Source organism: Tachypleus tridentatus, chromosome 1 (assembly GCF_004210375.1).
Source record: "Tachypleus tridentatus isolate NWPU-2018 chromosome 1, ASM421037v1, whole genome shotgun sequence".
Classification (NCBI taxonomy): Eukaryota; Metazoa; Arthropoda; class Merostomata; order Xiphosura; family Limulidae; genus Tachypleus; species Tachypleus tridentatus.
This window is the reverse complement of record NC_134825.1, coordinates 155,542,820-155,686,998: the sequence shown is the minus strand read 5'-3', so window position 1 is coordinate 155,686,998 and position 144,179 is coordinate 155,542,820. Positions and strand designations below refer to the sequence as shown.

At 35.8% G+C, this 144,179-nt stretch overlaps 1 pseudogene across 1 annotated transcript; it reads left to right on the top strand.

The window, feature by feature from the left end:
• Positions 1 to 50,387: 50,387 nt before the first annotated feature.
• On the top strand, positions 50,388 to 136,492 carry LOC143228296 (homeobox protein prospero-like; annotated as a pseudogene). The gene is made up of 8 exons (XR_013015307.1): positions 50,388 to 50,786; positions 56,458 to 56,765; positions 91,418 to 91,511; positions 94,970 to 95,034; positions 109,165 to 111,590; positions 115,694 to 115,854; positions 130,927 to 131,071; positions 131,283 to 136,492. The product of XR_013015307.1 is annotated as a homeobox protein prospero-like (transcript).
• The last annotated feature ends 7,687 nt before the right edge of the window (positions 136,493 to 144,179 follow it).

Sequence of the window (144,179 nt, the reverse complement as noted above, 5' to 3'; positions counted from 1 at the left end):
TAGACAAGAACAAAGTGAATTCACAAGATGATACATTCAAAGTTATATCAATAAACGTATAATTAAAACTGGAGGGTCAGTCAGTGGAACACGTGCCACGCGGCGTTAGTCATATTCGGCTGTCCATAAATACGAAAATGTGACCGTATGTGTGTCGTTATCAATTGAAGTGAACCATTTTTGGTAGAACAATGAGGAACGTGTCTAGAAATATACCTATCAAATTTCATCAAAATCCAATCACATTTGACGGAGTAACAGAGCAAAAATAGTGTGAAAATCAGTTTCTTATTAACAGATTTTTTTTTGATCTTCGTGATCCTGCCTGGACTTTAACCTTGACTTCCTAAAGACTAATGACTTCTAATAAACATATAAAGGGTGATTTTGTTTGAAGTTAAGTGCGCAGCTCATTTGTTTGTTTTGAATTTCGCGCAAAGCTACATGAAAGCTACCTGCGCTAACCTTCCCTAATTTAGCAGTGTAAGACTAGAGGGAAATCATAGCTACCCACCGCCAACCCTTTTACTAACGAATGGTGGGATTGACTGTCACATAATAATGCTCTCATGGCTGAGATGGCGAACATGTTTGATAGGATGGGGATTCGAACTCGCGACCCTCAGATAACGAGTCGAGTGCCCTAACCACTGGGCCGTGCTGGGCCAGCACAAATCTACACAATAGTCTATTTGTTTTCTGCTCACCACGGGTATTGAAACCCGATTTCCAGCGCTCTGGGACGGGGATACAGGGGTATTGTACTCAAGGTTGTTCAAGGACTCTTGATGTGATCTATTTTCTTGGAGGTTTACGTAGTTAAGGAAATTGAGTTTTTCAGATTAATTAATTAATTGAACCACGCGTTCCCCGCTAGTACAACGGAATATCTACGGATTTACAACGCTACAACAGCGGTTCGATTCCCTTCGGTGGACTCAGCAGATAGTCCGATGTAGCTTTGCTGTGAAAAACACACACACATTGAACCACGGTTACTTAAATATTATTACTTGTATTTGTACTGAAAACTAATAATTTATTATCAGAACATCCTTAATGCGATTTGTCTTGTATTATGTATACGAGCACTCTTACAAAACGCAAACAAGTGCGTAACTTATATGTATAGTAAAAGTTTAGAGTAAGCGTTGAGAAAGGGCAAGAAATTATATCGTTGTCATGGATTTTACATGTAAAAAGCACGTGACTTGAAATCACCTGGAACAGAATTTTTGCTCTGAAAATAAATAATTGTTACTAACCAATAGCGTGTCATAGAAAAGTTTAAACTTTCTTGGCTATAACAAGTTTCAAACTACAGGATATTTTTAAGTAATACAAATATTTGTTGGTTGTGATTGTTATAAGTTTCATCGATTCTTAGAACTTCTTTGCGTGAAAATGATTTAATTAGGATGATCTAAGAATTTTGCAATAACTTTTAGAAAGTTTGCTCGAAATTCCAAAAAACAAAACAAAGAAACAAAGCTACACGAGAGCTATCTGCGCTAGCCGTCCCTAATTTAGCAGTGTAAGACTAGAGGGAAGGGAGATAGTCATCACCACCCACCGCCAACTCTTGGGCTACTCTTTTACCAACGAATAGTGGGATTGACCATCACATTATAACGCCACCACGGCTGAAAACATATTTAGTGCGACGGGGATTCGAACCCGCGACCCTCAGATTACGAGTCGAACGCCTTAACCCACCTGGCCATGCCGGGGGCTTTTAGAAAGAGATGGACAAACAGAACAGATATGAGTTTCGATGAACTGAAACTGGCTGGAAGTGCAGTACTTTGTGTAAGATACAAAGATTTGTGTAAGATTCTTTGGTTCAGTCACAATGGTTTATAATTTAGAACTGTTGCTTGGAAGATGGGAAACCAGACAGCAGCATCCACTGCTTACTTTAAACCCTTAGCTGCGGTTGACATAATATGATGTCAGCGCAGGCGAGTGCGTTCTCTCCTTTGAAAATGGTAGCTTAGCATGGTCCGATATTTAGGGCACTCGACTTCCAATCTGCGGATCGCGGATTCGAATTCCCGTCCCCAGTGAAACAATTAAACTTCATAACAGTTTACTACGTATATTCATTAAGCGGTCAATATTTTAACTCTGATCTAGGCAGGTATGGGTTTTGTTCAGCAGAAGTTAATACATGTTCACTCTGTCAAGTCGATTAAGTGTTATATACTTATGGATTACGTATGTGTTACATATTTACGGATTAAACTCTCTCTCTCTAGTAACATACAACATACCAAAATGTTGGGCGTATATTTCATATCTATCCAAAAAAGCTTTAGTTCTCTTTGTAAAGCAACTGCAATTTTGTTCCTTACATAACATTGTGTATAGAATGGATCGTTTTGTGTTGCTACTAAAAGCGAAAGGAGTTTAACTATCTATTTATACAGGATAATATTTGGTACTAATTACTAATTATCAGGTGATCCCAATAAATGGCAAATGTTTAATGCGCCTTAACTATAATCTACTTGGCTTAAATTCCTATACTTAGACATATCTATATATTATATAGAAAATATACTATTAGTCTACAATTAAACTCATTAGTGTTGAACGTAACTTATTTTAGTGTTAACATTTAAACTATTAAGCTTGGTTTTGCACTTTATAAAAAGATAAGTTTGTAACGTGTTATATACACCTAAAATATGAAATTATTTTATCTTAAAGACACGAGAGAGATAAAGGAAATTTCGTAGTATTCACACGAGAGAACTAACATTGTGTTTAATGTACGTGTGAAAAACATAACCCACATACGTTTGCACACTTATATCTATACGTATTTATACTTTCTCTTCCTGGTAAATTTAAAGTTTGAAAAATCTTCCAACGATGGTTATGTCTAGTTCGACGAAGAACACTTTGGGATATAAAGTACTTTGTTGAAATGTTCCATTTGGATACACCCCAACGGTTCATGAATCGTTGGGCCTGGCATGGCCTCGCGCGTTAAGGCGTGCGCTTCGTAATCTGAGGGTCGCGGCTTCGCGCCCGTGTCGTGCCAAACATGCTCGCCCTCACAGCCGTGGGGGCGTTATAATGTGACGGTCAATCCCACTTTTCGTTGGTAAAAGAGTAGCCCAAGAGTTGGCGGTGGGTGGTAATGACTAGCTGCCTTCCCTCTAGTCTTACACTGCTAAATTAGGGACGGCTAGCACAGATAGCCCTCGAGTAGCTTTGTGCGAAATTCCAAAACAAACAAATCATGAATTGTTAAAGTTACGTTTACCTAGTTTCTTTCCCAATACTTAACAGGAGTTGCCTGGAAGATAGTGTTTCACTTCTAATTGTTTTATACACACGATATAGAGATCGTTGGATGTTACTACCAAACTAAACTCTCTCTTTTGTTTTAAATTATAGTTTAAATATGACCACGTAATGAAGAAAAGTATAATTAATATGTGACATTGGCGTACGTGATAACAATTATTGAAAATTAATATATTACTGGTTTAGAAGCTGTGTGTTCGAAGCACCCTGAGGACGCGCTGAATTACGAGATATTCACTTTACCTTAGAGACAAAATCTTCCTCAGGTGACAACCGATACAATAAAAAACTTGAAAATATCTGGTTCCATCAGGGTCAAAGAGTGTGTTAAGTTCTTAGAACGAATTAAACAGAAAAGCATTACCAAATACGATTTCTAAACTATTGAAATTGAGTTGATTATTAATAATAATTCTTAGCTCGTATTTTCTTCAAAATACGAATATTATCTTAATTTATAATTTATAACAGCTTCCATCGTTTACTATAATGTTTTGTGTTTTGTTTTCGTGTACATGTTTTTCACTGTTTAAAGTTAGCGTATTAATTTTAATTTGTTAGTTTTTAGTTGTTGTTTTTTTGGACAAAACGTGGTCTAGTATGTAGCGTGATTATGAATTCTTTCGCTAATGGCTCGAATTTCGTCGCTACAAATTTATGCTCTTCACTTTGGGACATCGTAAGAATGACATTCAATTACTTGGCATAGGTAATAAGGTGCTGCTGACTGTCTTCTCTATGGTTAGTGATTCACAATAATGGACAGCGGCTGATAGCTTTAGTACAGTACGATTCTCTCGAGTCTATCAGTTCAAATTCAAGACAGCTACTGTTGATAGGTCTTGTGTAGCTTCGCTCAAATATCCGAAACAGACAAAGCAGACAGAATCTGTAACATTTGTTTTACGTAACTGGTGTGTTCTTCTTTATAAGTGGTTTAAAGTCTGTTGTTATTTGAAACGTTATTTAAACGACTTTTACCTACTCGGACCCATAAATTGGGAATTAATGTCTTTCGATTTTGTTGACGCCATCGTGTAAAGTGGTTGTAATAACTGTGTTCGCATCCTATTTACGTGTTTCTCAGTCGTTTACAACGCTTTCAAAGTTGCTTTCTAATATTTTTTTTTCTTTCCTGTGCTTGTCTCCAAGTTCTACCAAATTATTTGAACACGCAGCGAAGACTCCCCTTTATGATTTCCACATATAACTATTGCTTACGTTGCAGGAAAAGGTTTCTAGGCATACCATTGATTCTTACAACGCCTGTTACTATCAGCTCAAAGCATCTTTCAGATATTTGCATAATAATAAAAAATAAAATAGAAGAGCGAATTACAACGAGACTGTACGCGTTAATTTTCATTTGTATGTATGTCTGTGTGCACTGCGTTTCTGGGCGTATTGATTTTTTTCTATTTTACAATGTCGTCTTATCTTTCTTTTGTTGTTAGATCATCATTTTGTTTTAATGCCATTTGGTTGTTCAATCATTTATGTCTTTAGAAATTGGTTAGTCGATAGGATATTACCGTAATTCAAGTCACGAAGCCACGAAAGCAAGTCAAGCAGCTCGTTACGGAGTCATCGTAACAAGGCTCGATTTACCAATATAAACTCTTCATCTTCTGATATTTGTTGTAACGGGAGCGTTCTATAGACGTTGTGATACCGCTTAATGAAGAGATAAGATCTACTATGAAGTAAATTATTTTCAACGTAACGAAATCTAATCTTTGAGAACTTTAATTTCGAGTTGCTTAGCTAAATCTTTGGGAAAATATTTGAAAATATACAACCATCAGAAAATATTTTCAAGGCGTTTTTCCTTCATCAAAACAATTTATTTACTAGAGATATTGCACTTTTCTTTTTCCATAAATTAATTTCTGTAATCCTGATTTATTTCATTTCTCTTTTTTTTTAACTTATGAGAAGGGAATTCAATCATAAAAAGTTTTGACGAAAAATAGGAAAATTGTGCGTGCATTAGGCCTGATAGTTATGTTAAACTTTAAGCTTAATTATAACTATGATTCAGCCATCTTAGTCATTTAAACAAACAAAAACGTCGTTCGCTGTTATTTAGAATTGCTTTAAGCAAAGTTTGTCATTACAGTGGCTTCCTAAAATAACGTAAGCCTTATTTTGAACCTAGATTGTAATAAAATTTTAAATTTAAAAGCTTCATTAAGTAAATATAAAACACACACAATTATAATCAGTCTTTATTGTCGAAAGGACAAATAGGAATCGAGTCTTTAAGCCATTTAGATGTGCCTGATAAAACCCTTTTACATCGTTGCTCTTAAGAAAATGCTGTTTTAAATGATTTTTAGTTTTAAACAAAAGGTAACTTATTGACGTGAATCGTAGTTTCTAACTGAATACTTTTTTTATAATTAAACAGTTTTTGATTTCGTTAAATCTTAAAATAACTTCATTCACAGATTATGTAGGAAGTTAATGCTGCTTTAATGTATTTTATTCACACCGACGAACACGTATACTGCACATTGACGATTTTGGAAGAGCTAGAAATAATTTCGAGTTTTATTGTTTTGTGACGGATTCTTAAATTATTTTAAATTTTTTTTGGAATACCTTGAAATTTTTGTTCTTCTGGGCCTTAATTTTTTTTTCTTCAACATGTTGAATCCATTTTAGAGCATAAGTCAGTGCTGTGAAAAGACAAACAAATTGATCCTTTATAGACCAATTGGAGATTTTGTTTTGTTTTCAACTAGGATGTTGTCTAAACTATTTATATATATGTGTGTGTGTGTGTGTGTGTGTTTATATATATTAGTTTTTTATAACTTAAAAACAAGTCGAAATAAAAATAAACAAAAAAACCCTGCACTAATTGAAACGATCCCTGGGTATACGAGAGCTGTTCAAAAAATACGCGGACTGTTTGAATTGCGCGACTCCAGTTGGTTCCAGGGGAATCCGCTTGGTGTCGCTAGGTTTGCACAGATCAGCTGATTACGACGCCATTTCCCGATTGCAGATATCTTCATTTGTGTATTAGCTACGCGGTTTTAAGTGAAGTGCGATTTTGTCGTTTGGCGGATTTCAGAATGAATGACCTGAAGGAGCAACGACTTGCTGTGAAATTTTGTGTTAAACTTGGAAAATCTGCGACTGAAACTTCTGCTATGCTTAACACGGCTTACGGTGATGTTGCTATGAAGCGTACGGCATGTTTCAAGTGGCATGAACGTTTTAAGGATGGTCGACAGTCTATTGAAGATGATGAGCGTCCTGGACGTCCTTCCACGTCAACTGACAACCCACACGTCGACAAAATCAACACCCTGGTGCGGACACATCGACGTCTGACTGTCAGGGAGCCTGCTGAAGAGTGTGGGATATCTTGTTACGAGATTTTGACCGAAAAATTGAAGATGCACCGCGCTGCTGCGAAATTTGTGCCTCAGAACTCGTGAGTTTTTGGCCAAACACTCGATCACTGTTCTTCCCCATCCCCCCTACTCACCTGACCTTGCTCCTTGCGATTTTTTCTTGTTCCCCAAACTCAAAAGACCCTTGAAAGGAAGAAGATTTGAGACAATTCCCGAGATTAAGGCAAATGCGACGAAGGAGCTGGAGGACATTACAAAAGAAGCGTACCAGGACTGTTTCAACAAGTGGAAACACCGTTGGGATAAATGTGTGCGTTGGGAAGGAGAGTACTTTGAAGGGGTCCCAGACCTGTAACTTCTAAATAAAGTACATTTTGTTTTATGACGTCAGTCCGCGTATTTTTTGAACAGACCTCGTAAGTTACAATGTGGGATTATAAAATGTATCCTAGGGGTTAGAGGTAACTGACAACATAGGACCCACATTGCGGTGAGGATACACCGTCTATCAGTCTTAACCTCCATTTGCCAGTCTCACGCAAAAAAATAAGAGTAGAGTGTGTGTTTGTGTGTGTTTTTCTGATAGCAAATCCACATCGGGCTATCTGCTCTGCACACCGAGGGGAATCGAACTCCTGATTTTAGCGTTGAGATACCGCTGTACTAGCGGGGGGCATAAGAGTAGAAATATCGCCCTTCACTGTCTGCAGACAGTTGTGGGAAGGTGACTGCTCTCCCAAGTAAAAAAGAAAACAATTGATTGAAATTAAAATAAGAAAAAGAAAATAAGGAAATAAGTTTTTAAACTGTTTTGTTTAATTTATTTTTGTTTTGGCTTGTTTACTAAGTTATAACAAACTAATATAATTAGTCAAAGGTTTGGATTTGCTGCTTTTAACGCAGTACTTCCTTATGATTTTCCGTACATAACTTCATTGAAATGTATTTATTTTCACTCAAATATGTATGTGTGTGTATAGCTAAGTTTTGATCATTTTTCTTCTTTGCCTGTCACTTTCTTTTTTATATTTCAAATTCTCCCTCAACAAGACAGAGTATAACAAACAACAAAATCCAAACTATAATGTTCATCCAGAGAATCAGGTATTGTAGAAGCAGTTAACGATCTACGAACTGACGACAGAGAGTTAAACGAGCCAATTGATGTGCAATTTGACACCAGACCCTTAGAAAATTACACCCGTTCCTGGTAAACGGTTCTAATCATTGGATTTTAAAGTCGTTAAAAGCTGATGTGCATGGTAACTCCACGTAAATGGGGCTTGTCGCTAGTCATTGATTGTATATACATGTTTTGTAGTCCAACGAAAAAAAAAATGGTATTACTAGGTTTATTAGAATGATTATAGGGGAAAACAAGTCAGTCCTTAGCTTCCTCAATTATTCATCAAATCTTGTCTTCTTTCTCTTCTTTGCCAACATAAGAGGCGTGGACCTGTTTTAACTGGTTCTTATTTTTAAAAAGTACACTTATCTTTACGCCAGAAAACTCGAAGCTATTACAACAAATATCTAGCGACGAAGAAGGCGGAGATGTGCCTGTTTGTACGGTGTTGGATGTATGAAGCTAAGCGAAAATGACAGTATTTTTTGTTGCTGTTGAGATCATCTACACTGTGGTTGTCTTGGTGAGACTACGTGGACGATATTGGTTTTATATTCAATTAATAAGAGGACTAAGTAACTGTATTTTATTTTACGGTACCAGGTTTTTATATTTTTTTCATCCACTTTGTATTCATGTCTGAATAAAACTGGTTATTTACTCAGTGATATTCATCTTTGACAGCTACTTACACGTATATTCGTTGTTTGTGCATTAATGTATTCTATATGACTTAAGCCGCTTCCTTCAACTTTTCTACTTTCTAGTAGGTGTGCGATGTATTATGGCATTGTATTTAATACAACTTCAGTATTTTTTGGAAATACAGGAAAATTACGGTTCAATAAACTCAAAATAAATACTTATAATATTATTAGGAGAAACTTCGAAAAGAGTCTGCGTGAGATTATAGTTAGTTATTAACTAACACACACTCCTAAGATGAGCAACAGTTCGTTATAGGCACAAGTGGAAAGGAATGTATCAGAACTACGTTTTAATATTGTTTGGCTCTTCTTAGGTAGTGTGTTGCCTCTGAAAATTGAATGCTTTTCAGGAGGGAATGTTTTGGATTGGTTGTTTTTAAGCGCAAAGTTGAACAATGTGTTGACTCTGTTCCATCCACCAACTGGGTATCGAAACCCAATTTTTACCTACCCCTGCAGATTTACCACTGACCCACTAAGGAGAAGGGGCAGAAGGCAGTTAACGGTCTTTTCCGACACAATATGTTCGTACACTTAGATCATAAAGATTATTTTCAATTTAGGATTTGGAGTTTACCATGTATTATAATGTATTGGAAAACAAAGGAATCTGGATCACCTTAAATTTCTGGACTATCCAGAAAGAGAACTGCAACAAGTCGTACTCCAGATATAGCAGGCAAACTGTGATATCCTGTAACAGGTAAGAATCTACGATCTCAAAGTGTAGTGGTGAAAGCTGTCCACGTGTCCTAGACAACGGCAACACACAACATAATCATGGAGGATCTCCGCCTGAAAACAAGGCCTACATAATGGGTGTTCACCAAGATAAGGCTTTGAATTGTACCTTCTGTTCACGTGTTATATACATTAAACAGCTAGAGAATGAAACAAGGCATTCCTGCTATTCTGATACGAAGACATACGGATCAAGTCACAGTCGCATCACCTGTTAGACTCTTGAAACTGGCAGTGGGAAGCCATTTCCCTCGTATACTAGATGTATTATGAAAAGCCAGTAGAGAGATGTGGTGTGCTTTGAACATTAAAGCATTTTGTAATGAAAACTGCTCCACAAGATACACGATTGTCAGTTACAGCATGATCGAACGTGAAAATGTGGACTGTATGGCTCTAAAATCATTTCAATGTAATCTGCTCTTTACATGACAGCATCGAATGTTTTCAATTATTTAATGAGAACATTTCCAAGAAATTCAAAGAGTATTCGCCAGGAGTTTAGTAGATGTTATGAACGATTAGAATAACTTCCATTTTTCTTTCTGATTTTTAAACGCAGAAGTTTCATTCTAATTTTTACGCATTGTTGTCGTGAATCATTCACATCACTAGTGTTTTAGGATCAGTATACATATAATTTAAATAGTATATGTGATGGGATTGCTTTTCAAATACGTTGTATGGAATTAAGATTTGTGTAGGAAGTCAGTATGTCTATAATATGTATAACTAGATTTTATAACCAGTAATACCACAGTTAATAACCAGAAAATATTTTATCAGTCAGTCCATACCACAAAGAAGACAAATAAAATCTGAAACACAAGTGGTTATTGTCAACACTTTTATTTTGATAAATTCATGATGTGTGAATTGACAGGGCTAACTCGCAACTTACTTACTTGTTCATATTTGTATTCACCTATCCACGTGATAGTTCTCCGGTTGGACAGCAACAAGTCTTTGGATTTACAATGCTAAAATCAGGGGTTTGAATCCCCTTGGTGGGCACAGCAGGTAACTTTATGTGGCTTTGCTACAAGAAAACACACACACATATATACTCCACATGATAGCCATTTTCTCAATACCTTGTCTGTTACTTATTACGTTTCAATTTTACGTAAATATTTATCCAGGAATTTAGCTACTTTATCCAGGAAAATTACTCAAAATGTTACTCACAAACTTACCCCCTTTGACCAAGGCCATTGGGCAATCTTCTGGCTTCTTTATAATGTTACTCTCTTGCTTTCTTATCTATGTATTCATCAGTTCACTTGTCACAATCTTATTCATCCACTTACTCATTTCTATTCAACAATCTTTTGATCCGGTGCAGTTTTACACTTCTCTCATTTATCCATCTGTGCGTTCATCAATTCGCCTAATCGCGCCCTCACAATCTCAGAAACCTATAACTCCTTACCAATTATCTATTTATCAGTTAATTTACACCTTCATAATTAAATTTAGTCATTCAGTTGCAACTTACCCAGTCAGCTGTTCATACATTCGTTCATCGACCCAGTGCTTCACTTACTAACTTAGCTGCCTGCTTACAAATTAAGTTTTCCGTATAAAACCCGCCATTTTATCATTTTGCGATATATCAGTAGTCCCGAGTCATGCGGATGTTAATAAAGCAAGATGATTCACTCATTCGGAAGGTAGTGAAGGACAAAGACTAATCACTTATTCTTACATTTTTGTAGGCCAAATCATATTGGCAATAACGCGTTGAGTAAATGCGTTATGGACCCCCGTATTTCGCCATTGAACAATGACATAACGTATTGACAAAATTCAACGCGTAGTAGATCTTCCTTAAAACACTGAATCAATGCATTACGGCCCTGTTGGCCACTAATCTACGATATGGTTGGTTTATTTGGCTACGCGTTGGATCAATCGTCATATTCGGGTCTACTTTCGCTAATCCTTCGTTATTTCTTTGTTATATTTTAGTGAACATGCACAAACATACCAGATTTGATTCACTAAACTTAAAAATTATAATCATCTTTCTTTAAGCACTGTGTGAGTTGCATATAGGAGTATTAGAAGATGGAAACAAGTAAGAAAGAAAAATTCGATCTAAGAGATTTCAATAGTTTACATAGTGTTCTGTGGTATATTTATGTATGCGAACATGAGTATTTATTTTATAACTGATGAGCTTATGGATTGATCTAAGATCATCTCATTTACGAAAATTAAGTCCATTGATGTACTTACTGACTCTCAGCACGATGAAGAGGTTCATTTTGTAGTCACGTCAAACAATAATTAATTCTTTACCTGATTGCTAATCAATTCTTCGTCTCTATAGCAACATACTAGGCACAACACACACTTCTTGCATGAGTAACCAACGCGAGGAGGACAAGGTTGGAAAATGATGTACATAGACAAACGCAAAGAGCCGCTAATGAGCTCAGATTGGAAAAGTTGACTTCGATGCATATCTTGTCTTAGCGGATATTTCAATGACATGACTTCTGCCATCTGGAACATGACTTTTCCTACAACATTTGAATTTCCTCATTGATTTTATGCGACGCCGCAGAAAGAGACTTTTGTTTAGATATACAGAAAACTAATTGTTCTATTACACGTTTACAGCTCTTGTTTGCTATATTCTTGCTTCTATCATATTGTCTATGGTGTAAGGCAGATTTCTGTTTTATATTGGAAGATTTTTCTGCCTTACGTATGATATTTTTATGAAAATTTTATCAAAATTAAACGGACTATTTCTAAGAACAAAACGTGGTTTAAATTGTATTTGCGCTCATGCATACATTGTTTTAAATTATTATATAAAACATGCCTAAAAGGTACTAAACGTAGATCGCTGTGATTAAAGACTGTATTAAACCTGGTCTAGTGCAGCGACTTATGATGGGGCCCTTTAATCTGAGTTAAATTCTATAAAAATATAAAAAAGTAAAATATATTGATAATAATTAAGCACAAATTGTATCGAAAACAATGATTCAACAGTACATTGACCGTATGACTATTGATCATTTTAGTTTCTCCCCATATTCCAATTTGTTGCTGACCAAAATGCTTCACGCTGTGCTGTCTGCCTGTAACCACAATGGGTATCGAAACTGCTTTTAGTCAGAGTTTGCGCTGAACCATTGGGGGACAAATCCCCCGATGATTGGTGACCCTAGGTTGCAATGCGTCCTTTGCAATCTATTGAACATTATAGGAAATAATTATTTGTCCAAGTGTAATAAAAACTTCCAGATATTTCCGAAGAAATGATAATTTCTTATAATAATGGCAACTATAATCTTTGGGATGCAAGTATAACCAAATTTCGAGTTATAGGAAATAGCTAACGATATTTAAAACCGCATTTTATAACACCCTTTAACAACAACCTCATAGTTTCCATTAACACTAAAATGTCACTTTAAGCTTACCAATCATATGTTCAATTTGACAATGAAAACACTTTAGCAACACACACATTTAGTTGTGTATTCCAAAATACAATTAATTAGGCATTATTTCTTCAAATTAAAAACATAACAATCACTTATTTCATACTTACATTTGTTTACTAGCTATTACACTTATAATACAAACAATTTCAAGATAAAAGAGGGAGTCGGAGAGATTCCGATGTTTGGACAGGTGAATGAGTGATAAATAAGTGTTTTTGGTTACGTATTTATCACTAAGATTTTTACATGAGATTTGCGAAGAGTAAAAACACGGTCTGACGTTCGTCAGACTTTTAAAATTACTTACAAATGAATATTTAAACTTCTCGTTTAATATCAAGCAGCATGATGTCATTTTTCGCGAACTCTCACAAAATTAATGATGTCCTTCGACGCCCAGTTTAGATCCATCTGATGTTTCTCATTATTCAATGGATTGTTTTACGTATTCTTTTTATGAGCTCGTATTGTTTGTTTGTTTGTTTTGAATTTCGCGCAAAGCTACTCGAGGGCTATCTGCGCTAGCCGTCCCTAATTTTGCAGTGTAAGACTAGAGGGAAGGCAGCTAGTCATCACCACCCACCGCCAACTCTTGGGCTACTCTTTTACCGACGAATAGTGGGATTGACCGTGACATTATAACGCCCCCAGAGCTGAAAGGGCGAGCATGTTTGGTGTGACGGGGATTCAAACCCGCGACCCTCAGATTACGAGTCGAACGTCTTAACCCACCTGGCCATGCCGAGCCCAGTTCGTATTATACTGCCAGGCCTCTGTGGGTACGATCCCCGTCACACCAAACATGCTCGCCCTTTCAGTCGTGAGGGCGCTATAAAGTTACAATCAGTTTCACTATTCGTTAATAAAAGAGTTGGCGGTGGGTGGTGATGACTAGTTACCTTCTCTATAGTCTTACGCTGCTAAATTAGGGACGGCTAGCGCAGGTATCCCTCGTATAGTTTTGCGCGAAATTCAAAAGAAACCAAACCAGACTCACAGACGCGAGAATCAACAAGTAATGAAGATTTACCTAAAACAACTGAAGACACACCCAAAACCACACCTATGAATATTGGTAACACACTAATCAATGCCATTACTTCCACCTTCTCTAAAATATTGACAGAATACACAAATCCAAATAATGAAAACAGTCTATCAGACATAATCATTAACATAATTATGAAAAACATCGAAAAATACCTACCTCAAATGTTAACATACATCATGAACTCTGTTAAACATGGATAAATTCACAGTATTACATAACAATACCCAGGGTGCTATTGCTTCCAACACCTCTCCCCGTTAAATTTGTACATCTGATCTTTTGATAAAATCAAATTTAAATAATAATAATTAATAAAATAGTTCTAAACAATAAAACAGCCACCAACGTACTAGACTTAAAAAAAAAGAAGAATATAAATGGACATTGCCCTGAAAAGGACCAGTTTAAAGTTGATATTATTACATATTAATCAGTCCATTCCAACAATGTAATGAAAGGAGGAAGAGGTCTGATGTACCTGACCCTCCTGGGTATACAAAATATATATACCCAAACACCAGAGAGAGAGAGACGCGAGAATTTTCGTCGTTTCAGTTTTTCATCTATCATGGTTTTCTATTCTCTTAAGACATCAACTATGGATTCGGGGCACTATCATATAGAATCGGGGAATGGGTATCTTGTGCTATATAGCAACGCCTCAGAAAAAGTACTTAATATTTGAATTATTTTTTATTCCATTGTATCAGCATTTACTGGCTTCATTTGAATAACACCTACTGTGTACATGGGATACAGTTATCTGATGACACTCTTGACAGAAGTGAAGTAGCCCCTTCATTAATTAATTACATTATGAAATCGTATCATATCATCTAAGTATCTGCTTTATGTGATTTATACGTTGAGGCAATTCTTCAAAGACAGCCAGTCTTACGTTTTAAACTTAAATTAGTGTTTGCTTCAGTACTTAATTCACTTCTTTTGTTTGTATAGGATATGCTTATGTTTTTTTGCTCACAATATGGCAAGTAAACACTAGGTATTTTTCAACTGCTGTTAGTATCGTGAAGATAACAAAATTCACAGAGAACATAAAGCATTACTAAGAAAATAGACAGCGAAATGGATAGATAGATATAGATATATAATTGAAAAGATGGACGTGAATTACTAATTGTTTTGAATGTAGTTATGGCTAATTAAAGCACGCTTGAAACATATAATCTATTACAACGTAATTGGTCTTTGTGATTATGTATTGTATGAGGAGATTATATTTCGAAAAAAATATATATCTAACCAGAATAAAGATTTTCCAATCTGATTATTCTATTACGACGTAAATATAAATAGAATTAAAGCACGATAGTCGTTAAAATAGCGATTATAAAAATTTAGGCAAGTAAGCATTACATGGGCAGAACAAAATCTTTCTCAAACTTAAGTTTTGATTTAAAAACGCTTAATTATAGACTGTGTTTATTAATAAGTAATTTTGGTTTATATTATCTGAACTTGAATAGAATGACGTGGTCTACTCAAACTGCTTTATACGCGCATTTGATGAATGGCTGAAATAGAAAAGTTAACGATCTAGTTTATAGTAACGCGGGCACTTCTCTTCGTACCATAAGTTTCCCTCTTCTGAATAAGATATATTCTTGTAAACAAGTGCGTTTTGAGTGAAGGGAAAGATTACTTAGTGGTATTAATTAAATTTATATCGTGTTATCTAAATCTCATTACATCATATGATACTCCCACTTGTACACGTTTAGGCAATGATGACCACTGGTATTACCGAAAAGGTTGTTGGATTACCCAACTGAAGTGATCTTCTGTTATCCAGTAAATATTATACCATGATAGATGGTAAAGTTCTCTGGTGTTACCAAAAAGGTTGTCGGATTACCCGACTGAAGTGATCTTCTGTTGTCCAGTAAATATTATACCCTGATAAATGGTAAAATTCTCTAGCGTTACCAAAAAGGTTTTCGGATTACCCAACTGAAGTGATATTCTGTTATCCAGTAAATATTATACCATGATAGATGGTAAAGTTCTCTGGTGTTACCAAAAAGGTTGTCGGATTACCTAACTGAAGTGATCTTTTGTTATCCAGTAAATATTATGCCATGATAGATGGTAAAGTTCTCAGGCAGAGGACATCTGATGACATCACAATGAAAATAATCTGGATTTATTAGCCACAGTAACTAGTGTACATGAACTGGAATTAATCTGTTTTTCTGTATCCGAAATACAAGTTATGAAATATTATCCAAGATTCTAGAGAGCGTATTAAAGTTATTGTACTGTTCGCTGAAAGCCTACGTTTCACGGACCTTTTATTGCTCCCCAGTGGCACAGCGGTATGTCTGTGGGCTCATACCGCTAGAAATCGGGTTTCAATACCCGTGATGGGCAGAGCCTACTTTAAATAAATGTCCAAACACATTTGGTAGAATTGCTTATTTACTCTGTAAATTTCGTAAGGGATTCCCTTTAGGTTCTTTTTTGTAACGGAAAGCTAGACAGTAAGCTATTTGTCTATATCCACTGCAGTGGCCAAATCCCAAGATTTAGTGTTAGCGCTCGTGCCTACCGCTGAGCCATATTAATTAGTGGCATTAATTGCATCTTTCATGTTAGTTTTATTTAAATTATTTTGTGTGTGACTCAAATGTCGCTAGAGATAATGTTGTCTACAAAGTCGTGGACCCGCTATAAAGTTTGATATATAAGTGGTTTAGAAACGTTTATTTAAAAAGGTTTTGTGTTCCTTATTCGTAATTCTAGGACCAAAAGAACTTCGTATGAGCAAGAGAAATCGACCATTATAAATATATGTCCCCTTGGTATTAAATACGAAATCGATGCAAATTGAAGTTACATTAACAGATTCTGCTGTACCGTAATATTTCGTTTAAGAATACCTTTGTGAGGAAGTATATGCAAACAGATTGACAAAATACGATAATATATGTTACAGTTTATAGTTTGTGGTGTTGGTGGTTTACTTTTCTCTAGCAATTTCTAATTTTCGCTTTTCTTTTGTTCTTTATGACTTAATGAAAAAACAAATCTCGAATTTTCAACAGCACCCTCTATAAAAATTTTTTACTGAATAACTTTTCCTTTCCTTTTCTCCTACATCATTCCCATGTCGATCGCAATTTGTTTGTATTTTATTCATAAAAAGTCTGTCATGAAAAAATGAATTTGTAAAAACCGGTTATCATGCTGGTGGTGTGCTCTTTTTTATTTCTTTAATTTCATCTGCGTTCGTTTTGTCACATCTTCTCGGAAAAATGTAAAGGTTTAGAAAACCATAGAGTAAAGAAAACGTGAAGAAAAATGAAAGATTTGCACAGCTTGAAGCCGCAAGGCAGGCGTTTAATCTATTTCCTGGAAAGAATCAATTTTCTCTTACAAGTTACTCGCTTTCTCACTGATCGTACGAGTACGTAAAATGCTTTTGAATATACATGCAGTTACTTGTTGCTATTATTTACAAATTTAAGTGCTTACCAAGAGTAGTTACAAGTACGTATGGGTGTACCTAAGTATGATTTAAAAAGTCAAACTCACAAGTGACCTACCTTATGTAAGGTTTAAAGGTAAGTAATTACTTGGAGTTAATTGTACTTTATAAAGGATATTGTTGCTCCAGCTGGTTTTCTTGGAACAGCTTTCTGTGTTATCAGTAGTGCTCTTCCGATGGCCATGGTTACACGTAACATGGCAACACATTGCAAGAAGCTTCCACGAAAGACATGTCAATCTTGGACTATGTTTCGCAAACACTCCACCACTTTACGTGGTTGTTGGCCTCTTAAGTACGTTTAACTCAATCGGACTTAATGTGGTCAAATGGGATTGCTATGGTTATAGATTATTTGACAATCTTTTTAATGAAAATAGCCGCTGATTTTGATGTTATTGCAGCTTGCGAAAGTTTGATATATGAACTTACATTAGCTTCAAATTCTTGTTAATTTGTTTGTTAAAGAAGCCTGAAAAGATATGCTCGGCTTCATTGCAATTACCTTCTTCGGTCGAAGGGTTCTCTTTCCTAACTATAACTTTTACTATTCAGACCAGAATAGTTGTCTTACATTGCTAAATTAGGAACGACTATCGCAGATGGTTTTCGTGTAGCTTTGCGCAAAATTCAAAACAAAGCAACCTGGTCTGAAGTTAAGCACAAAGCTGCACAATAGGCTATATGTGCACTGCCCTCCATGGGTATCGAAATCCGGTTTCTAGCGCTGTAAGTCATATTACCGCAGACACACCACTGTGCCATTGGAAGGTATCAGCAAGGAAGTTACTTATTAATATATGCTGAGCTGCAGTTCTAGTAATAATATAAATATCTTCATAGAACCGCGTGTTGCTGTCTATAAAACAATGTTTACTATTTTAGGCCGAGTTCTCCTAGAAGACTGATTAATTCAACTGAAAGTAGATATTCTTCGAAATTAATCGCCTTAGTGATTTAAAATATAGAAAATTGTGGTACGTCACTGTGTGTGCATTTGATCGATTAATCCAAGCGAGAGAAACCGGTCTTTTGAATATAAATTATGCTTAAGCTTTCAGTAAGAACGATTTCCATGTGTAAGTTTCCATTTAGAAAAGGCTATTGATCAAAAGACGCATACATAACGTAATGGCACTACGTATTCGTTCTAGACGCAAGCAACATTACGCTTTATTATACTCGTGCGCACATATATGCCTACAAATGTACGCTAACTTTAAACTACGAATAAAATGTAAATGATAAACCTAAGTGCAGCATTTATCTCCCTTCTTTTTTGTTTTATGCATGAGATACGTAGCTATGAAATATGAGCAAGAATTAGTGATATCAACGATAATACGATTTTTACAACGATAATGATGTTTTTAATAATCATGATTCTATATTTGATTGCCCGAGTATAAGGAAAATGAAGGCTCTTGCGACGTCTATCCATAACTATATAATTTGTTAAAGTTGGAAAGGGGCCGTTTGGGATCTACAATAAACGAATCTCAGTTTCCTATGTTGTTGTTTGTTTGTTTTTCACGCAAAGCCACGCGAGGGCTATCTGCGCTAACCGTCCCTAATTTAGCAGTGTAAGACTAAAGGGAAGGCACCTAGTCATCACCACCCACCACCAACTCTTGGGCTACTCTTTTACTAACGGTAGTGGGGTTGACCCTCACTTTAAAACGCCTTCAAGGCTGAAAGGGCTACCATGTTTGGTTGGACAGGGATTCGAACCCACGACCCTCAGTGTGGCGATCCTTGATTTCCTAACACGAAATAATTTCAGATTTGCTGTAAGAAAATATAGTTTCCTTACTTTCACATAGATATTTTGATTTTTTTCCTTTGTTCTTTTGTTCTTTCGTTTTTCTTTAAGTTAACACTTTTCTTCTCATATCTAACTATGTATTTCTTTTTTATACATTAGAGCACGCCCGTCAGGTTAAACATCTGTATATGTATGTATGTGTACACACGCATCTTCAAACATATTCCTAACACTATTAGACTTCTACAATGACCTTTTTTTCCGTTCGGTCAGCAGGAGAGTGAATTGTTTAGGTATTTGCGTATTTGTACGTATACGTTTCTTTAGTAATTAAGCGGTATCTTATACAAACGGTTGTTAAAACGTTCCCTCTGACCGATTTCGGATCCACGACTGTGAGCTATATAGATACCACTTCGTTGTCTGAGGATAAACTGTAAGAAAAGCCTATTAAAAACGCCAGTTACCAAATGAATATTCTATTTTTAGTGATACTCTGAACACTCCGACAGCCCTCCAATGGAACAACATTATTTCTGCAGACTCAGAACGTTTAAAACCGGGTTTCGATACCCGTGGTGCACAGAGCAGCTTTTTGCTTAATTACAAACAAACACTGATCATTGTATTACATCTATTTTATTTTGCTTACTACTCAATAGAGTAAAAGTTACGAACTTACTGTTTATGCTAAATGAAAGGCATTGTCTATGTGTGTGCTCTATTTGAGGCACTCCAGATAGCGGATTGATATTTGATTTCCATCCATGTGTAACACACCATGTCGGTCGCCACAGTTATTATTGTATTGGGCCTGGCATGGCCAAGCGTGTTAAGGCGTTCGACTCGTAATCTCAGGGTCGCGGGTTCGCATCCCCATCGCGCCAAACATGCTCGCCCTTTCAGCCGTGGGAGCGTTATAATTTGCGGTCAATCCCACTATTCGTTGGTAAAAGAGTAACCCAAGAGTTGGCGGTGGGTGGTGATGACTAGCTGTCTTTCCTCTAAATTAGGGAAGGCTAGCACAGATAGCCCTCGAGTAGCTTTGTGCGAAATTTAAAAAAAACAACATTGTATTGATAATTCGTTCACGCAGTGTTCCCAGGTTCGTTATCTTTGTCCGATAGACGAAATCTTTCGTATAACCCTAGACGCAAGGTTCCAAGATGTAATATTTAGCGACCGTGTCGGCCAGAGGATTGTCCCATCACGGCTTTTTGAAGAAACACGATCCATAACTCTCGAAACTGTTGGTTCGAGTTGTTAATATAATATCTGCTAACCACAGAACACACGTTGCCTTCTCTGTCACCATGTTTGTAAATGATGTATTTCATACGCATGCGTTATACGTGGTAATACGCTTATTGTAGCAAAACATTACGTTGATTCTTCCACTACAGACCTCAAGCTCATGTCTATAGTGTGTTGTAGTGGTTTAATTTTGTAGTACGTTACCTTGTTTTCGGACACCTTCAATTTTACAGGCACTGCCAACCATTGGATCAACTAGTCGATAGCAAGATTTGACTGTCACTTTTATGACCACTAACGTCCCCATTGTACAGACGATTTGAGTGCGAGTAGTGTATGACAACGGGATGGGATAAGTTTATGGACTTATAACGCTAAAACCTAGGGTTATATTTCTGACGGTGTATAGGGTAAAAATAGCTCGTTATGTAGTTCTACGATAAAAATAACACAGCTAACACTTATAACTGTTTTATTATGGGTGCTCTCAGAGCTCTTGAAAGTTAGCGCCAACTTGGACAAGAAAATTACAGGTGTTTTATTTTAACTTTCTCGAAGTTTCAACTTGGAACATTGCGTTCTTTATTAATTACGTCTGATTATAATTTGTTTGTTTGGAGATTTAAGTGTCGGACATTCATAACATCGAACACTTTACGTACGCAGTACTGCTGTCACTTTTATTGACCTATAACACTGTATCACAGGGGTCATTACTCCAACTTATAGTCTCTTGATACTATTTGTGATGACTCACATCTACATGTAGACATGCAAGATGTTTCTAAAGACTCGTATTCAGTAATTGCTAGAAATAGCAACAACCTTAGTTTTTTTTTTAAATTTAACGCTGTCTACTATTTATATAAGACATACGTCATCAGATTGCGTGATCGAAACTTTTGTATTTGTCTTTTCATCACTCGAACCGCCATTTTGTTTCACAGTTTTATTATTAAAAGCTTGTTTGTTTGTTTTTGAATTTCGCAAAGCTACACGAGGGTTATCTGCGCTAGCCATACTGAATTTAGCAGTATAAGACTAGAGGGAAGACAGCTAGTTATCACCACCTGCCGCCAACTCTTGGGCTACTCTTTCACCAACGAATAGTGGGATTGATCTTAACATTATAATGCCGCCACGACTGAAAGGGCGAACATGCTGGGTGCAACGGAGACTCGAACCCGCGACCCTCAGACAAAGTCAAGCGCCTTAACCACCTGGTCATGCCGGGCCTATTAAAAGTTTAACTTTGAATATCTGACGAATTAGAAATCTAATCAGGAAACCGGGGCTTCAGGTAAGTTGATTCTAGTGTCATCGTAAAAAGAAAAAGAAAAAACGCATACCTACAAATCTGTGTTATTTGGATACCATAATATTCTGCATTCGTAATAAACGTCCACACTTGGTACAGCGGTAAGGCTACGGATTTATAGCGCTAAAATCAGTTGTTCGATTACCCCCGGTGGAATCAGCAGATAACCCGATGTGGCTTTGCTATACACAAAAAACATAAACACATAATAAACGAAAAAAGTAATAAAATATAGTTATGTATTTAAAAAAAAATAAACAAGTTGTATAGTTAAATTATTCTTCAGTAAAATGAATGATAGATAACTTTTCGGGACGATATATTGCTAAGAGTCAGTTTGTTTGGTATTAACATGTGCAGAAACACTTATTTTCTTTTACTTCGAAAAGGAGTTCGAGGCTATGCAGCTTTCAATCTCAAATCAGGCTTCTTCACGTCTCCTTGAGATGTTTGTTTGTAGTTAAACACAAAGCTACACAAAGGGTTATCGCTCTGTCCCCCACAGATATCGAAACTCGATTTCTAGCGCTGTAAGTACGCGGATATATCGCTGCGTAACTGGGGGACCTCTTTGAGATAAATTTTATAGACGTACAAACTAGGTAACAATTCCTGCAGCATAACCAAGAACCTCAGAATTGAAACGTTTCGACTTTTAATTAAAATACAAAAAAATATTTTTCTGTATCTCCTCATTTATGTTGTGATTTTCTTATTTTTCTCTTTAAAACATCTAATAAAAACATTCTTGAACTTTTTGGTTCCTTATATCTTCTAATGACTGACCACTTGTAGCAAAATCCCAAAGAGAACTTTGAGAAAAATAATGCCTTATTTATTAATATTGAAAAAATAACAGATTAAAATTTTACCCCACAGACAAATGAAGAAACATTGGTTGTAAATCTTTGTGAGGAAACTGAATAACTTCAACATTTCTATTGGAATAAAAGAGCATATAAATGTAGTTTAGCTAGAAACTACACCTAGTTTACCCGCAACTAAAGCCAGGTGAAGCTCTATTGTGCAAAAATTAGTATAGATGACTTAGCTGTACCAGCTGAAGCCACGTTAAATTTTATTGTGTAACACTCAGTATAGCCGACTTAGCTATATTATCTGGGCCACGTTAAGCTCTATTATGTAACGATCATCATGCATACCTGATTTAGCTGTGCGAATGGGAACTGACATTGCTCGAAAGTACGTCTCTCAGCTGGACAAGGTATAACTTTGGTATCTTTATTACGTTCATATGTTAAGATACAGTCCATAGAGAGATTGGAATTCAGGTCTGAATCTCACTGGACTGAATTAACCGTATAAAGGAACCGTGAGAAACGAGTGTACCTGTGGACGATGTTGTAGAGAGTTTCTCCAATGTTTTAATCATTGCAATGCTAAGCCTTCTGATATCGTGTGATGGGTTTACATGTTAATTTAAGCTGCATCCAAGGAATTCTAAGGAGAACCCGGAAAAGAAGCACGACAGGATTTTTTTGCTGACCAGTCTCTGAGCTCTACGGGTTCTTGACCATAATAGTGGACTAAAAACCTGGCAGCACGATACTGGACATTATTCTGTATCAAAACAAAATCTCGTCAAATCGTATCATAGAACAATCATTCTTCCACACAACAGCACAAAGAATGTTGTCACACGGAATCTGTCTTCGCGTTATAACTGGCTCCCTATCTGAAAGGGTCACAGGCCTTTGCTAAAGACAGGACATAACATCTTGACTCATCTGCGAAGGGTGCAGTTGCTACCAATAGTGATGATCTCTACAAACATGAGTCAAGCGCTGCAACTACGGGAATGAAACAAACCTTTTTACTTGATTTACAAAGCCTGTTCCTTACTGTCAAGTGAGTGGTAGCCATTCCATTTGCTTTACAAAAGGCCATGTTACGCATATAATTATTGGACTGACGATTTCGAATGGCCATGTTGCGCAGAGAACATGATTATTTGAAGAACTTAATCTCCGATTCCAGCTTGTCTGTAGCGTCTGAGAGAATCGCTACAACTTTTCCACTGCAGACTAGGATATACTAAAATTAACTATCTCTTGGTTTTCTGTTTGACCAGCTGTAGCATTTTGTTTCTTCCGTCTGAAAACTCTTCCTTTTACTACCTGGTAATGTTTTCACATGTGTTATTCTTAAGTAAAGAGTTTCATGCAGTTCAGTCACAAGTGTTGTAACAAAACGGAACACTGAAAACTAGCTGGCAGTGAGTCACCGATATTTGAAGAATGAAGACGATCATTTCAGTGTAGAATTGACGTGTGTTTGAGATGAATTTTATAAGGTAGAAAACAAAACAGGTTAAGTGGTGCAACACTTGACAGAAAGAAAGAAAAAAGGAAAAACGTTGTATATACTAACACAGTTAGGCCCGCCATGGCCAGGTGATTAATTCACTCGATTCGTAATCCGAGGGTCGTGGGTTCGAATCCCAGTCACACCAAACAAGTTCACCCTTTCAGTCGTAGGGGTGTTATAATGTGACGGTCAATCCCACTATTCGTTGGTAAAAGAGCAGCCCAAAAGATGGCGGTGGATGGTGATGACTAGCTAGTTTTCTCTCTAGTCTTACACTGCTAAATTAAGGACGGTTAGCGCAGATAGCCCTCGAGTAGCTTTGCACGAAATTCGAAAACAAACAAACTAACTCAGTTAAACATGAAATGGTTTGAAATGGTTTATACCTCACAAAGTCGAACTGTGTGACTGCCACTACAAGAGAGACTCATTTACAAGGTTAGAAAATGCAGATATCTTGTACCGAAACAAAGAAATTAAGCTTCTTTAACATTAACCAATGAAACACAAGATAGTGTCGCGAGAAATGCAGACTAGCAACATGTAAAGGTTACCTTCCAATAATTCGTAGTTTAAAAACAACAAGAACACAAGAACACAGGAATAATGCAAAGTGCTCTGGGGAAATGTTGCAATGTCGTGTACGTTACAGGTTTACAGTGATCGCGACTATCATTTTACAGAGAACTAATGTCATGGGATATCACATACGTTTTGAATACTGCAGTCGTAGAACAGCAAGCATTTATAATAACCATGGCCATCACACACGTAATTATAAGAAAAGACTAGCGTGTGCAAAATACGCTGAAATAGTCGAGTGGGTTGATGTTGTGACATGTCGATTTTTGGAATTGAATCCCGTTTAATTTCCCAGTTTTTATTAAATGTTCTCTTTAACTTTGCCCCCCAATGACTCAGCGGTATGTCTGCGGACTTACAACGCTAAAAACCAGGTTTCGATGCCCATGGTTGGCAGAGCACAGATAGCCCATTGTGTAGCCTTGTGCTTAATTCAAAACAACAACAACTCTTTAACGTTACCGTTTTAATTTTATATTGCACGCATTATGAAAATACAATGGGATTTTTTAAAAGTTAGTGATTAAATACGTCTGTATCGTACAAAAAAAATGTTTGTTTTTAACATATTTAGGTATGTTACAAATGGGCGTGTTATCTCGATGAATCATTGTTTGTTTATTTTCAATTTCGCGCAAAGCTACACGAGCTCTATTTGCATTAGCCGTCCCTAAGTTATTAGTTTAAGACTAGAGGGAAAGCAGTATGTCATCGACACCCACCGCCAACTCTTGGGCTACTCTTTTACTAACGAATAGTGGGATTGACCGTCATATATACTGTCCCCACGGCTGAAAGGGTGAGCATGTTTGGTGCGACGAGGATTCGAACCCGTGACCCTCAGATTACGAGTCAAGTGCTTTAACCACCTGGCCATGCCGGGCCTTGTATCATTGTTCAACCAACGAACCAACACAACTATTTCCGGTATTTAGTTAGATCTCTACTCTAATATAAGAGGATTTAGTTGCAGAACTGAGTCGTTTGTATGCGTATCAATTAACAAAGGTAAATTATTTTATCTATACACCACAATGTGCAGTAGAAGGTCGAGTGTGTGTGTGTTTTTCTTATAGCAAAGCCACATCGGGCTATCTGCTGAGCCCACCGAAGGGAATCGAACCCCTGATTTTAGCGTTTTAAATCAGTAGACCTACCGCGTACTAGCGGGCGATTGCAGTTGAAAGGTAAATCATAAAATACTATAATTGACAATAAAATCTTTGAGGATATAAACTTGTCACTGATAAGTTATATTTACAACAAATATCAATATTCAAACGTTGTATAGATGTTAGCATGCCAAGACCATGGTTCGAAGATTTTCAGTTCGCGTGGCATTGTTGCAAAACTCGCGCTCCCCATTTTCTTCGTTATAAGAGTAATGGTCAGTTTTACGATTTTATCACATAACAGTCGTCTAAGAGCTGACGGGAGATGTTGTTTACCAGCTGTCTTCCCTCTGGACTATTAGTTTAAAATTAGGGACGCTTTAATCGCTTCTGCAGGATCTAAAAGAACAAAAACAAAAATCGCGATTATACGAATTAACAGTAGAAGTTCTTAAGTTAAAACTGTGTAGTTAATCTTACTTGTTTTGGTTTTTTTCTTTGATATGTGACTGAATAACTAAAAGGTTAAAAAATAAACTTGGATGAAAATACAAAGAAGTCGTAATAACCTCAGTTAAATATTTTTCACGTGAATTATCTCCCCCCACCCACCAATTTGGGGTAGCATCGTCAATTCTTGTTTTTGGTGTTTTATCTGTGCAGAATTACGAAACATAAATAAGTCACTAATTGCACCAGATTGATGGTTACAGTGAAACTTGTATGTTAATGACTAATAGTAATGGAACGGTCTATACAGTGATAACCAAGTCCCTCATCACAAATCTATTTTTATTTCTTTATGCAGACTAGGTTTCGAAAAGCCAACTTTCTGAGTACTGTTTTCTATTTTATACTGCTTTGCTTTAAAGTAAAACAATGAATACTAATGTTTATATACCTGTTTATAAGTGTCTATTAATAATAATTTCCTGGTGAAAGTAGATTGTACAGTAGTATTTCAACTACATTATCTCTGGTATATCCAGTTGTCATTGAGAACTTTAGTTAAGTACTAAAAATCTTCTAATCGGTTTAGGATACGACAGACACACTGACAGACGTGACAATGGCAACAATGGTTGAAACGTTATTTACCTTAGCAAACCATTTGACAACAACGAAAGAAATTGATTTCAGTTTGTGAAATGTAGTTTTCATCCATTTTATTTGAGCCAAAGCACATTAGAATTAAGATAGTGACTTCTAACACTATGTTACGTATTCGTTATATACTACTTGCTGTGAATTAGCTTCTTGAATTAACTTGACAATTGGCTTAAACTAAAGATTAAAGCTATTATTTATGTGTTTGTTCTAACTTGACACGTTTCGAATAATGACGTATCATTCAATAAAGTCACCTTTAAAAAGGGTAATAAGAGACAAAACAAATAAAATAATTTTAAAAAATCCAATCAAAAAGTGCCACATAGTGTTACAAACAACCTTTCTTTATTACTACTTGATGGTTTTGACAATTCTTTATTCGCGGAGTCTCTGAATTCTTAAGAATATGGTAAAAATCTTCTGGAAGAGACGCAATAAATGTGAAACTATAGTATAAAATCTGTGTGATGTGATTAAATTTAAATTATTTTCAAATTTATCTCTCTACCTTAACAGAAAATATGGTTTATTTTATAAAATGGAATTCAAGTAGCTGTATCTTTATAATTCTGTCCGTCATCACTTTTCAAATCTTTCGGTTTAGTGTAACTACTGGTCGATAGATGGCTCTAACTTGTTTGTAGCTTGGTTCCGTCTTCTGACAAGTTTGTATTCGCGTAATGTTATGTACTATGTACTATTATGGGAAATGTTTTCATTGTTTGTTTTGAATTTCGCGCAAAGCTTCTCGAACATAGAATGAAGCAATGTCTTCACAAACATTCTGACTAACTGAAATATTATTGTTCCAATATCAGTTTAAATAACGAAAATAACACTACTTGAGTCACCCAGTGGCACAGCGGTATCTCCACTGAGTTACAGTGCTAAAAACCGGGTTTCGATACTCGTGGTGGGCAGAGGCAGATCATAGATAGCTCATTGTATAGCTTTTTGCTAAATTACAAATAAACGGTACCTGACTTTTGAAGTTTCGTTTCTTGGAATACAATATATGTCACATTTCATTTTTGTAACTTTGATTACATGAGTTCTAAAGTTTCAAGTAAATTCACCTATCGAATCAAGACTGGCTTCAGTTTCCCTCAGTTAGGAACCGGGAGTGGCCAAATAGTTAATGTGTTCGGACTGTGAATCTTATAATTTATTATTCGTGTCTCGTTGTCGTAAAACTTTGCTCTGCATTTTTGGGTCATGGATGTTATAAAAGTGACTGCCAATTCCAAAATATTTTACCAGCTAAAAATTAGGGGCTACAATGTAGTTTTAAGCGAAAGTTCTAAAACGTATAAACATAAGACAAAAACCACGCAAAATGGTCTAACAGAAACGACTTATGATTCAATGTAGCAGTTATAATTATATTTAAGCTTGGACGATTGAATGCTTGTTTGTTTGTTTTAGAATTTCGCGCAAAACCACACGAGGGCTATCTGCGGTAGCCGCCCCTAATTTAGCAGTGTAAGACGAGAAAGAAACCACCCACAGCCAAATCTTGGGCTACGCTTTTACTAACAAATAGTGGGATTGAACGTTACATTATAACGTCCCCATCACTGATAGGGTGAGCATGTTTGGTGCAACGGGGATTCGAACCCGTGACCCTCAGATTACAAGTCGAGTGCCTTAACCATCTGGCCATACCGGGTTATTATTGTAAAGTTACTAAAGATAATTAAAGCCATATTATTTTACTGTTATTGGGTGAAAAAAAAATTACTTTTTTACTCGTTATGGCAACATATCCAACATCTTTATTTATCATCACTGGCTTAGACAAATTATCAAACACCAAAAGGGCTTTTAAAACCATAGAAAATAGAACAATTATATGTTTATTTAAAAAGTTTATTTTCACTTACGATGCAATATGCCGTTTGTTTGTTCTGAATTTCACTCAAAGTTACATGATGGCTATCTGCGCTAGCCCTTTCTAATTTATCAGTGAAAAACTTAGAAAGTAAGGCGGCTAGTCATCAACATCCTCTACCAACTCTTGAGCTACCTTTTTAATAAACAATAGTGGTATTGACTGTCACATAACAATGCCTCCACGGCTATAAAAGGGCGAACATGTTTGAAGGGAATGATATTCGCTCCTCATATTGTGAGTGGAAGCATCTTCACCACCCGGGGATTCTGAATCCCTAATCTCTTTGTATCGATACTTGTAAAGCCTGATGTTTTGACTTGCTTGTGAGATATAGCATTATTTACAAATAACATACCTCTTTTAACACAGATCGGCCCATAAGTTTCTTACGATGTTTTTCCATGATGTTTTTTTTCAAGGACGGGAGTTTTTAAAAGGCTCAATGAGAGTGTAAATATAATATAAAAATTGAATCAACGGTATAACCTTAGGTATAACTGTAGTTTACTCGCTTTTTTCAATAGGCTACCCAGTGGCTTAAAGATACGTCTAGGTTTCCGTTTTGCGCACAGCAGAGTTAGCCCATTGTGTTTGCTTCCATTTAACAACAAACAAAATTTTCAGACGAAACTTAATTCAACTCGCAGCAAATAAAACTTGGGAACGTAAGCCAGAGTTCAGTTTTTAATGACATTTTGATAAATATATAAAGCTGTAAGGAAGAAATTATTATTTTCATTTGTCACGGCCTTTAGAAAACTTACAACACTGAAGAATGATCAGTCTTCCTTGTATGGACATGGAGGAGGTCCTGCGTTACAATGGACATATTTTGCAAAGCGATTTTATTATCATTCATGTTTAATATTGGTTTAATTGCTTTATATGACAAGTTTGCAGGTTTTAGTACTGCCACCAACGTTTCAAGAGCATTAAAGGTCTTACAGAAGAGACTTCTTGGTTTCGAAAAAAACTTTATCTGAAATATGTATGCGGAATATATTAACAGTGCGTTGAAGTTTCTGATAAACCTGTTGTTGTTTTACGTAAATACAAAAATAATTAGTGTAACAAGCGATAGATTTCAGTGTATTATGTTGTAGTTTCTGCCCTACAGACTTTTTCTTTTGAAAATAGTACTATTTCTAAAATAATTCACGTCTTTACAATCTCCCGTCTCAGTGGTGTGTCTGCAGTCTTATACTGCTAGAAATCTGGTTTCGATACCCGCGGTGGGAAGAGCACAGGTAGCTCTTTGTATAGCTTTGTGCTTAATAACAAACAAACAACAACTGTTTACAAAATGGTAAGTATATACTTTAAAAATTATGTCCTATTCTTTTTTAATTTAGCACTTATCCTAAAATAATAGCCTAAATTACTTATCTCCGGATGGGACAACACCAAGCCTAAGGCCTAAAATGCGGGTTTCGAATCTCCTTGAAGTAAAAAGCAGACAATCCAACGTGGCTTTTCCAGAAGAAACAAATAATCTGATTTAAGGTGCTTGAGCACCGACTGGAAGTTAGATATATTAATTACAAAATTAATATAAACTTAAAAAAATTAACAACCAAAAATGCAAGAATATCAGAACACGAAGTTTTAGTTCACGACTATCAAAAAGGTTTCATTGGGAAGAAGAATCACTGAGCTTTAACCTGTTCAGTGCCGTAGACGAGATAACTCGTTCAAGCCGATCGGCAACACAGTGCCACGGACGAGTTAATTCGTTCTCAATAATGCTTAACTTCAACGCTAGATGTCAGCACCATACATGCATTTGACCTACTTACAAATTGTTTCACCTTCCTTCCAAAATGGCGTCACGAAAAAGTTACAAAATGAAGAAGCATTAGAGTTGTATTTTAGCAGCTGAAATATTTGGCAGTGAACAGGTTAATAAGATTTTTTTACTATCTTTTTTCTGGTGTTAGTGGTCATATTTTTAATGACTATTCCACAACAGTTGATTCAACCATAAAGAAGAAAAATAAGAAACTGTAAAACAACTGAGGTTGTTTTTTTTTAAGTTGCTCTTTCAACTGACTAAATACTTCCAATATAAAAAAATGTACTTTGCGTGTTTTTAATTTAAACGAAATCTTGTAAACTGCTTTGCTGGAGCGTAGCTTGGAAGAAATTGAACAGTGAAGCGTTAGTGTTTGTGGCGTTTCTAAGAAACCAAAAAGAAGCATATGCCAAAAATTTGGCAAGTTTGCCACGAAATATATATATATATATATTAGTGACAACAAAATAACTGACGTATACACACCTGATTTTGTCAGAGCTTTATTCATCATGTCCAGAAAAATTTAGTGTTCTCGTAATTTGTATAGTTCACATAAACCCTATAAGGTTTAATGTAAAGAAGCCTTTGTATAATAGACACACGAACGAAAGCACAAACAGCAAGCAGTTTCCTAAAAGCACTGGAAAGTTTGTTTGTTTTTTGAATTTCGCGCAAAGCTACACGAGGGCTATCTGTGCTAGCCGTCCCTAATTTAGCAGTGTAAGACTAGATGGAAGGCAGCTAGTCATTACCACCCACCGCCAACTCTTGGGCTACTTTTTTACCAACGAATAGTAGGATTGGCCGTAACATTATAACGCCCCCACGGCTGAAAGGGCGAGCATGTTTGGCGCGACGGGGATGCGAACCCGCGACCCTCAGATGACGAGTCGCACGCCTTAACACGCTTGGTCATGTCGGGCCCACACTGGAAAGAGTTTCTCATTTTAGGCGTCTACTGAACCATTTGTGGCTGTCAGCACAAGTTCCGTAGGTTCCATAATTTATTAATGTGAGTGCTACTGAGCATCTTAAAGATGTGCAATAAAATTAAAACGTAATAAGCATGACGAAAGTAAAATTGTTTTTACATTAAACCGCGAGGAGGATGGTTTGTGTGTATTTACTCGTCAGTTTGAAAATTCAGACGATGTGGTAGTGGATTGTTATTGGTAGAAAATAATTAGTAGAAAATAGAAAAGTTAAAAAGAGATATTTTGTCTCTCTGCCGACGTCTACCTTCCAGCTTTCTGTTTTGTAAGGCACTCGGTAGGCTTGTTTAAAGTAAATTACAAAGCAACACAACAAGCTATATGTGATCTGCTCATTACGGGTATCGAAATCCTGATTCCAGCATTGTAAGTTCGCAGACATACCGCTATGTCACTGGAGAGGAGCCACTCGGTGGGACAGCGGTAAATCTTCGGACTTACAACGCTAAAACACGGGGTTCGAATTCCTGCGGTGAACACAGGTGATGGGCAAGTCTGGCTTTGTATTTAAAAAAACAACAACAAACAAACACTTTGTAAACAGTGAAAAGTAGAAAACGAATATGAATATATTCATTATCTCGTGTTCTTTTATTTCTCTCTTTCATTTTGAATACTTCAGACTAATTTCCAACTAATCTATTAGTTCAGAATTAGCAATTGTTATTGCTATAGACAATTCTCCAGCAGTTATAAAAAGAAGCTTTATTAGCAAACGTCAGAGTAACAAATAACACCTATCATACGACACCTCTTGGGTTGAAGTGTAAGGAAATGTACGACAAAAATGTTTGTTTGTTTTTAAATTTCGCGCAAAGCTACACGATGGATATCTGCACTTGCCGCTTCTAATTTTGCAGTATAGGACTAGAGGGAAAACAACTAGTCATCACCACCCACCACCAACTCTTGGGCTACTCTTTTACCAACGAATAGTGGGATTGACCGTCACATTATAACGCACCCACGGCTTAAGGGGCGAGCATGTTTGGTGTGACGTGGATTGGAATCCACGCCCCTTGGATTACGAGTCCAGTGCCTTAACCACCTGGCCAAGCAAGGCCCAAAAAAGTATGCTTTCGAGAGATTTTGAAAAAAACAACAAAAAAAAAAAACTCAGCTTCTAAATATATTCTGATATACACACATGTATAGAAAGGCTAGTGGGTGAATAATTGAAAAACTTGAGTGATTTACGGCATACTGCGAGAAATACCAGAGGGTTTTGGTTTAACTTGAATTTCATGCGCAGATGTTAGAGTTATTCAAATGGCCCTACTAAAAATAGATTGAACTGATATTATCAAAATATAGCATACACTCGGGAGAAAAAAAATGTTTGATCAATGCAAGAAATCATGCACGAGAGTTGAAGTAAAGCAGTATGGTGGTTATATAACAAGCAAGACTTGTTGTGAAGCAGCAATATGCACGATGGACTGTTTACGCTGTGCCCATCGCAGGTATCGATAACAAATTTTACTGATATAAATTCACAAACATCTTTGAGCCACTAGATAAGAAAGTTGTTCTTATAACTCCAATCTTCTGTGGATTTTCATCAACTTCTTATTGAAATAGTCCTGCATGGCTGGGTGTTTAAGGCATTCCACTCGTAATCTGAGGGTCGCGGGTTCGAATCGCTGTCCCACTAAACATGCTCGCCCTTTCAGCCGTGGGGGCGTTATAATGTCACAGTTAATCCCACTATTCGTTTGTAAAAGAGTAGCCCAAGAGCTGGCGTTGGGTGGTGATGACTAGTTGCCTTCCCTCTTGTCTTACACTGCTAAAATAGGGACGGCTAGTGCAGATAGTGCTAGTGTGGCTTTACCCGAAATTCAAAACAAACCAAACCTATTAGGATATGCTTGAATTTTCAGGTAGTTTAAAGCAATACTTTTGGTATTTTAATCTTATGAACAAATATATCGAGAACTAATTGTCCTATAAATCTCCTCTCTGTCTTGCCAAATATTCATCGATTTAAAAGGAAACCTGCGGAAATAGCCAAAAGTATCTCTAAAGTATGACTGATTCTAATATCATGATAAGAAAATATCATTCTCTTTAATGTTTTGACTTTTCAGTCAGCTATGCATGTTTTTTTATATTCCAAGGGAGCGATAACAGTTTCTGTTATTCGGAATACAGAAATTCTTGTTGTCCCTTTAGAATGTATTAAAAAATGAAATAATTGAGAACAGACATTTCTCACCTCATAATTATTTCGTGAATTAGTTGATTCTAATACCCGTATTCCTTGCAGTGCTATTTACTAAGATATATTTGATCTGATGATTTTCGCAAGGAATTTTTCATGGTTAAATCTCGCTGGTGAGTTTTTTGGTCTGATGAAAACATGCGATAAAACCACTAACTAAACTCAAATAATAATAAAGAAACCAGGCAGTGAGTATAATTATTAAGAAAGTTTTACAAATTCTGTTTATTTTTTTCTTTATTGAACCTCTACCCCTACACACACACACACACACACACACACACATAGTACAATTTTTCATCAAGTAGCCACTTCTCAGAAACCGCGAACCGCGCGAGCAAAAACTATTTCTCGAACAACTGATTTGGAAAGTTTGTTTACGGTTCCCTAACGGTTAAAGCAGCTGGACGTTGTCTGTACAGTTATACAGGCTGACCAGTTGTCTGTAAATGTTTGGTATGAAAAGGCCGGAGGCAGGTGCGGTTGGTGTCCACTTCTGCTTCAGATAATGTTTAGGTCTTTGGGCTTTGACCGCTACGCACGTGTCTCGCATGCATGAAACCCCTAGTCGTCAGTCACATTTGCACGCGCCTTCAGAATGTTTGGGTGAGCGATTGATTAGTTTCATTGTCCGTTAAGTTGTTGTTGAGTCAAGAAAGAATTTTGAGATGTTGATAGATCTGTCCAGAGCTCTGTGCTGACAGTGATGTGACGCACACGACAGAACCAGTCAGTATTGTACTAAAAAAACCGATGTTTACAGTTTTCTGGTTGTTTCTACGCAGCGTTCTACTGGGAAAGAAACTACGAAAGGCTCACAAAATAACAGCTTGAAGAAAACAACAAACAACATTTGGCCTTGTTAGGACGAGGAATGTTAGGCTAGTATCACCAGCGTTATGTATATGTATATAAAACTTCATGGATTTACGATGAAAAAAAATAATGAATGAATGTATCTACGTCGTCGTCAAATCTGAAAATACAAACACGAAGATTATATCACTAAAGGGACGGATAAACAAATCACTGGAATAAAAATCAAAGTTAAAAAAGAGAGAATTGAAGAGAATAAAACATTAGACAAAAGAAGTGAAGTGTTTATTTTGGAATTTCGCACAAAGCTACACGAGGGCTATCTGTACAATCCGTCCCTAAATTAGCAGTGTAAAACTAGAGGGAAGGCAGCTAGTCATCACCACCCATCACCAACTCTTGGGTTACTCTTTTACCAACGAATACTGGGATTGACCATCATATTATAACGCTCCCACGGCTGAAAAGGCAAATATGTTTGCTGTAATGAAGATTCGAACCAGCGACTCTCAGATTACGAATCGAGCGATTTAACCATCTGGCCATGCTGGGCCTAATATCAGTCACTGTAAGGCAATATGGGCTCAATAGAGGCCCTTGATGAAGGTGGTTAGCACAAAATATCGAACATTTTAATTTGTTTGATTGCAGTACTCTTGTCCATTTCTTTGTGTCCTCTATCCTCACATTTTACCTCGCCCCGCTGATATGCTCTACTAACCATAGTTTCCGATTCTGTTGTCTTCTCAAATACTGGCATTTTTGTGTGTTTGATCGATTAGTTAGGTTTGAGTTTCAGTTTGTTTTCAGACGAGCGCAAAGTTATACATTGGGCTGTTTGTGCTCTGCCCACCACAGATATTTAAACTCGGTTTCCAGCGTCGTAATTCCGTAAGCATACAGCTGTAAGAGTGATAATTCAAGGCAGCTTTTCAGTCAAATAAAATAAACCCAAACATTTGGCTCAAAATCAAGAACGGATAAGTGCAGGTAGCAAGTTGTGTGGCTATTCGCGAAAATTCTGGAACAAACGAGCAATTATCGCAAAGGGGGACTCACTGTCATATTATTCTAATGTAGCCATCTTTGAAACGGAAGACAGACGAAAAATAAATTAAAAATTAGTTTAATATAAAGTTTCTGTTAGTAAAATTATTATTTTGTTACTAAGTAATGCTGTATAGACTTGTATTCATGAAATCGTAAAAACATGTCTCAATACAAAATGCCAAAACACCTATAATATGTGGGGTTTTGTTTCTTGAATAGAATTGTAGAAAGAGAGGGCGTTGTTGTTGTTTTTTTTTTGTTTTTTTTCAGTTGATAATCTGTCCTCCAGTGGAAAAATGGTAAGGTTACGGACTTACAACCCTAAAACCGAGGTTAGCTTACCCGTAGAGAACACAGCGGATAGATCATTGTGCTTTCTTTTAAAACAAACTTGGGAACCTCATAGAAGGTTAAAGGGAATTATCTAAAGGTCAATGTTATCATATCAATAAGGTCAAGTTAATACATACAGCTAATCTCGTTATCCAGAGAATCTCTAAGATAATACTAAACACTGTTGATCATGTAGGAATATATTCATATCAAGTGCCACAGTTAACGTGATAACTCTGTGTCACTTTTTTAATCTGTTGATGGTGAGAGTAATCATTATTTACGACAAGGTTAACACTTAACACATTTATTGCTGTCTGAAATATACTACGCTTAAAACCCATAAGAGAGGTTAAACTTCCAGTCGTCTACTAAAAAAAGAAAATTTTTTTTATTTCTTTCACCTGCCGTTTCTGGACGAATTTAGTGCTCGCAGATGCTGAAAACTAATCACTGTGCTGCTAGCTGACGGAGCTAATGAACAGCTGTTTCCATGAGCAATTAATACTCTGGCGTCATTGAAAGGTGAAGATAAAGAATTTGTTTGGTTTTTTTTTTGTTTCGTGTTCTTTTGTTTTTCACGCAAAGCTACACGAGGGCCACCCGCGCTAGCCTCCTCTAATTTAGCAGTGTAAGACTAGAGGGAAGGCAGCTAGTCATCATCACCCACCACCAACTCTTGGGCTACTCTTTTACAAACGAATAGTGAGGTTGAACTTCATATTATAACGCCCCCACGACTGAAAGGTCGAGCATGTTTGGTGTGACAAGGATTCGAACTCGCGACTCTTAGATTGCGAATCGAACGCCCTAACCACCTGCCCATGCGGGCGAAGAAAGAGTAGAAAAGATGCAATGAAAAAAGAAAGGGCGTTATACGTAAGAGAGAAAGTTGGGGGTGAGGGAGAAAAAACAAAAAATATATTTAAAAAGAAAATTTTAGCATAACACGAGAGGTGGTTCGTTTGTAGTTAAACACAGTTATATAATGACCTATTTGCGTTCTGCCCACCCCAAGTACCGAAACCTGTGTTCTAGCGTTATACGTTCACAAACATATTATAATATCACGAGGTAAGAGGTGGGAAATGGTGAAAAAAATAGAAAATGGAAAATCCTTATCTTCTTCCCTTGTTGGTGTGTTCCCAACCGACGAAAACGTAACGTTCATTATTTAGATATCGACTCTTAGAAATAAAATAAAATAATCGTGTATTATGGTTGCTGTATAAGGTAAAAAAAAAAAAAAAAACATCAACACGTTTTGACCGGACAATGAATACGCGGGAAAATATCAAGTTTGTTTAAAAAGCTCTAGCTAAGCGAACTTGCGAACAAACTAATCCAGAAACCAAATTGCGAAAATTTCACATCTGTAGCACCCCCTTTACACCCTCTAAACTAATATTGTTTTTTGTTGTTTTGGTACCCTTGAAAATAAAATTCATTCGAGATCGTTTGAAGATTGGATGCTGGCGTTTTAAGTGAAACTGTAATGGTCGAAGATGTGAAAACTTTGCTACTTTAAGCCTCATGTAACTATTAAAAGGTTTAAGGTGTGTACAGCTCAATAGGTTTTTCATCTAAATCAATATTTATAATCAATTGAAGAGAAGTTTTTATGCCATACTAAATTTTTCCAAAATGTGTACAATTTCGAAAAAAAGAATATATTGTACTAAATTGTAACATCAGAATAACTTGCAATGTTTTCATTATTGGTCCTGAAGTCGTTTTCCAAACACCTTAAGCCTAGTTACATTACTGCACCACAAAATCATATAAAACGTGTACTAAATGGAAAAAAATACATTGGACGTCCTTTGAAGAATAGGTTTAAAGAGCTTTTCAGGAAGGTTAATTTTGGAAACACTGAGAAAGATACTATAGTAAAATATTAATTATATAACGCTACATAGGTTATCTAACGAACGTCCGCTGTTTTACTAGTAAAACTGTTTTATTTTTTAATATAATTTTTGTTGATAGAAAGACGGGAACCACGGATAACTAATTAAAAAAGGTGATCAACTTAATAACAAGATAACCATTTTTTTATATTCCGTTTATTATATAATATATTTATTTTTGTAATGTGAAATTTCTGATGCTTAAATAACTTCAAACACTCGAGTTTGTTTTTGTTTGGACGTTGTTAGTATTGTATTTTATCTTATTTGTTAGCAACGAAGCTGAATGATCACGTGCTTACAATGTAAAACTGCTTTCAAAATTATAAGGTTTTAATGTTGTTTTCCAATTAGCTATCGCACCAAACATGCTCGCCATTTCAGCCGCGGGGGCGTTTTAATGTGACGGTCAATCCTACTATTCGTTGTAAAAGAATAGCCCAAACGTTGTCGGTGGGTGGTGAAGACTAGCTGACTTCCTTTCAGTTCTTACACTGCAGAATTAGGGACGGCTAGCGCAGATACCTCTCGTGTAGCTTTGCGCGAAATTTAAAAACAAACAAACATCTTTGTCGTATATTTCCTTACACTTCAACCCAAGACGTGTAATGATAGGTGTAATTTGTTACTCTGATGTTTGCTAATAAGGCTTCTTTTTATAACTACTGGAGAATTGTCTGAGCAATAACAATTGCTAATTTTGAACTAATAGACTGGTTGTAAATTAGTCTAAAGTATTCAAAATTCATCAGAAACATTCATCAGAAAGTTGTAAAATAAACAAAGAAGGAACAAATACTTGTTAGGCTAATATAAAGGTGCATGAGAGAGTTGTAAACTAAACAGAGAAGGAACAAGCAGTATCAGAACAATATGAAAAGAGAAGATTTAAAATCATAGTGATGTATGCACATACATGATACATATAGAATCATAGTGCTACATGCACCTTCAAAACACATACGTTACGTACTTTGTTGTATTGAAGTTTAGCAAACATCCTGAGTTTGCTACGTATCGCAACTAAAAAAGAGAGGGGGGGGAGAAAAATGTTTAGAAAAGTAACGGTTGACAATTTTTAAAACGAATAATGAAGTTTTGTAAAACACTAAAATAATCATTTAACGGCCTGCCACATGTTTCACTGGCCATATAGAAATAGAAATAACTTGTGTATGTGCTGCACGTCACGTTGACCATATGTTAAGATGAGAAAGATAGTTTGACATATGCGACGTGTATTGTGTAATTTCTCAAAATAACTCCGTACCTCTTGAAGTGCCTGAATATCCTCACTGAAGCACCTGCACACAGCATTCACCTGACGATCAAGCATGTTCTATGTCTGGCTATTTGTCCCCTTTGAATCGAAAAGGACATCTACCAGTCATGCTCCATATTCCTTCTTCTTCTTTAATATATGAACATAGTTCTGCCGCAAGGGGGCAGATTCTACCAATAAACCTTTTATATTCCAATGTTTATTTCTTTTCTCTGTATGGAGAATTTTTCCCTCACTGAATCTGTTTTATTACAAAATCAAAGAGCTTTATCATTATAGATGTGCTTACCAGTAGACTCTGAACTGGTAATGCATAGCATGCGTAAGGAGTAAAGCCAAAATGAAAATATTTAGATGTGCATTAGGCTTTCTTGGTCACTTTCTTATTCTTAGATATGAGTTGTTTGCATTCAATCGGGGCCCGGCATGGCGAGATGGGTTGAGGCGTTCGACTCGTAATCTGAGGGTCTCGGTTTCGAATCCCTGTTACACCAAACATTCTCGCTCTTTCAGCCTTGGTAGCGTTATAATGTGATGGTCAATCCCACTATTCGTTGGTAAATGAGTAGCTCAAGAGTTGGGTGGTGATGACTAGCTGCCTTCCCTCTAGTCTTACACTGCTAAATTAGGGACGGCTAGCGCAGATAGCCCTTGAATAGCTTTGCGCGAAATTCAAAACAAACAATCACAATCTCATAAGAACTATTATTTGGGTTTCTCCAGTTTCGCTAGATAAACGTACTGAAAATGTAGGATATTTGTGTTACAAAAAGTATACAAAATATTATTCGATAATTAGAGGTTCTGGTTTCCACTGAATTGTAATTTTTCTGGTGTTACTATGGTTTTTTTTTATCCAAACGTTTATTTTTCAAGTAAAAATCCTGAGCATTGAAAGGTTATCAATTAGTTACAAGAAATATCATATTAAATGTCCCCCTCTGGTACAGCAGTAAGACTACGGATTTATAATGCTAAAATCAAAGGTTCGATTCCCCTCGGTGGACTCAGCAGATAGCCCACTATGGCTTTGCTATAAGAAAAACACACACACAAAAATTCCAAAATAAACAAACAAGCATTCAATTGTCCAAGCTTAAATATAATTATAACTGCTACATTGAATCATAAGTCGTTTCTGTTAGACCATTTTGGGTGGTTTTTGTCTTATGTTTACACGTTTTAGAACTTTCGCTTAAAACTACATTGTAGCCCCTAATTTTTAGCTGGTAAAACCTTTTGGAATTGGCAGTCACTTTTATAACATCCATGACCCAAAAATGCAGAGCAAAGTTTTACGACAACGAGACACGAATGATAAATTATCAGATTCACAGTCCGAACACATTAACTATTTGGCCACTCCCGGTTCCTAACTGAGGGAAACTGAAGCCAGTATTCATTCGATAGGTGAATTTACTTGAAACTTTAGAACTCATGTAACAAAAGTTACAAAAATGAAATGTGACATATATTGTATTCCAAGAAACGAAACTTCAAAAGTCAGGTACCTTTTTTTTGTAATTTAGCAAAAAGCTATACAATGAGCTATCTATGATCTGCCTCTGCCCACCACGAGTATCGAAACCCGGTTTTTAGCACTGTAACTCAGTGGAGATACCGCTGTGCCACTGGGTGACTCAAGTACTGTTATTTTCATTATTTAAACTGATATTGGAACAATAATATTTCAGTTAGTCAGGATGTTTGTGAAGACATTGCTTCATTCTATGTTCGAGGCCACTGTACGCCCTCCTCACTTTACAGATGATTTATTTTGATAAAATCTTAGTTTGTTAGTTGGCTCTCTGGATTCATCTCGAAACTAAGCTTTCATCTTCTTAACGTCAGCGCTGCGTATATAACGTTGAAAATTACAGTCAAGGGTTAGTGTAATTCCTGTATCTTAAGCAAAGTCCACTAATTTTCAGTTATTTATTCCCTTTTTTAACTTAAAAGGAATGGAATATAATACATAATTCAACGTGTTTTAGGGGCAGAAATTATATCTATAAAACTGTGTATTAAACAACGGAAAGTTAGTGTCATAGTAAAGAAGGTTAAAAAGTGAGCTAAAACATCACTATTATATTACACGAATGGTGAATTTGAAATAAGGCTTGAAGTTCTCTTAATCCTTTTGTATTAACTATAATTCGATAGGTTTGTAACTTTATTGTGTTTTAACGATAGTCGTAATGAGACATTCTTTAACTTGTCTTTAAAGGATTTTCAAGAATTAGTAGAGTATATAATATTAGTATTTTAACCACACTGTGTTCATCATAAACTTTGCCAATGACGCGTTTCGCTCAATTTAGATCTCGTTAGGCCGGCTGGAATACAAAAAAAGAACTTATATGAACGTCATTTGTTATAACTCATTTTGTTACAACAACAATTGTTATGATGCCAAATTATTTTACAAGATGGCGAAGCATTATTATAATTAATTACACTTGTTATAAGATATTAGTATTAAGCCTATTATATTTTAACAATATGTTCTTTATCTAGTCCCTCAGGGTTTTTCAAGAATTATAGAAGTATATGATAACAGCGTTTCAATTACAGGGTATTCGCCACATACACTTAACAAAGCTGTTCAGTCACTTACACGTGACGTTTTATTTTGTTTTGTGTATCATTCGAGTCCTGATTGTGTGCTGCATACAGACCTCATTTTGAGGCTTGTATGTGTAGGTAAAGAAAATCTTCACATAAATATTTATTACGAATAAAGTAGATTTTTATAATATATTTTATGATTTTTCCATAATAAATAATCCAATACTCGGGTCTTGTGTATAACAGAAGTTTAGTTTAGTTGTTGTGTTTGCAGTTTCGTAGTCGGCTTTGTACAAATAAGCCCACAGTTCAATCAGACTCAACACTATAAAAAGAAAAAAGAAAATCACGTAAATCCGTCATGAGATCATAAACTGTTGTTGCCGAAGCGACAAAGATATTGTATATTATATGAGTAGGTGTTATCCGTGATGCCGTCTATTTCTCATGTAAAAAGTAAAACTTCAAACAAACAAACAAAAAACAAGTATGTCTCCTCTTGTCTCTGTTGGACTGTGTATGGTTATTGTTGTCCTTAACGATGCGCCTTGTGTACAAACTAGGGTTCGTGGCCAATAAACCGTTTTATCGAACGTGGAAGTCATGGGAAACTTCGCTTTTTGTCCACCTGATGGCGTGATCTCAGCTATCTTCCTAATCGACTGGTGTCAGGGCGTGCGACCGCTGTGTTCCTTTACCGGTTGCTCTTGTTGGCGGTCGTATCTTCAACGTATATGTCATAGTGTTATGTATTATAGATTTGTAGATCTATCGTCTTCGTATTTCCTAGACTACAGCGAGGAGAAGTGACATTAATAGAAATTTCAAAACGGGGACTTTATTATCCTAAAACTATTATTTATTCATCACAAAACGCTGTCATTTGGCCCTAAGTACATATTCCAGTAACCTTCGAGGCGACCAGATCAGAAAATAAGTACTTTACGACCAATAACATATCGAATGTAACGTGTTCTACTGAAGTCAGGTATTTTTTCTTAGACGAGACACCATATAGGCAGGGATTTAATCGAACTCTTGGAATTTTGGCCACCTACCTGATGCTATATTATGCAAATAAAACACTCTTATTAAGTATGAAACGAATGGGAAAATGGTTGTGAAGTGAGGGGTCATTTGTTAATCTGTGTTTCATACGCTAAAAATAAAGTAAGAGTAGTAAATTTCTATAGTTTACTAAGTGTAATATAATAAATACAGTACTTATTCAAAAGGTACACTACAGTGTATAAAGTATATACATAAAAATGCAGCATTCACAATAGTTTCAACATAAAACAGAAGTATGAGTGATACAGTAAATAAATACAACATATAGAGTAAAATAAAGCGTATAGTGCTACGTAAATTGAAAACGCTAAATTCAGTAAAATCAAATCAAATTACTATACTTTCAATACGGAACAATATATACAGTAAAATACAGAGCGTACACAATTGTGTCTGTATGAAGCGTTCCCCGCTGGGACAGCGGCAAGTCTTCGGATTTATAACACAAAAATCAGGGGTTCGATTCCCCTCGGTAGACACAGCGGATAGCCTGATGTGGCTTTGCTTTAAGAAAAACACACAGTACGAAACCATAAATTCAGTACACTAAAATATGGTCTGTAATAATATAAGTAGAGGGAAAAAAAATACACAAGGGTAAAACAATGTTCCCCAAAGATTATGTTGCGACACACTAGTTTAATGGCTCTCAAACTTTTTCATTCACGGACCACTTTCTGCGGGGCAAAAGACCTCGCGGACCAATTATTAGTCCTGCCCCATCCACTCTCACTTACCACTGCAAAAACTCATTAGAATTAATGGGAAGAATGGCTTCGTTGCGCCTCAGTGACCTGCATTTCATACCGGTTCTCGAACCACCTGGAGGACCTTCGCGGATCACACTTTGAGAACCTCTGTACTTGTGTGTCACAAGGGAGTCGCCGATATGCTGCAATATCATTACACTTTTCCTTTTTTTACAACCGTTTCAAAAAACAATAAACAGTTAGTATGTTTTGAATTTCGCACAAAGCTACTCAAGGGCTATCTGCGCTAGCCGTCCCTAATTTAGCAGTGTAAGACTAGAGGGAAGGGAGCTAGTCATCACCACCCACCGCCAACTCTTAGGCTACTCTTTTACCAACGAATAGTGGGATTGACCGTAACATTATAACGCCCCCACGTCGGAAAGGGGGGGCATGGTTGGTGCGACCGGGATTCGAACCCGCGACCTTCAGATTACGAGTCGAACGTCTTAACCCACCTGGCCATGCCGGAACCAGTTAAAATGAGGACCAAGAGGAAATTCAAACGCAAGACCTTTTATCCACCACAATAAGTTTCTCAGGTGTTTCTGTCTGTAAATTTATTATTATTTTAGGATGAACACCGCAGTTAGTGACGTACTGATTTTTTCTTTAGTTGTTCCAGCTGTTCCTTGGGGGGGGGGAGTTCAGAAAGTACTATAGCATAATGCAGTGTACGAAGCAGTTTTAGTACATATAACAGTGAGAATACAGTAAAATACAATATGTTCAAATAATGTCAGCAAGGTAAAATATACTACAAAAATGTCAATACAACTATATTTAGTACATACGATAGTGTCAGTACAGTAAAATACAATACAAATAAAAGTGCCAATACAGTGAAATATAACACATACACCAATGTCAATACAATAAAAGATAGTACATACAACAGTGTTAGTACATCAAAATATATAATATTTCGCTATTTCGGTACAATTCAGTTAGTATATGATAAACGCAAGCGTTTAATTATAATTAAACTTTAGTTAAATTTATAAGTGATATCCTTCAATTTTCTGGGAAACTTTATATTGATCCGATACAATTGAATTGTCTACTGTCTTGTGAAGAGACTAATATTATTGAACACAATTGATTTATAATGACTGCTTTCTTTCCCTTTTCCAATCATTTCCTGCCATTTTTGCTTTTTGGAGATTTGAAACAAGCTGTTGAAGCCACATGATTACCAACTGTTCTTAACACTGGTTTCTTTGTTTATTAACGACATTTCAAATAATTGTTTTCGTCCATTGATTTGTTTGTACGAAACTGAGTTTACAATTTGATAGTGAACGAATTGATTGATGTATTTCGTGATGTGTTTATCGGATGGTTTGAATTTTTACTCAAGACACGTCACACGGGCAGTGTCGTTTAATAGCTGTATACAAGTGAGGTGTTGGAAGAGTCTCTAAGATATTTTGAAAATATCTTAGGCGCAAAAGTTAAGATTGAAGGTCTTCTTAACTATAACTAGACAACAACTATGAAGAAAACTAATCAAGTATGTAATACTCATCTATCTTTACCAACTGCGTTACCGTAGTTAATAAAATTTATTTGCGGGTACACATTCAAACCAAGTAGCATTCCAAAGGCCTGGCATTAGAAGCTAAGTTGACGACGCTTAATTTTCTATCAACATCTGTTACATGTATCCTGTCAGAGATAGACAGAATTAATAAGATCTAATGGGCAGATATAAGAGAAAGTTAAATGTGCTCACTACTTTTTAGGCAAGTTCAGAAATAAAAACTTTTGTTTCAAGTGCAACTGGATAATGAAACTATGCGAAGAACTGTACAAATTTTAACATGTTGCGCGTGAAAGAGGTAACAGTAGCATCTGTTAACAAATATACTTCTTTTTTAAAACCTATACGGTGTCATAAAAGGGTCAAGTATCATCTACTTATCCATTTCACGAATTCTTAATAATCTTGAATTTATTATGAAGAATGATTTGGAGATAACACTAGGAAAACCCGTGACAGCTGGTACGTATGTTATTCTCTTTTTACTTGTCGATATGTATATTAAATGATGTTACTGCACCTACTCCCAGAAGATGTAGGTCATAAGGATACGTTGTTATCATTAACTGTTGTACAGACACTCGTATAGTTTTACTTCTAAACTGAATAACATAAGACTATTACCATAGAATAAGCGTATCAGGAGGTGTACCCTTTATCCTCTGTAACAAGTTAATTTCATTTATTTTCGAGTAATTCTGAAAAGCTGACATAATTACAAATAATTGACATTCCCGGCTGTCCTAATTTAGTTATATATGTATTCAGAAGCAGAGTTTTGTTAACTTAAATTAATTTTTAGCCAGCTAAGTACAGCGGAATAACTTTTTTTCTTTACCCCTTCAACAGAACTTATTCCGTAATGTTAGACGATAAATCTAAACACGTCTTTGAGCTGTATAATTCGAAAACATTTTTACTGATTCTTTGAGTAATGAGTGAAACTAATTAGAGAGAATGAACGGAGGTCGTGTGTCAACAGTGATGGCATCTTGAGAGAAAAACATTAACGAGTTCCTTTTCTGTTTTTAAGGATTTCATACATTAACAATAAATGATTGGACATTAATTTAGGTAAATATGTACAAGTTTTTAGACAGGATGTCTTGTTTATCCATAAACGAGGAAGAAGTTGATTTCTTGTTTTCACACCACGTTTTCAAATAGGATAATAATAAACTTAACCTAAAGAAAGTAGTTGATTTCAGATTATAAAATTACTTAGCTAAGTAGTTTGTTTAAACCTAACTGTATTGAATTACCTTCGTCAAGGTCAATCTTCTTCTGCTGAACCTTATTAATGGTGTTATCAGTGTTTTCATTACGGTTCATTTGATGTGTATACATAGAGTGTGGGTATAAAAACTTTAAGTTACTTATTATTATACTAAACTTTACTTTTTATATTTGTCTGTGTGTGTGTCTTTTACTACATGCACGGTTTGTTTTTTTCTCTTCTGTACTGAATATACAGTGTTATGTTCTTTCATCTAATATAAAGTAATTTAATGTAATGCAATTTGCCTTGACGGCTTTATTTCTTTAGCTGGCGTGCATGATGCGTGGAAAAGGGAAACCATTTACCGCTGCGAAAGTGCTTTAAACCAACTGAAACCCTAAAAGTGTATATATGTGTGTGTATATATATATCTGTTAAAGGCACGACATGTTTGCATGTGGGTTTCATGAACTGCGTTTAGTTCGAACCCGATGGTTCTTAATGTAATTTTACGGCTAACTTATCACTTCCAGCGGAATAATTCGAGCGTAACAGTATTTGGTTTTTAGTTGAAAAGCTGACAACACGGCCGATGAAATATTTTATCACAAAGCAAGTACTTACTGTAAGCTATTGATAGGCTGCTTTGGATTCGAAAGCTTATAATTTTAAAAATATTTGTTGGCCGTGACGTGCGGTTGCGACATTTGTACGGCGTCTGTACTCGTATAATTGTTGTTGTTTTTTAGTTTGTTTTATGTATTCAAATCTCATCTTTCTTATATACCTAGACTTACTTCAATAGTGCTAGCTTTATGACTTCGTTTGTGAACACATGCGGAAATGAATTATTACGTTTTATATATCTTAAATATTGTCACTTCCTGGCTTCAGATGGTTTTGGTTTTGTTATTTGGAGGCACAAAACGCTCTCAGCTTAAGGTTCTCATTTAATCAATGCCAAATAAGCACGGCTTAAAATAAAGAATCGGAAATGCTGTATACAGTGCAAATAATCGTGTTTACAGTATAAAACGTTTCATCTTAGCGTATAGCAAAGATTCGAGAGATTTCTGTGCTAACTAGCTAAAAATGAACGATAACTATATTTTCAAAGATCCAGTATTTATTTCGATGTACGCTGAAAAATATTACCGTATTGTTAACACTACAAAACAAAGCTGGACAAACACTGCCTTCGCACGAGCACTAACAAACATTGTCGTGTTTCTATCACACTTCTTCACTGCCCAATACTGTGTAAACACTATTTTCTCTTTTGTCCTCTGTTTAACAAACTTTTTTGCTTGATACCTACTTAACGTAGGTTTGAACGATTACCATTCTCTCACCATACTTCTGAACGAGTATTTCTTCACGACTAAACAAGTACAATCTTTTTACAAAACTTGCTCTAACCAATGTCGGACATGCCTTGTTTTCTAACGGAGACCACTCTGACCGATGATAAACGTGCACTGCACTGCCTTCTTACGTCGCTTTTTCTGACCATTGCTGGATGGGCACTGCTTTCTTACGTGCCCCACAGTATCATAGTGGTATGTCTTCGGACTTACAACACTAGAAACCAGGTTTCGATACTCGTGGTGAGCATAGCACAGATAGCCCATTGTGTAGTTTTGTGCTTAACTACAAACTTACAAAGTGTATCTCAGGACGGCTGGTATGGGCATTAACAATTTCACGAATAAAGCAGAGAACAACGTTTCGACCTTCTTAGGTCATCATCAATTACCCATACCAGCCATCCTGAGACACATTTTTACTTCAAGTGGGTTTCTTTTCATCAAGAAACAAATAAAATCCTTCTTACATAGCTTGTTCTGACCAGTGCTGGATATGCATCGTCTTCTCACGGAACCTGTACAGGAACATGTCATGACCAATGATGATCAAGCACTATTTGTTCAAGATCAACTCTAGTATCTTCTGCTCCGTAAACACCTTCGTATTATGTACACTTTGTTATCGTCACTTGCTTTCCTTAGAATTAAATCTTTCCAACCTATTCAGTAAAAGCACGTTTTTCAGTATACCGAATAATTTTATTTTAAGCAAGTAAATTTAATATTTCAATTTCATATTTAAAAAAAAAATCATGCTCGACATTTAATGATGAACGTTGAACCACGTGAAGCGTTTCTGTATGAAAGACATTCATCTACTGTTAGAATTTAGTGTGTTTACTTAAAGAAGAATTATTTTCACTTCTTCTTTTTTTACCTTTTGTAATTACTTTACTTCATAAAATTATAGATCTTAATGTCATTAAATATACAAATGTTTGTAAACCAAACATATTTCGTTAAAATATCTTAAACAGTCTTGGACATCTGGCGAGCTCTCCATTTTTCCCAAAATAACCCGGAACTCGGTTACTAAGAGATTCTGATACTAATTGTGTGCCGTGTGTTGTCTGACAATATATGTATGTAAAAGTGACGTTATAAATAGGCCAAGTGAGAAAGACAGGGGGAGGTGGACTCCTCAGTGAAAACTGATTAATCACATCGTAGAATTTCTTTTTTAACTTCAACGCTGCAGTTTAAACCTCGTACTCTGATTTAAAACCTCCTGTTTCTTTTAGTTGATAATAAGAACTCGTAAATCGTTTTGTTTGACGTAAAAAATACTGAAAGCTTTCTATTTTTTCTTTTTTTATATGAATCTTTTAATTTACTTGTGTATTTTTTAATATACCAGAAAATGAAGAAAAAAAAGTAAAGTAAAATAACCTTTAACCTTTTTCAGCAAATTAGATTCAATTTGCTCGGCATGGCCAGGTGGTTAAGGCACTAGACTCGTAATCTGAGGGTCGCAGGTTCAAGTCCCCGTCGCACCAAACATGCTCGCCCTTTCAGCCGTGCAGAAATTATAAAGGTACGGACAATCCCACTATTCGTTGGTAAAAAAAGTAGCCCAAGAGCTGGCGGTGGGTGGTGATTACTAACTGCCTTCCCTCTAGTCTAACAGTGCAAAATTAGGGACGGCTAGCGCAGATAGTCCTCGTGTAGCTTTGCGCGAAATTGAAAACAAAAAACAGGTTCAATTTTTATTCTGAAGGGTTGTTCAGTTGATGTTAAAGTTGATTCTATTATTGCTGTTATCCATCGTCACATATCTTCGTTTCTTCTTCTCGTTTTCTCTCTATTTTGGCCTTTTCAGTTGTTTGTTTCCACGTGGTTGTTTGTCTCTGTGTGTGGTTTTGTTTATGTACTCATCTGTCACTTTTGCAAGTACCTGAATCTGTTTTTATATGAATACTTCCATCTCTTTAACCCAATCTTTCTACCGGTGCTATTCAGCCATGCTAAATACGTTATGATATTATGTAAACAAGCCAATTAAATATTCGTTAAATAATACATTATTATTTGTTATCTTCTGTAATTCATGTGCGAAAACAACATTAAGAACTTATAACCCTGTATTATTTTGGTAACGAGGCGATGACTAGTCTTTAAAATTATATACAAGAAGAAAGTTTTATAAATTTGTATCTATACACATGGCGCCAGATGTGAAGAAACTTGTGATCTTGACAATACCTTTTACACTAGTTACTTTGGACCTGTAAATATATTTGATATTCACTTGTTCCTTTGAAACCACACACACCTATCTGTGCCTCTTCCTCGCCTCTTGGAACTCTGTTTGTTTGTTATTAAGCACAAAGTTAAACAACGGACCATCCGTGATACACCCACCACGGGTACTGAAACTCGATTCTTAATGTTATAGTGCCTCAGACTTGCCGCTGAATCGTCGTGGGGAAAACCACAATGTAAATTCGCTCTTATCTAAGTTATTACACTTTGTTGAGCAATAGTGTCTATTTAAACGTAGTCGGTATGTTGTTCAACGTTATTTATCGGCTATGTATATTGTAATTTCCAATTTAATGCATTTTGTTCAGGTAATAAAACAAAAAAATTCACCAACGTAGTAGGAGTATACATTCAGTTTTTTAAGTAAAAGTTCAAAATTTCAAACACCTTTTTTTGTGTAAAAAGAGACGTAAGCGTGTTTACTTCGTGGATGTGGAGAATCTAAAGATAAGCGCTTTGCTTCAGAACACACAGGCAGTAAGACAAATATGTGCACATACATGCATTTGTAATTTGTTTACTAATGAGTTTCGACAGGTTTTGATTTTTAACGTCATAACTCAGGTATCTCGTCATTCAACCGTTTCTTTAAGTGTTTCCAAGGTGACGCTGAGCCATTTTGCTTTCAGCAGAAGAATTGTTATTGTGTGTATGTTATTTCCAGTGAGCATGTGCAGTCCGACTTCTAATCTCCGGAGAAGAGAACGCGCAATTCGCGTGTGTGCCTTCTGCCAATCGTGTAAACACGCACAGACCAAGCGCTTGACATCACTCCACCTTGAGCAGCCGTCTGAGACAGTCTTTTGTAGCGTTTTCTCGAACTGTTAACTTGTGCATAGAGCGCGTGCCGCGTGGCGCGTGGCACGTACAGCAGATACGATCTTGCTTGAGTGTTATAATAAGTACCTCAAGTCCTAACAACAACAAAAAAATTCTCCACCAGCGAGTTTTAATCTAACGTAAGTTTAATCTTATTCTGGTTATTTAGTTTTAACTTTTGTATTTAAGCATGAAAATATTTTAATATTAAATTCTTTTTGACGATGTTTGTAAAGAAATTGAAAGTTTTAATAAGTTCTTTTAAAATGAGTATAGCATTTGTTTATATCACAATTTGTGTGTAAAATATTTCTGTTTCGTAATATAGAGAAAAACAAACAAATACGAGAATACATTGAAAAACGTATAAAAAGTGACTTGTTAACTATTAAGTTTATTTATTTTCGCATTACAACTTAAACCATCGCAAAACTAAGGTAACCTGATTGATAGAACCAGCGCAAAACAACTTACAACTTTATTTCACTTTGAAAGAACAAATATTCACAAATTTTATGAACTGATAATGTCACAAACACACAGTGCCTGATGTAGTTCAGGTGTTAGCGTGCTTGGATTTGGAATTTGGAGTTCACAACCCATTGCCGCAAAAGCATTGTGCATTGGGTCTATGAGTGCGTTATAAGAGTGGCAGTGAAATAACACTATTCGAACAGATAAGAGTAGCTCAAGAGTTGACAATAGGTGTTGTCTTTCCCTTGGCCTATTGGTTAAAGTTAAGGACCGCTATGCGCGAACAGCTATTTGTACCTTTGTGCGGAATTTTAAAACAAATAGAAGATAAACACACCCACAAGGGTTTTCTCCGTTTTAGAATTTAGAACATTCTGAGTTATTTATTTCTACAACTTGTCACCTTATTATATGTTTCCATTGGTCAAATTTAAAGCGCCTAAAGGATATGTCAGAGATTCGGAATGTGCGTATTATACTGACAAAAACTGAGGTTAAAAATGTAAGTTGGTGTATGTTTAGAAAACTACAATTATAGTTGTATCTAGCTCTTCGATTCATGGTGCATGCTTAATGACCAGGTACTTTTCATCAGAGCAGTAAAATAGTAGATGTAAGTTAAACACGTTGTGCATATAGGGAGGGTAGAATGGACTGTAAGCTTTTGTATGGATTGTTTTAAGATTTTTTTAAGGTAAAGAATATACGCTAAGTGTGTTTTAAATAAATGAACTAAACACTGCAATTGGAAAACTTGCAATAAGATGACATTCAGGTGACGGTTGTCAAACACGCTTGGTTACGAAATATACAACACACCTCATTTATCAGCTGTTTATGTTACCACTCTGGAATATAATACACGCTTAAACGACATTCTTTGAAGTCTGTTATACACCCAATAATTTCGTTACTTTACTCTAGGCTTGCAGTACATCCCCAAACATGAATATCGTAGATAAACAACCATGAAACGTCACCTGATTATTATTTTCTAAATATAACAATTAAACTGTGACAAAATTGGACGAATATCACTTTGAATGCTAATGAAATAATACGATTTAGTATATTGAATAAAACATTGTTTGGCACGCGTTGAGTGGCCCTGAACTTTATATATTCATTTCTAAGCGAAATTACGAGTTTTCATATTTTGTACATATATTTTAGTATGGTTACCTATTTGAACTCTACAATTAGCATGTATACCTCTAATGCGTTCTCGAGAGAATGAATGGTATAAATGTTGATACATAAGGCCAAATATTTAGTTTTCTACAACGGACTGTTTGTTGGAAGTTAAGCCCCAAGCTACAAAATGAGCTATCTGTGCTCTGCCCACAAGGGATATCGAAATCCGGTTTATATCGTCGTGCTTTTTTAGACATACCGTTGTGCGACTTCAAGGCACTACAAAGTATTCAAAACAGCACTTCTCAAGCACGAGAGTTAAATCAATATCATTTAAGCCTTTTTTTTATCTTCGAACCTGTATAAAAACAGACATACCTGCAGAAGAAGGTATCGAGAAAGAACTAGGTTATTTATTGCTGGTGCATTTATCGTGTTTTTATTAACAAAACAAGAGCAGTAAAACATCACTTGTGATAAACGAAACAAAACTTCTTGAAAACTAAATTATGTCTACCTATTTGTTTCCTGTGTTATTTGACCTAGCATAGCTAGGTGGTTAAGGTTCTCGTCGCGTAATGTGAGGGTCGCGGGTTTGAATCCCCGTCGCACCAAACATGCTCGATCTTTAAGCTCTGGGGCGTTATAATGTGACGGTCAATCTCATTATTCGTTGATAAAAGAGTAGCACAAGAGTTGGAGGTGATAACTAGTTACCTTCCCTCTAGTCTTACACTGCTAAATTAAGAAATGCTGGCGCAGATAGCCCTCGCGTGGCTTTGCGCGAAATTCATAAAACAAACCATGTAATTTTTCATTCATATTGTGTGTGTGTGTGTGTGTGTGTGTGTATATATCTGTTGGTTGATCTACCATCAGCTGAGCAATTTATGTTTTTTAGGGCAATTCGTGCGTGCAAGTTATAGAAATGATGCCCTAACTAACTATGGCTATGAGATAGTCTAAAGGTGTCAGAATTTTCGACTCTTATGTTGATTTTCTCTAATATTAATGCGCTACAAAAGCTAAGTTAAAGGACGTGCTAAGCCTAGTAGTTTTGATAAACGAGGTAAACAATCGTAGTTTTGAAGTAGTGTTTGCCAGTTTACCATCTAATGATGATACTTATCTATCTGGTTAGCTAGTGTCTTGGGTCAACAATTGAGTATAAAGTTGAAAACCGTAGTGCTTAGTGCATTTCAACAAATGTAAATCTCTTCTTAAGAAAAATAAAACTTTGTTTTTCAAACATTTTAATATCATGGGTTTGTTTGTAGTTAGCACCATCTGTGCTCTGCCCATCACGCATATCGAAACCCGGTTTTTTAGCAGACATACCGCTTTGTCACCGAAGGGCTAAAATCTTGGGCAATCTTACAATCTCCAAAAGTAAAAGACTAGGATCTCTAACTTCAGTTGGTTCATATCGAAGTGAAGCAGTTGTTTTCATAATACTTGGATGTTCTCTGTTCAAATGGACTTCCATCTGCTTTTATATATTTAAGTGTTTCGTAGGTAATGAATGATTTTTTTTCAAGCTAATTGAAAGCAAAAGATAACATCACAAGATTTTATTTTCAGAAACTTAGCGCGAATTTATTAGCTTATTTCTGGTATTAAAATGAACTTGTTTGTCTGGGTGTTTTGAAAAAGAAATGCAAGGAATATTAAATGTTTTTTTTTGTGTGTGTTTAATGTTGATGGCTTCTTCCGCTACACTTTATAAGTGGGTCACTTCTTCTCCTACGGCACTTTGGTGAGCGTAAGACTGTCTTATTGGCTGCCGATGGCACTAAACTCTCAACTGAACCATCTTTGTGAAAACAGGAAGGAAAGAACCCCCTTAGCACCCCACTCATTCCAACCTAATCTTGACATCAGTGCATGCAAAGACCGTTATACAGACAAACGCTTCATTCTACAGTCGTCCTTCTTCCGTTCGTAGCAGATGTCAGTTTCTTGGCGTTCTTTGTGATTTTATTCCTTACCACCAGGTGGTTCGTCTTGTGGCTAGCTTGCGTCTTTCCGACAGTTTCTCCATCAGCTGCAACTGTTGCCGCCTCCCTTTGTGTTTTCTCCCCAGGCGGGTAAAAGGCTTAGAATATAAGCTTTGGGATAATCGGCCCATGGTATAATAAATGGTGGGGTGGGGGTATAGATATGTTTGGAATTGATGAATTTAGTAATTTCACAATTTCGATTTTTCGTTGTGTGTGTATGTGTTTTTTTCAATTAATCTTTCGGATATATATGTTCCGTATGTTTCAAATAGCAAGATTTACGTCCATGTGCGTGTTTGTGTTTATAGCAGATCCACATCGTGCAATCTGCTGTGTCTACCGAGGGAAATCGAACCATTGATTTTAGCCTTGTAAGTCCGAAGACTTACCGCTGTCTCAGAGGGGGACTTGTATGTTCATACGTTGGTATTTGGCATTTCCAACCTTATGTCACACGAGTTAGACGGTCTGGTCATAAACTCCAAAGTTCAGGCATAATCTGTCCTCAATTCGTAACATCTGAGTTGTGGAAAGACCACCAGCCAGTAGGACCCATCACTATGAAAATAATATCAACCGAATGGAAGCAGTACTGACATTTTAACAACGTCCATACAGCCGGTTATCAGGTTGTTCAAGGAAAGCAAAAACAGTGCATTAAAATTTAGCTTCGTTTCATTTAATTACTGTTTTAAAAACTACAATACTTCGTTATTTTGGGAGATAAATAATTATAAAAGAATTGCATAACTCGATTTTGTTGTTGAGTACGTAATATTTCTTTTATAGAAGCTTTAACCATTCCAGTCTCAGTGGTGGGACACTGTTCAGTTAGAAAAGGGTTCTTGTTAAATTTGAAGCAAATAATAGTTTACACATGTTATACTTTGTTCCTAGCACATTAAACTTGTACTCGGTTCATAGACGACAGAGACTGGTAATAATGAGAAGGAATCAATGGGTAACTGAGGTCATTTTTAATTTTGTATTAGTAGAAGAAATTTAAACGACGAAACAGTATAAATCTCAAATAACATGGTCAAAATTTAAAAGTTAAAATTACACGTGGGTTTATTACGTTGCATTTTTAGACACCTTTTGTTAAACTATCTGTGCATCAAATTTCACGTGAGCCCATGACTTTGTTGAAACAGGGTCTGTAATAACTTGTGAGTCACAGTTTTTAAACACAAATGGTGTCATTATTACTTTTATCTTACTGATTACTGATGTACACGTTAATACAATAGAAAATTAATCATTTCCTTCTTTCTTTTTTTTGTGGGTCTATTTTCTACACTGAGAATTGTGACAACAATAAAACTACTGAATCTGATGCAATATGGTGACTCCAACGGTATGGGATCATATAAAAACAAAATGGTGATTTCAGGGTTAACGAAAATCGTTGTTCGACAAAAAAACATCTTTGAAATTCCTTTACACGCGATAATGGGGCATTTGATTATTATAATTTTTCATTATATTTTCTTATTAAACATAACTGTAGCCATTAATGGTATCTTCTACACATGTTTCGTCCGTTGATCATCTCATGAAATGTAAATATAATTTCCCTAGGGAACCGATGTTACCTTAAATACAGGATATCCTTAGGAATCGGTAACATCGGGGGAAACGATATGACAGGGTATCTTGTAAAATATAAATATCTACCCTGTGACTATCTATATAACACCTTTTATTAATTGGGATTTGATTGCTGCTGTGGGCCCATTGCTGATCGCCCACCGTGCTAAAACAAATCGTTACTTAAGATCAGATAAATATCTGGAATAAGTGTAAAGAGGTTTCAGGTATGAATTTAGTTGAGATGAAGGATATTAAAATACTCATATTTATGTCTCTTCTTTCACTCCTTTTAGACTAGTGAAATATTAAGTTTGTTGAGAATAGGTTTTCCAGTTGAATAACAAAGCTAGCTTGAGTTATGACACATGAATCCTTCATACCACGTTATTTATTTAAATCGCCAACCTTGTTAAATTGACGAGACACGAAGTGATTCGTGGCTGCTTTTCCCAGTTAGTTTTCGTATAGAAATTGGAAAGTTTGATTTAAGTTGTACGTTTTCACATTTCACACTTTTTTATTGTACTTGTTCCTATTTTTATTTATTTCGTCATATAACTAAACGTTCTGTCTTATAGCTCACTTGTCTATATCTTTTTTTTTTCTTTAGGTATAATCACTGGCAACCATCTAAATCATTAATTATTGGTACATGGAAATTTCTTTAAAAAGTTGAAACTGTACCATTTACAGCCGGAAAGTAACGCTGTTGTAGTCATTAGAGCAGCTGAAATCTACCACCAGTTTCATGAACCCGAGAAACGAAAGAACGAACATAAATTGGTGATCAACAGAGACTTGAAGTTTGTCCACGCTTTACCTGACCGACACATTTAAATTATTTCGTCTTCGTCCACAAGTTACTCCTTTCCAAAGAAGTACGAGTAACGGAAGACTTACTATAGGAAATACATTGAGGTAAGTTCTGTACATATAATGTGATTGGTTTGTTCACCATTATTTCAAACTATGGCTTCAGGGTTTAACAGGTAAGAATCTCTTCCCTTCCCGAATCTTAGATGTGGATGTGTTTGATTAATTAATGAATTTATCATTTTCTGAAACAAGTTTTTACATGGAAATATGATCTCAAACCTCAACTGCCCGTTCGTTACCTGTTTACAATGATTATGTTTTGATAAATGTCAAATAAACAATCATACGTAAATACTCGCGTACATTTGTAACTATATTTAAAAAAAAAAAACATCTTGATTTTATTTATATCTAGATGTGCTATTCCTTATTTTCTGTTGCTAACAATAAGTTTCATTTAATGAACACAGTTTGGAAGTGTGAACTGTTGCTTGATATGAGGGTTTCATAGGGCAATGTTAAATTTGTAAGTTTGTAGTATACACGCAATGCACTTTAACTTAATTAGTAAGCCAGAAATATAGCTTATCCAGCTAATATCCATGCTACAGATACGTCACATATCTGAATACATCTTAATCTATATCAGGATGTGCATTAAATGTGTTTGTCGGGTTCTTTTGTTCTTCGTGTTAATGGATAAGTGGATTAATCGACGTTTTATTTCGTGGTGAAGAATAATGAGCACCTGTATTTTCCACAAAAATCACATTTCTGTCTTCACGTTGCTGAGATGGCATTACGCGAGATTAGATGTTAGTCCGTTCGACGTATTTCTGTCCGATGTTTTGTCACACAAAATATACCTCAAAGTAATAAGACTAAAATAAGAACAGTCCCGCACTGGTACAGTGGTAAGTCTACGGATTTATAACAGTAAAACCATGGGCTCGATTTCCCTCTGTGGACTCAGCAGATATAGCCCAATGTGGCTTTGCTATAAGAAAATACACACAAAATCAGAACAACAGAGTGAGAAGAGTTTGTTTGTGTTTTTGAATTTCGCACAAAGCTACTCGATGGCTATCTGCGCTAGCCGTTCCTAATTTAGCAGTGTAAGACTAGAGGGAAGGCAGCTCGTCATCACCACCCACCGCCAACTCTTAGGCTACTCTTTTACCAATGAAAAGTGGGATTGACCGTCACATTATAACGCCCCACAGCTAAAAGAGCGAGCATGTTTGGCGCGACGGGGATTCGAACCCGCGACCCTCGGATTACGAGTCGAACGCCTTAACACGCTTGGCCATGCCGGGCCCGAGTGAGAAGAGACATTGCAAAATAATAGAATAAATTGTAAAATAAATAAATAGAAAAAAATATATTTGGAGCAAACATTTTAACAAAATAATCCTGTTGCTTGGTGTTTCGGCTGTGCAAACTTTGCTCGTGGACGGTCACCAACACCGCTGTAACACAATTAATTCAGTGAGCATGAATTGAAAAACACGTCACAAAATGAATGCACGATTTTCATAACAGACATTCACCCGGAGAAGGGATCTTTGCTCAATACCTCATTCAGGACAAAATGTGTGTATATTATTGATCTGAATTCAATTACTTACAGGCATATAATATTCATAGTTAATATTACACCAGAATATATAAAACCTTTTTTCCGACATTTTGATGAATAATTATTTCTTTGTTTTGGAATTTTCACACAGATCTACACAAGGGCTGTATATATAGGCTAATGGGCTTTTGGGCTGAAGAAAAAATTGTAAGACTGTGTTTTTTTTTAGTTTTTCTTATTCTATGGAGTTCATAGTGAAACAGCGGTAGATGTACGAACTTACAACGCTACAATCCAGAGTTCGATTCACCCCACCCCGGTGGACACGGCAAAGAGCCCAAAGTTATTTTGCTTTAAAACAAAGAATAAACTTACTTTTACTATGGCAGAATTAAAAATTTAACAGCTAGTTGGCAAACATTGTATGAAAACCTGATCCATACGTTACTTATTGCATTCCAGGGAAGAAAGAACCTCCAAGATGGCAAACTTATCTACAGCTCTGAGACTTCCATAGTTTTGAACTGTAAGACCAGAGAGAAGGTAGCTAGTCAATGATATCCACCGCCAACTCTTGGGCTACTCAGTTACGAAACATTTCACCTTCCGTAGCCATGGTACTTATGTTAGATGTAAATACTTCTACGATAAAAACAAAAGCTGTTTCTAGCGACTGGTTGTTTTTGTTGTTAATGTTCTCTGATTTATTATTATTATCAGTAATGGACGTTTCAGCTAACTAGTCTGATCTTCATCATTCAAAGTTTCGGTCGATGGATAGATTCTATTTTTTTCCAGTTTTGATGAAAACTTTATTTACTCTTAATAAATTCTCCTGAAACGATTGTCACTAATCGTAGTTTTTTTAGTGAGCACTGTTTATTGGTTAAACGTTAGAACATGGAAGAACATTTTCCTGCTTTGACGTCGTATTTAGTGAACTTTGTTTTCGATATCTGTTTTCATCCAAATGAACTACCTCATGATTACTTCGCAGTCTAAAACTGTGGCATGACATGTCTTATGACTGCTATCGTTGTGATTCGAGTTGCTTCGATCCTGACGTCATGGTTTAATTTTATATTGTATTGTTTATTTGTTGAATTTCGTGCAAGGGCTATCTGCGTTAACCGTCCCTAATTTAGAAGTTATAGACAAAAAGGAAGTCAAAGCAGCTAGTCAACACGACCGACTGCCAAGTTTCTGGCTACTGTAATCGAATAGTGGAATTCGCCGTTACATTATAACTCCCCGACGGCTAAAATGACGAGCATAACGGTGATGGGATTCGAACTCGCGCTTTCAGATTGCAAGTCGATCACTTTAACCATCAGACCATATCAGGCCTTTGTTTATTAGATTTTAAGATAAAGTTCGGCACGTTAACAATGCATCATAAAAACAATACACTAACGCAAGAAACAACAATAGAACTTAATACTCTGAAACGTGATATAACGATATGTGTTTCATTGTCTTCCACAAGATTTCTCCAAGGCTGAAAACACGCTGCACTTTGTAACATATTGTAGTAAATATCTTCGGTACATCTTCGCGTGCCTCTTATTTTGTTCTGAAATATTTTGTGATCTGTTTGTTCAATGAATATCTTATTAGTACTATTTTAATTAATGGAATATCATTAGATAGAATCCTTTAAGTTGTAAGTCCTTTAACTCACAACGCTAAACAACCCAGGATTTGTTTCTACAATGGGCAGGATGCAGATAACGCATTATGTGGTTTGTTACAAAACAAAACACAAACAATTCTTAGGCAACTTTCACTCGAACCAGTAGATTTGCGTGAAGTATTTATAGTGTACTTTTGTCTGTATGTTTCTAAAATAACTTCATTACAAACATTATAATATAAACAAGTTATCAGGTGAAGATCTTTTTTTTTGAGCTTTTGTTACTCTATGGCGTCCTTTGATGGGACAGTGGTAGGTTAACGAACTTAGAGTGCTAAAATCCGGGGTTCGATTCCTCACAGTGGCTACAGCAGGTAGCTCGAAGTGGCTTTGATTTAGAACAAACACACTTGCTTACACTGTTTGTAAATTAGTTTAGTGGACAGCAACTGTCTATTTTAAAAATACACGTGTGCAGGACGAAGTTTTGAAAGTTATACCACGGACTTGTTTTTCAGCGTAAAGTTACACAGTAGATTATCTGCTCTCTATCAACCGCGAGAAATCGAATCCCGTATTTCGTAAGTATGTAAGTTTACTGCGTCGAACCGAGAGTAACAAATATTAAGTTTTAAAGTTACCTCTATAGCTGGAAACCAGAGTGTGAGAAATAGTGTTTATGTTTTTGTTAATTTATCTTGTTTATCGCGTGGTAAAGAGCTGTTGAAGTTTCCCACCATTTTCTGGTTTCTCAGTTGAAATCTTGAGCTCTACAGTAATTACTCCAGTAAACTGATTAAGAATAAGCGAATAGCATTTATTGGATGTCAGTTTTAAAATCTGGTTGAACGTGAATGGTAACAAACATGAAATATTTAAAATCTGGTTGAACGTGAATGGTAACAAACATGAAATATTTAAAATCTGGTTGAACGTGAATGGTAACAAACATGAAATATTTAAAATCTGATTGAACGTGAATTATAACAAACATTAAATATTTAAAATCTGGTTGAACGTGAATGGTAACAAACATGAAATATTTAGATATTTAGTATTTCATGAAATTACCACCAAGTAAGAGGGTGGGGATGGGGCGTGGTCAGTTTGATCAGTTACTCTTCCTGTCTCATACAAATTCAGCTGTGCAATTATAAAGGAAGATAAAAACAACTTAAAGTTGGTCCTATACATTAACAGTTTTTTTTCTTTATTTTACTGTTTTTTAACTTTGGTACTTTCAATATTTTCAAATAAAACGCATTTTTTAGCTGTTCCAGTAACTTTGCTTGTATTTTTGTTTTTCTTTAAAGAAGGCCCGTCATGGCCAGGTGTTCGATTCGTAATCCGACGGTCGCGGGTTCGAATCCCCGTCGCACCAAACATGTTTGCCCTTTCAGCCGTGGGGGCGTTATAATGTGACGGTAAATCCCACTATTCGTTGGTAAAAGAGTAGACCAAGAGTTGGCTGTGGGTGGTGATGACAAGTTATCTTCCTCATAGTCTTACACTGCTAAATTGAAGACGGCTAGCGTAGATAGCCCTCATGTAGCTTTGCGCGAAATTCAAAAAGCAAATAATCTCTCTAAAGAAGGGTTGGAAAACAGCTAGGTAAATTCTGGTAGAGGTTGGAACTAACTGTGTATTGTATCACCTTATATTTACTGTACAAACCAATTTCGTTTCTATCAGATTATCTTCTTTTAATTTTTGCTATAAGTTTTCTAGAAACACAATACTTTTGCTCATACGAATATTCTGATGAAACTCATGCTAATTTTAAATTGTATGGGTATCTGTTGTAAAGTAATATATGTAATCGAGCTAATGCTCTAATCCCAAGGCAGAGAAGGAAATTGTAACAGTTTTGGTTTTAATAAAGAAACGCTGGCTTCACAAGCTTTCTCTCATTTCTTTTTTTTTTTTTAGGAAATTCTGAAAGTAATCAACAATTTAAATCTGTTGATTGTCTTAACTGCACTTTTGTCCTTGCTGAGGCGCAGTTATAGTTCGTAAGGTTAAAGTGTCTCTAATGAATACTTACTCCATTATTCCTGAGAAAAGAAGTGTTCTAAATGTATACGTTCTGTGAAATACCAAACTTTGAATTAAAGAATTCTCACTCGTTGAACGACGCCGGTTAAAGTATTTTTTGTTGTTTTACTGAGAAAGTTACCTAAGTTTTAACAAATTCGAAATGAATCTTCATATAAAAGATGTGTTTTAAAAGCCTTGATGTTAATTGCTCACGAAGCTCAATTAATTCAGAGCGTTATAGTAACTTTTCCAAACACTTTTAAAACGAATATGGCCACTATATCTTTTGTGATCATTCTTATTGTCAGATTACCATTAAAAATATATTACAAAATTGATCGAAAGGATTCAGGCAGCCTTATCAATCAATGCCTCTTTAGAAGTGAATAGTAGTTTTTTTCCAATTTTGCCTGTTGAGTAGTTTCATATTTTTCATTCATTGTTCATTACGAAATCATGTGCTACATTAAATTATGTTTGCTACTTTAATTTTTTGCGGAGATCGACTCACCTCCCACAAAACAGATAGCTCGTTGTGAGGCTCTAAACTTAACAACAAAGTGTGGTCACCCCTCTACAAAACATAGTCCATTGTATAGCTTTGTGTTTAACAACAAATAAAGTTTCTCAAACCCCTCCCAACAGCAAAACAGAGAGCACATTGTGTAGATTTGTGCTTGGGAACAAAGAAATAAAATTGGTCGACTCCCCCCAACACACACACAACAGGTAATTTGTTGTGTAACTTTGTGCTTCACAATATCATGTATTATTATTGTTGCCACAAAAATGACACTTTTGTGTTACAAATATTTTTTCCTATGCCTACACTACGAGTAATAAAAGATGTCTTAGATTCTAGAAGAACCTGCTACCATTTGTACTGACCAAGATATTTTGTGACCACATTACTAATAATCTATCATGAAAACTTGTTACTTTCCAACTTTCTTGCGCTTTGGCTTCAACTGTTATCGTTTCTGAACACTTTTTCTAGGCCTAATTTCAACTTGCCAAATTGCAAACTGTAGATCCAACGTTTGAAACATAGTGCTGCTAAATATGATCCTCACTTATGGTGTAGGCGCGCTATAAAATTGAAAATCAACCCCATTTTATTATTCGAAGAGCCAGACAAAGGCCAAGCAGCAGCGGGTGCTAATAACTATCTGGCTGTTTAGTTTGTTTGTTTTTGAATTTCGCGCAAAGCTACATGAAAGCTATCTGCGTTAGCCGTTCCTAATTTAGCAGTGTAAGACTAGAGGGAAGGCAGCTGGTCATCACCACCCATCGCCAATGCTTGGGTTACTCTTTCATCAACGAATAATGGGATTGAGCGTAACATTATAACGCTCTTACGGCTGAAAGTGCAAGTATGTTTGTGATGAGGATTCGAACCCGTGACCCTCAGATTACGAGTCAAACGTCCTTAACTATCCCAATGTTTAGGCTGAATGCACATTAGGTGCCGTTAAAATATTAACAGTGAGACTATTTTCAGTCTGTGGAAGACTGAATCGAAAAAAAAATTATAAAAGGAGACTGAAATTCGAAAAGAGTTGTTAAATATTTCATACTATATTAATTAATATTCTTTAACCTGTTCTTTTGAAAGATATAGCGCCCCAGTGACAGTTTTTTTTACTGTTACATTTATTGATAAATTATATTCAGCTGACACTTTGATTAGATTACTAGTATGCTGACTGTAGCGTATATGCTGCGTTCGTGATACTAAGAAAACGTATAAGGTCAAAAGTTAGATAAATCAAAAAACAAATGACCCGACCGCTCTCTGAAATTCGACTTTTCTTTTTCTCAGCAACAATTCTGAATTAGTTGAAAGATCTCAGTTTACGTGCCCCCGATGAAAGAAAGTCTACCTTTAAAAAGGGTTAATGCAAGTATATACTAGTATCAACAAGACCACGTTGTAGCTATGGCGAACAAATAGTTCGCGACTAGTTTTTAACTTAGAGAAAATCCGCAATAGATGTAGCACTTGAAATTCTTTTAGGCAGTATTAGAGCAACTTAATCTATGAAACTTTTTTTTATTATTCCTTTTTATTAGCTACATTTTCGTAAGCCAGCAATACCAAACGTGGATCGCGCGTTTACCCGATAAGATTTTATTACTTATCAGAATCATTAATAGCCGGTCCCAATTGAAATTCTTTTAGTCAGGATTAGAGTAAATTAATCTATGACACCTCGTGCGTGATCAAATGATCAATCGAAAGAGTTTGACATACTGAGTCCAAAACTGTAGTTAAACCTCAGACCAGTCAAGAGTTGGCAGAGCTTGTACTCGAAAAAGTTAAAACCATTCTGTGCCGCGTCAAAAAAATGTCCTTTCTTTTTCCTACAGAATATCTGAAGAGCAAATTAAGACAGGATTTTTTTTTTTTGTTAACATGCTTCCAGGTTTGGAGGCATGAAAGTGAGTAAGAGCGCGTGTCTTTACGGGGTTTGCCCAAATTCCATTTTACCCTTGACACTCATTAAGATAAAAAATGTATGTGCCCAAAGTAAATAATCATGTTATTTGCCTTTAGGACATTAAAATATTTCGTCTTGGTTATTTCATTAAAATAAACACTTGTGGAATGATTCGTACCTGTTTCTCTGTTATACGATTATGAGTCGTTGCGCTTATCAACAAGTTACTGTTCTCTGAAGCCCGCTAACGTTTCAAGAGTGGGATTGTTGTGACTGTTATTTTATACGTGAGGATGGAGGAGGAGAACAGTATGTGAGCAGGTGTTTTCCTATTGCTCTTGTTACGAGCACATGTTATGTGATCAAGTGCTTAAAATATTGTAGAAAAATTGCTAAAGGCCTTATTCCTATTTTTCTAAAACCTCACGTTTTTTAGCTCGCGCATAACAGCTCATAGAATGAATGAGTCTGATTTTTTTTTAAACTCAAAGCTCCATCATTTCTTGACCGAAGTGAGATCTGATTACAGTTTTAGACTCAGGAAATCAAATCCTTTCCATTGATGTATTTGGCCACGCTCAAAGTCTCGTACATAAATTTACTTTAATCCTGCCTAAAATATTTTTAAGTGCCGCGGCTGTTGAGGATTCCCTCTTGTTTAAATATGTTCTGACAAAACAACCTGACGTGTTGTAAATAAACTAAAACGATGTATTCTGTAAATAGTATCAGTAACTTCAACAACAGTCCTCGGTGATTCAGCGACAAATTTATAGGTTTAAGCCGCGCCAAATAGGGTTTCGATACCTGCTGTGACCAGAATGCTGAAAGCTCATCGTGTGGCGTTTCGTTTAACAACAAACAAAATTTAAATATCTTCTGTAGAAGTGACAATAAAGTTTACTAACAAAGATTATAATGTTGATTCAAAAAGTTAAGATCAGTAAATTTGCAATCTAAATATCAATCAAAGAAATATCCGAGATAAACGATCAAATCGCTCTGTAAACAGAAATAATTCAATTAGATTTCTTAAATTTTTATGCCAATAAAGGTCGGTAAACTTAAGAATTTAAGTGCCCCAGAAAAGTGTAATAAACTCAATAGTTTAGATATATTATTAATAGAAATTGGTTATTTTAATAATTAAAATGTTCTAGAGATATGGTAATCCAAAAGATGGCTCTACCTTCTTGATCATGGAAGAGACGAAACATCAGCAACGTTTGCCATAAGATAAATGGTTCATCGTTAGCTGTTCATAGTAAAACTACCGTATAAGAATAGTTCGTAAATTCAGCATTTTAAATGATCTACTGAGGACAATATGTTTTTTCCCCCGATATCTTCTAAATGCGACAAGTGAAAAAGTCTAGCGAACAGTTCTTGCTGTTTTTAAATTTCGCGCAAATCTACTCGAAGGCTATCTGCGCTAGCCGTCCCTAATTTAGGAGGGAAGGTAGCTAGTCATCACCACCCACCGCCAACTTTTGGGCTACTCTTTTACCAACGAATAGTAGGATTGACTGTAACATTATAATGCCCCCACCGCTGAAAGGGCGAACATGTTTAGCGCGACGGGGATTCGAACCCACGACCCTCGGATTACGAGTCAAACGCCTTAACACAATTGGCTATGCCGGGTCACCAGCGAACAGAGTTAACTGTTTTGTTAATATGTACACTCGTTTATAAAATCGTGATGTGTTTGAAGACGGAACATCTATTGCACTAAACAAAAAACAAAAACATATTTTAAAAAGGTTTAAGTTAGACTTGTAGCCAAGTCTCGTTAGCACGACTATAAATTGCATAAAATTAGACAAGTAAAAGTTTACCTGAAGATTCGACGTTTACTATGTAAGTATTTAGGAATAAAATAGCAAACTAATGTGTTTAAGAAATCCACAGATAATATACATTTATTTTGTAGTTTATGATAAGCACGAGTAACATTCATAAATAACTTGCAACACATTGACACTATTAAGACAAAAATATTTGTTTTTACAAGTTTTTTAAGCTAATGTTTAATTGTCATGAACAGTAGTGATAAAAAGAACGTATAAAAATAATTCAGCAAGTTTCTGAAGAAGTGTGCCTAATATACTAGGATCTGTCTGGAAAGGCTTCAGAATACAAGTCAAACGTCATCTACTCTTACTTCTGCATACAGTTGCAGTCCACTCGACTCGTAATTCGAGGGTTCGAATCCCTGTCGCACCAAACATGCTCGCCCTTTCAGCCGTGGACGCGTTATAATGTTACGGTCAATTCCACTATTCGTTGGTAAAAGAGTACCCCAAGAGTTGGCGGTGGGTAGTGATGACTACCTGCCTTCCCTCTAGTCTTACACCGCTAAATTAGGGACGGCGAGCGCAGATAGCCCTCGTGTAGCTTAGCTCGAAATTCAAAACAAACCAAACCAGTTGCAGTCCTCTAAAGTTCTCAAATCTACTCTGCCTAAAGTTCCAACGACGTAACGTACTAAATGTACATTTACCTACATGTAAATATGGTGAACATAATGTCCAAGTTTAACATTTGATATCACTACTTCATTATTCTTTGTTGTTTGATTTAGGTTTTAAATCGTTTCCTTTCTTACGTTCTCATGTTAACGTCTGTGAATATTTCATTATGAAAAATAAGCTGATTTAAAAAAAGTAAAATTTATCAAATTTTACTTAATTACACTCATCATACTTTTTATATTTGACAGAAATATAGAACATGGATTTTTTTTCTATCACGTCATGTTTCAAAGTCAAAGTTAAAACAGACCAATGATAGGATTTTATGATTGACAGTTTCTCCGATATACAAAACAGACTGGTAAAACTAATAATAAATAAAGTAAAGGAAATCAGCAAAAGTATGTGAATTTTTACATCTTTTATTGGTTGAGCGTAGCGTAGTGATTATAGTATCAGAATGGATCCGAAGGTCCACTGTTTACATCCCGTCGCAACGAAATCACGCTCTGCACTTTTGAGCCGTGGAACGCTATAATCGCAGGTCAGTGTTTTGTATATTTTCGCAAACATTCGAAACAACAACAAAAAAAATCCTATATTGTGGCCCCGGTATATAGCTCGGTTGTAAAGGCTTACAGCACTAAAATTGAGGGTTCGAACCCTTCGACCTGCTCGTATAACACAGGTAGTCCACTGTTACGCTTAAAAGCCCAACTGTTTTGATAAAATGTCATGTCGTACTTACGTATTTATAACTTTTGTTATTTAATTAATCAATGCTAACCTAACTTTTTTATAACAGTGGGTAAAAGATTAAAATATCTAAGCTCGTAAAATAATTCATGATTTAGTTTTAATAATCTGGATTGAAATTATAATTAAAGCAGTAGTATAAGGATAGCTATAATTAACTGTCAGCTGAATAAGTTTTGTTTTTTTTTCAGAATGAAACATCTTTCATGAACAAAAAGTTCAAAAATAATACGAAAAGTTAGTCGCTCTATAGTGAGTTTAAATGCTGTAAGGAACATGAGTCACTGGTTTTAAACTACGGATAAAACAAAGTATATACACTTGTTATATGTGCGTATCTTTAACATTTTAAATAACTGTACATATGTGTATAAGCTGGGCGGTTCTCACGCGGTGGCAGCGACTCTTAGGGTAAGTTGAGAAAGTTGACTTGCTTTGTCAAAGCAAGTGGCTTCACGTGCTGTTCGTGTATGACTGGCAGTCTCCGTAAACGTGGAGAGAATTTTAATCCACTGAATAACCCTCCTAATTATTTATGAAGCGCTAATAAATATTCCCATACTCTCTAGGAGGTCGAGCTTGCGTGTCGAGAATCGGTCTCCAAATGAGATCGTCAGTTATTTGTTTATGTATGCATTAACTGTGTTTACGGTATACTTGAAATAGGTTGCTATTAATGCTACGCTGAGATGGTCACATAGACCTACGAACTTATCATAAACTTTTTTATTTTGGAAAGATACACGTGTAGATATATTGTATAGGATTGAGGAGTGTTTGCTGTATTATACACGAGTTTTGTATCATCTGACCGGGCGTGGCATATTGGTTGGTGTGACGAAATATGAGTACCAGGGTCCACGGTTCACGTCTCGTTACTACAAGACAAAAATGGATCTCTGCATTTTCTGTTGTTGTTTGTGGATACATTATAAAAATGTGATTTGGTTGTTGTTAACTCAAAGCTATACAACAGGCTGTCGATGATTTGCCCACGATGGGTATCAAAGCCCGAATGTTAGGGTCGTAAGCCTGCAGGCTTACCGATGAGCCGCTGGGAGGGTATTATAAAAGTTACAACCAAATATTTCTATTAAATTAGGGACGGCTAGGGCAGATAGACCTCGAGTAGCTTTGAGCGAAATTAGAAAAGAAAACAAAACAAAACTATGAAATTAACCCCCTAGTGGCACAGTAGCATTTTTGCGGAACTTAACAACGCTAGAAACCAGGTTTCGATACTCGTGGTGGGCAGAGCACAGATAGCCTATTGTGTAGCTATGTGCTTACTTCCAAACAAACTCCTATCAAGTAACGTGCTTGTGACCGCTGCATAATCAAATGTGAGTTAAAATCAGCTATTGGTATATTTAATAATCAAAACCCATAAAATCTCATTTGTGCTTAAAGTTCCCCCTTGTGTTAACTTTATCAAGTCGTTTCGACGAAGAAGAACGAAGTTCATCTACTCTATAAAAATTGGACCATTCGGTAAGCCTGTGTTAACTATACTCCAGCCCCGAAACACCGACAGAAAGATATTTACGACATTGCTTTCATACGAAATTCTTAACGATCACGTGGATAGAGAAATTGTTTAGGAAACTCAAAACGTAAAATTTTAGCACTTTATTTTTATTTAATATGTATAAAATTTCAACGCATGATAAGTTTGCTACTATTGATGACAAAATTTATATTTTAAATTTGATGGTATCTACGAGCACTCGTGTCATGTTAGTACAACAGCAGCGCCTCTACCGGTGAATTAACCTTACACATGATTACAGTGAGCTTATTCGATATGACACAATTTGTATAAACCAGACAAGTGTTTGAGGCTTATTATATAGAAATGGAGATAACTGTGCTTTTGGAAATGAAAAATCTATTATTATTATTATGTATTTATAAAACATAAATGTTCTAAATGAATAAGTAACTCAAGTTACTCTGTTAACGCACCAAAGCTACATGAAAAACACTGATACAAAATCTAAAGACCTGAAACTTCTCGATCAGGAATAAAAAGAGACCAACCTTAAGAGCTGTTTCACTCGACTGTTCGATTATTGCAATGATACTTTAGCGATTCAGTGAGTTTTCAAACTCACAAGAAACACAGTCATGGTAGATACAGCCGTAAACTCGACTGCTTTTAGAAGACAAACATTTTATCAGGAGCATCTCCGATTGTCGAGATAACTGATGTTTTTCTTCATCTGCTGATATATGGTTTTAGAGCATATTATCATCATTGTAGACGAGTCCTTATGGAAAAGAATTAAAGGTTGGAGTCTGTGCACATGCGTGTTAATTTTCTGTGTCGTGAAATAACCAAAGGACAAGATGTAACGAAATTGATTACTGTTGTCATTTACTTGGGCCAACACTTTGCGTCCAGATTTACAAAGCATCTTTAACCTTGCTTTAAACCAGGTGATGACGTAAGTATTGCCAAAACTTACATTCAATTTTTATTCTTTTACATCAAAGCTGCAAAACACTAGCGCTTGTGTTTGTTTGTTTGTTTTTTTGCCTCATGCGTGACAAAATAAAATGAACACTACTACCATTGTTAACTCTGTAAATTACGTTTCAGAGTTAATTTAGTTTCAAATGTTATTACTCTCTGTAATGCAGTTTTAAATAACTGTTTACAAATAATAGTATAGTGTTTTGGCCTGGCATGGCCAAGCGCGTAAGGCGTGCGACTCGTAATCCGAGGGTCGCGGGTTCAAATCTCCGCCACACCTAATATGCTCGCCCTTTCAGCCGTGGGGGCGTTATAATGTGACGGTAAATCTCACTATTCGTTGATAAAAGAGTAGCCCAAGAGTTGGCGGTGGGTGGTGATGACTATCTGCCTTCCCTCTAGTCTTACACTGCTAAATTAGGGACGGCTAGCGCAGATAGCCCTCGAGTAGCTTTGTGCGAAATTCAAAAACAAGTGTTTTTTTTAGAATTGAACATGATCAGAGGTACACGCTGTACGTAGTGCCTGTCTCGTTATAATTTATTCTTTAACAAACATTAAGTGTATTTTATAATTAAAGTAGCGAAATAAAGAAAAACAATTATGATAAAATATGAAAATAATTTTACTGCTATCTATTCCCGCTTTCCGCCCCTTCCCCCATTTTCTAAATTTTACATTCTTCTAAAGTTACCAGATAAATTAAATGTATGTAGTGGATATTCACTTTGATCTCGGTAAAAATCAGGAATTTAAAAGTTAACTGACGTTAATTAACGAATAATTTTCTGAATGAAAAACATTAAAGTGTATGTCTACAGAATACAAATAAGGAGCAAATTCGTAGTCAGTGAAATATTAATTTACGTTGTGATCACGTCTTCTCTTGTTGTATTGTACGAAGATCTGTAATTGCCAGGCGTGGCCCTGTGGTTGTAATGCTGGACTGTAAATCCGAGTGTTCCTTATTCGCACCTCGTTCTCGAAAAAAAAAAAAATCGCCTATGTTTTGGGTAATGGACGTATTATAAAAGTGGCGGAAAAATTCACCTTTTCGTTTAAATTATCCCGAGTTTGCCGTTAGATGATGTAAACCAGCTGCCTAGTATTTCTTCCCAGTCTGTAAGTTGAAGATTATAGTTGGCCTGCGCAATTGTGATTCTTTGCATGAACATCCGAGACAAAAATTCAGCCTGCTGCACAAAATAATTCCCCTTCTTATTCCGTGTATCAAAGTCTCAAATTCTTAGCAGCAGATACAATTGTATCTCAATATCTGATATGTTTTTGCAGTTGAAGGATTGCTTGGTAATGGGCCCAACATGGCCAGGTAGTTGGGGCGCTCGATTCCTAATATGATGGTCGCGGGTTCGAATCCCCGTCACAACAAACCTGCTCGCTCTTTCAGCCGTGGGGGCGTTATAAAGTGACTGTCAATCCCAATATTTGTTGGTAAAAGAGTAGCTCAAGAGTTGGCGGTGGATGGTGATGACTAGTTGCCTTCTATCTGGTCTTACACTGTTAAATTCTGGACGGCTAGCACAGATAGCCCTCGTATAGCTTTGCGCGAAGTTAAAAAATAACAAATTCTTCTAAATGTGCATATTTATCACTTAAAAGCCAAAAACTTAATCAGGGTTTTCTTGTTTATCATATCGCTGTATTTTTACTTTGCCCATTTTTGTCTATAAACTTATGTACCATTGGCGTGTTATGGCTGTAATTCCCAAAACTTTTTGAGCGTATAATATGCGCCGTTTCAGTGGACTGAATGCAACATTCCATACACAACTGAAAGAATACTTCGTACTATAGGATATCCGCTTTAGTAACAAGAGGACGTTCTGAGCCCTATACTGTAGGTTCTTTTTAAACAGGAAATTTGGTACTTTACGACACTCAGTATTATGATATAGCTACGTTTACAGTGAAGCTAGGCTTAATGTAGTTGAAACTTCATTATAGTATGAGCTACTTAAACAGTATTTCCGAGTAGATATCAATTATCAAAGATTCACGTGACGGAATCAAATTTTTGAGTGATTTTTTTTTAATTGAATTCTTGAAATGTGATATAGTTCCATGGTAGAGCTGTTTCTAAACGACTGTAATTAAATCTCAAATTACCCAATTACTCTCATGCTGTTCAGTATTGGTGGGCTCTTTATATTCCATCGTAATAATTCTAGAGTAAAAGAAGACGAGAAAAAAAACACGAACAGTAAGACACGCATAGGTATTTGATTAACTCATTTAGGTTAACTTACGGGGAAAATAAAAGATAGCCATTATTAATACATGCACAACTACAATGGTTGGGCTTAGGTGACGTTTTTCATTCGACGGGTTTTCGTTACTTGAAAACAGTAACATCTGAATAACATAGTTCTAGGTTTTCGTTTATTCCTTTCAATACCCTAAAAGTGCGTTCTTTTCCCTGAAGATGTTTTTCAGGAACTTTAAAGATCTAATTCTCTGTTTTCTACTACAGCAAATCTACAACAACAACAAAAATGTTTCTGCAGTCTCTTTGTATTTGGAAGTTTTATCCTGATTTGGAATTATATACGTAGAGTTACAGTTTATCCCAAAATTATAACAATAGCTATAGAGAGTTACATTGTAATCCAAAATTATAATATACATATAGTTACATATCACATTATTCAATAAGAAATATATTTTCTTCTTGAGAGTTTGTTTTGTATACGATATTCACAGTTAGGGACTTCTTTTTAAGAAGGCGGACTTGAACAGCCCGTCTGTCCTTAAAAACACACACACAAAAGATCGACTCTTGGTATTAATTGTGAACAGGCATAGCCAGGTGGCTAGGGCTCTTGACTCGTAATCTGAGGGTTACAGGCTCAAATCAATCCCCCGTCATACTAAATATATTACCCCTCCCTGTTCGTTGGTAAAAGAGTAGCCCAAGAGTTGGCGTTGGGTGGTGATGACTAGTGCCTTCCCTCTAGTCTTACACTGTTAAATTAGGGACAGCTAATACAGATAGCCCTCGTGCGGATTTGCGCGAAACATATCCTGTCATTTTCAATCTATTATAGGAGTTTCAGGAAAATCTCAGCAAATTAATAGTTGAAATGTTTCATGCAAACTAAATACAACAACTTGTTGTTTTGGATATTCACGCAGAGCTAAACAAATGTTGTCTATGTTAACCGTCTCTAATTTTGAGGTGATTAAAAAAAAAGGCAACTATTCAACACCGTCCACCGCCAACTCTTAAGCTACTCTAATTAAATGTAAATGGTGAAACCGTCATTCTTAAAACACACCTGCAGCCTCATACTGTTAAAAGCGAATTTGCGGTAGCAAGACACGAACCTTGGATCCTCGATTTATTTCGATTCACTGTATGCCAACAATTGAGCCAAGTTATTAACGAAATATTTGTAAGTAGGCTACGCAATATTTTTGAAAGATTTTGTTACAAAATTTCAGCTAATTCAAACCTACTTCAGGTTTCCGGGACTTACACCTTTATGATTTCATAATTTTAACAGTAGAATGTAGCAAAACCTCAGTTGCAAGTCATTTTAAGAAAATAATTTGAAAGAACTGCAAAAAAGTGGTATAAAACCTGCAGTAGCGTCTTTAAAAATGCTTTATTTTACAGACTATATTGAGCGTTAGAATGCAGCGATACGAGTAAACGTGCATAATGCTTTTGTCTCAGTTTTATTTTTTTTAATATACGTGCATCTATCTATTATATCTCAGTTAACTTTGGACTCTAATATCTACTTTTTTTATCAGGCTTACTTTCGAAACAACTGCGCTTTTTGTGTGACTCACTAGACCGCATAAAGTAGAAAATAAAGTTCGTAGAATTTCAAGTTAAAGTGAAATAAGGAAATTGTATTTATTTGCTTAGCTTAAAAACAAACAAACAAGTTTAAAGCAACAATGATGTTATCAGTTAATGTTGTCGTAAGACAGATGATATGATGGCGTAACTCATCGGTTAGGCATAAACCTTACTTGTGCGTATTCTATCAACTACCCTAGACTGAAATTTCTAAACGGCCCGGTTTCTGCATAATAATGAGCTTTGCTTACATTTGATTGGTTGAACTAGCGTGCTGCTCCTATCAGAGTTAGATATCGTGCTTGAGATGTTGTAGTAGGTTTGCTTGCTTTTAATTTTTTTGCGGAAAGCTAAGCAAGACGTATCTGTACATATCCGTCCCTAAAGTTGAGCTGACAAACTGAAACTATCCAATAATACCCGCCGCCCACCTTTACTCTCATAAGGCATCCAAAGCCCCAAAGCGTTTGTGTCCAGAAAATGAACAGAAATATATTTTTATAAATATTTAAGAATTTCATGTTAAGAACTTTAGTTATTTTCTTGTTCAAGAAATATGCAAAAATTGTGATTCTCGAATCGTTTCAATACGTTTAGCACATTTCTTTTGTATTGGTTTGTACAGAGCGCGTGAAAGTCAAACGTCTGTTGTATCACCAAACACGGTGAGATTAGTCAGCAGGGAAAAAAATATTTTACCAAATTAAATCAGGAATACTTCAGTGAAATGCTTTAAAATCAAAATTTCTTGTCTCCCGGTGGTACAGCGATAAATCTATGGGCTTACGACGCTGCAATCCGGGCCTCGATTCCTCGCGCTGGACACAGCAGTTAACTTAAATGCGGCTTTGCCATAGAAAACAAATAACCTAACGTCTATGTTGGTTTCAATGAATAATGATTTTGTGAGAATTTTTTCGTTATTGCTCATGTTAATGATAGTTGTTTGTAAATGGGAAAATAATGCAAAGGCTCGGGAGGTGATAAATAAAAATGCTCATTTAGATAAACTGTTTCACGTTTTTCTGTATTATACATATAGAGAACTGTAGAATATTCAATATTATTTTTTCAAAGGTCACATCCTGAATTGAAACACTGAAGTATGATCATGTTAATTTGATGTTATGAGATCATTCAGAAAACAATAATATTGTTTCATATAACTAAATATAGTAGACTGGATTAGGAACTCAATTTTTAATGGTGTATTGATATGGAGTCAAACTACTGCTTTTTATCTAATTTGACCTCCTGTTTTGTTTACAAGTAATTCATTATAAGGCTCATCTTCTATTGTATAACATATTGTTATCATTATCATATTGTGAAGATATCTCTACTGTGCACAAAAGGTATAAACGGTTTCGTTTTATTAAGCTTGATTGATTTATTTGTTTTTTTTTTTATTTTGCGCAAAGTTACACGAGGACTATCTGCGTTAGCCGTCCCTATTTTAGCAGTTTAAGACTAGAGGGAAGGCAGCTAGTTATCACAAACCATCGCCAAATTTTGAACTACGCTTTTATCAACAAATTGTGGAATTAAGTGTAACATTATAACACACCCACGACTGAAAGGGCGAGCATGTTTGGTGTGATGGGGATTCGAACCTGCGACCCTCAGATTACGAGTCGAATGCCTTAACCACCTGGTCATGCCAGCCGTTTTGATTGTATGCAGAATAATTGCGCAAAGCAACATAAAGGGCTATCTGCTAAATTTAACCTGATTGACAAGAAGGAAGGCAGCTAGTCAACAGCACCTGCCGCTAGCGTTCTCGCTGCTCTTGTGTAATGAATTTGTCCCTATGTCTCATAGCGCATCCAGAGCTCTCGAGTGTGAATCCTTTTTGCACTAACGGGGCACGAACCGTTCATCGTGGTACTCACAGCTCATATTCTGTAATCACTAGGTAACGCCTGATCTCGTAATGTTATAAGCTGATAAGGACTTAACCTCTTGCTTCGAAGACATGGGTTGATTATTTTCGCTCAGACATTTTTTGTGTCCAAAGTTTCTGATTAGTATATTATTGGTTAAACTTTAAAATATGCTCATTCTTGTATCTTAGGGCGTAAACACATAGGAAAATATTTAACGTAAACGAGCACAGAATACCATTAACTTTCATTTTGGCCCGGCATGGCCAAGCGTGTTAAGGCGTGCGACTCGTAATCTGAGGGTCGCGGGTTCGCCTCCCCATAGCGCCAAACATGCTCGCTCTTTCTGCCGTGGGGGTGTTATAATGTTACAGTCAATCACACTATTCGTTGATAAAAGATTAGCCGAAGAGTTGGCGGTGGGTGGTGATGACTAGCTGTCTTCCCTCTAGTCTTACACTGCTAAATTAGGGACGGCTAGCACAGATAGCCCTCGAGTAGCTTTGCGTGAAATTCAAAACAAACAAACAAACAAACAAACTTTCATTTTGTCTTAACGTAAAACATAATCATATAAATATATATTTAGCCCTGGATCGGGAATTGCTTATAAACGTTAATTGCTCTAACTACTGCTTTTAGAACTGACTAAAATTAAGCACATGAAATTGGTCAGAATGAATTAGAAGTTACTGTGAAGCTTTTATTGTTTTTATTAGACTTACACAATTTCTCCTTCCTTGGCGTTTACAGTTGAGACGTAGAAAGGACACAAAGCATTGTCGATTCAAAACGTTTTTCGAAACTTTTATGAGATATTTAAGCACGTGTACGTGTATAAGTATTTTTGTATAGTGACTGAGTCATGCACACTGTTGTGTATACTCTTCACAACCTGATTGCTGAAACGTACTTACACATTTTCGCAAATGTTGCGTGTTCAACGGACGAAATATAGTTTGAAGAGAGCGTATTTCGTGAGGGGGCCGCAGTATGTCTTCACAAGTTTATTCTAAGCTATTTAAAGTCATTAGACAAAGTTTTTATAAACTACTCGTTAACTCATATTTCAACAAGAACAAAAAAAAGGAAAAGAAAAAGGGAGAGGCTAACAAAACTGAGTACCACAGATAGCAGTGATTCTTTAGTGATGTATGTGGGTACCACAGATAGCAGTGATTCTTTAGTGATGTATGTGGGTACCACAGATAGCAGTGATTCTTTAGTGATGTATATGGGTACCACAGATAGCAGTAATTCTTTAGTGATGTATATGGGTACCACAGATAGCAGTAATTCTTTAGTGATGTATATGGGTACCACAGATAGCAGTAATTCTTTCGTGATGTACATGGGTACCACAGATAGCAGTGATTCTTTCATGATGTTTATGGGTATTACGGATAGCAGTGATTCTTTCGTGATGTATATGGGTACCACGAATAGCAGTGATTCTTTCTTGATGTATATGGGTACCACAGAGAGCAGTGATTCTTTCGTGATGTATATGGGTACCACAGATAGCAGTAATTCTTTCGTGATGTATGTGAGTACCACAGATAGCAGTGATTCTTTCGTGATGTACATGGGTACCACAGATAGCAGTGATTCTTTCATGATGTTTATGGGTACCACGGATAGCAGTAATTCTTTCGTGATGTATATGGGTACCACGGATAGCAGTGATTCTTTCTTGATGTATATGGGTACCACAGAGAGCAGTGATTCTTTCGTGATGTATAATCAAAGATCACTTTGCCCCATGATTTTGGTGCAGATTTTGGTTGCATGCGAGTGCCGTTTGTGTGTTTTTTATGGGGTAACTTATTGCCAAGGAACTGTACCTAAAAGCAGGTGGTTCATGAAACTGGCACGTGCTACTCTATTGTCATATCACGCTGGATGATTTTGTTTAACTTCTCTAGGTTTCTGTATCTTCTGAGTAGAATTTTTCTGGCATTCATTCATTTCTATAATTATTTACAGAAGTTGGTTACATATTTTAGTGCAAGGCTACAGACGGGCCATGTGCACAAAGTTTTTCTAAATTTGAACTAGAAAGAGAAATGAACAAACAACACCCGTCCCTAGTTTCTGGGCTACTCTTGTTTGATCAAGTAATGGGATTTGAAAGAGTCCTCCTCTTTCGTGCGGCAACCTGTCGCGAACCAAAAATCCCAGAATTCACAGCTCGATCATGCTAGCCGTTAGGCTGCATCCGGTCATACTTGGAAAAGTTCAGATGTGTCCGTTTATTCCATCGGAATATATCAAAGATAAAACCGATTTAGTAATTCGTTGTATTTTATTTAGCGCTACTGGGGCCTGATAATCCATAGCAAAATGGCACATATGTCAAAAAATATATATATATATATTACCACACACACACATATATATGTATCTACTCTGTACCTGTGTTGGGTTAAACAATGTGTTTTTTGTAAATCTGAAAGCTAAATATTATTATGCACTTCTATATTTATATGGCTTCTGTTTTAACAGACACACAATACTAATTGGATTACAAAAGTGTATAGAAATCTACAAATCTGGTGTGTGTGTTATAAATACATTAAGTAGAATGTATCGTTGTAGCGTCGTTCTGTTAAATTATTATGTGAAAATAAGACCAAGTCCGCTCCATTTTATAATAATAAATTTATATATTTATTTATTAACGTATTTTTAAAGCTGCTTTCAGTAGTATGCTGTTGTAACGAGTTCCTTGTAAGCCTAATAAAAACTTTCAAATGACGCTTAAACTTAAATACCACGAGTGAAGTTAACGAAAGGTAAACTTATGTACACAATTTTACTGCTAGAAAACCTAACACTGATAGAAACACTTCGCTAAAACTAAATATTTCGCTGGAATAAAATTGTTTGACTGACACTTTCATTATTCACTTTTCGCCAAAAGCAAAACACTGACTTTTGTTTCTAAGAGCTTCGCAAAATTACGAAATTTTCAAGTCATCTAGAACATTTAAAAGTTAGTTGTTGTTTCAACAACTTACTTGGTCTTAACGCTGCGCGGCCCAGCAATTTGAGGGTCGTTGGTTTGAATCCCCGATTCACCGAACATGCTCGACCTTTCAGACATAGGAGCGTTATATGTGACGGTCAATCCCATTATTCGTTGGAAAAAAAACGTAGCCCAAGAGTTGGCGGTGGGTTACAATTACTAGCTGCCTACCCTCTAGTTTTCCATTGCTCAATTAGGGATAGGTAGCACAGATGGCTGTCTTGTAGCTTGCGCGAAATTAAAAATAAACGAAACAAAGTTAAGGGCACGCGCCCTCTGGCTAACACCCCAAAATCGTATTAAGAATGAACATAAGATGTCGCACTGAATATTTTACAGAACTAAATTTTAATGATAGTAAACAACATAAGTAAACGCATTATTTCACACAGTTTTACAAAAAGTAAATAAACAGCAAGTGTATAAAATAACTATGAAATTATTCGAACGAAAATATTCTATTTAAATCTTTCACAACACTTGATTAAAGATATTAAATACGCATGCGAGAACAATACGTACGAGTGGCCTTCTCACAAAAAATATGGCGACACTGCATGAAAAATATGCAATTTATGAGCTAAAAGTTCACACGTGAACTATTTTGAACACACAAGCTAAAAATTGCTCCAAAATATACATGCAAAAAAGAAAATTATATAAAAAGGGAATACTGTCACCCATATAAAGATATGGAGACAGGAAACAATCGAAGCTGAATATTCGAGTTGTGATTAACTGGTTTCTAACTTAGTCAGAGAAATAAAACATTGAACAAAAGTTTGTTGTTGTTTTTTTAGTTGGAACTCAGTGGTTCAATGAGACCAGTCCTTTCACTGGTAGAGCGGTAAGCCTGCAGATTTACAACGCTAAAATCAGGGGTTCGATATCTTTTGGTAGACACAGCACAGAGACCGATGTGACTTTGCTAAAAGAAAACGCACACATACACATACACTCAATAAGAGCACCAGTAGTTGGTCGATCAGTTAGCGGCCAGGCATGGCCAGGTGGTTAATGCGCTCGACTCGTCCCAAATTAAACAGTGTAAGACAAGATGGAAGACAACTAGTCATCACCACCCACCGCCAACTCTTGGGCTACTCTATTAGTAACGGATAGTGGGGCTGACCATCACATTATAACGCTCCCACGGCAGAAAAGGCAAGCGTCTTTGGTGTGACGGGGATTCGAACCCGCGACCATCAGATTAAATGGTTTCGTATCTTCGGTGATTCTTTTCACATTTTAAAATAAAGCTCTAACAAAACCTACTTAACAATGTAAAACTTCCCGCGTTTCTTTTTAACTTTTAAAATTTATAATGTGGTTTAATTGTTTCTCACAGTATGTATTAATAGTAAACAAAATAATGTATATTGACTGAGCTTTAGAATTTTTGTAGTCGTTTCAGAAAAATTGTCGAAAAATTGTGAACTTTGTATGTAATTATCTGACTTCTTTTAAAAATATATCAAGATTTTTATGTTGAAGTAAATAGTAAACAAAATAATGTATATTGACTGAGCTTTAGAATTTTTGTAGTCGTTTCAGAAAAATTGTCGAAAACTTGTGAACTTTGTATGTAATTATCTGACTTCTTTTAAAAATATATCAAGATTTTTATGTTGAAGTATGAATAGCTGCAAATCAAAACGCTTAGTTATTTTAAAATTTTATGGCTAAAACTTTAAATACCTTTTCTCCATTTTCAGTAAGATACCACCTATTAAAAATAGGAATTAAAAGACGTAGTATGCAAAAACACACTGTTTTCTAGACCCTTTATTTAGTTGTAAAGTGCATTTAAAATGTTCATAACAGTATATAAGTAATGAAAAAATGTTCGTCAAGAAAGTGGCCAAGTTTCTTTCGTCATAGTTACCTATTGTTGTGAGTCATTCAACTGTAGAGTTAATTCGCCTTCTTGTGAAATAAAAAAGTTTGCCATGAAGCTGAACATACTGTGTAAAATTAGGCAATGATATTTTTCACTACTTGGTTAGTTGATACCTTGGAAAAACATAATTTCTTATTTTGCGATAGGAATAACCAGATCAGGTTCATAGATTTTATTTTTCTTCTCAGAGATCTCTAGAAGATCTAGTAAAGACACCATCCTTTGTAAACACACTCATTCTGGTTGCGTTTTGTATCCAGTAAAAGCTGTTTTACTGTTTTACATTGTGTTCGGCCTTTCTTCTCTTTGCTAATCCTAGTTAGTCAGAAAAACTCATTTTAATCTCGAATAATGTTTTCTTTTCGAACCTCCCGATCACATAACTCTTAAGGGAAATCAATTATCCTAAGAATTCCAAAAAGCTTTAGTGATATCATAGTTGAGTCCATTCATCACCTTGTCTTTTTGGCCCTGATGATCCTTCTAAATGCTGGTTCATAATTCCTTCAGTCATAATTTGTACTTTAAACCTATGTGTGGAGATATAAAGAAAAGTAAAGCTACGTTGAGTCATGTCAGGTGAGACGTGTTTCCAATTTGCACAAGGAGGCTGGTTTCAGATTTTTACAGCACACTGTTACTTAAGGGCACTGACACACTGCTTGTTTGATATAAGTTGACGTCAATACCAAGTGGCTAAGACAAATGTGGGGTCACGCGCGCACGTGTAAATTTGAGTTGTTACAGGTGTTTCAGTAGTTTTGTTATTTGATTAACAATTGGAGGTGTAAAAAGGTGATCAACCTTACAACCTTGTTTATCGGAGATCTTTTTTTTTGTATTGTTTCCAGTTAATATGACTGATTCGAAAAGTTAGCCAAAAAACACCCACTATAAATGCATACATTATAACCTCTTGTACGTCTTGTACGAATATGTAAGTGAATTTATCGACAGGGAAATTAATACTGTGCCGGTAGATTGTCGCGGTATCCAGCTTCACTCCCCTATCGTTATACGTTATATTTAATACTATTATAATATGTTAAGCGAGTTACGTATGGCTGTTTAAAAAAAAAAAGAAAGAAAGCAAAATATTAGAAGGCACGCGATAGTTTGGTCTCTACCTCAGATAGTAAGGCATTTTTATTTACATTACAACGTGACAATTATTCTGAAATTAGTTATTATAAGTTGAAATTACAGTCTTTTATATCTTCAAAAAACGCAATCTATAAAACATGCAACATTATTTGCAGGAATTAACGTACGTTTGTAGCTAAATCTTATTATATTTTGTGGGCCGGCACGGTTAAGTGGTTAGGGTGCTCGATTCGTAATCCGAGGGTCGCAGGCTCGAATCCCCCGTCGCACCAAACATGCTCGCCCTTTCAGCCGTGGGGGCGTTATAATTTGACGGTCAATCCAATTATTCGACGGTAAAAGAGAAGCTCAAGAGTTGGTGGTGGGCGGTGATGACTAGCTACCTTCCTTTCAGTTTTATACTGCTAAATTAGAGACGGCTAGCGCAGATAGCCTTCTTTGTGTAGCTTTGCGCGAAAATCAAAACAAACAAACCAAACGCTTTCAGCCTTGGGGGCGTTATGTGACGGTCAATCCGACTATTCGTTGGTAAAAGAGTAGCCCAAGAGTAGACGGTTGGTGGTGATGACTATCTGCATTATACTGCTAAATTAGGGACGGCTAGCGCAGATAGATATCAGTTATATTTGGAACTGAACAAAAGGAGTTTAAGAACCACGAGCTTATTTTTTGGTGTCGCTTAGAATTTTCGCGCAAGGCTACCGACACCAGTTTTGACCTGGTAGGCTGAAGGGAAGGCAACTAGCCAATTGCATTCACTGTAAATTCACAAGCTATTCTTGTCTGAGCGTATAGTGAAATTCTACCATTACTCTTATAACTCACTGAGGGCTCCTAAAGTATGAGTGATTTTTCGACAACGGGAGAGGAACCATGATTCGTAGCTTAACCACATTGACCACCAGACCTCGTACGTTGAAAAATATAATTGTTACTTTAGTTTTATTGATATTGAAGATAAATTGTTTATATATGAATTGTCCCCTACATATGGTAATATTGGATTATCGTTATGACACGAGTACTGGCTTTAAAGTTTATACTTCATATCTATTTATTGTTTGATATTTTGTACAATTGGGTAACAAACTTTCCAGTAACTAGGCTTATTATTCCTGTGAATTCTTCTTTGAAATTTACGCATTCTAAGGGCGACCGTCATAAAATAAAGCTTACACCCTTAGCTGGTTCGTTGGAGAAATTAGAATTCTCGAGAAAATGTCGCAACAACTGTGAGTGGTGTGTGTGTTCAGGTAAGTGACTGACTGTTAAATATTTAATATTCAGCTTGTCCCCATCAAACAGAAATAATTTGTGCGTCTAATTAGGCTGTAGGTTATGTTTGTATCACATAATTTTCATTTATTGGGGAGATTCTAAAAGAATATGAATGTTTTCTAACGACACCGCCCAAACAATTTTATATAATGTTCAAATCTAACAGGAAGCATTCAAGAAAAGAAGTCGTGCTGGTACATCAGCGCCATCTACAAACAATTATAATAATTTGTGTGTATAATATCATAACTGGTTTCGTAAAATGTATTAAATAAAAGGATTACTTACTAGGCACTGACTTTTTTCCTCATGTACTTTCAAGTGTTAATAATATCAATCTTTCTAACACTAAACAAGGACTATAACGGATCCTTCCTATAGTAGATCCAGAAACAATAACACTTTAGAAAAACGGATTATTTTTATTCGGGGTCAGAAGAATATTTCACTCTGAGAAAGCGCTCGAGCTTTTGGTCAGTTACAATATCCTTAAAACATTTTAGCTAACCCATTGTGTTATTATTTTTTTATATTGTTCTTTTAATGATAAATTTTGTATTTAACTCACACACTTCCATAACGCTAAAAATCGGGGTTCGATTTTTGTGGCGACTACTGTGCAGTTAGTCTATTGGGCAGTGTTTCACATGATGGGTGATGTTTTTGTTTTGTTTTCAAAACCTCGTGATTTAGTTTAGCTTTGTGTCTTTCGTAATCCCAGATTACAATGAATAGGTTAATTAAACTGCAACTTACTTCTGATGTTGTAACTATAGAGCTTAAAATAACATTCCTGTTCTTCTCTGGTTACAAAACCATCTTGGAGTTTGGCTCCAGATCGTTTCTCAATTGTTTAATACTTTTGGACCGCCTTGATTCTCTAAATAACCCCATGGTTGACATCTTTAATGTCTTTGGAGGTTTTTTTTAAGTATTTTGTTACCTACGGTGCTACGACTGTTAGGGGTCAGGCGCTGCCAGATGGTTATGGTGCTCGAGTCGTAATCTGAGGATCGTGGGTTCGAATCCCCGTTCCACCAAACATGCTCGCCCTTGGAGTCATGGGAACGTTATATGTTCGATCAATCCTACTATTCGTTGATAAAACAATAGTCCAAGAGTTGGCAGGAGGTGGTGATGACTAGTTGCCTCCCCTCTGTTCTTAACTGCTAAATTAGGGTCGACTAGCGCGGATAGCCTTCGTGTAGCTTTGTGCAAAATTCAAAACGAAACAAAGGAATGCTGGGAAATTGTAGATGCTGCCATCTTTAAGTATTTTATTCATAAATCATCAATTACTTTTACGTACATGGGTAGATATAAGTTAAAAGTTGATTTTTACTTGAATATCTAATTCTGTACATTCTTTTAATAAAACCTTGTGTTAATAAGAATCATTTGTTTTTTGCTTTTTTCTAGTAAGTTTAGTTCAAAGTTAGGCTTACAGTTCATCCATTGCAGAAACATAAATTTTTATGTTAATGTAACAGACATCCAAAATTGTACACAAAAAGAATTACGTACATGTTACCCTAATGCAAATATTACAGAAACTGGTATATGATGCAAAAATATGTTTTCTGGGCTGTACAAATAAAGCAAGTGTTTGAACAGTTGGTTTATATACTTAGGATAGATACCAGTTACACGCAAGGAAAAAAATAATAAAGTAATGGTTACTTCTAATTAGAATGTTTGACGATTTATTTATATACATCTGTGGATTCGACGTGGTGTTTCTCCATGACTTTGACAATTTGTACGAATGGCGTAGTGGCGTATCTTTTTCACAAACTGTATCGCATAATGTTTAATGGACCCTTTTTTTTTTTCACGCTGAAAACGTAACTTGCTGCTTGAAAATAGCAGTTACACTTTATTTTTCTAGTTTCTTCCCAAAGCGAATAGTTTCCAGATCTGTTTATCAAAAGAAATAACCATGTTTTTTTTTTCCACTGTTAACTGTCTTTCTCATTTCTTTAAATTTGTAAAAACGGCAAGGCGAGCTGAGAACATTATGTTACAAGTCATAGTTATGTAACTGTGAAGATAGTTTTCAGTTGAAAAACTGAGCGGAAGTATTATCTCAGTTTAAGCTACTGGCGTAGCTTTTCTGAAATATAGTTTCCTCTATTCAAAATATGCGTACAGTATAGTTATACGAGTTAACAATTAGGTGCTAATTTATCTCTTCGCGAATATTTCAAATTTCTACGATAACGCAGACGTGCGATGCTTTTATCCTCTTAAAACGTTTACATACTGTACTGTGGTTCCTGTACACTAAATCCGAAAACGATATCAGTTTTTCTCCATCACATACAGATTTTGCATAAACTGTAACATGTAATTTTGTATAAGTGATTTTTTTTGTTGTTGAAATCGGGTCACATTTTGTTATGCTTAAAATGTTGACAACCACTGACTATAGATTTCTCTAGTCGAATCGCGACGTGAGAGTCGTATCGATCGTTGTGGAACCCAAACATAACAAACATGATATTTTAAAAAATATCCATTGTGGTAAACAAAATAATAATTTGATCTAAGTGAAAGTTTTTCTTCCTCCCTGCTATGTAAAAAAAACAAAAAACTTCTTACGTGATAGAACAACAAAAGAATATTATTTTCGAAATCTGCGTAGCTGAAATATGGAAAATCCGTTATTAAAACCAAAACAACTTTTATGAAGCTTAAATTCGCAGGCCTATGTTGTATAAGCTCATGATAATCGTTGTACTTTTGTGGTTTAATAACCACGTTCTTCAACTGGTTCACTACCATGCTTGAGCAAATCTTATTTTAGAGAAACATAGAACGAGGAGAAAGTGAACGAAGGTTATGGTGGGTAAAAGGTTTAGGTTTCTATTCATAGTCATCATGAATGCACATGTTCTTGTAACATGCAAAAGCTGAAGTAATATATCCTGCTTGAATACTGGTGAGACAAAAATTTTGTGTGTGTTTAGTTTTCATACACAGATATGTCTGTACACATGGCCCTTAATTTTGAACTGACACACTAGAAAGAAGGGCAGCTAGTCCAGTTTTTGACTGTTTTTTTTCTGACCAATGGTGCGTGCGATTTGACCGTCGCTCTCATAATGCACCTCTAACTTCAAATGCGAATCACTTCTGTGCTTCAACGAGACGTGAATCTTGGACCCTTTGGTTCACAATCCGGGAACATTAACCACAAGACCATATGCATTTGTTTCATGCTCTGAAGCATTTTCACATGAAATAAGCTGAACAATGTGGCAGGTGGTGCTTTACGTTTACGAAAGTTTTGGACAATTTGACACGAACCATGTGGTTGTCTGTTTGACACTTGATTGGTGTCTTTCTGTTAGCTTAGACTGAAACAACTGATGAAATACAGAGTGCAATATGCTTAATGGTATCATGATGCTGTAGTTTATTTTTCGCTCGTTATTTCAAACTGAATTAGGGTCTTTACGATAACTTAGTCTGAAATAACTAATGACACGCGGAATACCATGTGCATGTACTTAATGTTACATCGTTGTTTCTTATAATACAAGTTTTACACTTGGGCGATGCTATATCAGTTATGGTGACATTTACGAGAAATCAGATTTCATATCTTTGATGAGCTCTGTTCACAAAATAAACTGGTATTCCTAAAAACCTTAAATCCTGACAAGAAAATATCCAACTAAACCTGTCTGAAAGTCTGAGTCGCCGCCAGATTGTTCATTTGAACCAACCAAACTAGAATTACTTTACGTTTAAAAAGTCGCTATCGGTTAGATGGACATAACAGGTAAAAGGAAAGGTTCATACCCCCCACTTTCCTTTCCTAATGAAACGCTTGAGTTTATTTGTTGAACATCGAGAAAAGGGGGTGGAAGAGGGGTTAGAACTAATGTGAAAGTTGGTTTCCTCTCCTTTGTTTGATCACAGAGAGAATAGGTAATAAGTAAGCCGGCTGTCGGACTTAATAGAGCATGTTTGTTAAACACAGCTTCTCCCAGCAGTTTCCTTTATCCGCTGTTTCCATTGTTCACAGCTGGAACGTTTTCCTTCGAAAACAATGCTGGGAATTTCCTCTTTTTTTTTTTTCGTCATCTGACTCAATCTGAAAGATTCTATACCGTAATGTGATGAAAACCATGACCGAAGTTTAGGAAAACAAATGTCTCGTCATACATTTCCAACAAATGTTATTTGTGCACAATTATGGGGAAAAAAAAACAACCTTCTGTGTATTTTAAGAATATATGCTGATAAAACGCAAAAAATAACACAAATTATGATCTGTTGTTAAGTACAAAGCTACACAAAAGACTCTCTGCCCACCACGAAACTCAGTTTCCAATGGTCAAGTCCGCAAACATTCCGCTCTACCTTTCGGGGTTATCATGATATTAAAATATTCAACAATTGTTATTAAGATTCTAATACATAGAAACTGTCGTATTCTAAGCACCTGACTGACATAACTTGGTTCAGTATATTAAAAATTCGCTGTTGTTGTTTTTATGTATCTTATTCCACATGTAGATAAACAGACATTACTTTTCAACAGATTGTTCTCGCTCTAAAGATACGAACAAACTTTCTTGAGTATATGCAATAACAGCTGCGCAGCCTCACAATGTTTTTTTTTTGAGCCTTCCACCACAGAACGTTTGATTCTAAGTGATATTTTTTTTATCATACCGAAGATTGTCAAAGGTTGTCAAGTTGCTCTGGAAAGAAATTGTTTTGAGATAACACAAGGAGGACGTGAATTTTATCTACATATAGTGATAATTGTGCTGTAATATATCGATCTTGAAGATACAAAATGCGTTATTAAACTAGTAGGACCAGGAATCTGGTACAACTTGGTTCTGTGATAAAGTCATCGGCCTCAGAACAGTTTGCGACTATTTTGGAAGCGTGGGTAGAAATCTTATTTATTCGGTATCTAATTCCTAGGTTTTTATGTACTCATTGCTTTAATGGTACGTGTGAATAATGGTATATACATCTTTAACGTGTCACTGCGAAGGCGGCGTTATGTACTTAACTGTGGGTGAAAATTATAACGTTATGTCGCATTATTAATAAATTTTGATCAAAATTGGGCAATATATATATATATTCAATGAGAGATTTAACTTAAAAAGCATTTTATAAAGACATTTATTTATAACAAATGACAAGACATACATAGTGTCATAAACAAGAAACGCAAGAACACAAAAATATCCTATGTGATCATTAATTGTTTTAAATTATCAGCTTGGTGCGTACTCGTAATATTAATAATAGTGTCGGGCATAATCTCTATATTACTTATTGACGTTCGAGATTAGATTTAGATTTAAGTTAATTATATCTTTATGCACAACGCCAAATAATTTGCATAAGTGTAAAGATAATCAAGATATGATATCAATATTCAAAATAATTATCTTATAACCAATAATTTTAATGCAACTATTCTTTTTAAAAATGAAGTGTGTTATTACCTACAAACCGCGTAAAAAAAACAAGTATTTGTTCTTTCGAAATCCTCTCAACCTACCATGACTCAAAATCCAAATATGTTGCCCTCTGGTGGCTCAGAAGTAAGCCTAAGATCATATAACGCTAAAAATTGGGTTTCAATACTGTATTAATTCAATAATATATTGGCATAGGACGACTTGTAAGTACTGTAAGGTGATTCATTTTGGCAGGAAAATACTGTATGTTGGCCCAGCATGGCCAGATAGTGAGGGTGCTCGACTCGTAATCTGAGGGTCGCGAGTTCGAATCCCCGTCGCACCAAATATGCTCGCCCTTTCAGTCGTGGATGCGTTGTGATGTGACAGTCAATCCCACTATTCGTTGGTAAAAGAGAAGCACAAGAGCTGACAGTGGATGGTGATGACTAGCTGCTTTGCCTCTAGTCTTACACAACTAAATTAGGGATGGTTAACGCAGATATTTCTCGTGTAGCTTTGCGCGAAATTCCAAAACAAAACAAACAAACAAACAAGAGTAGTGAATTCATTATTTGTGAGTGGTTATGTTCATTCACACAAGTTTGTAATTATATTGTGTTACAGTTATTAGAATATCCGTGAATATTCCAGTTTTAAATCATTATTATTACATTTGTGTGCTATAAAATTTTACATTTTATGGAACTGAATGGTTCTAAATGCCACCAGTTACAACTGCGGCTGTTTTTGTGGTTTTTGCATTGATTTATTCAATGACATCACTATCCAAATCTGTTTAGTTACCTATTTATTCCGATCTACTCCTTGATTAGTTGAACTATTTATCTTAAGGTAGGAAAATAGGATAAATTTTATGAACAGCACGTGCAAAGCAAAAACTGATTCATAGAACTGTCACTGTCTTCGTAATAGCAGTTACAACTACCATCTTTCACTCCTACCCGTAAGCAAGCACGTGCGCTTGCTCACCCACCTTAATGTATATGAATAGAGAAGGGGGGGTTAGCATAAACTACTTTGCAAAGCTCCCTAACTATAGGTAAAACACAATAAGGCTAACGGTTTCCGCGGCTTTAGGCACGTGGCCGCCGTCTCAAGTCATTACCACCGTTACTCGCATGTATCTGTCTATTTACGCAAGTTCCAGCTGTTACCCTGCGGCCGTCTGCCAGACGCTGAGACAAGCAGACAGGCCTGGAAGCAGGAGTACTTGTGTACAGCGTAAAGCCAACCTAGCCTTCCCGTTCAACAGCCTGCGTTCTTTTTTAACACTGTGTTTAATACCACTGGAGGGCCCTTTGGTTGCCAACGGTGTAAGAATAAAGCTGTCGTCAGTAATTTGTCTGTAGCCATCTCTGAGCGAATTGAAACTGGTGTATTCTTGTTTTCCACAAATGACTAAAAATTATTGTATTTCACAAACGTTTGAGAGACACCATGGCTTTTGTCATTATTTCTTTCACACGTGTGTGCCTAAGATGTGCAGTGGGAAGTCAACTGCAGTTTAGTACACGGTCCACAGAAAGGTTCATGTCAGAGCTGAAGAAACGTTAGTTAGCAAACGAAAGAGGTTATGAACGTTAAATTATAACGCAATTTTCGGCATCTTTCGTAACACTAATATTGATATTCTTTAATAATTAAAATGCGGTTGAGGTTAAAAGTGAAAAGTGATAGTTTTATTCGACGACAGTGGTAAAATCCGGGGTTTGATTTCCCCGTGATGGACACGGTTGATAGCCTAATATGGCTTTGCTCGACATCAAACAAAGTATATGTCAAATGAAAACGCGTTTCGTCCACCTTTATGTGCTTGCTATGGACGTTAGCAAAACATTTTGAGCACCGACAACACTAAAAACTTTAAACGTTCGAAACGTTATTCGCTTAGAAATTTGATTGATGGCATCTCTTTTTAATTAATTAATCTTAATCATTAGACTTTCATTGGAGGGCTCTTTCAGTCCTTTTGCCCTCTACCAATTATATATTTTCTCTGTAATCACGTGCACTCATTGTTCACTTACTTTATCGCTCTGTTTTTTTTTTAAGTGCAAGCCTTCTAAACTAACTTATGTCTAGATATACATGTACTAGATATGTTACTTTGAAACCTCAACCCTGACCTGCTCGTGCCTAAAACGGGACAAGCTATCTAATCTAAAGCCTGGTTAGTCTTTATTTCGCTCACGGGAACAAACATTCCTCATTGGGTTCACGTGCTATCTTTTCCGTGAAGGTAAAACAACGCTTGCGCTAGCGTGAAAAAAAAACAACCAAAAAACAATAACAAAAAGACTACAAATGTATTCCAGGACCTTACGAAACCACTTAGATGTTTATGCAGGTGTGACGTAAGATAATTATCATGTGTGAGGTAGAAAGTACAGTACTTACTTGACTGTTCTATTTTTCATATCGCAATCTGATGAAGTTTAATCATTTCATCCGTCTAATCTAGCCTCGCTAAATAATTTCAAACGTTAGTAAGATGTTGTCACGAGACCGATCGTCTTAGGTCTTAAATAAACATCCCAAAGCCGTCTTGGGGCTTAAATATATCTCAAAGTTAAGTTTCGAGCCTTTCTCTTCTTATCTCCAATAATTCACCGTTTGTATTAGCCAGAACATTAACGAAAGAGGTAAATAAGCCAATTAAGTTTACTGAGTTTCTGCTGTACGTCATATACGTAGTTGAAAGTTCGAGTTTGTTTTCCTTTATCTCAAAACTTTTGCTTTGCATGTTGACAGTTTATTCGTTGTTTCTGTTTATATCTACTAACTTTCTTATTAATACACATAAATTAGGTTTACATTTCTCAAAGGTCTTGTTTAAAAATAACAAGTTTACGAACGTACATATTCTAATTGCAGGTTTAACACCGGTATAATCCTTGGATATATTTTGAAACCTTACGTATTCGGACCGTTATTAGAAGCGTGATCAAACCCTGAATTTTACTTCGAGGTAAGAGTTAATACTGTTATCTTAGCATATAAAGTAGCCTAAATTGGTTTATCTTGAAGATAGGAAGTGATATTTTAACGCAATAAGGCGGCTAATGAAAGCGTTACACTGAAGAGTGTAACATTGCACTGAATGTTGTCAAAGAAGTTGCTGAGACACACATTCCTTTCATTTTCCTATGTCTGTAGAATATTTTAATGTTGAAATATCAAAACCATTAGGGAATTTATTTAATAAGCTAACACCATTTTATTACATGATCATGATATTACCGTACGTTTGTTACCTACCATATTACACCAGCAACTCGGGTTATATTAAATGGTCGAAAGAAAAATGTATTTATAGAATAACGTAACTTAAAGTGAATACCTGCGTGTATATACATGAATAGTACACATATCTATGTACTATTAATTAGGTGTTAAAAATATCGCTACATATTACATGTAACCAAACGTTTGTTTCTTTCCTTCCAAACACATATTACTAAATGGATATTGAAAAAATATCACAAGGCATTAAATGTATGTCATTGCCGTAGAAAACATTTTTTGAGTGGTCAGGCCATTGCTATATCTAGGGGGATGGGGGGAGGCATGTGCCTCACAAAATGTTTAAAATATTAATGCTATGAGGTTGAATCTTTAACCACAAATACTGCATACATAGAGTTTATGGTATTGAATGAACAGAAGCAAGTTTTAATACACAGGTTGCAGCTGTACATGTCATGAAAAAGTGGTCACACCAAGGCCAGACTGGCCTTACCACTTCCTTTGGCCCTGTAATCTATTACTTTTTCTTTTCTCTAATCTTTCAGAACTTATAAGGGTTAATATTTATCGTTGTTTCTCATTTTTTTTTATACGTGTATCTTCAAGAAAAGCATTTTATCTTGTTAAGTGTATTACAGTTTATAAACATTGTATACTATCACGAAAATAATACTAGTTTTTACAATAGTATAAAATAAGCTAAGTTTTGAGTTTGTATTTCAAATGTTTATAATTATAAGTCAAGATATAGACCAATATTACACTGCTTAATAAGATAACATATTTCCTGAGCTAGTAGGTTTTTATATGTTTTTGCCGTAAGTCAGAACCTAAACTGTAAGTATTTTATCTAACGTGAATAAGTGTCTTAATATTTGTTTAAAGGGCACGGCATGGACAACTGTGTTAAGGCGTGCGACTCTTAATATGAGGGTCGCGGGTTCGCATCCCCATCGCACCAAACACGCTCACCCTTTCAGCCGTGGGGGCGTTATAATGTGACGGTCAATCACACTATTCGTTGGTAAAAGAGTAGCCCAAGAGTTGGCGGTGGGTGGTGATGACTAGCTGCATTCCCTCTAGTCTTACACTGCTAAATTAGGGACGGCTAGCACAGATAGCCCTCGAGTAGCTTTGTGCGAAATTCAAAACAAACAAACAAAAAATGTTTGTTTAAGTTGAAGCATGTATATTTAGCAAAAATATGAAACCAAAATTATCATTCAACTTACCTTTTGTCACTGGGATTTTCCTCCTCCCATCAGTAACCCAGGGGAAGAACAAATCGAAGGAAGACTAGAGTTGTTTTAGGGGTGGAATGTCTATTACATGTATGGTGTTTTGAACTGAATTATAATCCCCTCATGGTGTGAACCTATCGAATGATGTATTAGACTTGGTGTTTAGTTGTATTGTTTAAACAGCCTTTCTGATGAATAATTCAAATGAATATATTAGCAGCATCAATGCTGCGTATTCTTTAAATCCTATATAAGTACAGGTTAGCTGTGGTGAGTAAGAGACAACTCAAAAACGCCACACATACACACTATGTACTAATGGGACTGTGTATGTGTTTTGTTAATTGACAGATATTTTTGTAACTCGTTAACCGTATATAGACATTATGTTTATTATGATTGGTTAGCAACAGAAATGTAATTTTTGTAACTGGTTAACTTTATATAAACATTGTTTATTATGTTTGTTTTGGTATTTCGCGCAAAGCTACTCGAGGGCTATCTGCGCTAGCCGTTCCTAATTTTGCAGTGTAAGATTAGAGGGAAGGCAACTAGTCATCACCACTCATCGCCAACTCTTGAGCTATTCTTTTACCAATGAATATAGGAATTTACCTTCACATAATAATGCCCCCACTGCTGAAAGGGCGAGCATGTTTGGTGGGACGGGGATTCGAAATCGCGACCCTCCAATTACGAGTCGAACGCCTTGACCCACCTGGCCATGCCGGGCCTGTTTATTATGACTGGTAAAAAAAAAATGAAATTTCATTTTTGTACCTCGTCGGAAAACCCCATATATTTGTCATAAGTGTTAATATAAAAATGTGTTTACTGTAATTAATAACGAATCATGTTGTTGCTGTGCCTGCTTCACATTAGAACATGCGTTTGTTGTTTTTAATTAACAAAATGTATTTATTACGTGTGTTGCATATAGAGTTCAAACAGATAGTTGTCGTTACAGTTTATTATATATTATAACCTGTAAACCGTTATACTGTAAACCTGTTATTGTGTTTGTTCTACAAGGACTTGTGTGAAGTTGTGAAGAAAGTATGAGACATTTCTGTTTCATCGCTACAATGAAAGTGATTTCTGCAACTTAAGTAATTCCGTTATTAAACTGAAAGGGAATGTGTGAGAAATTTTTCATCACAGCTTAAATATGATTAATTCACTTGACGTAGAGGTGACACTTGTGTAAATATGCGACTCTTACACGTTTTCAAACTGATAGTTTATGCCCTTGTATTTTGAATAACTTTTATTTCACATTACGTATTTAAATAATATTTATTCTTTGTATTTCGTAAAGCAGTAGCCATATTTTGTTTGATGAGGATATGGTAAATTTCGGTAAGTAAATAAAGCAGTAGAACCTTCAGGTATGCTGACTTAATTTATAATCTCTGACGTAGAACGTGCGCGTTCGATCTAGACTTCGTAACAAACATATACCTCTGTAAGTTTGTTTTGAAGGAGTACAGACAAGGGCTTTAGTAATTTACTGGTTTCTTAATTTTAGACAAGAACTACATTTCACAAACCTAATGCATGAATATGTTTACGAAAGAACATAATATAAAGTCCAGCTCACCCATAAAACGACAATTTGATTTTATTACTTAAGTTGCTGGGTGTTGTTTTTTTTAAGTGATCTTTGATCAATTTGTAGTTGAATGTTTTTTCCTGTTTCCTAGTTGAAGATTGTGTTTCTATGGTAACATAGTTATGATTCATTCCCAAGCAAAGAAAATACTTTCATTGTGTTGCCGTACTTTAATACTGCTTTTATCGCGAAAGACTATTGTATTGAAACTGATTAAGTTTGTACTATATATATGTGTGTATTTGTATAAAACTCAAATATGTGTGAAAGAAAACCGTGTAAAGATTTCACAATATGAAATGTAATAATCTGATCTCTTTTTGGTAGATCTGGATTGAAAGTTTAACCCACCAGAAAGAGACTAGTTATATCTCAAGAGGAAAAACTTCTTCGTAAGTGTTCACCATTTTTGATATGTATGGAAATGTGAAGATAAAATTAAATTAACTGTTTATTGTGATCAATGAGCAAAGTTGAAAGGTCACACATTCCCTTGACCTTTTTTTGTAGCTATACTAATATGGTATAATATTATTGTTCCAGAAATTTCTTGTTTTCATAACTGCGAAAAAAAAAATTATTTCATGCGAAGACGAACGGCATGGTTCTGAATTCACTCTGTAAGTTTAACATTTTCGTGCTAATCTTTTAACTGGAATTAACAGCTTGTTTTGTAAAAAAAAAAACGTTTGTAGTAAAGTGTTATTATTATATCTATATGTCGCAGCACGAACTCCTGTGTTGACGCAAGTTATAATGCTGAGGGTGGGTGGGTGAGAAGGAATGTTTTCTTGAATCAGCACATATTGTTTGGAGATTTTGGGACAAATGTTTTCCAGTTTGTTGTAACGTAACTAGTTTAGCAGCGGAACTCCCTCTAATTTTTTGAATGCAATAATAAATTGTAAATGAGGAAAGGGAGGGAAGTCAGGGCGTTGTCCCTCCCGGAAATCGCCTACTTAGGTATTATTTACCTTAGCTTGGCAGGAAATACAGTTTCATTCTTTTTGGCCTCCGGGTCAAAAATCGACACCTTATCAAGGCTCCACGCGATTCTGTTTTATTCTTAACTTTGTCTTCTCGCTTTCGGTTCCCATACAGTAATTAGACGGATATTTAAAACATTTGATTTGATAGTGTAGAAATGCGAAATTATGTAACCACACTTGCACAACTGAGAGCTAGTTTTCATTGTAATCTGTAGTTTTCGAACATACAGACTGGGTTATGAACTATTAGACAGGAGGCGTTCTTCTGGTGGTTCTTTCACGTGGAACGAGTTCTAGAAGGATTTCCTTTCGTCTGGCTCTCTCTGCTTTGGGTACTATACGTTTCAGTGCAGAAGCCCTCCATGTGAACTAAGATTACCGTGAGAGAAAGTGTGCCTCTATTCGGTCAAGATTTCCAATCTTTAATTTTACCATAGAACAAATGAATAAAGTAATCATTTTAGCAGAAATTAATAGATGAAAGAGTTGAAGGTGAAGTCAATATATAACTTTATAAGTGTCATTCTCACTATCAGGTACGCAGTCATAGGAACCCATGATTTATACTATGGTTACTTTTTTTTTTTAAGAGTTTTAACCGAATGGTTTCATTCTCCATTATTTAGCGTAACTCTGATGTGGTATTCACTGTAACTTACCTTATATTTTACTGGATTAAATTTCGTTAATATAATTGGAATGTGTGTGCTTAAAAATATACCATTTATTATTAGTTTATTTCTCTTTAACGTTATACTGAGAAGAACGGTCTGGGAACAACACAAGTCAGCAATAGCTACAGTTTTCAGATGTTATATGAAATAACTAGCATTTCCGTGACAGGTAGAAAACGTCAGGGGTTAGTTACTTGTACGAGCTAGCCTTTAAATACTTCCGTATAGGAATCAGCAACTAAATAACTGTATGCGCTTTTGTTTGAGGATGTTTGTATTCATTTGTATTTCTTATACACTTACGTATCACGCCGGATGCGTTGTAATAAAAAAAAAAAATTTTAAATTTATACGAAAAGCAAACAACGTATAGTGAAGTAATTTGCACAACTAAATATATTGTGCTAAGATTAAAAATTATATCAATGAAGTTGGGGAAGTTAAACATTCATAAATGTTGATACAGCGCCCCGTGTGTTTCATCTATTCATATTAATTCAATAGCTAGTTCCGGTTCCGGGTAAAGACATCCGCTGGGCAGCGCTTCTGCCCTGGAAGCAAGGAAAATGTAAACAGTTTTTCAATCTACAGATGTTTTTTAAACTCGATAAAAAAGTTGACAACAACAAAGAGTTGCTATGAAAAGTAAAAAATGGGTGTGAACTTCTTGTAGATAAACAATCGCAGTGCAAGATCTCACATTCCGGAATACACAGAGTTTGAAGCTGGCAATTCAGGTTTCCGGCTCAACTTAGAACTCGGGTTCTTTTCATATCTCTGTAGAGGGAACTGGGAAGTGAAAACATACAAACTCACATTGCACGTTTCATTTCGCGGGCTAGTTAGTAATGCAGGATTCAGCAGGATGCCAAAAATTGTTTTTCAAGTACAACTGTATGTGCCCTTTTGACAATTCAGGGCGTTTTAACATCAGTAAAGATGGAAAATAACAATTGTATTTTGAATGTATAAGTTGCTTATTCGAAGTTAATCGTCTCTGTTATGAACCACGTGTTGGTAAATAAAACTTGCACGTGTCAACTTTCACGCGGATCACGTGGTGCTGCACCGACACAATTCCACGCATTTTCAATTCCTTTAATGAATAAAAGCTGTCAAATATTGATAAAAAATATGTGCACGTCAAGTGCTCGACCTTCCGTTATCAAACAAAAAATTCAACAGCCAGACCAAGTCGTGAACTTATGACTTATTTTTTTTTGTCACGGTAAACAACACAAATATTGCTTTGAAAAAAGAGTTACAGATGTTATTAACCTGGATGAATAACGGAAACAAAACAGTCTTTCATTTAAATTTCGTCAGTAAGGAACTTCAAGAAGCAGGTTTGATTACATGAATTATGTAACCTATATTTGAATTCCTATTACATGTGTTGAACCTGACTTAAAACATCAGTATTTTTGTTATTTAATAATCAGTCAAGTCATTTGCAATTTTTTCCCTTCGGTAATACTGTGTTACTTTAACTTCCCAGTTATATTTTGTTATATAATGTTACTTGTATTATTAATTACGTCACAGTAATATTTTTGTAATTAATATTCCCTGTCTGATTAATGAAGTTACCTGAATATTTACAATAAGTAATATTTTGTTGCATAATATTGCCTGTGTTGTTAACTACGTCACTTGTGATACATATATCCTGTGATATTTTAAAATTAATATTCACTGCTCGATTACTAAAGTTACTTGACATATGTGCATTACGTTGTATTTTGTTATATAATATTACCTGTGTTAGTAATTACGTCACTTGTAATATGTACATTGAATAATATTTTGTTTCATAATATTACAATTGCATCACTTGTAATATATATATATATATATCCACATTCAGTAATATCTTTATTTAATATTACATCATTCTAAATATCTACGTTCAAACATATTTTATTAGTATATATATATTCCCTCTATTTTTAATTAATTCACATTGCAAAGAAAACGTCTGTATGCTGTGCAAGTGAACTGTATAAACCATTATATCGTTCAATAGTTAAAATAAAAACACGATATCGAAACCTAAATTTAATATCCCTCTAATGTTGTTTGACAATCAAGGTTTAAGATTATTTCCGTGTTTTCCTTGATCTCACTAGTTGTTAATATATTTTTAGTGAGTCTTCTTCGTGTAATTAAATTTATGAATTCGAAAATAATTGTTGTAAACGTTGCGATATACTGTAAACAAAAAAAAAAAAAAAAGTGAGAACAATAACAGTAAAGTATAGAGCTGTCGTGAATTGCCCGGAACTTACACGGGTACTTAACAATTGTTTCAATGTATATCGTTAACTCTCAGTCATTTAGAAATCTCTAGACAAAACTCTTCTTTTAGGCTTGGCGTAGCCTAGTGTTTTGCATGCCCGAACTGCGAATTTTAGGATTTATGGTTTCATTGCCGAAAACAATATGCTCCCTATCTTAATTCCGTGGAGGGTAAACTCCCACTATTTGGCCTTACCTCCAGACAATCAGTTCAAAGATAGAAACAGCTCTGTAAAGACAAACCTTGTATAGCCTTGAGCGAATAATCTAAATACAAAAATAACTGTCTATTTTATGAATAGCATGCGATCATAATACATATTTCTAATAATAATGCAATTTATAGTGCTTGTTACATGCAAGGTTTAGTGCACGTTGATATAACTATAATTGTTATGGAGACTGAAAACAGGGTAATACATGAAAAGAATTCAATGAGTGAATAGAACTGGGGTGACGTTTTGTATGTTTCCTGTAAATATGATAAAAACATATCCGTTGTGTTGATCGTCTGCAAAACACTTTACAATTGATAACATTAAAAGCGCATCTGTATATTAAGGTGTTTATAGTTCGTTTCTAATAAAAGCAGACAACCAACACATTTTAATTTCACATTATAGAGACTTCACATGCAACGTTACATTTTTTTCCTTTTTAAATAATCGATAGTTTTGTTGTTTCCAATAACATTTGCCTAAATCGCACTTCAAATCACACATACACATGAAAAGTTACCACCACGCTAAAAAAACAGTTCTGGAGTTCATTCTGAAATTAATTTGTTAGTTGTGGAATTTGGTTTGTTTTGAATTTCGCGCAAAGCTACACGAGGGCCATTTGCGCTAGCCATCCCTAATTTAGCAGTGTAAGACTAAAGGGAAGGCAGCTAGTCATCACCACCAACTCTGTGGCTACTCTTTTACTAAAGAATAGTGGAATTGACCGTAACTTATAACGCTCTCACGGCTGAAAGGGCGAGCATGTTTGGTGCGATGGGGATTCGAACCCGCGACCTTCAGATTACGACTCGAACGCCTTAACCACCTGGCCATGCCGGGCCTGCTTATGGTTTGTTCTTGGTTTTAGTTGAAACCTGTATGGTATAATTCATGTGCTCAAGCCGAAAGTTATAGTACACGAAAGTAACGTAATGTAGAATTATACTTAATCTTTTATACAATAGATAGATGAAACTTTTGGATTGCAACTGTCACAATACGCTATGTCCAACCAATTTATACTCGTAAGGTAATTTACATATTAATCAGGTGAAAGGGTTTACTGGTGTTTGATATCAGGTTTACACAGCCGTGATGCAACCCTGAGGGTTTCCTCGACCAAACTTTCTTGACTAGCAAGCACGATATTGTGAAACAATTAAAATAAATGACAGTTAATTTTATAAATATGATTGTATTTTGACACTCGTCTACATTGTAGAGTTACACTATTTGAGCGTGAGATTTGTATCCACATGTTCATAACACAGAAAGAATCATACCTTGATACGGTCTACGTATTTACGGCGACTGTAAGATCGTGCAAAATATGGAAATATACTGTTGTATTAATCCATTTGGCAAATTCCACAGTCCAGCATGGCCAGGTAGTAAAGGCACTCGACTCGTAATCTGAGGGACGTGTGTTTGAATCCCCGTCATACCAAACACGCTCACCCTTTCAGCCGTGGGGGCGTTATGATGTTACGGCCAATCCCAATATTCGTTAGTAAAAGAGTAGCCCAAGAGTTGGCGGCGGGTGGTGATGACTAGCTGCCTTCCCTCTAGTCTTACACTGCTAAATTAGAGACGGCTTGCTTTGCGCGAAATTTTAAAAAACACAAACAAACCGTAAGTACAATCACTTTCGGATATTAGAGGAGCTGGTAGTTAGACGTAGATGATAAGATATATCACGTTCTTTGAACTAGAATGCTGTCCATAAACTTTTTTCACAAGCTGACTTTTTATTATTTTGTTGCATGGATTTCAAAATGACCTTGTGAATAATGTAAGTTAGAACGGTATAGCAATATAAAACAGAATAGATGAGACTTGAAAATCCGGCCCTCGCTATATCATAGTTATATTTCCGAAAGGAAACGCATTTATTAAGATCGGTCGCTTTACTAAGTGACAAATTTGATATTTTAAAATTTCTATCACGAAGGTATTAAACAAACACTTGTGGTTAACATGAGTACACTTTGTACCAAACTTTATTTTTCGTAATATTCACGGAACTTTACCGGACAACGGAGATTGTAAAAATAAATGAAATAATGAATAACATACAAATGCTGTGAAACGAGCAAAAATATGGGTATATGATGTGTCCAAGTTGGTTATTAAAGGACATGAATAGGCCCACTTTGTACATTATGACTGATATAATTTGTTGCGGCATTATAGTGTGGTGGAGAAAATTAGAAGGTTATAAAAGTTATTTTTTTCTGAGCTAATTGCACTGTAGATGACTTCAGGTCTTGAAATATTTTAAATGAATTTTAGATAAATTATTACTCAATATAAGCAAAGTGATTTTTGTTGCACTAGTGCAGTAAGTGCCTGTATATTGATACTTGCCACGTGCTTCACACCGCTTTGTTAATTTGGATATGGGAAAGTTGGACGCCAAAAATACAAATGTTTGGATGCAATTCACGTGTCTGTTTCTTGTTTGTTTTTAAAGTTAGGGTTTGAGATTTAAAACTGGAGTGTTTTTACAGTAAACAACCAGTGGATCATGCCTAGTATGATGAAGAACAGTTTCAAATGCTTGTTAACACCCCTCATAATATTAATATTTACAGCCCTGTCACCCTTACTCTGTGATAATATATAACATCCAAAAATAAAAAAATTAACTGTTCCACTGAAAGGCTTAAATCAATAACTATAAATAAAAAACGTTTGATTTAAAAAAATCAAGTTCTGTGCCACAAATTTGAATTTTGTTTTGTACGTTAATAATTTACAACGTGCGTCAGAAATAGTTACTATGCAAATTGATCATAATTGTGTTTCTTTTTTCTATCCGTTTGAGGATATAACGTAATAATAATCATGTTTATTTTCTGTCCGTTTGAGTGTAACAACTTAGAGTGTGTGTTTGCCTTTTTTTCATATCTCTGTGGTTGTCTGTTAAACCACATGGCTCGTGGCGAGTCTAATTACCTCCTGAATGTAAGGTTTATGTCAAATGAAGTAAATTTTGTTTTAATTAAAGAGACCGTAATACAACAATATTAATCTGAGCACTTTCTACGTTCTCCGGGTTATGTGATAAGTCGTTTTCGTGCTGCTCTTATAGTAACTATTACTACCTTTATCGTAGCGCAAAGCTGCTTAAATCAGCCAGGCAAGGAAGTTATTTCCTTATGAACTTCGTTACAATAACTGGAACGATGGTATCGTGTTTCATTTTGACTTTATTTGAAATTGTAATTGTTCCCGAGTAATTGAAAGTTGAAAGAAAGTACAGTATTCATGCAAGAACTGCTCACCAAACAGTATTAATACAAGAACTGCTTACCAAACACGTTGTGAAACCTGATATTGAAGAGTCTACAAGTTTACTTCTAGTCCGTAAGTTTTTTTTTGGTTATTAAACAGAAAGTTACACAAAGAGCTGTCTTTACTCTTCCTTCCACGGGATCCCCGCTAATACAGCAGTAACTATACGGTCTTCCAACGCTAAAATCGGGGGTTCGATTCCCCTCGGTGGGCTCAGCAGATAGCCCGATGTGGCTTTGCTACAAGAAAACAAACAAACACATCACGGGTATCGAAACCCGCTTCCTAGCAGTTCAAGTCCGCAACTGCTGTGCCACTGGGAGGACAAGATTTTTGCCCAACGACTCGTTGAACTCGAAGGTTAGTACAACTACATGTAAATTCCGTTAATATGCACAAATAAATGTTATATTAACGCAGTTATTCAATGCTTCAACATGTATACATTATATTGTATTTAGTTGTATTTTTGTTCCGATATTAAAATGTTTAAAATGAATAAATCAATTGCGATCTTTTACCGAACTAAAATTATCTTTGTTTCCATGGTTACAACAAACAATGAAAAATTTGATTGGTACTTTTTATTATTATATAAAAATTATTTTACACCATAGTTCACGTCCTTCACACCTTATAAATCAACCTTTCACTGTAGGACTGTAGATACGCGATAAGAGTACTGTGCAAGTTCCACTTTTCGGTCAGACAAAAAAATATCCGTGGAGCTTAGGACGTATATGGTTGATTAATTGCCTTCCTTTTAGTCTACCAGTTCAAAATTAGGGATCAGCTAGCGCAGATAGCTCGTGTATAGCCGTTCATGAATATTCGAAACAAAGAGTTTAATCTTAATGACAACGAACCCACTTTAAGACTAATAAAGTTTAGGTACGATTCGAATGTGTAACGAAGAAAATTTAATACACTAACAAAGGTACAAACATTTCCCATCTTCGAAACCCATTCACGTTGTCTCTAAACTATATTAAACAATTAGTTTACATAGTACGTTTCATCTGCTAATTTGTTGTCTTCAGGAAAATTCTAAGATGGACTGTATGTGGTGTCAGGAAGCTGAATTCGATTCTGGGACTCCTTGTTAGAAAAGCAGGCTGTTATTCACACCTGCCTTTTTTTGAAAATACCTTAATGACGGCAATAGATATACCTATTAAAATATGTAATAACAAAAATATTAACTAATTAGTAATTAGGCTTACATGATCGTATGGGCACTAAGCATGACAATGATTGATATTCGACCATCGCAACCTAACCGTGGATACATAAAACTTAGATAACCTAATTATATTTTATTATACTTATTAAATGAACAAAAATAGTGATAATTTAGTATAAAAAGTCACATGTCGGAGAAATTGATTTTCTCGGTTGATTTGATACAGATTCACGTTTGGAGCTCAAAACATCTGTTCGACATACATTCTACGAATTTTCGCGTTGCAGATGGACTCTTCTCCGTCTAGTGCATAGGTTCCTGAACTTTCTCAACACAAAGTCTCCTTAAACATTTCACATCCTGACACTTCTCTGCCAGACCCCCATCTGGGAACCCCTGGCTTAACTGGTATCGTTTCCGTACTGCTAGAATCCGAGGTTTCATTGTTTGCATCCGTTACCGCAAACTGCACTCTGCACTTTGGATATATGGGTGTGCTTTGAGAATGATAATTAAACCCTGCAAGATTAGCTCAATTTTTTTCAGTGGGTGGTGTTGACTACTTTGCCACTCATTTAGTTTAACAGTTTAAATTAGGGACGTAGATTACCTTTGAGTAGGTATGCATAAACAACCAGGTATCGTATATTCGAAATATCCTATTTTAATTGAACGCAAAGAAGAAATATTTTTTTTTGTTTACAATATGTGTAAAGTGTGTTTGTCTCTTTCTTTCTATAAAGGTAAAGTCAATACATGTGTTAATAAAACACGCAAACGAAGTGACATGAATAAAAATAAAACAATTTTAATGTTTCATGGTAAAATTGAAAGTCCAGAATTACTCTATTTCTTTGTAACTTTTCATAATAAATTTGAGACAACTTTTTTGCACACAGAGAAAAACAATAAGAACATAATTATTTCTATGAGCTTGGAGAACAATCCTATATGAATTTTCTAGTTTCACATTCCAAATGTAATTTCTGTTGAAGGATGAGAGTGACGTCTATACGAAACTCTTTGGTTGAAAGGGCTATTTTTTAAAGGCCGTAATGGTTACTAGTGAAACCTACACTATGTGGTATTTTTCATTCAATGCCCAATCAACAACTCTTTCCGGAAGAGGAAGTACGATTCGTGAACTTCCGGTTGTTTTTCTCTTTCTTCCTTTTTTGCATACGATTTCAATCCCTTTCTGGATACAGTGTCAATCAGTTGAATATTTTCGGATCTTCTCCCTCTCTGACAAAAGAGGACACGAACCGTTTCGCAAGGTTGTTGTGAAGAGAAATCGGCCGTTTCGTGCTACTTCCGTTGTTATAATGTGGCAAGCTGCTGACGTGTTGAACGTATTTTGATACGTCGACCAAAACTGTTTCCTCGTATATTATATATTTTTGTACACATTTTTCAGAATTAAAGATTTATCAAGTGTTACCAATAGTCAACTTTTTTACTTATATGTGACTTAGGTCCATATTTCGTACACTAGCAGGCCGTGTGTGATTTATTGGGTTATTTCTCTTTTAGAACTCCCGAAATCACAGACCTCATAAAGCAGTTTGTCTGTCCGCATAGAAGACACGTGAGAGCAGCCAAATTATCCACAAACACGATCTGCGGGGTAAAATGTATAATACATTAGCATAGCTCACGCGGTCAACTAACTTGTCTATTAACAAGGTCCTTAAAGTCAGCTGGTATTTCCTCTAATTATCTATAAACAGCATTCACGTGGTCAACTAATTTACTTATTATGACGGATCATGAGGCCAACAGGAATTTTCTCTGATAGAACTCATGAGACTACCTTAACTATCTAAAACAGGACTCACGTAATGAACTAATTTATCTATTATGAATGGTCACGAGTGCAACTGGAAATTCTGCTGGTAGAATTCATAAGGTCAAGTTGTTTGCCTACTATCATGATTCACGAGGCCAACTAAGTTATCCTGTAGCGGCCTGGCACGGCCAGCTCAGTTAAGACTTTCAATTCGTAATCTGAGGGTCGCGGGTTCGAATCCCCGTCGCACCACACATGCTCGCCTTTTCAGCCGTAGGGCTTTTTAATGTGACGGTCAATCCCTCTATTCGTTGGTAAAAAAGTAGCCCAAGTGTTGGCGGTGGATGGTGATGACTAGCTGCCTTCCCTCTAGTCTTACACTGCTAAATTAGGGACAACTAGCGCAGATAGCCCTCCTGTAGCTTTGCGCGAAATTCAAAACGAAAAACAACAGCAAACAATCATCCTGTAGCAGTTCTCATAAAGTCAGCTGGACTATCTGTTAGTAGGTGAGGTCAGAGAAGTTCACTGGCTTGAGTTATGAAATCAGATAGATAGATAACTACTTCAGTTTTCATGAATATACAATGTACAGCAGAAACGTTCAAGAGAATAGGAACCTGGAAGTGTCTCATTTAATATTGGACGCTGAGTGTGTTTTGTGTTTTTCTTATAGCAAGGCCACATCGAGATATTGGCTGAATCCACCGAGGGTAATCGAACCCCTGACATTAGCATGTAGATCCTAATACTCACTGCTGTCCCAACGGTGGACGGGACGCTGAGCACTTTCAATTGAAGCATAGGATGACGTAATAATGAAGTTACTTCATAAAATTAGATTCGTTTTATTACTCCTGATTTCAAATATTAATCTGACAACAAATCGTGAAATATTCATTAAGCCATTCGTGCAAGTACTCGTTTATTTTGTTCAGCTGTACATCGTGAAAATTTATTTGCTCTAAAGCAAAAACTGGATGGAAAGGGTTCCCAAACTGAAGTGGTATGGAGTTATTGTAAAACAATTATTCGTGCATGTAAACATGGTTTAAAATCACTTCAACTTTTTTTCTTTTAGCTTTGTCATAAATAGAATCATGAAGACACACCCTTTATTAGTTATCACCCCATTGGACTTCGACTAAGAGGAGTTTAATGAGCAGATATTGATTGTTCTGTTCTTTCAGTCATGATGTGGTGGTGTATGCATACGCATATGAAATGAGAGGTATATACCGCGTCCACCTTAGCCGATTTGATACAACTATCCCACGTGAAGGTTTTGAACGATTAGCAACATATTAGTGGTCCTGGCCCGGCATGGCCAAGCGTGTTAAGGCGTGCGACTCGTAATCTGAGGGTCGCGGATTCGCATCTCCGTCGCGCCAAACATGCTCGCCATCCCAGCCGTGGGGGCGTTACAATGTGACTGTCAATCCCACTATTCGTTGGTAAAAGAGTAGCCCAAGAGTTGGCGGTGGGTGGTGATGACTAGCTGCCTTCCCTCTAGTCTTACACTGATAAATTAGGGACGGCTAGCACAGATAACCCTCAAGTAGATTTGTGCGAAATTCAAAAACAAACAAACAAATTAGTGGTCCTCCCCTTTACTGTCTTCAAGAATGAACACGTGGATTTCCCTCCACCCCAACCCCCTGAATAAAAGATAACATTAACCCTTTGAATGTCGATACACGTATGTTATGTACTCATGTTATTGTAGTGTGACAAGTAAAAGATTTTATTTTAGAAAGTTTTACAGTTTCTTATACGAATAATAATTTACCAATCCTTTGAATAACTTTTTTATTCAGGGTGTTCAAAAAGTCACTGTGCACTTATATATTTGTTAACAGACAAAACTGCACAGTGACTTTCCGAACACCCTGTATAATAACAGTTGAATACAATATGCACCTATGTTGGCCATATATATGTTTCATACCTTGGTAATAAAAGGGTAAAGCGAACTTCAAAAGCTATTTACTTCATTTCACGTGCGAGTTAATTTGTCATATTAACGTATACGTGTGCGCATTATTGTAGTTGTTGTTTAGAAATTCTCGAAACAAAACAAAACAAAACGAAACTTACTTTTGAGCAGTGTTTGTAACTTTAATTTGAATTTATCAGTGAATATAAAATGAAGCTCATTAGGGACTTGTAGTAAATTATAGATTGAAATTTTCCAAGCATTTGAGATGACTCTTGTCAATATATACGTAGTTCCTTTGTTTCGTTGCGAATTAAGGCTTCTTTCGCAAGTTTTATCTTAATAAAAATACCTTAAGTTCAGAGGCTAAAACACACGAAAGTGGCAGCAGACTTTTACAGTACATTCATGCAAGTCAACGAAGAGTGTGTGTATAACAATGAAAGCTAATAAAGCTCCCCCTTTCCAGCTCGGATTGATTGTTGGTACTTCCGCTTGTTTTAGTTATTGTTTTAAGAAATGAAGACTTTTGGGCTATAACATTGACTTATTATCTTTTGCTTTACAGCGACTTTAACTATTCTTTGAATGTTCAGATTTTATCAGCGGTATTTCTTATTCGTATTAAGTACTAATACGTATAGGGGGTTGGATAAAAAGAAGTAAAAAAAACAACACCTGCTTGAAGCAGTATCCATCCTCCTCCAGATGTTCAATAAAGTAGTTCCCCAGTTGAGTTATTAATCTAGTAGTTAAGCTGTCAGATTATGGAATTACGCGTCCCATTCCCGCAAAGAGATAAAAACATTCGCGCCCAACTTTTTGAGTCGTTAGATGCGTCGTAAAATCCCACTATTCGATCAGATCAGAGCTGGCGATGGGTGTACTGGTCTATCACTTCAGAATTAGGGAGGGCTAGTGAAGGTATTTCTTGAGTAGCTTTGGACTAATATCTTGAAACCGAATAAAGATGGATTAATTTTGTATTCCAATGACGTATATGAATTAGGTATATATAAACTTTATTCGACATTAACCCTCACCAACGTTAAAATCAAGTGAACTTAAGTGAATTTTAAAGAGGACAGGTTATAGGATCTCACTTCATGGGTCATTTAATGATTCCTGTTGTACAGCTTCTTGGCTTTACGATAGCAACAATATTTAAAGTTATTAAAAAATGGTTTTTATCCCAAAAGTCTTTTCGGGTGAATGTAACAGTGGCGGGAAGGTCATTACGAGTGCATGAGGCCATGATGCTTTATGTCAAATTGTGCTCTCGAGAAGTGAAAGTTCGACATACTTTCAGGATCTAGTACATTTCCCTGTTGTAAAGAAATGAAGCAGTTTTAAAAGCTAAGGATGGAACCATCTGTTATTAAGCTGTTCCAACTGGTAATTTACTTAACCTTTGTATTTTTACGTAAAATATACTGAATAAAAGCAATACTATATTCATATAAATATAATAGTCCTGTCTCTTTTATGTCCACGTAGCTACTTCGTAGGAGTTAGATGGATTTTCAATAAATTTAATATGTAGGTTCAATAGATCCATGTCGGAGTTCGCACAAACTTTTATTTTTGCGTTTTTAATGTGCGTTTTTTACCATTACTTCGCCCTCTGTTTGTGGATTTTTACCAACGTTATAATGAATGTATGTTGGGTCCACACGGAAATATATGCAAACTTGTGGTTTTATATTTTGTCTTTTCTAGTTTTTATGGCGCTTTTGTGATTCTCGTAGTTACATATAAGAGAAGCAACTCTTTATACCATAAAACAGCCTCACGTTAATCATACATTTACAAAAGTTCTGTCCAGGAAACAAGTACTCCAGCTAGTAGTCAATACGTAATGTGATATATTATTTCATTTTTTTCGTTTTTGAGATTGTGAAGGTTATGTTGTTTTATGTGCTTCTAAAACTGTTGTTTGAATTAAAAACACGTTTTCACCCACCAACAAGTGTATGTGTATTTAGATCTATGCATAAACATTAACAGTAAACAATAGCACGTTTAAAACATTACTGGTATCTAACTCTGTCTGTGTTCATGTGTTTCGTTCCATCCTGTCACATCTTTAACATCCGTCTCCTACTTTTTTTTTTTTTTGTCTTCTGTGCCTTTAGGTTCCAGTCAAGTGATCAGTCAGCCGGAGGACATGAGTCAGGCCTGATAGCTTAGCGTGCTTGTTCCACTTCAGTGCTTGTGCATTCGAAACACCTCCCGAACCGTCCAATCACCTGCCTTGGTCCTTTTTAATGATGTCGCTAGAGGAGGACTCAGAAAGTGTAGCCATGTACGAAAAACCCTTAAAGATAAAGACCAAGCGACCAAGGCAGAGAGTAGACGCAGGCGAACCAAGAAACAGTTATTCTAGTATCGCTAGCTTCAGCATTCGAACAAGTCCACCTATTCAGTCATATCAGAATGGATATGCTATGTCTCGGGCCAGCAGAGTGTATGACAGTTTAGTAACTCACCAAAACACAGAGTGTTCCGATATGGTGATAGACTCGGTTGTGCAAGACGTCAGCCCAAAAAGCGTAAATAGCCTCATTATTACACAAAACTCGCCAACGCAGACACGCCCGAGTAAGATGTACGTGAACGAAGGTGCTACTTCTGAAGCAGACATATCTTCTTTTTTTATGCATAGCGCCGATTGTCCTTCTGTAGAGCCAGGCAATGGTCATCTTCTCCGAGACTCTCTGAAGAGCCGGATGTCAGCCGAATTCTCTAGTAGTATCCCTTCAGTTTCCGGTGGGGAGCGAATAGAAAACAGGCCTGCCAGTCGAGGCAGGATGTCCGATCAAGAGCAGAACCGGCAACACCCTTCGCCAGCTCACAGTCCCGCGGCTTCGCCGAGCCCTGACTGTAGTCGAAGTCCAGTCCGTCCTGAAGTGATGCCTAACAACACGTCCACGTCTGACAGTAATGCTTTAGAGATTAAGCGTGCTCGCGTTGAAAATATTGTGTCTACTATGATGCAATGTCCTAGCGGCCCGCGTCTGTCAGGGAACCCTTCCCAGGTACCTGTGAATGGCTGTAAAAAGAGGAAACTTTACCAACCTCAACAGCACGAAGCTACTAGAGCTATGAACGGAGACGAAGAGGAAAATGACGACGACGAAGAAGATTATGACGAGTTCACTGAATCACCGCCAAAACAGCGTCGAATAGTCCAAGAGGATCTTAAAGTACAGTTGCGAAAAATGCAAGAGCAACTAGCTGTTATTCAGCAACAATACACTGAATTGTTTCAAGAACAAACTCAAAGTTACCCGACTGAAAAACCTGGTACTGCTTCATCCACAGGGGAAAGGAATAGAAAACCTGAGAAGAAGCCGCAAATGTACTTCCACTCCAGCCCTATTGAAATACGCGAAGGGTCTCCATCATTGCGTACTTCATTTTCTGGAGTAAATAATGCGAGCGCTGCTCCCAAAGTCACAACCATCGGTTCCTCGAACGCAATGAAAGAATATACAACAAATGCTGTTCAGATTATTGAAGAGGCCAGACGATTGGAGAGAATCGGTCAAGAGAACGATTTGAAGGATCGAATCCAAGAAAGCCGTCAGTCATGTATCGTTAAACCAAATGGTCATTCTGGCCAGTCTGGCATGACCACTGACTTGGATAGTTTGGTTGAAGCACTCAAATCTGAAATCTCGGCTACGCTGGCACACATTATCGACTCAATTGTCACAAAATACAAGCAAACCAGGAACTTCTCCAAAACATTGGAACCTGAACCATCTAAAGATCTGACATTGTCTCAAATCCTTGATCGAAAATCTCCACGAACCAAAGTAGTTGACCGTGGCAACAGAGTCAATGGTCAGCTTCCAGTTGGACAGAGAGCCAGTCCTTTTTCTTGTGATCCGACTCCCAGACCCCCACTTTCTTTTCCGCAAGGAATCAGGCCTCCGGCTTCGTTATTCTGTCCAGCCCCTTCATCTCATGCAATTCAGCTCCCTCCGACCAATATCCTCACCATTTCCCTCCTCCGCATTCCCACCTTTCAGGGGGCCTTGAGGCAGCAGTGACCACAAATAATGACGTGCTGGAGCAAACAGAAGCTATTTCGTTAGTTGTTACTCCAAAAAAGAAACGTCACAAGGTGACCGATACACGCGTAACACCTCGCATAATGAACCGGTCTATGGGACCAGAAGATGCTATCCTTAAATATCCTTTCGTATGTAGCACGACACAACCATCCATGGGTCCCCACGGTTATCCTCATCACCCACCACCCCTGGTACCTGTCAGCTTACCCACATCTGTAGCTATTCCCAATCCAAGTCTTCACCATGGGGAATATTTTCCCTATCATATTGAAAGCTCCAGATTAGCGTACTTCAATCAAGAAAACCAAGACGACGATTCCTTTTCGTCATCTCCTGCAGTACAAGCCCACTATCCAGGTACCCACACCTCCCCTTCTGATCCTTTATCTTTCTCTTATCTGAAGCAAGACATGGGAGAGGGATCAGATGGCGGTGAGAGTCAGAACTACGAGTCAAGTCTGGCTGTCATATCCTTTTTTGTATGTTTATTTTAAATAATAATTATTATCTTACTAATAAAACACTTCTGATTAATTCATCGTAGTCAACGAAATTATTTTATGTTCTATTTAAGAGCTGTTTAGTTTGTGACATAGCAGATAAAAAGAACAGTCGAAATTTGCATAATGTTAGCACTGACAGAGAAACGCATTCAAAACTTCCATGAAAACTTTACAAATATTCCCTGATGGACATAAAGACTGACGCTTTGAGCTCTGTGTTTAACTTTCACGCTAAATGTGGTATCATTCTGTGCTCTTTTTTAAAATTTCAAACATATGGACCAGCTACGCCCAACTTGTAGATTTACTGAACAAGTATTGACTATATACTTAGCATTAATGTAGAAAAAAACACACCCGGTTACCACGTGAATGTTCGTTTAATATTCTCTGTTTAATTTGTGTACGGTGTCTAGCTATAACGTGTACGGATGATATTGGTTGGTTTTCTATATATACATAGTTTTTAACACTGGGGAATAGCCAGCGATGCTAGGATATCAGTTAAATAAAAAATGATTTGGTAAAAATGAAAGGATTCGACTTTTCTTACATATATTCACCATATGTATATATGTATATGTAACTTATCTGTTACTTTAACCATGGGCATAAAGGAAATGTTTATAACGTAAATATCGATCTAACTTGTACTTCTCCCAATTTGCATATTAGCATTCTCTTCATTATCTTACAATGTTTTACACTAAAGTTATGAAATTATATTATTTTATGCATTTTATGAGCAACTTAATTAAATATTCATTAATTATTCATGTTTTAAAGTAACGGATTTATTATAATAAACTCTGCTATTATATATATGTATATATATTACGATAAAAGTTAATGACATTTGTAAGAGAACTCATAGTATTGTTTTGGTTTCATTTCTTGGAATAACCTATGTTATTCATAGAAACAAAACGCTGTCATTTCTGAGATTATAATTGAATTGTAAGCTTTGTGTATTTTACTTATGCTGGAAGCATTTATTACTTTTATACCAGTGATTCGGTGATAAAGATAATTTTTACTTATTAACTCACCTGTAGCTCTGAATAGATTAACGACGAAATTAATTGTGTCTGTGTTCTTATAGCAAAGCCATATCGGGAATCGAACCCCTGATTTTAGCGCTGTAAATCCGTAGACTTACCGCTGTCTTAACTTTACTGATGCAAAGTTATGACATTTATACTAGGGGGCAAATTAACTGTTAATGTAAATCTAACTGAACCACAAATTTTACTGTAATTTGCACATTAAGGATATAACACACGGGGTAAAGCTAAAGTTAAATGTCCCAGATGTCGGTCTCCTTGTACTTGTAAAACAATGTCGACCAAAAAGGAAAAAGAGTTTGAAGGTCATTGTTAAAGGTATAATAATACAGTATTTATATGACTGAATATGAAATGAGTTTATAATGTGTCACTGATAATTAGGGACGACGACTTTTCAGTGTGTATAACTCTTTCAATCATTACTAATTTCATAGCTTTATTTTTTTTTTCACTTGAGTGCTGCTTTTCACTCATTACTACTAACAACGAATTATTATATCCCAAATGGTCACTATAACTTCGGATAAAAGTTAATTATTCAATTGTTGTTTCTTTTACTCTCTATTTTATTTTTATTATACTACAATCTGTCGCTTTTAACAGCTCCTCGTAATCGCTTTTGGTCACAACTATTACCATTTAAATCACTCACTTGTTTTACACTAAACGGAACCTACACTTCACATCGTACTGATTGATGATGTGTTTTCCCTTGTTACAACTCTCAGCCACGGGTTCGAATCCCCGTCACACCAAATATACTCGCCTTTTCAGCCGTGGGGGAGTTATAATGTTACGGTCAACCCCACTATTCGTTGGTAAAAGAGTAGCCCAGGCGCTGGCTGTGGGTGGTGATGACTAGTTGTCTTCCCTATAGTCTTATACTGCTAAATTAGGGACGGCTAGCGCAGATAGCCGTCAGGTAGCTTTGCGCGAAATTCAAAACAAACCAAACCAAACAATTCTCAGCGAAAAGAACTGATAAAAATACTTAGAGTTAAATCTATGCAAAATAGAACATGAGACTCCGGCAGTATGCGGTTGGATCAATAGCAGTTTGGTGGTTTTATTTTTATTTCTTTGTGCGTTACTTGTATACCATTGGTAAAAGGGTAGCCCAAAGGTTGGCGGTGGGTGATGATAATTAGCTGCGTTTCGTTTGGTCTAACACTGCCAAATTAGGGACAGCTAGCGCAGATAGCCCTCGTGTAGCTTTGCGCGAAATTAAAACAAACAAACAAACAAACACGTTTATCGTTAGGGACCCCGTGCCCAACATAGTCACGAATCTGTGAACATTTGGGCGAATAACTAATTGCATATAAAAAAGTGTTTATAGAATGCCTACAGTGTTCATATGAATCCCACCATCAGTAATTCTAGGATTATTAAACGAGGAAAGACTGTAGTGGAAACTAAAAACTACGACGAACCACGTACGTAAATAATGCGTGAACTGTTTCGGATTCAAACAATCCAGATATTTTACCTTGCGCTATTTGTAGCATATACAACGCAATGGTTTATTGTGCATTTCGGTTCAATGTGTACTTAGTTCATTCTTATTGTATTTTTGTGTTATGGTTTGGCACTGTAGGGCAAGTGTTATTGTTTGGCACTGCTGCCTCCTGTTTATCGTGTTACTGACAGCGTCGCTAAGCTTTAAAATCTTTACTGAGCATAATAAATGTACATACACACATTCTGTATAAGTAAATACCCTGATAAACCTGCGTTTTAACTGTTGCGTGCCTTATGTATATTTCATATCTCCATACCACATGTATGCGGGTAAAGCTTATTTCTTCTGGTACTTTATATTTTCCTAAATAATTAACTTGGCTTGGCCTTCTAAGTAAGGATGAGTGCCTACCTGATCTATGGAGATCGTGCAATTAGAGCTATGTAGGTTTTCATCGGGATCGTGCTTTGCTTCGTTTATCTAGGCTAAGTTATCCTATAACCTGATCATATGAATAATTAATTACCTCTTCCTTTCTGTACATTTGTGTATAAATTACGCGTGTACGTGTGGATTTTCCACGCGCGTTTTTGTCCGACTTCTGTTTTGCGTGAACAAGGAACAATTAGATGTCAAATATGAAATTACACCATAAATCTCTTCATACCGGCTTTAAATAAAGTTTTCCATAATTGATACGCATATTGATGCTATCACGTAGGAGTAAAGTACTTTGAGAAAGTCCAGGTTTCCAACAATATTCATAACATTTGTATCAAAATGTTCCATTAATGCGTACACTAAAAAAAACAACAACAACAAGAAACCCTAATAATATTATCTTCCTGAACACTAAGCACGTTTAACTACTTATCATTTATTCTCTTTTGTCGTGTTATTAAATTACTTGACCTACAAATCATTCTTCTTGTCTTTATTTAACATCGTCCTCTATTGAAAAAAATAAGAGAATGTAATATAATATGAGAAAAATAACGTGTTTTCAATGACGTTTATAATCGTCGTATATTGGTCTGCGTGTTTCATCAGGAGAACTGAAACGTTCCACATTTTTCCCTCCTGAAACGTGCTAAATGACGTATTTGTAAGTTGTGACAAATCGATATAATAAATAAAAAGATATGTATCTAAAATTCATATCGTTTGGACTGGTAATGCAAAGGGAAACTAGTTATGGGTACAACTATCCCATTCGTAGATGTACTGAGGCTGGTCTACTGTAGTCTAAAGGATTTACTACAAGTTTGTGTAGAAAAAAAATATATAGATTGTTTGCGCAAACAACGTAATGTGGTGAATCACGTTTCGTCTCGCCTATTTTTACGTGAAAAGAACCACATGTATGGTTTGATCTAGGAACAAGAAATAACTATAAATTGTTCGACACATTGTTCAAGTTATTCGAAGGGATATTTCTCAAAGTCTCAGCTTAACTTGAATATTTACTAATTTTACTACTGTTGTTTGATATATGTTGAAGTAAGAAGAAAATATTTAGATTTTGCCAACTTTTATATATTCTTAACTAGTTTTACACCAGTACCCTAACTCCAATGCACCTAAGGAAAGCCAAGTTGATGTTTTTCTACGTAAGGTATCCCAGCTCTGCTGTTCTAAAGCTTTTCTTTCCGGACATCAAGTTTAACAAGAACAACACTGCTCAGCTGGTCAAGTGGTTCTCTAACTTCCGGTACGTTTGAAGTTATTGTTATCTCCATGGTGAAAATAATGCTGCTCTATGAATATTTTGTGCAAATTATCATAAAAGTTAATTAGCATTTTATTTCTTTTCTGTGTGTGTGTGTGTGTGTATGTGGTTAGAGAAAATTGTTTAAGACAAGTAATTTAACCCTCTGGAATTCTAATAATGACTTGTTTCCAGTAGTGGTACACACATTTAAATATTTCTTAATGTGGTTAAAACTCTACATATTTTTACATTCGAAAGTGTTGATTGAATATAAAGCTATTAAAATGGCGGGACCCGGCATGGCCAGGTGGTTAATGTACTCCACTCGTAATCCGAGGGTCGCGGGTTCGAATCCCCGTCACACCAAACATGCTCGCCCTTTCAGCCGTGGGGACCTTATAACGTGACGGTCAATCCCACTATTCGTTGGTAAAAGAGTAGACTAAGAGTTGGCGGTGGGTGGTGATGACTAGCTGCCTTTCCTCTAGTCTTGCACTGCTAAATTAGGGACGGCTAGCGCAAATAGCCCTCGTGTAGCTTTGCGCGAAACTAAAAAAAAATGGCGAATTTGAATATTCATTTAACGTGTTATAAAATACTCTATAACCAAATTTACATGCATACATATTAAAAACTATAGCTATTTAATTAGGGCAGAGTGTCTTGCTATCTGGTAATGTTTTATTTTCTATGAGTGTTTGTTTTTTCCAAAAGTTAACTGTATCTTATGGTTAATGAATTATATAAATTCTGTAATGTTTGAAACACCAGAAGAATTAGTTTTGCCACCGGTAAGTTCCCAGTGTAATTTCACAACCTGATAAGCCACTCTGAATGTCGACACATACTACTTTAGAATGACGAGGTTATGTTATCATCTCTAACATTTTCACGTATCCACACAATCGTTTTAGCTAATTATATAAGAATAATTCAGCTAAGTGATACAGTGAACATTATATTCCAACAACGCAGGATTGCTATCGTTATTATTCACATTGGTACTTAGAGGTCCATCTGCCGTATGAAAAATGACGTCATTAAGATATGAAAGGTAATTTTCCACGTGTTTGCCTGTGGTTGGCTCAAAAAGAACTAATGTATTTTATATTTCTCAGAGTTTAAAAATAATTAGATAAAGAGAATTAGCTAAGCTGAAATTTTCATAACTATTAAACCAGTCGTAATAAATTTTCATTTATTAAAATATTAAATTCAAATAATTTTTATAATAGCTCGTGTCTTTTCCCCCTTCATCCTGCATGCAAACCCAGTCTAAGGTATAGCAGAATCCAGTGAGTTTAGATCCAATGAACCACATGTTTGGCATCCAACCTCATAGTGCAACCACTGCCCTAAAGCAAGGAATGGGAACTTTTGCCGCAAAGGGACACCAACCATGAACCCTAGGATCGACCAGCCGACATTAACCACAATTGTTCATTCGAACACAAAGTCTCAAGGCTGTGTAGTTACGTATGAGAAAGTAGAAGAAAGAGTTTGGGAGAGAAAACCAAACAATAACTGGAACCTAGTGACGTTATGTGCAATGTTCATGGGCGTGGCTTAAGAAATTGAGTTGAAAATTTTAGAGATAAAACATTTAATAAGTGAAACACTAATGAGGGACAGTTTTACTAATTTAAACGTAATATATATCTCGCGGTTTAGCTTTGATATACAGTATTCAGACTGTCCCTTTGGGGAACAAAAACGAAACTTTGGACTGTAGAAAATGTTTTGATTTCTCATAGAAATTGTATTTTTCAAGCATTATTTTAACCCTCATTGTACTTATTTGCTTATAAATTGTTTGGCCAAATCCACATACTGTTTACATTATGTTTATGTCTGTTACAACACTCAGTATTAAAAACTAAGCCAATAACGAGGTAAAATACTTTATTTTCACTGTGAAGTAGTTTGGAGGGCAGTAATTCATGAGATTACTTCTAATATTGGTGGTATTTTAAATTTTCTTTGTGTCGCTTATACGTCATGACCGACCTTGTAACCAATAGTGTCATGATCTAGTGAATGAATTTCTGGGGTATTCTCGAATTGCCTTTGCTGAGTTGTCTTCAGAATACACGAATAACACAGACAGTCTTCACAAAGTAAAGCTTTAGTGAAGGAACAGAATACGATATTAAGCTGAAACAGAACACCCCACATGCTTTTCGGAACTAAAGAGTGAACGCATGTATGTAATGTAAACTCGTCCGCTTAAAATAGAAACTCGGTGTTTGTGCTCATCACAGTATTGTATACCGTAAAATTGTCCTTGTAGAAGCTGGTTTTCAACGAAGGATTTTGCTGACGTGCTGAACATAATTTGTCTGACTTTACAAATGAGTTGGGTAAAAAAAAACAACACTAGTGATGTCTAGGTGTCTGTCAATCCCGATGGATCAGCCGTAAGTTTAAGAACTTACAATACTAAAAAATATGGCCAGAACGCAGGTAGACCATTGTATAGTTTTGTGCCAAAAACGCACACAAATGGATTTTCTATAACACCAATGCGACCTGATAGAGGTATCACATTGAAAATAAATCGTATATGAATATTATATTATAGTACTACAATGTTGGTACGTATGTATAAATACAGAGTAAGGCAAAAAATCTAACGTACATTAGATATTAAGAAACAGATACATTTTTAAAATAAGAAGAAATATTATGCTAGTCTTTGTTTATTTGTCTACTAAAACAAAAATGTCGCATTATATAATTGCCAGTTTTAATAAAATTTAAATCACCCCTCTAGTACAGTGGTACGTTTACAGATTTACAATGCTAAGATCAGGGGTTCGATTCCCCTCGGTGGGCTCAGCAGATAGCCCGATGTGGTTTGGCTGAAAGAAAACACATTCACCAATAAAATTCAAAAGTTACGTAACAGATAAACGCCCCTGCTATGTCTACTTGCATGTTAAACACCGTTGCCAAGTAGGAATGCTCTCATAATCTATCTGTCTGTCTGTCTTTCTCGTGACTTGTATATTTTTGTAAATTAGGTAATGATTTCGATTTCCACTTTAACTGTGAAATGAATACTAAACATCCGCCATTTTTAGTTAGTTTAGTTTTTATCTCTGGAGTTAAATATTCAAGCACTGTAATTAATCTTACCTACCAAATCTCATAAGTACTTAGGAATTCCCAGTAATCGTACAGAACGCACCAGTTCGATATCCCTAGCAATTCAGTTGAAAAAAAAACAAAAATTATATATTTGGTGTCTACTTAAGTTGGAGAAGAAAATAAGATTAAATGAACAAGAAAGTTATGTAGAGTTCATTTAAGACATTAAAAATCATATTTCTCATCACTACCCCGGATTATCGGAAGTAGGGAAATGAAGAAGCTATGAAGATTTCCCCTCATCTGTTTATATTGCTGTTCGTAAGTCACGAGGAATTGTGTTTTCTATGAAGATTTCCCCTCATCTGTTTATATTGCTGTTCGTAAGTCACGAGGAATTGTGTTTTCTATGAAGATTTCCCCTCATCTGTTTATATTGCTGTTCGTAAGTCACGAGGAATTGTGTTTTCTATGAAGATTTCCCCTCATCTGTTTATATTGCTGTTCGTAAGTCACGAGGAATTGTGTTTTCTATGAAGATTTCCCCTCATCTGTTTATATTGCTGTTCGTAAGTCACGAGGAATTGTGTTTTCTATGAAGATTTCCCCTCATCTGTTTATATTGCTGTTCGTAAGTCACGAGGAATTGTGTTTTCTATGAAGATTTCCCCTCATCTGTTTATATTGCTGTTCGTAAGTCACGAGGAATTGTGTTTTCTATGAAGATTTCCCTCATCTGTTTATATTGCTGTTCGTAAGTCACGAGGAATTGTGTTTTCTATGAAGATTTCCCTCATCTGTTTATATTGCTGTTCGTAAGTCACGAGGAATTGTGTTTTCTATGAAGATTTCCCCTCATCTGTTTATATTGCTGTTCGTAAGTCACGAGGAATTGTGTTTTCTATGAAGATTTCCCCTCATCTGTTTATATTGCTGTTCGTAAGTCACGAGGAATTGTGTTTTCCAGTACTCCCCCCAGTGGCACAGCGGTATGTCTGCGGACTTGTACTGCTTGAAACCGGGTTTCAATGCCCGTCGTGGGCAGAGCACATATAGCCCTTCGTGTAACTTTGTGCATATGTTAGTTATATTCTCTCTGTACTCAGTATTAGAAACAACACTGGAAAAATTTCGTAGAAACGTAGGCGTCTGACATCTGTTGTGAAACCACCACGTCTCTGTTGTTAATGTTATACAAAGAGGAAGGTGGAGCGTGTCTTCATCTATATGTGAAGCATGCTTCATATTCACATACCTTGTACTTCCTTTATTTATTTAATGTAGCAGACCCGAGACAAAAATTAAAAGCTGTAGATTTATACATATGTTGTTAGTATTCCGGAAACAGTTTTATATGATAAAAAAATAAAAAGGATTGGAGGTTTCCGGTGATGGCGTGAGCTCTTTTAATCTAGAGGGAGTTTAATCTTAATGAGCGAGGGGCTGATCTGGTTTGAGCGGATGCCTTTTCTGTAACAGCCGGCCGACCGTGAAGACACAGCCGTAGCAGACATACGGCCCTCATCTAGGGTAACTTTTGTTTGTGAGGTAAGCGAACAAACGGATACCGTACTGCTGTCAACCTATAAACTTTGGACATGCTCCAGTAGATGGCGTCAGCACGTGCTTCCTTTCTTGCTACTTTGAATTGAATAAAATTTTACATTTTTTCTTAATAGAACAGCTGTTTGTCTAAATTGATATTTGGATAAATAGGACGAAATAGAGAGAAAATATCTCGTGTGAAATTTCCAAAAGCTTCTACTGAAGTGAATATTTCGGCGCACAAAGAAGTGTAATTTAATGGAAAGGTGTAACAGAAATAGAATAGCATATTCTATTGAAACGGTGCATTAAAAAAGACTAGTCGCAAAGCATAGATAAAAGGTACCAGATCTTATTAAAGAGTATAACTAAACTATTCCTGTGCTTTTCTAGCATCCCAGGTAATAATCTCATATTTAATTCGTTAACGGATGTTGATATCACATTAGATGTTACATTAAGAATATATCATGTTGGCGAATACGTTTACTAAACTGCTAAACACAGTTTCAGGTCCGGCATGGTCAAATGGTTAAGGCATTCGACTCGTAATCCTAGGGTTGCGGGTTCGAATCCCCGTCACACCAAACATGCCCGCCCTTTCAGCCGTGGGAGCGTTATAATGTAATGGTCAATCCTACTATTCTTCGGTAAAAGAGTAGCCCAAGAGTTGGCATTGGGCGGTGATGACTAGCTGCCTTCCCTCTAGTCTTACATTGCAAAATTAGGGACGGCTAATGCAGATAGCCCTCGTGTAACTTTGCGCGAAATTCAAAAACAAACAAACCAAACGCACTTTCTTAAAAGTTAGAATTGTCCCCACATAAGATTGGTTTCAGCTAAGCAGTTTACTGACTTTCTTATCAAAGTCTGTTATGAATAGAATTGCCACACGTAAGCTAGCTTCCAACAATATAATTTATTGGCGTGCTAATCACTATTTGTCAAAAGGTAGAATTCCCAACTCTCCTTAAACAAGGCTTCAATAAAGGAATTTGTTGGCGTGTTCATCCTAGTTTGTAAAACAAAATAGTATTGTCTCCACTTAGGTTAAGTTTCAATAAAGGAATTTGTTCGCATGTTAATCACAGGTTTGTCAAAGCGTAGAAATTTTCCTTACTTAAACTATTGCTATCAACGATGGAATTTACTGTCGTGCTTATCACTCCCTTTTTGTTAAAAGTTAGAATTGTCCCCACTTAAGATGTGTTTCAGTGAAGGAATTTACTCACTTTCTCATCACAGTTTGTCATAAGTACAATTTCCACACTTACGTGCCCAGCATAGCCGGGTGGAAAGACACTCGACTCGTAATCTGAGGGTTGCGGGTTCAAATCCCTGTCACACCAAATATGCTCGCCCTATCAGCTGTGGGGGCGTTATAATGTTACGGTCAATCCCACTATTCTTTGGTACAAGAGTAGCTCAAGAGTTGACGTGGGTGGTGATGACTAGCTGCCTTCCCTCTAGTCTTACACTGCTAAATTAGGGACGACTAAGTGCTGATAGCTTTGCGCGAAATTCAAAACAAACTAACACTTAAGCTAGATTGCAACAATAGAATTGACTGGCGTACTCATACAAGTTTGCTATATCAGAACTGTCCCTACTTAAACAAGGTTTCAACGAAGGTGTTTGATGGCGTGATAACCACAGCTTGTCAAAAAGTAGAATTGTCCCTACTTAGTCTCTAGGTTTTAACGATGGAATTTAATAGCGTGGTCATCATAGTTTGTCAAAAGGTAGAAATATCCCCATGAAATCCACGTACTGATTGAAACAAGCTTTCCAGAACTAAAAACTAGCTCAGTAACTGATATAGCTCATTTAGTACGCCTATCTAACTATATTTGTGCAAGGTCGTAAAACAGAAACTTTGGATGATAGCACACACATAAGTCCAAAACTGAACTATAATATAAGAATAACTGTAGAATAAATATTTTAACATTAGTGCATTTATTAGCTCTGATACACGCACAAATCTCAATTGAGAATCCAAATGGTGCCAATTTCTTAAACATCTGCTTGATAGAAATAAACTGATACATTATTTTCCCTACTTAATTATTCATATAAATCGCTACCTGTTATACTGGTATTATATTACGTCAACTTTCAGAGACTGAGACTTGATAAATTTACTTTCATTAAGGTTATTAGAAAACTGGCGTATTTGTTGTTTTTACACTATGTTATTATTATTAATAGTAGTCAAACTTGCAATGGGTCTCGTCTTTTATTTTGCCTGTATAGCCAACTTATACATGTGCGTATGTATCACACGTGCTGGCAATATTTATATATATTTATAAATTATCTGTGAAAGACAAAAGCTATGTAAGACAAGCAACAGCAAGTAAATAAAAGCGTATATCGCATGTCATTCCAAAAACTATTAAAGTTTACGTTTCTTTAGATGTGACAAGGCGCCAATTTTAAGTATTTCTCACATACATTTCCCGTTGAAAATACCCTTAAGAATATTTTTTTCTACTTTAAATGATTTAAAAGGAAATTCGAGGGGAATGAATCAAGATGTGAATAACTTGTTTTTTTTTTAGAACATATTTTGGCTAAAGTAACCAAGTTTCGTGTTGTAGCCTTATCATAACACTATAGGTAATTATAGTCGGTTCACTCTAGCTTCTGTATGTACATTTTCTAATGCACGATTGTTAGCTTGTACACAGATATATATGGCTGTACTTTCCGTTAGATATATCACTTGATCGCGTGTATGACTTTTACATGTATGTATGTATATATATTCTTTCTCTCTGTGTGTATACAAATAAGAAAACATATAATGTCTTTCCAAGTAAAACTTTCGCATGTTGGAAAATGGTTGATTTTTTTTTTTTTTTTACTTAAGGTGTGGGTTATTGGTTTCCATATCTTTAACATTGCCCAGTGATATACTAAAAACAACCAATTTACTGGTTGCTAGATAGGTGAATAAGCAAATGCCTTGTTGAAACATTGAGTCGTTTGTCTTTATTAGAAGACAGTGAACTACTATAGTGTAGTACAATGTAATGATGAATCTTCTTTCAAATCTCTTAAATGTTTCACTGATCATACAGCACTCAAAAAAATACTCTGACCGTACAGTACTGATAAAAATACGGTAATCACACGATGCCGTAATTCACTGATCATATTATGTCTGAGTAAATTTATTGGTTTTGCATTATCAAGTTCACTGCACCACAGTTCTTGATCAGATAAACTGATCACGTTATAGTGATCAAACAAACAAACAAACAAGCAATAATACTGGTTGTATAGCAGGCAAGCTCATTGGCTGTACAGTACTGGAACAAGTGGTCACACATTATAGCAAAAATATATTAGCCATACAGTACTGAGATAAATGTGTGTGTGTGGTTTCTTATAGCAAAGCCACATCGAGCTATCTGCTGAGCCCTCCGAGGGGAATCGAACCCCTGAGTTTAGCGTTGTAAATCTGTAGACATATCTCTGCACTAGCGAGGGAGCTCTGAGATAAATAAAGAGATTATACAGTATCTGACATAAATACATTGGTCATACAGTACTGAGGTGAATAAACTGACCACACAATAATGTAACAAGTATAATGGTCATTCAGTACTGAGATAACTACATTAAGTGCACAATGCTGACATTCCAAATTGAACAAATACGTTAAACGCATCATTCTGAAACCAGAAAAACGAACTAACAAGGATATACTATAGTTTTTATGACGCTTTAAACAAATTATAAACGCTTGGATGTATAAATTATCAAAAGTAACAACTGTTTAAAACATGTATCTAGTATTAGTAGACAATTAAAAATACTAATATTTTACCTTTCACTTTGTATTCGTTTCTAAAAAGGCCCGACATGGCCAGGTGGTTAAGAAACTTGACTCGTAATCCGAGGTTGCGGGTTCGAATCCCCGTTACACCAAGCATGTTTGCCTTTTCAGCCGTGAAGGCGTTATAATGTGACGGTCAATCCCACTATTCGTTGGTAAAAGAGTATCCCAAGAATTAGCGGTGAGTGGTGATGACTAGCTGTTTTCCCTATAGTTTTACACTGCTAAATTAGGGATGGCTGGCGCAGATAGCCCTCGCGCAGCTTTGCTAGAAAATCAAACCGAAACCATTTATTTTATTTTATTTTTAATTTCGCGCAAAGCTACTCAAGGAATATCTACGCTATCCGTCCCTAATTTATCAGTGTAAGACTAGAGAGAAGGCAGCTAGTCATCACCACCCACTGCCAACTGTTGGTCCAGTCTTTTACCAACGAATAGTAGGATTGACAGTCACATTGTAACGCCCCCACGGCTGAAAGGGCGAGCATGTATGGCGCGACCGGGATTCGAACCCGCGACCCTCGGATTACGAGTCGAATGCCTTAACCCACCTGGCCATACCGGGTCCAAAACCGTTTCTAAAAAAGTAATGTTTCAAGTTCCTTGTTGGGATAGCCCTAAGTTACGGACTTACAACGTAGAAATCCGGCGCTCGATTCCCCACAGTGAATACAGCAGATAATCTAAGATGGCTTTGCTCTAACACAAAGAGCTATTGCTTCAAAACGTTTGAGCTTTCTAGTAATGATTTGATTATATATATATAATATGCATACTCAGTGATTTATTGGTTTATCTTCCCTTAACTGTCCAGATATAGCTTTAATTATTAACATAAGATAGATTATGTATTAGTCTCTCTCGCCGCTTCTGTTTAATTGAAATTAGACCTGAGATTATAGTGATAATATATAGTGGTGTTAGTTCTCATTAATGTGAACATAATATTCCTTGCCAGGTAGTGTGTGCGAACTGCACATTTTCTTCATTGGTTACAACCTCTTTACTTCTGCGTAAGAAAGTGTATCTAATATTCCCGTAAGTCTTTTATTATGCCATACTGATGGCAGACCTTGCAAGCCTTAATCTGATGTGGCGACGCAATTACTGCTTAACCCGCTGTCTAGCTTTAAATGAGTTTAGGTACATGATCTGCTCTTTTATTTGGTAAATGGCTAATGAATTGTGATTTGGCGCGGACTTTAGGGCGAGAGAGAGTGCGCCTTCACTGCATGGAAATATTGATTACAAAACAAACGAGACGGAAAGTTGTTGGATGTTTTTTTTTTCTTGCTTCCCTAAAAGCGTATCTACACGATGACTGCTTTTGTTTCAGTCTTTTGTAAGCAGAAACGTTGGTCTCTATCTAGTCTTGTTTATGACTCCTTATCATCTAGTTCTCTTCCTTAAAGGGTAAAAATAACCTTCAGATAAAGCGCGTGCACGTGAACTACTGTTTGGTCGTATGCCTCAGCCTTTCTGTATGGATGTATTGTGTTGGTCTCCGGAGAACGCGAAGAAAAAGAAAGTTATGTTCTTTAATGAGATTTGATTAATTAGCGGCCGCATTAACGCTCTCGTATCATCTCCGTTAATTCTGTAATTTACGGCGGTATCATATTTATTACGTAGTCAGAAATTGGGTAATTATTGTCCCGATAAAGGCAGTCTTGCTTTGGGATCGGACTTCCTGAGTTTATACTGAGAAACAGTGAGCTTCCTAGCTTCCTGATGCTTTCCTGATATCACTAATTACAGTTTTATGTTAATTAAGTTGGTTACATTTTCCCTGTTGCAATATTAAATCACCGTAACCCAGGTCGTCGCCATAGCAACTTCAAAGACGTTGACGCGTTTGATTTTTATATATGTGTCTATACACACACATACACGTATACATATATAGGTGCAGGTTAGATTATGCTTGTTCGTCCATTAGGTTGTATAGTTAGTGCGCAGCGTTTATGATGTATTTAGATTATATAGAAGCAGCAGAGAGTGTTCGCTGATTAGTTAAACGTTGTTTCACTTTCTCAAGTAGCATCGATCATGCGCAAATGAGAAATTTTATTGGTTAGAAAATTCACGAGACCATTTAAAACTTGTTTACTTTTTGAGCTAATTTCAAACTAATAGGGTGCTTTAGTGAGCAACACTTTTCTACATGTCTTAAAGAAAGCCCTATTTCAGTACATCATTACACGTGGAATACACTTTATATTTTTTTATGGAGCTGTTCAGTTTTTGCCATTTTCACGAACCTATGAGTGAGCGGAAATTTTACAGACTTGCAACGCGAAAATCCGGGGTTCGATTCTCCGAAGTGTACTGAGTTACAGGTAGACTGTTATGTAGCTTTTCACTGAAATAATAGTTCCATTTTAATTTCGCGCAAAGCTACACTAGAGCTATTTGCGCTAGCCGTCCCTAATTTAACAGTGTAAGACTAGAGGCAAGACAGCTAGTCATCACCACCCACCTTCAACTCTTGGGCTATTCTTTTACCAACGAATAGCAAGATTAACCCTCACATTATAAAGCCTTACTGCTGAAAGGGTGAGCATGTTTGGTGAGACGGGGATTCAAACCCACGACCCTCAGATTACAAGTCGAGCGCCCTTACTACCTGGCTATGCCAAACTGAAATAATAATAAAACCTTTACAAAAAATATCCCAAATACTAGGCAGGTGTAGCAGGTAACATGCTCACACAGTGTGTGGAAATCCAGAATTTGTGTCTAGAACTTTGCTTTCTGTTTTGCATTTTTTGTTTTTGTTTTGTTTTCGCAAATCGGATTCTTTTTTTAAATGTTGAACACTTAGGAAGAGAAGAAAGATTGAATGTCCGGAAAACGGAGTATAGAAAGTAATACATGAGAACACAAATGGAGAAAAGAGTGAATGACCCCTTATTGCTAAGTGCTTTGGGGGGGGGAGGCTAGTTTAAGCGACAATATATCTCTAACCATCTTAAGACGCGGATATTATTTTCACACGTTTTCTTCAATCGTGTTTGTAATCTTAGCTTTACTTGGTATATCGGGAACAGCAGTACGTTACTAGTTAGAAATCACCGCTTAATCAAATTTCGATGCTATACCATGTAGATGACTTGAATAAATTGGCTTCTCTTATACCAACATTATCACAAAGTACTGTTAAAACTCGCTGGTTGAGTACACTGCTGCTTCTGCCTCTATTTCACTAACAAAACAGCTGCCTTCCTTCTCTCTAGACTTACACTGCTAAATTACGGACGACTAGCGCAGATAGCCCTCGTGTAGCTTTGCGCGAGATTCAAAACAAAGAAACAAACGAAACGAGCCTAGTTTACATACAGTGTCAGTTATTGGGCCTTTATGAACGTCGAGGTAATTTTAAAATAAAACACTAAAGTGCTGGCTGTTTTCTCCAATATTTTACAGCGGCGTGTTTGTGGAATGATAACGATAGAAACCTGATTTCGATACCCGTGGTGGGAAGAGCACACATACAGCCCATTTTGTAACTCTTAAACTGCATCTCTGAATTTCAGCTGCTTTAGTTCTTTATGGCTATCTGTTTGTTTAGATATTTCAGTCACTCTTACGCATAAACATGATCGACTTTCATCCATACAATTACGTATGAAAAAACAAGAAAACGAAATGAATGTTTGGACCGAAAATGAGAAAGAAGAGAAGACATTTTCACATAATTTAAAATATTACGTACTTTGAAAACGGGGCCCATAATCTTAGGGTCGCGGCTTCGAATCCCGGTTGTACCAAACATGCTCGTCCTATCAGCCGTGGGGACGTTATAGTGTGACGGCCAATCCCACTCTTCGTTGGTAAAAGAGTAGCCCAAGATTTGGCGGTGGATGGTGATGACTAGCAGCCTTCCCTCTAGTCTTTCATTGCTAAATTGGGGAAGGCTAGCGCAGATAGCCCTCGTGTAGCTTTGCGCGAAATTAATAAAACAACTTTGGAAACGACATAAAACCTCAAAGCAAAGATAAAGTGAATGCCATTATGTTTATGGAAGTTTCGAAACTTAAAATGTGTTATAAATAACATAACTTAATGATGACAAATTTTAAAATTAATTCATGTAATATGTTTTAAAATAGCCAAATGAAAGATGGTGGCTCAGAGATAAAGCAATAATCGATGTACGAAATGTTTCTTACGTCGACGTTATGTTCCGTATTAATATATATATATATATACACACACACATATTAGATATTTTTAAATAAGTACAAGGAATAAATAAGTACGTTATAAGTGCATTTTCAGTTGCATTTTGTCAGTTCAATTTTCTCTAGATATATACTGTAGGAATATATCAGGTGTTTTTGCTAAGAGGAGTATACATTTGGAAATAAGATAACGGTAAAGAGAGGACGAGGCTTGAAATGTTTTTTCCAAAGCATCAGTCGTGTAAAGGGGAAAATTATATTTTTACTGACTTTTTTACTGTCCTCGCGTTGTGTTTTATTGTTCAAAATTATGTGGTTGCTTTCTAAGAAACACGTATAAAGAGCTATAAAAATCAAAACAACTAAACTTTATGATATAATTCGCTTCACATTGTCATCTCGACAAGACAACATAGCTAAGTTACGTTTTAGTCTGTTTAAAGAGAAATATAATATATACATTTAATGTCAGTTTTTAGGAAAACTAGAAAATGTAAGTGCAAATTTCTCCAAGCTGTTATCGCGCGAAGAAAGCTGGCTCGCAATATAATAGAATGCGTCATTTGCTTAAGGGTGTAGTCGACGCAACGAACCATAGGGTGAATAAATGCAACAGAAAAATAGTTTTACGTCTTGAAGACGTTCTGAGGCGTAAAATGCAATTTATACACTATATTCATCGTTATTAGATTCCAGATCGTCCAATTTCAAAATTTAGTGTTGCTGTGAAATAACAAACTCATACGTGAAACTTCATTCTCTCCCTAACTTTATCAAATGAATCATTGTCAAGGTACTTTCTGTATCTAACTGAACAATTACACGCTCAGTAAAATTTAAATTGGTTTACCAAGATATGTACACTTGAAGTTTCTGAGTCTCAACTATTAATAAAACAACGGATAAATGTTTTTGAAAAATAATACTTAAAGAGGTTTCCTGAAAGTCTTATGGCCATAAGGCCAAGTAATATTTTTATTTTTACTTACAAAACTAAGAGTCCCTAATTTCAAGTTGATAGACTATTCAGTTGAGAGCAGACAGTTTTGGCGATTGTAACTGAATAACGTAATTTTAGTGTCACAATTATAACGCACCCATAGCTTCAGAGTGCAAAACGAGATTTTTTTTTCGTCAAAGAGACACCAACCGTAGGCCTTTCTATGTTGTTGGCACATGTTTTCCACGTGTTATGTAACTATTGTTGACTGGCTGTTTAATGGATGTGAATGGCACATTATCGTTCTTCTTTAATCTAATGAATATGAACTTTAAGTAATGTTACAGTACCAAATGCCTAAAATTGTCTGGTGGCTGCTGGCTGCGTTCGCCACTTGTATGTAACTCCGAATTCTATCGTTATATGTCCCCAAACGTTTTACTTCTTTGTTTTGAATTTCGCGCAAATATACACGAGGGCTGTTTCTGCTCCCTAATTTAGCAGTGCAAAACTTGAGGGAAAGCAGCTAGTCATCACCATCCATTGTCAGCTCTTGTGCTTCTCTTTTACCAACGAATAATGGGATTGACTGTCATTTTATAATGCCCCAACGGCTGAAAGGGCGAGCATGTTTGGTGGGATGAGGATTTGAATCTGCGACCACCTGGCTATGCCCGAGATTCCCCAAACTTTTTTCCGCTTTTTCGCTGAACCACAGGGAAACTCTATTATATTGATAACGAAAGTTTTGAACAGTATACGTTTCACTATCACGTCAGACAAAATAATGTACGTTTGATTATGTGTTATAGGAGACTAGAATGTGTAGATTAAGTTTGACAAATATACTACAACAAGAGATCTGTAGAGCCATCTGTTGTAAATATTGAGCTTACAACGCTACAAGTGCCATGGATTATCTAGGCTCCTCAGAAATTAAGGGATTAACATTTGCGCAAAAAACAATTTTTATAGGTTTAAGTATCAGTAATTGTTTAACAGAAGCGTAATATTATAAATATAAACATTACAATTTTTTTATCTGCTACTTAAGTAATCAAAATAGTTACCAAAAGCTGTGAAAATAAAAACAATATAATATTTCGTTATATTCATTCAATAACTATAAACCAACTGCTAATTAAATAAAATAAATTTGTTACCTAGCGCAAAGCTACACCATGAGGTATCGGTGCTGTGCCCATCACTGGTATCGAAATGCTATTTCTGGCGATGCACAATTAAACAAACAGACGTCAGATATTAAATGTATGTTATTCCCCCCCTATTTTTCGGAGGGGAAACGCGTCAGAAGTAAAAAAAATATATATAATTTTATTTTCACGACTGCATTGCCTTGAAATAAGTAATCTCTTTCAATAATAAAACCTCTAGCTATTTTCACAAATGGTGTTACTAGGCCTCTTTAATTAAGTAATATATTTTCTGTTTTATTCCGTCAGGGAGTTTTATTATATCCAAATGGAGAAGTATTCTCGACAAGCCATTAGTGAAGGCGTGAAAAGTTCGGAAGATATAAAAGTAACCCTTGACTCAGAACTGATCAGGACCCTTAATCTCCACTACAATCGAAATAACCACATCGAGGTAGGTCAAGTGACACGTTTAACCAGAGGTTATTGTGTTATCTAACTCTCGAAGTATTTACTTTTCGGTTAAAAATATCTCCTGGTACAAAACAAAATAATTTAACTTTTCTCGCGCGATGATGTACTTTGAACATGGCACGATCGTTTTATGTCAGTCAGATTTATGGAAAATAACTTGTATCCTTTGATGTATATTTGGTTATTTGTAGGTCCCAGAGCACTTCCGATTTGTGGTTGAGCAGACATTAAGAGAATTCTTTAAAGTTATCATAGCAGGAAAAGACCAAGAGCAGTCGTGGAAGAAGACAATCTACAAGATCATAGCTCGTCTCGACGACAACGTTCCGGAATACTTCAAAACACCAAACTTCTTAGAGCAACTAGAATGATTATAACAACTAGGTTTGTCGGAACGTTGCAAGTTCTGTGTTCGTACGATAAGATACTGATTTTACCAAAAACATCTACGATCTGATTTGATGTGACTGATCTGATGAAACTCATTCCGTGCTGGACTTTGCGCTATTAAATCAACATCTAAACGATGAACTGTGTTACTCTGGTTTGAAAGTGATATAAAAAACAAATCACATATCATATAAGTAAATAGATCTTTGTGTCTTGCGGATTTGTGCCTTGGACTTTAGCAATCTTTTCTGCGAAAAGTAATTTTTACAGTGACTTGATTTTATCACCTAAAGAACGTGATATCTCCATAAAACATCTGGAACCTGAGATACAAGTCTCATACTTTTGCCTTGGAATGTTCAGATCTGTTTTAGGTATATAGAATTTGAAACTTGGTAATAAGATGCCAGAAAGAACGTGGTATAGTTTTCATAGTTATAATTCATTGGATCGGCTTATAAGATATTTAATGGACATATCATTCCTCTCACATTCCATTTCTATTCTATAAAACTACTATGGTAGTACTTTGTTCAAAGAGATTTTTCTTTTATAACAATAATTTAACAATTATTTTGTTTATGCGTAAATGAAGTACCCACTAGAGGTCATGATGAGTGCCCTAGTCATATGATGCGCAGGAACTAAATGATTTGCTCTCATACGTAGAGATACTAAATAACATGTTTATGAAGTATCTCTCAGCTTTTCTAAACATGTTGCGTCATCTGTTGGAGGGTTGCTCTTGCCCAGTTATTTTAGTGTTCATTTTAAAAAGCTTTGTATGTTATGTCTATTTATTGAAAGGTGTTTAGACTATGGTGCAAAGCACTTAGTTTCTTAGTTGTAAGTAGGTAGGTAGCCTGTGTTGGAACGTTAAGCACTAAAGTATATTGCTTATACTATGCATCATTTTTTCTGGAAATTTATTTTCTTAAAACAATTCCCAGTGATTCTCAATGCTTGCCTTCAACAATACATTTTGATCAAGTTAGTTCTATTCATTTAGTCATGTGTACATATATAAATGTTTTAGCTCTAATATTAATTAAGGTAATTGTAAGTAATATTGATACGAACAGGTAAATATGTTTAAATGTTTTGTGCATGGTTCTTCTCGAACCATGTGTAATGAACATTCCAGATTTCTCTAGTTGTGAAACCTAGTCACACGTGAAATAAGTCGAATCAATTGTAACTTGTTATAATCTCATTCCTTTTGCTGGTGATTCTTCTATCTTGCTTTATTGTGTCTGTTAGTTCACTCACGTAACTTGGACAGCACTTCTGTATATGTCGGATCACTTCTCATTATGTAGCAAAACATAACAACAGCAGAGTTTCTAGTCAGCGAGTTGCACATTTCTGTACTGAACGGACTGTATCTTTGACACCTTTTACGTAATTTACTGACCTCAATTCACGGTCAATGTGCAGAATGATGCTGTTAAACGTGAAATAATTTTCAGATTTCAATTTGAACTCGGTTCGCAGTGGTAGATTTCATGCTGACAAACTAACTCTGTGTTTTCAGAATAAAACTTTCATTTATATTACTGGCTTATTTTGCCCTGCACCTTTCTAACATACAGTCAGTCGTATTTAACTGAGCAAACTTTCGCTCTCGAAACCACATCATATGTAAGTTACTATGAATCGAAACGATCTTCCTTCCACAGAATTTCTCTCCCCAATAATCACAAACTGGAAGAGACCTTCATTTTACCACCTTATCTTATCTTCCCTATAACCACAAGCTGGAAGTGACCTTTCCTTTATCACATTATCTTATCTTCCCTATAACCACAAGCTGGAAGTGACCTTTCCTTTATCACATTATCTTATCTTCCCTATAACCACAAGCTGGAAGTGACTTTCCATTTATCACATTATCTTATCTTCCCTATAACCACAAGCTGGAAGTGACTTTCCATTTATCACATTATCTTATCTTCCCTGTAACCACAAGCTGGAAGTGACCTTTCCTTTATCACATTATCTTATCTTCCCTATAACCACAAGCTGGAAGTGACCTTCCCTTTATCACATTATCTTACCTTCCCTATAACAACAAGCTAGAAGTGACCTTTCATTTACCACATTATTTTAATCCGACTTCCGTCATGGACTGTATCAGTTTGTTTTAATCCTACATACCTGTGGTCACTTGGTAGTCTAACTTTTCCTTCTCTGAACCCTGTTTACCACAAAATCAAGGATTGGACCAATCTTTTCTCATTTACTTCTTTTATTTATGAAGGGCTAGCCGGCTGCTAAGTCTCCAAGTATGAGTTTTAAAACTGCTCTCGAAATTCATTATGCGGGAATAAGAGATACAGTTGGATAGATACACACAATCCTCTGATTGCAGAAGCTTGAATTAACGATACTATAGGGGGATTGATTCTCATCGGCAAGTCCCTCTTTTGGAAACTTTGGCTACTATCTTAAACTCACTAATTTTCCTAGTAATAGTCACTACATAACGAGACAGATTATTGTATTCAGAAGATTTTAGAGAGTGCCTCGAAATCTGTCTAGTCAGTAGTTTATCACCTGTACGTGCGAAAAATAAACTTAAGGCTTCCATTTAAAAAAACAAAAATGCTTACTGAGCTTCCTATTAATATCTTGTAACTCTAAACCCAGATGTATATCTGTATGACTTGCAAGTTACAAGGAGGCTTTCAGTTTGTGGAAAAGATTAAGGGGTCGCTATTCTTGTTTAATTCCTTGATGATTTCAGATAATGACCCTGGTGATCTCAAATGACATTAATTTCAGTAGTTGTCTGTTTAAGTGATGAATGTACGGCGTCAAGTAGGATAATGTACGTGTGAACAAAAATTATGGAATCATTCCTTTTCCGTATTTTAACAATTCGTGTAACATACATATATATGTATAGAAATGACATTAGCTAATTTACTAATAATAGAAGACAAAAAAACTTTAAGAAAACAAACTGTTAGACTGCTTAAAATTCGCAAATTATTTGAAAATATAAGAGCTGACAACATTATTTTAATATATTCAAATTAAATAAACAAAACAAAGTTTAGATCTGTTACAATTTACCTAATAATAGAAATGAAAGCTGAGTTAAAGTATATACATACATGTGTGTGTGTGTTTCACGCCTTCAACATCATTCTCAACGGAAATTCTTAGCAGTCCGCTACTAGAGGGCAGCAGTTTGGTAACCAATTTCAATTTGTATCTTAAGGGACCACATGTTCGTATCCACTTTTGCGGCCTTCTACACATAAGAAAAAAAAGCTTGCTTATATATAAAAGGCTTACTTATAACTATGTATAGTTGACTTTATAATCTGAAATTTGGAATGTTTTCGAGTTAATTTTAGTGATAAAAACTATTATAAACTGGTAATTTATCGTATTTTGGACTTCTTCAAAGCAAATTCATTTAAAAAATGTCTGGGAAGGAACTTGACGAGATTTTGGTAGCTTTTTCTGTGATGTATCATTGTTTTAAAAAAAGATTAGAACAATTACAGAATATTAACTTTTCTATTTTTTTGAATTTTCAGTTATCAAGTGAGTAATTTCACCACAAATTTAAATTACATTTTAAGATATATTTTACTATTCTTTTTTTCATGGTTTTCTAACCGCATAATCATCCGTTTGGATTGTTGATTACACACGCCATCAAATTCCTTTCGCGTTTCGTTGATTCCAAAGGAAGTAAAAAATATAAGTCATATATGCAACGTACTTTTTTGAGAGTGCGTCAACATTATATGTGAGGAAAACCTAGAAACCGTGTTCGCCAAATAACATTTTGTATTTAATATTCATCCAGACTAATAGAGCATTGGCAGGTTTGTGATTTTTCGAAGTATATTATCCAGATACAGATTGATTGTTATATTGAAATATTGATTATGACTTTTATTTTGATAAATCTATCTTATCTAAGTTATTAAATAATAATGTTTCCATGAATAATTTGAAAGTCTAATAACATTGGAAAATTGACGATTCGTTTAGACAAATTTCGTGCGTTTGGCGTCATCTAGTGGTTAGAAATAGAGTATCCTTTCCATATATTTTGTCAAGTCTGTAGTCAGCACAGCACATAACAATATTCCTCTTTCACGTGTTAAATTCTAATCGCTGAGTCATTCATTTAGCAACGTGACGACTGAGGAGTGAGACGATCGAATCTTAATAAAATGCATGTTTGTGCGTTCTTAAGGTGGGCCGGGTAAAGCGAGAAAACCCACATATTCTTTCTAATTACCTTTCATCTAAATTCAAGTAACACCTTCCTCGATTTAATTATTTGAGGAAAAGTTCATTGAAGCCTTTGAACGTTATGATTTGGGGGTCTTCACATTAGCTTCTACCTTTGTTTCACTACCAAGGTTGTTACAACTATCTGTTATGCTTATTTAATGGGGAATAGATAAAGCATAACGGTGAAGAATTACATTCAGTCAACCTTAATTTTCTCTAGAAATCAAAATGTGTTTTAAAACTGTAGCTCTTACAAGCGTACTCTTGTAACAAAACGATATGTGCTCTTGATGTTCAAAGACTTCTTTTGAAACTTCCAGAAATTTGATTCATTAATCATAACTTAAAGACATTAATAATAACGAAGTGAAGGAATTTAATATAAAATTGTTTTGAGAGCTATCTGATATACTTTCATAGAAAAAAGTGCTAGTAATACATAAAACCTCCATTTTTATGTTGTGGGTTTCATTGTATTCATTGGTCTCAGTAACTTGTGATTATATTCCCAATATATATATATATATATATACACACACACTTATATAAGTGTAAAGTTTATCTATTTATAATATAATAATGATTGTTTTAACACGGTGTTGTTTTTGTCTGATTTTTAAACATCAAATTAGTTTCATTTTTTTCTATACTTTGATGTTGCCTACACATCCATGTTTGTGTATATGACTGAGTTAAGATGTAAAGGAATAAAAGTGGAACACTTGAAGCCAGATTGAACTAAGATAAATTCGACACTCTGCTGTGTTTCTTGTTCTTCATGTGTAAGATATTATAAATGACAATGTAATTATTTCATTTACAATCATTTTTCACTGGACGGCTTTATTCTGTTTTTTAGCTAAGTTTGTTTTTCTGTTGTTGTTATTGTTGAAAAACAGACAGCAGTTAGTTCTCCTATCAAAAATTAGTTAGCATTTTATACAGTTAATAATACTATATTCACAAAAGTTTGATGTTTTAAGGGTTTACGTAAAATCAGATAAAAAGTGAAACTAACTATAATATCAAATTACACTGTATTGTGTATGGACAGGGACTGGTCGATTCCGCATCTAAATATTATTTGTGAACTTAGAATAATTATAGATAATTCAACTATTCGAAACGTGTTGCTCTTAGTTTTATTTTACGTTTCTGAAGACAAACGAAACTTATTAAGTAGGTTACCTGTCAAGTGGATTAATATTTTAGAGTTTGAAGTGAAGTAAGTACATTTTGTATACAGTTATTGATGTCTGCACATGATACGTGCTCACACTTTCACGTGATAAATTGCACTTGTAAACATTCAATGTTTGTATTTGAGGCTGAAAACTGCCTTAAAGTTTATGTAGATATTGTTTACAGAATGTTTTTTTTTGTGTCGTAACTCTTCAAATCGTTATGATATACGAATATATATATATATATATATACATATATAATTATCTATAAATAGATAGATATAGATAATATAATTACATTTTGCGAATATTTCGATCCCTTTAATTCAAATATTTATTATTTAAAACTCCAGTGAATCACGATATTTCAGATTTTATTCAAACTTCTCTTCACCACTGTTAATGGTTACGTGACCCCGAGTGTAAACTTTGTCAAATTTTGTCTTATTCTGTATCTTGGCTCAAGTAAGAATACATTTGTTTTTCCACAAATGAATCTATTTCTTCGTTTTCGGCGCTGTCTCAAAGCGATTCACATTTCAAGGTGATAAAAGGACACATTCTATAAATTTCACGATACAGAATGAAAAATAAATCAATACGACAAAGATAACAATATTCTCTAAACTATGTTCCTAGTTGCACTTAAAAAATAATATAATTTTAAGATATCAAACTCCTTTCTGACTGCTTGAGTTTTAATGGCATATTGTTCTTCTTGGTTTTGACTTCAAAACAAGTATTCTATTTTACTGCAATGAGTCATGCCTATATGTACCACTGGTACAAATTACAAATTAAAACGAAGTCTCTGTTTTGTTTCTTTTCACAACAGATTTGAGATTTTTTCAGAACTCGTCCTTAAGTGGTGGCTATTCAACTCTATATCCCTTCTGAAACTGAACCAATAGGCTATTAAATAAAAAAAAAACATTCTTTACACAAAATCGATCATTTTTATCCGAATAAAAAAGCTACTTTTGGATAAAATTGCGACGATCCAGTTCTTTTAAAGTTGATTGATAGTAATAACGTTTGGTCAACAAGTCTTACTTCTAAAATTATTTCCCGCAATACGACAGTCAGTAATGGGGGAACAAGGTGGGCTAGACTTCTCCAAAAATATTTTCTTACCTTTCAATTTTCGCTAATATTTACAGTGTTATTCTTAGATTAAGCCTTTCCTATTATATCCCAATATAAATGTATGTATATATGTGAAATCAGGAAAAATAAAATTATAAGAAACAATATATACGCGAAAAATCTCAAAAATCAACATTTTAAAAGGTTCATGTATTTTCTTCCCTCACGTTTTTTTTTCTTGTCCCAGCTATACGCCCTGGACCTCGTATCTGTTTCAGTCCAACTAATTCATTTGCAGCAGGTTTTGTCTTACAAAGTGCGGACGTTGCTGGGTCAATTACAAAAAGACTCGCTATGGACAGGTGGTTAAAGCACTCGACTCGTAATCTGAGGGTCACGAATTCGAATTCCCGTCGCACCTAACATGCTCGCCCTTTCAGTCGTGGAGGCGTTATAATGTGACGATCAATCCCACTATTCGTTGGTAAAAGAGTAGTCCAAGAGTTGGCGGTGGGTGGTGATGACTAGCTGTCTTTCCTTTAGTCTTACACTGCAAAATTAGGGACGGCTAGCGCAGATAGCCTTCGCGTAGCTTTGCGCGAAATTCACAACAAACCAATTACGAAAACGAGAAACATACTTGTATTAAAATACTTCAAAATATTGCTTATGACAAAAATTACTTAAAGTTCAATCATATCAGAGCAAATCTTGTTTTAATTCCTAACATATCGCTAAATGTTATTTTTCAGTGTTTCCAGATCTAAGAGAGCAAAGCTTTCTACACTGAATGGATAAGCGTAGATTTAACCCTCGTAATGAGCTTCGAATTTTAGTTTTGTATACACAATTCACGTTTTTTTGTGTTGAACAAACGAAAGTGACAATTAATAAAGAAATTGTGTAACCATCTATATAGTATTAGGGGAAAAAATTATGAGAAAAGGAAATTCTAACATCTTCAATGTGCATGTTCTACCTATATGTTCAATAGTTCTTCCCAATATTGAAGACATTTTGTTAACAACACTTCGAAATATCGTACCAACCAACGTTTTAGAATGAGGAAACAACTACTTGGGGAAAGAGCTAATTTAAACACCGGGTTTTAAGACACAGTTAATTGGGGAACCTGGTTTCCTTTGGATATTTGTCTTATTTTAACCGTGCATTTTCAAAGTGAAAACATTATAAGTATTGTAATCTTTTATACGTTTTTTGAAGATACATATTTAAAAATATGCACATATGTACAAAAAGAAATTACACTTTATGAGCCATTTCAACTAAAGTATTATTGCAAATTCTCTATGAGCTTGAAATAACCATTTTTAGAAATTCTAAAAAAATACAATAAATCACAAAACAATATAAAGTTTTGTTGACCGACGTAAAATTGTACGATGTGAAAGAGCGGTAGTTGTTGTTGTTTTTTATGTCCATCAAAGTCTCACAACCGGTACCAATGTTTTATTCAATAAATTCAAAGCTTGGAAGCAGACGGTATATATATATATTTTCATTGTCAATCAAAGTACTATAGAAGGATCCAACAACAAAACCTTAGAAACTTTTATGCATTTATTAACCTAGCCAGAGTAGTAAAAACGATATAATAACGTAATGAACGAATTTCACAGCGTACAAAGCGTCGAGATATGGTCCTTCAAGTGATACACCCATTCCACCCAACTGTATCCATAGACGGCTCAGTATTTCATGAATTTTTAAGAGTGACGAGTTTGTCTCGAGGCACCACGTTGACGTCAACGTAAACATTTTTATTTGATGTGATATCAAGTTTTGGTTTAGACATGAACAAAAATCTAAAAGCAAAATGAAGTTGGGATGTAAACGCCCATAAAAATATACGTCATTGTACAGATAAACATAAAGTTTGTTTTTTTTTCTTAATGCATTCAGCGCGTGGAACTTCATAGATTTTCCTTCTAGATAATAAATATTCATGGTGTTTATATTATGCAATATATTATGCAACAATTTTGAAAGTTACTTAGTGGTATCCAATGATGTATCGGGATACGTTTATCTATTTAGTTTAACATTTTATGAAACAATGGAAATAACGTTTCTTATCCTCGAATTTTTAAACTCCAGTATCACCAAACAACTTTGAAATCATTGATATAATTGATTCCAATCAAATCATAAATATGTGAGTTTTGTTTATTTTATTTTTACGTGTCTAAAGGTTTAATATATATTGTTTGTTTACATCAGCACAAAGCCATATAATGTGTTATCTGCACTCAATCAATCGTGGGAATAAAAAACCCATATTTTAGCGCTACTGCTGAATCACCGTGGGCACTTTTAGGCAACTGTAGCGTTATTTCTTATAACAGTTTGAAACAATATTAATTATATCTTGCTATAAAAACCTAATGTCTTGCGGTGCACTCAGGACATTTACTGTATTTGAATCTAGAAAATTGAAGAATAATATATTACATAAAGGAGTTTCGTAAGTACCTAAATCGAAAGTGTTGTCATAAAACTGACATTAAAGAGTTTATTAAAGATCTACCCAAAACAAATCCAAATAATAAATTGAATTGGTCTAATAATTTAAACTTATTTATTTATAATACCTAGGCAAGTAATTCACGATCTGTTGATCGATGGTTTGGGTAAATAAAACGTGGTTTAATTTAATCCATAAATTAAGACGGACGTGTTTAGAGCTCAGAAAGATCTGACAAAAGTTTTCACGGAAACTAAATGTAATTAAAGATAAAGATAGAACTACTTTAATGGCAGAAGAATACATCAAAAAGGCATTAAAATATATTTTGAGAAATTACCCGAAAATGAAGTCAAACAAGAAATCGAAAGAGTAGCAGAGATTCTTACATCTGAGGCTGTTGATGCAGTGGAGAAGTAGAAAGTACCAGGAACGGAATAAAAATAACAGGGAGAAAAAAACATATAACTATTTCAAAAACTGAACAAATCTAGAAACCAAATAATAGCCTACTGATTAAAATAACGACCGTTTTTAGTACACTTTCGAGGAAGGACGACATAACAGAATATCAGAAACCAGAACTATTTGATAATATCACGTGGTGTAAGATTCTATTACACCAATGACGTGTCTATGGAGTGTTGGGGAGGGAAATTTAGCGCTAATAAATCGCAATTATAGTCACAGAAAAATACGGTTTAAATATTTATCAACCTTCTTATTTTTCACTGTGTATTTTGTATTAGTTAATTACGTTTACGCTTTTTTAATTTTTTTTTATCCTCAGCAGGATAATCACACTCGGGTGACAAAAGACTCGAAATACGTTATTAAAGAGTAATTCTCCATGATTAAAGTTATACATATCACATAGCTCCTCAAGAGCTATAGTCCAAGTCCCATAAAAATATTAATAGACATGCACTGTGTCTCACGTATTAATACAGAAGATACGATAAGAACTGTACAGAGATGTAAAGAATTAGAGTAATGTTTCTGAAAGGCAGAGGGACAACAGACGAGATCGCAAATGTAATATCAGGTCGGTAATGGAGAAGAAAAGAGAAGTCGGTTCATTAAAGTTTCATCAAGAGATTCACTGTGTACAGTATGACAAGTCATGGTCTACACTTGATGATACGGACCTTCCAAAACTCATAACGGGCCTAATGTGATGTTTATAAAGAAAAACAAATATCAACGGTGACCAATGAAAGTGAAGACTGTCGCTGGTTTTGTAATGGATAAAGAGTCGGATAAGGTTGTATTTTGTCTCTTATTTTATTAATATCTATAACGCATAAATAATGCAGAGTACACTAAAAAACGTCAAGGAAAGTATGAGTACCAGTGATATATAGATATATAGATCAATAGCCTGTGTTATATGGACAATATAACCTAAAAACGATGAGAGGAGAGTAAGGAATCAGAACTGTATATGAATGGAAAGAAGAGAATAAACCATGGTAGTTGGAGGCTATAAAACCGAACTTTCTGGTAGGTGGCGCCTCTACCGTTGTTTGGTTTGCTTTGATTTCAATTTTCGCGCAAAGCTACATGAGGACTATCTGCTCTAGCCGTCCTTAATTTAGCAGTGTAGGACTAAGGAGAAAGCAGCTACCACTCACTTCCAATTCTTGTGCTACTCTTTTACCAGCGGACAGTGGGATTGCCTGTCACGTTATAACGCCCCCACAGCTGAAAGGGCGAGCATATTAGGTGTGGCGGAGCTTCGAACCCACGACCCTCGGATTACTAGTCGAGTGCCTTAACCACCTGACTATGCCGGGCTTTTCTATAGTTATATCAGAGGATTTCAGCTTTCTTGAATATGAATCAGCCAGTGGTGAAAATAGCTATGAAATATAAAGAACAGTATGGACGGCAATATAGGTAATTGAGTCACGTAGAATCATGTGGAAAGATCGTGGCGTCTCGGAACAAACAAAGATACGTTTACTGAACTGTCTAGCGGTCTCAAAAGTGATGTATGATGAGAGCCATGGCCATCAAATCAAGGTGACAAAAAAATGTTAGGTGCATTCCAATGAAGTGATGCAACCATCTGCTGGAGATTTCATGGACCAATTTTTTTTGTTTGTTTAAAGTTAAGCACAAAGATCCACGATGAGCTATCTGTGTTCTCCCCACCGTTGATATCAAAACTCGGTTTCTAGTGTTATAAATTAGTGGACATACTGCTGTGCTACTAGGGGACGCATGGTCTAAAAGAATAACCAATTTATAAGTGGTAGAGTAAATGGGAATCTCACTAGACTATTCCAGATAATCCGTGGCAGATTATTAAATTACTTTGGGCACATAATAATGAAAAGTAGATAAAGCAGTGACACAAGAACAAATATACGAAAAGTGAGCCAGAGGTTGTCTTAGAAGTAACTAGGAAAGAGAAAAAGGATATATATATATATATATAATGCTGCAATAGTAGGAAATGAAGAAAAACTGTCAGTTGAATCATTAAGGATTAAAAATGACCTGAAGGTAAAGACGATACCGTCACACTGCTGAAGGTAAACACGATACTGTCACACTGCTGAAGGTAAACACAATACTGTCACACTGACTGGAAGTTTGCGTAAATTAAGATGTGATTAATTTTTATCCGTTTTATTAAAAAAAAGTCAAACTGTTTAACTTCAGAAGTTTGACTGATTGTTTAAAATTAACCACAAAGCTACACAGTTGGCCATCTGTGTTCTGCCCACCACGGGTAATGAAACCTCGTTTCTAGTAGTGGGACTGCGCAGACATACAGCTGTGCCGCTGTGGTCTGAACCTAGAAGAGATAAGATACTTGCTTTGGTAATTTTGTAATATTTCTGATTCTACGACAATAATTATATCTGCTTTTTTAATACCTAAGCATAATACGATTTCATTTGGTATTGGAAAATTATTCATTTTCATTCAAAGTTGAATCATTACTTTACAAGTTTGCTTCGAAATATGTATATTTTGTACAAAAACAGTGAGTAACATTTTGATTAACGAAATGAGGATTTTGTTTTATTGTGATATATCTTGGATATGCAAGGTAACTAACTTTGCGAAAATTTAAACATTTTATCAGTTGGACATATGTCACCTTTCATGGCCAGGTGGTTAATGCACTCGACTCGTGATCCGAAGATCCCGGGTTCGAATCCCCGTCACACCAAACATGCTCGCCCTTTCAACCCTGGAGACGTCATAATGCGACGGTCAATTCCACTGTTCGTTTGTAAAAGAGAAGCCCAAGAGTTGCCAGTGGGTGGTGATGACTAGCTACCTTCCCTATTATTTGCTAAATTAGGGACGGCTAGCGACAGATAACTGTCGTGTAGCCTTGCGCGAAGTTCAAAACAAACCGTAACTTCTGTTGCTTTGGTTAAGTGTAAGCCAGTCATTCCGAATTCTTACACTCTTTCACTATGACCTCGTTACACATTTAAAAAAAAAAATCGTGGAACAAGTTATTATCACAGTGTCGTATTCCATGGTACACTTAACAACCAATACATTAGGTAATTATTAAGACCACGACAATCAGAGGTAAAATCAACTCAGGATTACATTCAAAACTAGGCTTCACCAGAACTTTCTAGTGTACCACGACACCTACGTTAACAGGCAAGTTTTTTAACTTACGAATCTTCTCATACAGCCAGTAT